General features: G+C 56.0%; 2 protein-coding genes across 2 annotated transcripts in view; both read right to left on the reverse strand.

The window, feature by feature from the left end:
• AQP1 (aquaporin 1 (Colton blood group)) overlaps nt 1-4,342 on the reverse strand; it is a 12,653-nt gene extending 8,311 nt beyond the window's left edge. The window contains exon 1 of the mRNA XM_037126569.2: nt 3,881-4,342. Within this exon, the coding sequence (XP_036982464.2) occupies nt 3,881-4,270 (390 nt within the window). The 5' untranslated portion in view covers nt 4,271-4,342. The remainder of the gene's footprint in view (nt 1-3,880) is intronic.
• Nucleotides 4,343-21,639: 17,297 nt separating this feature from the next.
• On the reverse strand, nt 21,640-120,150 carry MINDY4 (MINDY lysine 48 deubiquitinase 4). Its single transcript, XM_053661854.1, has 18 exons — nt 119,978-120,150; nt 115,872-115,991; nt 111,843-112,078; nt 108,460-108,709; nt 103,544-103,974; nt 74,705-74,763; nt 70,040-70,149; nt 67,654-67,770; nt 66,316-66,404; nt 59,177-59,278; nt 57,582-57,645; nt 56,670-56,735; nt 51,706-51,773; nt 40,167-40,230; nt 37,319-37,480; nt 31,702-31,882; nt 31,076-31,154; nt 21,640-22,153 (listed from the first exon to the last, which is right to left on the reverse strand). The coding sequence occupies exons 1-18, from the start codon at nt 120,038-120,040 to the stop codon at nt 22,105-22,107; spliced, it is 2,310 nt and encodes a 769-aa protein (XP_053517829.1). The 5' UTR covers nt 120,041-120,150; the 3' UTR covers nt 21,640-22,104.
• Nucleotides 120,151-135,454: the final 15,304 nt, after the last annotated feature.

The following is a 135,454-nucleotide window of genomic DNA, read 5'->3' on the forward strand; positions in this document are numbered from 1 at the left end:
GGCAGATTCCTGAGCCAGTCCCCAAGAAGCAAGCAGGGGATTCTCTGAGCTGCCTGGGGAGAGCTCCACTGGGCGGGTCCTGAAGGAACGCCCACTGGGTGGGGCCCTCAAGATAGCGGGGAGCACTGTCCCGGCTGAGCTCAGGTTGGGGAGGCCTGCAGGACCTACTGGCTCTGGAGGGGTGGGCTGTAGCCTGGGCCGGCCCCCCTCAGACCCAGCGCCCCTCTCAGAGTGGCGCCCCTTCGAGTGGGGCTTTCCTAAGGCGAGCCCTGGGGAGGGCCAGGGCGGAGGTGGCAGCCAGGGGCCAACGGGCTGCTCCAACAGGGTAAACAGCCTCCAAAGTTTCCGCGGTGAGGGAGGCTCCACCGCAAAGGTCCTGCCACTCTCCCCCTCATCTGGTTCTGGCTGGAACCAGTAATTACACATCCCAGCGGTGGCACCACCACCAGCCCCAGCCCCTCCTGGGGCAGGCCCCCCTGGACAGCGCCCTTGGAGAATTCTGGCTTCCCCTCCCCCAGCCCACCACTGACTCTGGAGGAGGCAGGAGTAGTCCCCAACCCTGGAAGATGTGGTAGCAGCAGGGCCTCCCACTCTGTGGCTGGGGAAACTGAGGCCTGGGAAACCAGGAAAGGGGCAAGTTTAGGGCTGAGGCCAAGCCTCCAATGCAGCAGGTACAGGTGGTCAGGCCCAGAATCAGCAAGACCGAGAGAAGACCACCAAAGAGGGCAGGCTTGTTCTCTGCCTGAGCCCCCTATGGGGCCAAATTCACAGGCTCTGGGGTGGCCAGTCGTCCAGTCCCCTCTAGGACTCAGTCAGACCCTGGCCTGGAACCTGAGCCCTCCCCATCCTCCAGGACCCCAACCTCCCACCAGGACCCCTGTCTGGGCTGTAATCTCCCACTGACCCCCAGCCTATGCCCGTAAGCCCTTCCCTAGAGGGGTCTCTGCATTTGAGCTCCTGTGGCACCTCCTCCCTGAAGCTTGCCTGGCCCTTCCCTCCCCTGAAGGTCAGAAGTTCCCTGGCCACCCTGACATCTCTTATCGCACCTGCCTCCTGCCTCTTATCACAGGCAGCTGTGCTGGGGCTTATCCGCCCCAGACCTGGGGCTTCCCCCGGGGCAGGGAACCGCCGACTCAGCCCGCACGCAGGAAGCCGTGGCAGTCCTGGCCCCACGCGCAGGGATCCTGGGTGAGAGAAGAAGAGGGGAAGAATCACGAGAGCAGGGACCAGTCAGGATTTCTGAGTTCACAAACCAGCAACTCCCGCACCACGGAGCCCCGCCACGGCCTGCTGTGTCCCCATTTCACAGATGGGAACTAGGGCCATCCAGGCCCTTCACTTGCGTGAAGCCACATAGAGTATCGGTGGCTGAGCTCTGGCAGGAGCAAGCTGGGGCACCAGCCCTGCCCCTGAGCCTCTCACCTTGGCCAAAATTGGGGTCTGGCTCTTAGAACCAGCCAGGAATCCTGGGGGCCGGTCAGAGGCCTGTGACCTCTCCAGGGTGTGCCCGGGGCCCTGACTCAGTGAGGGGAAAGCTCTCCCCCGCCATGGCCCAGGGGGACACCCCTTGACTCACCCCAACCACTTCCTGCCACTTCTTTCCCTATTTTCCTTGGAAATCTCCATGCCAACGGTGGGCTCCACGCAGGCTTGGTGCAGGGTGGAGCCCAGGGCCCAAGGGGAGCCTCCCAGGCCTGGAGGAAAGCGTAAGGCAGCCGCTGGGGACCCCGGTCTCTGTCTCTTCTGAGGCACTGAGGGCCCAGTGTCTGACAAGACCCCTTGGTGGGTGGGGGACACCTTCTCTGTTTCTGGACTCCAAACTCCCACCACGTGAGTGGGGCAGTGCCTGGGCCCCCACCACGAGGCTCAGCACACCCAGGCTCAGCACGGCCCCTCTGGGGCCTCTTAGCCAAACCCCCTGAGGAGGGTGATAAACTCAAGTTCACAAGGTGAGCTTGCTGGAAGTATGGGCGTGGCCGAGAGCTACCAAGACACCTAGGTCCCTTCCTGGGGCCTCAGGGTCCTCAGATCCAAGGAAACCAGGGCCTGCCCCCCAGTACAGGGCTGGCCCCCCAGCTAAGTTGCTCCTTTCTCCTTTCTGTCTGCAGCCTGCCCAGCCCGGGTATTGGGGTGACTCTAGACAATGGAGGCCAGAGAGGGGAAGAGCCAGGGCGTGGCCAGATCAGGGTCACTACCCTCCCTGCACCTGCCTGTGATGGGATGCCCGTGTCAGAGAGTCGGCCAGTGGAGGCCTGGCCTGCCTGTCCCTGGAGAGAGGGGGGATCGGGAGGGGCCCAGGGAGCTGGGGAGTCATAGCTCCTCCCCTCTGGGGACCCTCTCCCCAGCTCATCATGCCCCTGAGCTCTGATGTGAACTTGACCTTACCCAGAAGGGTACTCCCTGAGGATCTCCTGGCTGTGCCCCCACTGGAGTGACTGAGGCCTGCAGGGACAGGGCCATTACAGCCATCACAGCCAAGTCTTCCCGGACTAAAGTCTAAACTCCAGCCCTCAGGGCTAATCTTTAATCTGGGGCTGAGTAGCAGTTGACTCCACAGAGGGCTGGGAAAGGTGTCACTGTGACACAAGAAGTGCTAATCCCCCAGTGGCTGGGCCGCCCAGCTGCCCTCTGCGCTGGTCCTACGGAGCCCGGATCCGGACTTTGCCTGGGAAGCTCCCTTGCTGTCCCCACGCCCACCCGCCCTGCCCAGGGCCCCGCCGGCCTCCTGGCTCCAGGTCTGATCCTCCTCTCTGCCCCTTGGCCCTGCTCCCCCCCTGGGAGGCAGCGCCCCCTCAGGTGCTCCACGACATCCTTCGAGCCTTCTTCAGCCTCCCAGGCCAAACTTCCCCTGCTGTGTGCGGCCCAAGCCAGGTCTGAGTGTGCACTTGGCTCCGGGTCTGGAAAAGCCCAGGTCTGTGACTACAGGCAGCGGCCGCCAACAGCCAATTAGCTGTGCTAAGCAGCCCACGAGGAATTCTTTTCAGCAGCTGCCACCCAGTTGCCAACATCTGCTTGTTATTAGTGCCCCCGGCCCAGGCCCCACTCAAGCCAGGACTGGGGTATAGGCGGGGACCCCCTCACCCCATACAGGCTCACGCTGCAGTGCGAACATGCTTGCAGACACACTTACAAAAACAGATCCCACCCCCCCACCGGAGTGCACAGGACGCACAGACTTGAGCCCCATGCTGGTGTCCGTGTGTATCGTCTGTTCACACACACAAACACACGTGTCCCACCCCCCAGTGCCCAGCGGCAGTGAATGGAGCCAAGACTGGGGGACAAGACGTCCGTCCTGGCCCTTGTCATCCAGGAAAACCGCCTGCAAACAGCCTGGGGACATGTCTGATTCCTGAGGCCCGAACAGCAGGAGGTTTTTCCTTGAAGGCAGTTTGTCTGGGGACCTGTGTGAATGTGGGGGCTCCCTGGACGTCAGCGGGGGGGCCCTGCGGGAATCCTGCCCGCACACTTGCAGACCCGCCTGCCGGGCATCTGGTTCCAGGGCTGGGGATGGGGCAGAGCTTCCCCAGGGCTGGGCCACAGCAGGAGAAAGCTGACTCCACAGGCAGGGCTGGGGGTGGGGGCGGGAACTACAGGTGAGAGGGGAGGGGCTGGGGCTGTAGCCCCCGTACTAGACGCCCTCCTAGGCGCCCTCCGAGACGCATTACTCTCCGGGTCTCAGCTTCCCACAGTACCGGGCAGAACAGACTCGGGGGCAGAAAACAGACCCTGGACTGCGCGTGGAGCTGAGTCCCAGCCCCTTCAGGAAGACGTCCAGCAACCTCTCAACCTCGCTCTTTCTCAGTGTCCCCATCTGTACCGTGGATGCAGGACAAGACAGGTGCCGTCTCAGCGCCATCTGAGAGCCCACCCTACTCACCGCATTGCTGCCCAGCGAGTTGTTGGGCAGGGAAGAGGTGACCCCGGAGAGGATGGCGGTGGCGACTATGGCCCCTACGCACTGGGCGACGATGTACATGATGGCCCGGAAGATGCTGATCTGGCAGCTGAGCAGCAGCCCCAGGGTGACGGCCGGGTTGAGGTGGGCACCGCTGATGTGGCCCACGCTCTGGGCCAGCGTGGCAATGCTCAGCCCGAAGGCCAGGGACACCTTCACATTGTCCTGGGTCCCACCTGACGTCTGGTTGTTCTTCACCGGGTAATTGAAGCCCAGGGCAGAACCGATGCTGATGAAGATGAAGATGATCATGGCCAGGAACTCGGCCACCACTGCCCTCCAAAAGAGCTTCTTCTTGAACTCGCTGGCCATGCTGGCAGGGGGGCTTGGCTTGCGACCGCTGCCTGGTGCTTGACTCCCTCTGAGAGCTGAGCCACAGCCCGGGCAGGGCCTATTTATAGGGCCCCCGGGGGGAGGAGGGGAGGGGGAGCACAAAGAGAGGAAGGCCTCTCCTTACTGCTGGCCCGCCCCACACGGCACGGGCCTCCTCTCAGCGATGGATGCAGACACAGCCCCGCTGTTGGCCTGCCAACTTTTTTCCCTCCCTCCTCTGCCCCCTCCCTCCCTCTCTCCCTCCGCCCGCGGCCCTGCCCAGCTCGAGGAGGCAGGCAGAAGGCCGCCACGGCTCTAATAGGCTTTGGGAAATTCCTCCAAGCTGGCCTCACTCAGGGGTCCAGAGAAATCCAGGTGTCCCTGCCCTTCATACAACACTTAGGGGGTCCCCAAGGGCAGAGCCAGGCACTCCAGATGGGGTGGGGTGGGGTGGGCAGGCTGGGCTTGGTGGGCAGACATTGCCCTCCCTGGAGGCACCAAGATTCTGCTGGTCTGGCATCCCCATCCCACCCAGAGTGGTCAGCCTGGAGCCCATGGGCCCGGGGGTCTGGAAGGGCCTCCTGCACCCAAGTGCAAGCCCGGCCACTGGATGTCACTTCAGGGATGTCCCAGAGCACACTTGCACACCGGCCGGGCCTCAGCCGATGGGGGCACAGAGGCATCAGAAGTCTCAGAGAGCTTGTCTGTGGGCCACCCTCCACTCTGTGGCCAAGGGCAGGCCTGAGCAAGGTGGGGTTCTGGGAAGCCCCCACTCTGGGCTGCCTCAAGCTTCCGTAGCAACTGGAATCAATAGCTCAGGAGCCGATGGGGGAAGACGAGGGCGGTGGAGGCCTTTCTCCCCAATGGCTGTCAGGCTGGCAGAACCGCCGGGGAGATGGAGGGCATGACAGCCCGACCTAGAGGCTGGACGGCCGGGAAGGAGGGGGAAAGAGTAAGGGAGGACAGACACGGACTGGCAGAGAGAGGAGGACGGACTGGGGAGGAGGAAGGTCGAGTCGTCACAAGAACACCTGTGGAAGACACCGGTCCCCAGGGCAGAGACAGTGGCACGGGCCAGGACCGAGGAGGAGAGAGACAAAGTGCATGCACAGAGCGAGAGACCTGCTGAAAGAGGGGAGACCCGAGTGGGCCCAGAGCCAGGGGTGGAAAGGGGAAGGTGGGTGAGGAGCAGGGGGGAGGAACCAGACCAGCTCCCACCCGCCCCGCCCCCAGCAGGGGAGGGAAGAAGAGATACAGACCTTGCAGTGCTGGGCTTCCCCAAGCAGAGGCCTAGAGGCAGCCGGTGAACTGAGCAAGAAACTGGATTCCCAGTCCCTGAGGCTGGTGGGGAACCCAGGGCCCCGTCCACCCGCCTGCTGCCCATTGGTGTGTGGAAGGAGGAACCAGGCAGAGCATGAGCAGGGGGACCAGGCCCAGGGGAGAGCGGCCCTCCCTGGGCCTCTACACCGCCTCCTGCCTGCCTCACCACAACCCTACATATATATGAGTGTCAACTTCTTCCCGTTTCACACACGGGAAACTGAGGCCCAGTGAGGGGAAGGGCTTCTATGAGTTGTGTCTGCACCAGGCACAGGGCAGAGATCAGCATGGGTCTCGCACCTCCCACCCAGGCTCCTGTCCCTGACCAGCCACAGCACACACCAGGGCCGCCTGGCCCCAGCAACTAGCCACCAGGGGTCACCAGGGAGGAGGCCTGCTGGGTGGGGTGTGGGGAGCTCGGTCTATCCAAATACACTTAAGTGCCTCTAAGTACAGGATGGAGTGGACATGAGGCGGGAGTCTGCGTGGGGCCAGCAGGTCCCACCTGCTCAAACAGACCCGGCAGGCAAGGCCAGAAGTAATCAGTGCCTTATTAACCAAGGGAGAGCAAGAGCCAGCCCCACTGGGGCCTCTTCCGGAACCTCCTCTGCCTCCGTCACTCTTGGCGCAGGCTCAGCTGTCCATAGCTGGGGAGACTCTTTCTCACCCTGGCCTCTGGCCCCCAGGCTCCCTCCGCAATCCTGAGATTGCCCTGCACCAGGCTGCAGAGAGTGTCCCTGTGTCCTTGGGTGTGGAGCTGGGGCATCCCTCAGCCTGGGTCTTTTAGAGCAGGACTTTCACCCTTCAATGTCCTGTAAGGGACATACACTCCACCCTCTTCCTCCCACTGTGGCTTCCAGGTCCCAACAGGGCCATCCCTATCCCTGCCCTCTGATTAGTGCCGGGATGAGTTCTGACACTGGCAGGTACTGGGTCCCAGCCAGGGTGGGGCTGGAAGGTGGCAGGGAAGGGCTGGCACCGGGCCTGCAGTGGCCACTGGGCTCGGGCTGGAGCACAGGTGCAGCACAGCAGGGTTTGAACTAGGAGCCTCATGGGCCTGTGAGTGTCCTAGGTTCTGTGACAGTGTCCGAGGGCCAGGTCAAGGTCCGAGCAGCTGAGGTCACACGATGTGCCATCATGCACAAGGGCGGGAGTCACCTGAGACCTACTAATTCATCCAACAAACATTTACTGAGTGCACATCATGTTCCCTACACCATCCCGGGCACTGGAAGATGCCCACGGGCCAGACAGCCCTGCTCCGGTCCTCCCAAAGCTCACATTCTGGCGTGCAGGCTCTCTGTAGGTACCCTAGGGGGCCGAGCTTGTGACTATGGAGGACATACATGTGAGTGTGTACTTGGCAGAGGCCCATGTCCCTCTGGAGTAGGGCAGGAGATGGGGGACCCTGGGGCCCCAGGGCAAGCAAAGCACTTTGGCCCAGGCAAATTAGGCACCCGCCAAGGTCAGGATGATATGTGAGGGTCCTCAGGGCGACACCCTGGCCTCCCCCTGTATCCCCCGCCCCTTCCCCACTCCAGAACCATTTCTGCCTGCAGTGCCACCGTATCCCATTCCTCTGGATGAAGGCATTGACACCTCCAGCCCACCTTATTCCCCCGCCACCTCCCATAATGCAAAGGGGCCTCTGTGGCCATGACCTGACTATTTCAACGTAAAAGGACAATGATACCCCCATGGGAGCCCTGGACCCAGAAGGCCCCAAACCCCTCCATCTCCTTCTCACTGGACTGCCACAGATCTGAGCCAACCAGGGAAGGAGGGAAGGAGGGAAGGAAGGAAGGAAGGAATGAAGGAAGGAAGGAAGGAAGGAAGGAAGGAAGGAAGGAAGGAAGGAAGGAAGGAAGGAAGGGAGGAAGGAAGGAAGGAAGGAATGAAACAGAATCTCCGATGGCCTGTCTTCACCACAGTACCACAGTGCTGGGAGGCCCAGGTGCTAAGTGATTTGACAAGGAATGGCGGAGCTGAGACTCTCAGGACCCCTAATTCCCTGAGCCCAGGCCTGGGTCTCTGCCTGTCTCAGGAAGGGCCTGGTTACCAGCTGGAATCCCCAGGAACCAGGATGAGGGCTGGGGGATCCAGGCCCCAGCAGTGCAAAGATGGGTGAGGGGGTAAGGATAAGGGGACCTCCCCACCTTTCCTAATAATTAGGGTATAGCGGGGGCTGGATGGGGAGGAAACACGGGGCTCCCAGTGGGCACGCAGAGGAGCTGGGAGAGGCCAGAGTCGCCCCTGCAGACCCCCTGTCTTGGGAGCTCAGGCTCCTCCCCCGGCATGGCCTGATTGGGCAGGCTCCGCGTCCCTCCCAGGGCCCTGCACAGGCCCAGCCTCCAGAACCCGAGGCCTGAGCCAGGCTAAATAAGGGGGGACTGCCCCTCACCCCGGTTCCTGAGCCCTGGGCAGGGCTTCAGGCCACTCAGGCCTGAGGGCACTGGCTGGCCCTGCTAGAGTGGCTTTCCCGACAAGTGCTTTTCCAGATGTGCCTCACTCCTGACATGCCCAGCAAGCCCCGAATTCCGGTCAGAGTTGTTCCCAGGACAAGCTGGGCTCGGTCCCCACTGGGACCCGGGGGGAGAAGCTCAGGCTTTGTCCAGAGGTGGGTGCTCAGAGCTTCGGATGCTGGCTCAGGACCTGGTCCTGGGCTCTGTGGGGGGAAGGTGCCCATGGTGTGGTCGTGGTTTGCCTCTCTCTTAGCCAGGAACTCCTGTGGCTCGCAGGGCAGTAGGAATGCACCCTCCTCCCCTGGGCCAGGCAGGGCTTCCCACCGCAGGCTGGGCTGTGGGAAATGATGACGTCACTGCCTCCAGGAGGCCCACCGGGAAGATGGAGTCTGGGGCAGGAGGGGACTCAGGCAGCCGACTGGCCATGACCTTGGCTCAACAGCAGCTGGGATGAGTTTTCCAGTCACTCGGGCTCCCTCAAGCGAGGCAGAGAGCCCTGGTGGAGGGTAGGAAGGCAGAGCAAAGCTTCAGAGGGACCCCGAGAGGGCTGCAAGAATCAGAGAATGCCCCTCCCAGAGAAGCCCTCTGCAGCCTCCCAGTGCCCCCCCTCCCTGTACAGGGCACTCACTGCTGTCCTTCCCCAACCTTGATCTCGGACCCGCAGGCCCTGGCTCTTGGCTGCTCAGATGGGGCTTGTCTCCCTTCCTGGCCTAGGGGAGGCACACGTCAAAGCAGGCACTTGACACTAGCGTGAAGCCAGCCTAACCGGGAAGCACAGCCATCCCCTCCCAGGGGAGTGAAGGAGAGACCCAGGCCCAGAGCGCAGAGACCAGGAAGGATACAGGACGGCCCTCCAATGCCTCAGCACAGTCCTCAAGGCTGGCCACTCGCCACCACCCTCCCCAACTCGGGACAAGGGCCCGGTTCCCGTGTCATCAGGCTCCCTGTGACTGGATGTTGGCGCGCACACTCCCCCTCCTCCTTCCCACCTGCACTGGCTTCCCCGGACCCCTTCCTCCATGGTGCACCCCCAGTTCTAGGCGTGAGTGCATGCCCGACCAGGCTGCCCCCTCATGGCCCTGTGAGGCAAAGCTGGGCCCGGTGGCAGAGCTGAGCACAGGGCTGGGCATGGCAGGGGTGACCCAGGAGGCATCTGCTCTCTGAGGACCAGACTCCCTGCAAGGACATGGTGCCCACCTCTCCAAGCATGTGAATCCCTCCCTGTGTGACAGATAACTCCTGGCCATTTAGGTGTCACACGATCCCCCTTAAATCAAAACCGGATTTAGTGGGCCACCAGTGCTCACAGGAGGAGGATCAATTTACTCATTTTCTCAGCTGCTGCCTCCTGCCTCCGGTTCATTTCTCCCACTGCCCCCACCCCCACTTCTGCCTGCCCCAAGCAATACCGAGGTTTATTGGGAGGGACAATGTCAAACCTACTTGTGGAAAGCAGGGTTTTCCAGCTCTCCAGCAATCGCCCCTGGTCGATGCCACAGAAGAGGAGTCAGAGAGACCAGACAGGAAACAGCTGCCCCGGGCCGGGGGGGGGGGCAGTTTGACATGCATGCCCCCAGAGATCCCACCAGCAGGCAGGGCTCGCAGCCTGAGTGAGGGCGCAGCAAGAGCACAGAGCTGCCCCCCACGCACCCCCCACCGGTCCTATCCCCACTGTGCTCGGGCAGAGCAGGTCTTCCAAGAGCAAGTGGAGTCACAGTCCCCCACGGGCTGGCACAACACTGGGCCTGGCAGGCGGCATCCCTCACTCCCAGAGCATGCTGGTGGTGGCCTTTACCCAGGGCTGCCCGCCACGTCCTCAGGGGCTGGCGTGGGGACCGGCAGGACAGGGGGCTCTGCCTGGAGTCCACTTCTGTGCTGCGGGTCCCTGGAAGGGAGGCCTGTCAAGCCGGTGGTCTGGGACCACTTCTTCACACCGGGCACCCACACCAAACTTCCCCGTCTCCGGCCTCATCGCCACACAGCATCTCGCCCAACTGTCCAGGCCCCCAGCCCCTCCTGCCCTGGGCCCTCACGAATCTCTCATCTTTGATTTTTAGACGGAAGAGCATCACATTGGGAGCGGAGGGCCAGATGGCATTGGATCTAGTGTCCTCACTGTGCTCACGGGGAAACAGCCTCAGAGAGGAGAGGTGACATGCCCAGGGTCCTTCAGTGGGTCGGGGTGGGGGCAGGCCTGGGGTCCCGGCCTCCTGGTCCCCGCCGAGGCCGGGTCCTGCAGCCAGCCACACCCAGTCTCTCCGTCCTCTGTTCTCTGGTGACAGTGAGCCACCTCCTCCTAGGACTCCGGCAAGGACTCAGCAAAGTGCCCTCCCCGACCAGCAACCAAGAGGCCCCGGATGGCCAGAAAGCATGCATGAGTAGCCCGCCTTCTACTCCCCTGGGCCCCAAAACCTAACATTTTTGCGCCTCCCAGCAGTTCCGGAGTCAGCAAGGAGCCCCGTCAACCCGTCAATCCCCAGCAACACTGCTGTCCCCGAGGCCTCTGCCCTGCGGCTCTTGTCGCCCTTCTACCTTCTGCATTTCCCCCACGTTCCCTGCCCCGTCCGGCCCACTCCTCACCTGTGGCCCACACTCCCAGGTGTTCACCCCAAGTCCCCTGCTCCAAACCCTCTCCCAAACACCCGCTGCCACCTGGCCACCGGGCCTCCCCACCCTCCTGCGGATCTCACTGTCTGCTATTCTCACTGTGTCTTTCTTGAATCTGGCTCCTCCTAGGAGCCTCCATGGCTCCTGGACCCTGTCCCTGCCACACCTAGGTCCCATCAGCCATGCTGAGGTGTCTTTGCCTCCCTGGGCCCTACTGTTGGGATGACTGGGTGCTTCACGGGGCTTTGCCAGGGTGACCAGTACTGGCCCCGTGAAGCCTCATGCCCCCTCCCAGGCCCTGCAGTGGGCTGCTCAGATGCCGGCAGGTACCAGAGTGTCAGGGAAGTCCCTCTGTCACTGTGAGAGTGGCTGTCCTCACAGCTCACCACCAGGATTCACGTATTCATGCTTAAACCAACCCAGTCGTAAACTTCAGTTCTTAGTATTTTTCTGTGGAGGAAGAGGCCCACAAAGCAAAATGAAAGTCGTCCTGTGACCCCAACCACTGCCACTGCTGCCGCCACCACCACCATGGCAGCTGGCCTGACAGCCGCGCACAGGGCAGGGCCAGATAGGGGCCTCCAGCTGGAGACCCAGCCAGGCTCCAGCCATGCTCTCACTGACCCTTCCAGCGCAGAAGGCGTGCTCCTGGGCCGAGCTGTGTCCCCAGCCCTCTCCTCCTTGATAACAGGTCCTCCAACCCCCTCACCTGCTCTCTCGGAGCTGCACGTGGACAGGACACCTCAGTCAGTACAGACCCAGTTGTCCTTCCTCCTCCCCTGACAGTGTGTGGACTTTGCGTGCACACATGTGTATACACACGGCACCAGATCTCGGGCAGTGCACGCATTCTATACATGAAATGCACATGCACAGGCTGCCTTGCAGCACATCATTTCATGTGTGTACGTGTATGTACGCACCTGCAAACAGGCATATGCATGTCCAGACACATGCAAGGGCATGCACATCCCCACATGCACAGGTACATGCGAGCACACAGAGTAGCAGCACACACCATGGCCACGACCCCCTGCACCTCCTAAACCCCCTGCCACGTGTGCTGCCTGCCCGCCAAGCCCTGGGGCCTCTGTACAGTCTCTGGCACTTCCGAGTGCTCGCAGCCGCTGCCCCCGCACGGCCCACAACCCAGGGCCTCTGCCCTCCTCTCCTCACCACGGAGCTGACTTAAACTGGAGTACAGAGCCATGGGCGAGAGCCACGCAGCGGCGGGCATTTCTGTAACGCCATGGCTTCGGGGCTCCTCACTTGGGAGTGCTCTGTTTATTGCTGTGTGTGTCCTAGTCGCCCTTCGTCTTCAGATGGGAACCCCCCACTTTAGGTGGGGCCAGGTACTGGGACCAGTCCAGCCCTCTGGTCATAGCCAAAAGGGAGCAGGCTCAGTGGGCGGGGTGGCTCAAGCAAGTTTTCAAAGGCGAACAGAACCAGCTGCCTGCCAGCACACCAGCCAGGGTCGGGAGGCCCCACAGGGCAGGGCCACCCCAGGCCACCTATGGGGCCACCCCCTTTTACTCTTCAGCTTCCTAGGGTGCCACAGTGCCATGTGCTGGGGCTGGAGGGGGCGCATCGGGGAAGGTGGGAGGGAGGGTGGGCAGGACTCACCCTCGTCTGCATCCACTGGAGACACCTCCCTCCCTCTGCGGTTCAGTCTGGAAATTCTATTCATGTAAAGCCAACATTCCTGGAGCCCACAGGGTCAATGAGATCATGTCACACCGGCGGATCACTGTCTTGCCTAATGAGAAAATGATGACATGGCCCCCTGCCCTGGCGCCCCCACCCCCAGCACACACCCCTCCTGCTTTGTGCTATTGTTCCACAGCTATGCCCACTGGTCCAGGGACACCAACTCACAGGCCCCCCCCCCCGCCACCCCCTCCAGGGCCCTCCTGTCACCAGGGTTGAGCAATTGTGAACTCCCAGGCATCAGAGTGTTGGGACAGGAGGGTTTCCGGGTCCTGGAGACCCTACCACACAAAGGCAAATGGAGGCCAGGAGCACACAGTGGTCCAGACTCAACAACCCTACCCCCGCCAGCAGAGAGGCAGCTGATAGGTAGGGTGCACCGTGGGCCAGGAAGGGGGCTTTTTGCATGAACAAGGCCAGACTCTCCCCACTTCCTCCCTGCACGTCCTCCCACCTCACCCCAGGGCCAACATCACCTGGTCCTTGAGGAACCAGGGCTGGAGAGGTTGAGGCTACAGTGTCTGGGACTCACATTGACCTTGACTCTGCCTAGACCTGAGAGAATGAATACAGTGTTGGCAGTAGCTGAGGGGCAGGCGAGGAACCTTTTCCTCAGCCCTTCGTGCTTGGGAGCTAGAAGCCCTGGGAGTGGCCATTTTTAGAGCCAGATGGGAAAGAGGGACCCGCCGGACCTGGATCCACTACCTGCCACACCCGTCAGTGACTAGACCATGCAGGAAAGCAGACCTGAAGGCCCAGGTCAAAGCCAGGGCCTGGGCCAGGGCTGGGCTTGGGCAGAGCTGCAGCCAGGTGAAGCCGTTAGGTAGAAAAGTCAGGGCAGGAGAGGGAGACTCCTGACGTGTCTCGTTTAGGCACCTTTTTTATCCAGAGGGTTCCATTGGTGCTTCTCAGACATCAGCACCAACTCGAATCCACTAGAGATTTTGCTGAATGCAGATCCGGGTTCCCACTGGGGTGTCGCCTGAGAATCTGCATGTCTAACAAGCTCCCAGGTGATGCTGAGGCCGCTGGTCTCAGGACTTTGAGCAGCAAGGGGCTGGACTTGATAACTTTTTTAAAAAACCCACCCAGTCACAATGTAATTGAAATGAAAAGACAGAGAGAGAGGGAGCACCTCATGATGCCTGAGAGATGGCACCTGGGCATCCCTCTCCAGCTGAGCTTCCTGGAAGCCACGAGAAGAAGGGAAAGAAGCATCTACCAGTTCTCGCTCTGTGAAAGCAGAGACAGCGGCCTGCCATCAGCAGGAAGCCCCTTGGTTCTGGCTAGGGGACGGATGAGAGGCTGTTACGAGCAGCAGCTGTGAGAAGCGGGCTGTGACTTTGGGCCCTTGCGGGCCTATCTGCAAGAAGGGCTGAGCCTGGGTACCTCAGTTGGACATATCCTCAATGTTAAGTGACAGCGTATATAACATAGTGCCCCCCATGTCCAGTTTGGGCCAGCCTCATGGTCAAGGCCATCAGAAACAATTCTTTCACCCCATGCTGGTCCAGACACTGGCTGACTCAAGTGCCCTTGACGACAGAGAGAAGCCTGAAACTCGGGTGGGCCCCGTGCGGCCTGGGGTGTTTGGGGGAGGGCAGCCGGGCCCAGGCCTGAGCCACAGGAAGGGGTGATGTGGATCCGTGGGCAGCGGAAAAGCCCCACCTCTTCCCAGTAATCAGGAAAGTCTTCCTGGAGGAGGGGACATGGCGGACAGATTTGTTTATGTAAAGGAAGGGAGGCAGTTTGGAGAGAGACAAGTCCGAGCAGAAGGAGAGACAGGATGGGGTGGGCTCCCAGCCGTGGTAGGAATGGGGACGTCCCCTCGCTGCTCCTCTCTCCATGACCAGCGCAGACCCTCAGAGAGGGGCTGGTGGAGGTGTTATGGCACACTGTCCACTGCCATCCCCACGCCCACGATGTCCTGTGTGACTCTGTCTTCACAGCCGGAACTCCACTTCCCCCCCAGGGTCCCACAGGCCCCAGGGAGCCCCCAGGCTGGAGGGCAGAGGCTCTGCCCTCGGGGACGTCCACACCCAGACCAGTTCGGGTGGGAGCCAGGGGTGAAGGGGGAGCTCGGACAGTCAGGCCTCGGAACATGATTGTGGGCACAGCTGTGGACAGGACACATGAGTGGACAGACTTGGGCAGCCTCATGCCACACGGCCTCGGGAACTCTCTGCCCCGGCGAGGGCTCCCCTTGAAAATAGGTTGGTTTGTGTGAGAGACCAACCTGAGGTCAGCTCAGCCTGGGGTAGGGGGTGGTCGAGGAGGGCACAGCACAGGGCCACACCTGTGTCCTCAGCCTTCCCCACTCACTCCTCCCCGACGGGACCCAGGACACCCCCCTCTCTTCCCAGCCTCCTTTGTGATAAAAGGGATGTTCGGGACCCTCATCACTATCCAGAACAGGAAATGAAAAACTTTTAGACGAATAACGTCAAGGTGTGTCTGCATTTGCAGGGAAGGAAAAAAGAATCTGGCATTTTCTCTGATTGCCAAAGCCGTTGGCGCCTGGGGGGGGTCATAGGAAGTGGGGTGTGCGGGGGCTGCTGGGGGTGGACAGCTGCCCCCACCTCGGCTGACTTGGCCTCCTTCTGGGCAGGGCCAGACAGGGGCTCCAACCCATCCTTTTCTCTCCACTCCTTGCAGGGAGAAGTCTGAATTGAAGGAAAGGCCGGGCTCCCACACAATAGCTCCCAGGCCAGAAACCAGGACACTCACAGATATTCCCAAGGCCCTGAAGTCTCAGGCCTGGGCTAGTGACGAGGAGGAAGCAAGGGGAGATAGGAGAGGAGGGGTTCCAGGAAGCCCCACCCTCTCGTCCACCCTGCCCGGAGGCTTCCAGGAGGCAGGGAGCAAGGAGGAAGAGCATGACACCGGCCACCCCTTAGCCTGTAGACCCTGGGCAAGTGCTCAGGCTGAGACTCAGTTTCCCCACGCGGAAGTGGGAGGTGGGGCTGTGGGTCTCTGTCCCAGGGGTGTCACTGATGAGAACGTGGGCCCAGCTGCAGAAGGCCACCTGTCCAATCACTTCGATTCACACAGATAAGGAACCAGATCCCAGAGGGGTGTGGCCTGAGGGGGCAAGCAGAGAGGAAGGCGTTTCTCCAGCTCAGAAGCAGATCTGGGACGCAGCGAGAGCTGGGGCAAGGAGACGAGGCACTGCCACGGGGGGTGGGCTTGGAAAGGTGGGGACTGATCACGGGGGTCAGGTGACATGGCTGAGGTCCAGCTGTCCCCGCTGTGTCATGGCACGGCACGTGGTCACTCTTCTTGATTCTCTACAAGATGGGTCCACCCCTGTCCCTGGCCCCTCCCATCCAGCTCCCAGCAAAACAGCCAGCACCCATCTCCTGCGAGCAGACCGGGGGCAAGCACCCGTTCCTGCACTGCCCCCACCTCCCCCACTAGCCCTGCCAGGCACAGGATGCAATTGTTCCCGTTTCACAGGCAGGGGCACTGTCGCTCAGAGGTTTTTGTTTTGTTTTGCTTTTGTCTGTTTGTTTTGTAACTTAATTTAGGCTACACATCTGAGAAGTTGGAGCTAAGACCTAAACCCTGAGAGAAAACTCCAGGTTTGAGCTCACAACCAATCCACCCCAGGCCCCTTCAGCATGCACACCCCGTGCGGCAAGGAGAGCAGACGGACAGACTTGGGCCTTCCAGCTGCAAGTCCAGGAGGGCCTGGGACCTCTCTGTCTGCTAGCCTGCCTGGGAGCCTCTGGGTCCTCAGGTGGCGAGCAGTTTCTGTCGTGCCCACTGACACCCCAAATGAGCTGGGGGCCAGAGCTGGGGGTCCCGGACCCTCAGACCACAGACGGGGCCTGGAGGTCCTCCCAAAGCCACTGAGGGACTGAGAACCATCCTGCCAGCGTGGCTGTCCTCTATGTGCACTTGGAGGTGGCCAAGCCCTAGGGGACCCGTGGGTGCCGTCCAGCTGACCCAAGGTCACCAACAGCCTGGAAAACAATGGGCAGTGGGTCCAGCTGTGGCCAGAGCCAGAACAAAGGTTTAGGCACTTCCTTGCCTTGAGGCCCCTCCTTTATGAATCGCCAAGGCGGGGGCAGAGGAAGCCTTCACTGGGAGGCAGGGATGTTCTGCTGAGACTGTTCTAGGAGAGCTGAGGCCGCCAGGACTGCCAGGAAGCAAGACAGAGAGAGGACCTCGACTCCAGGCCCGGGGACCCCCACTGGCTCCCCAGGCTGAATCACTGCAGCGCAGGTCTCTCCCCTGCTCCCCTTCCGTGGGCCCAGCCCAGAGGTTGGCTTCTTCCCTTAGCTCCATCCTCCACACAGTTGCAGCACCAGTCTTTTCAAAGACCGATTGGATTGGATTCACCACTGCCTTGCTCTGAAGGGCTCCCCGTGGCTCCCCGGTGCTCGGTGCAATTCCCTTCAGGATCCAGCCCTAATATCCTTAACCTTCCCGCCATCCCACACCCCCCAGACCCATCCCCATGGCAGCTCTGCCCTGACCACCCTGCCTGGGGTGCCTCTGGCCCTCTCTCTCCCCAGCCCTCCTTCAGGATCCAGATTCGATCCTCCTTTTCCAAGAAGCCTCCCAGACTGCTCCAGGCTCTGTAGGTTCCCCTCCTCCAAACCCTATGCCCCCTGTACAGTCTAAGAAGTATCTAAGCCCCGGAGTTTGGGGAATGGTGTCGGGAGATGAATCAGTGATGAAACAGTCCTTTCTTAGACTGAGGTTCCCATGCAGAGAGCAGCCTGTTTACACACTTGTCTGACATAATTATTAATAGCACCCGCTCGGGTTCAGTGGCCGTGCTGGGACAGGATGGGAGGGTGAAGGCTGGGTCCAGAGGCGATGCCCTGACAGTGCCTACACAGGGCACCCAGCAGGGCCGAGGGCGGTGGGTACTTATCACCAGGGCTCCGCTCAGAAGAGAGGCAGGACTACGTCAGGCTCCCTGACGTCAGCTGGCTTTAAAACAGAACACGCCAGATAAGAGCCCGGGATTGCTTTTATCAGGGGCCACAAGAAAGGCGCCGGGTTTAATCTCAAAACCACACCCGGAATCAACGGTTCAGAGACCTCAGGCAACCGCAGCCTCTCCACCCCAACACCCAGTGACTGGGGATTTACACCTGGAGGGAGGGCAGGGGGGCACAGGCGCAGGCTAGAAAGGGGCTTCTTCAGAGGGGGGGTGTGGACCTTGGGCTTCATCCTCCAGGATGAAACAAGTACCTGGGCAGACAAGCAGCCTCAGGCCCAGGGATGAGAGCACTCAGCCCCGTGGTGGTGGTGGTGGCGGCAGCGGTGGCGGCGGGGATACAGGTGCATGCAGTAATGGGGAAACCTGTAGATGGGTGACCAACACCCACTAAGTGGAATCTAGGCCTGGGGGAACCACACTTTCAGCTGGTGAGGCAGCTGGGCTTCCTAGAGGCCTTGAAGACAGGCCTGGGGGTGGGGAGAATCTGACAGATGAACAAGGGGAGGTGAAGGGCAGGAGCCTAGTACAACACAGCACTGGCAAAGGTTGCAGGCAGCAGGGGGTCTCTACGGAAGCAGCTGTTGTAGCATGGTGGGGGGGCAGCTGGAGAAGCGATGAGATTAAGGAGCAGGTTGGTGTCACCCCCATGTCCCTCCCCCTTGAGATATCAGATCTACTTCCTTTAGCCCCAAGACCATTTGGTGGTCTGATCTCCAAGATCAGGGTTCCTGTGAAGGAGAAATTTTCTGGGAGGATTCTTAACTAAGGGCCACTATCTGGGCCTCAGTTTCCCCATCTGGAAAGAGAAGGCCTTCAGTGACTCCTCAGGACACAGGATGGGTGTGTATGGGGACCTGGGCCAGACAGTGGGATGAAGCACCCGTTCATGGTGGCACAAAAGGACGGGTGGAAATGGCCAACCGCGGGTTTCCACGGTCACTGAGCGCCCACGCACCCAACCAGTGGGCTCTGATCTCTTGCTTGTCCGGAGCGGGTCTGCTGGAGTGACATGCAGGCTCTGGCAGGGTGCCACCCAGACCTCTGGGGCAGCTGGCCGGCTCACTCACCCACCCACCCATCTGCCCACTCCTGTCCTGCATTAAGCAATCTCTGTATCGCAAATGCCTGGCATTTTTGCCTTGTAGTTCCAACTCCCGGAGCTCCGTGAGGATTAGGGCATGATTAGGGAAAAGGGAGGATTCTCATGGGTGGAGGGAAATACCTGCAAATATACTTGGCAGCCTATTTTCTCCTGCAAGTTTCAGGAATCCAGAAGGGCTTGGGGGCCCGTGAAGATTGTCCACAGAGCAAAGGCCATCAGCGTCTGTCACCTTCATGCCCCCCTCACCTGTCACTCACACTGCCTTCCCTGGGAGCACCTAGGAGCCCCTCACTGTGCCCCCTGCCTCTACCCCATGCCACCCCCCTTGCCAGGACAGAGGCCTGCAGCACAGTTCTGTGCAGCCCTTGGGTCCAGGGAAGAAGTCCCCGCCCCTAGCCCATGGGGAAAGGCCACCACCCACTGCCTGCCTCCTCTCCTAAGCCTCTGGGGCTTCCACTGTCGGGTCACCCCCCATGAGACCTACAGACCTGGACACCCAGTCTCTTGGCTCTCAGCATTTTTTTCACCTGCAAAGCCCTTCCATCCAATTGTCCACTTGTCAACACCCGGCCTGTCTGTCCAGACCCAGGTGAGAGGGCTGCCACCTTCGAGGGGCCTCCCCGATCCCCCTGGAAATATGAAGAGCAAACCCTCATTGAATCCTTGTGAAGGAAGGGCCAGGCCCTACTCTATGCGCTTCACAACATGTGGACCCAGAGAGGTCCTGTTCCAGCTCTGGAAGGTGGACACTTTGCAAATGAGGAAAATGAGGCTCAGGGAGCTTATGTCAGGTGCTCAGGCCACACAGGCAGGAAGCAGGGGGTCAGCACCAAAGCCAGGCGGTCCGGTCCCACTGCGGCCTCTCTGGTGCAACGCCTCCCTGGAGGTGCCTTCTGCAGTTCCTCAGGCCCACACGGTCGTCCCCCAACATCGCAAGCTCTGCCGCAGAGCTGCCCAAACTTTAATCTGACGCCCTCATGGGTTTCATTGAAATGCAGCTCTGGGTCAGTGGGTCTGGGCGGGGCCCCTCTCTTCAAGTCCAGGGAGGGAGGGTTCAAGAAAACTGCGTGTGCTGCGTGTCCCGCAGAAAGAGCCAGTGACTCGAGGTCTCCCGGAAGAGCTTCCCATTGATGAGAGAATGGAATGAAGAGTCACCGCCAGACTGGTCTTCCTGCTCACACTGATCCCCCCAAATTGGAATTGACCCCCCTTTCACCCAGAGACCCAGAAACAAAGAGTGGAGAAAGAGAGAGGACCCAGTGGGAGGTCACAGTGAAAGGGTAGAGCTCCTCCCTTCCTACTGAGGTCTGCTTGTTCGATGGACCAGACCCCAGAGATGGGGGCAAGTTCGGGCTCTGCCCTTGGGAGGCCACTCACCTCTAGGACATGGTTGGCTCTTCATCTTGAAGGAAAAGAAGGGGATGTTATTCCAAGTTCAAGGCCATTGGGAAGCCTAAGGGTCCTCTCCCCAGAAAAGTACACATATGTACATGTAAACAAAGATTTCAATATAATTTGGGGGTATGGACCTCTGAAGCTTTCCTACAGCCTCCCTAGAAAGCCATGCACCCCCAAGCGTGAGTGCCCACGGGCAGGGATGCTGGAGCCTGTTTCATTCCTGCAGGCCGACTGGCACTGTGGGCTTGCTTACTCTCGCTTCCGGCCCAGGAAGGGGCAGTGCCAGGCTTTGCTCATCTTCTATTCCAGAAAATTCCAGGCAAAGGGCATCAAACTGCATGTGTACTTGTCTTGGCTTCCAGGAAAGTGCTTTTCTAATTTGTCAGAACTAGCCTTCTCAAACAACACCAGGAATATTCTGATTTCTCCAGCACTGCCACTCAGACCTGGTCAAGAGGTTAAGTGAGTTTCATTGAAAAGACAGCTTTCCTTCCAGGCTGATAAACAAGGCTGCCGCAAGGAAACCACCTTCCTCGCTGGTCACTCAGCTGGAGCGGCTTGTCCCTGGCCAAGGAAAACAAATGCATAAACGTTTTGGGGACATATAGGAAGCAGTTCTGCTGGACGCCTGCTGTGAATGGTCACTGGAGTTTACACAGCCAGCCCCGCTGGGGCCACCGCACAGCCTGGACAAAGCGCTCCCTGCCCTCTCACTTCCCTCCGGGCTCCGCCCTGCCCGGCCAAACACACACAGTCAGTCACAGACATGCACAGCCCACGAGAGCACAAAAGAAGCTCTTTGATGGGCACCACCAGAGGCCAGCTGTGCCCCCCGCATGCTTGCGCTTACAGAGGAGGGTCTCGTTTCAGCCAGCACTGCAGTGAACACAACCCCTGAGCTGCCTGCGTCCTGAGTCCCAGGGGCCACTCAGAGCCTGGAGACCGGCTACCACTCGGTGTTCACCGGCCTTTGTGGCTTCTTCCTGGGCCAGGGATGATCTTGAGTTCGACCCCTTGTGTAAACACCCACCTCTTCAGGCACCACTCAGAGCCCCGGCCCAAGTGCTGGGCGGGCACAGCAGGGATGGCGCAGGGCTGAGCTCCTGCAGGCTCTGTCCCATTGCTGCCCACTGCTCTTGCTCCAACAGCCGTGGCACAGGCTGCCAGGGGCCGGGCCTCTGCCTCGGGCACCCTCCCTCCCTCAGTCCTGGTGCTGGGCTCCGACACACTGCCTCTCTGGTCTTTTTCACCAGCCTCCCGGTGTATCTCTACACTTCCATTTCTCTTTGCAATCAACGGGATCTGAATTAACAGAATGAAGGCGACTTCACCTGTAGTTTTCCCTCTGTGAGGGACTGTTTTTCCCAGGCCCACTGTTCCATCCTGGCCCTGGAATCCGAGGGTCCCCACACACTGCTCACCCCCACCCTCAGCTGGCTCCTGCACATGCCGTACTGCGGACGCGTGGGGGACCACACCCAGTCCCTCTGTCCACCCCCATCCTACTGCCCTCTGTGCCTATGAGGCCTCTCCCAAGAAGGTTCTTTGCCCCACACCCACTTGGCCAGGCTCACCTAGCCTGCAGGCCCACAAGACTATCCTCCAGGGCCCCAGGAATCCAGGTCTGTCTGAGATGGGTCAGCACGGCTTGTGATACCTGGTGCCTTAGACCTGGGTGTGACCAGTAGCAGTCCTGCTGAGCCCTAAGTCCAGCCAGGAACACCAGGAGGCCAGAGTTCATCACTTGCCTGCAGGGACCCTCGTAGGGGACATTGTAGCCCACAGGTCACCAGGGCTCTGGGGTCCCTCCACCCAGGACTGTTCCCACTTGACCATGAATCATGCAGACCTGTTGGTTTCTCTGTGACAACATAACAAGTGAGTCTTGGCTCTCGCCATGGGTTTCTCTCCTGTTTTATAGAAAGCTGGTTACCAGGAATGACGAGGGCCTACAGTCCTGTACCTGCCATATCAGAGGCTTGGCAAGGGGATGGCCCAGCAGGGAGCACAGGAGGGACGCAGGCTAAAGGCCGCAGAGGTCCCAGCAGCCGGCCTCCCTCCCGTCCCCGGCAGCCACAGCTGCGGGAGGGGGCCGCACATCATCACGGTCCTGGGCGGGCCCTTCGTGGAAGGTGCAGGGTGGCTCTGGATGCCTCTGCAGCTGTGCTGGCCCAGGTGGGGGTGACACCCTTCTGACAGACTCATCCCTGAGGCCTGGGGTCTAGCTGTCACCCCTGTGAAGGGCGGTGGAGCCACAGGACACAGCCACTCCAACACAGGCTCACAGGATGGGGTCTGAGCCATTCCAGTTCACGGACGCCCCCTTCCACCTAAGAACAGAGGGACAGAAAAAGAGGCTCAGAGCTGCGGGGCCACAGAGGAGCCATCTCAGGCCCTCGCTCACCGGAACTGCTTGTCTTGCCGTCTTGGAGAAGTCAGGTTCCGCCCTCCCCTCGGCTCCTCCACACGCACACACAAGCCTACATCCCAGGCCCTTATAAAACACAAATGCGCCCAAGGCCCAGGAGAGTGACGGAGGGGCAGGTCATCCATTCATTGCTTCCTGCCACAAGTGTTCACTGGGGACCCCCTTCATGCCTGGCAGTGCGGGGCCCTCAGCTCACGTGAAGGGTCTACACACATCTTTCCAGGGTGCCTGATGGGAGCACTTTAAAGGCGCATGGGAAAACCTCGATATGAAAAAACCCTGGCTCGTTCAAGACGCAGGAAGAGGTCTGGTCACTGGGGCCCGGAAAGGTGGGGCAAGAAGGGTGGCAGAAGGGGAGGTGGTAGAAGGGGGGGCGGCACTGTGCCATGCGTGCAGGACCTGGGAGGCCCTGTGAGCGTTCTGGGCTCTGCTCTATGAGCCTGGGAAGCTCACAAAGGGCTGTGGGCCGTTCAGTAAAACATGGATTTGCATTTAAACAAACAACCCCCCCCCCACAACTTTATGACACTCTAGGAAACACTGAGCATAATTAAACTGTAGTCCAGTCTTAGCTACAATTTAATAATAGTTCCATTCTCAAATAGAAGTTTTGTTCATAAGACCATGGCATCTCCCAGGTGGGCCTTTAATACGTGGCATTATTTTTCTAAAACAACTTGGGGGACTCACATTTCCAGCGGATGGCACATTCCTGCAGAACCTGGCATTGGGTATCTGACACGTATGCGCATCTCCTAAGAGTAACTGGGCTGGGAAACCGGCATCACACACCTCCAGAGCAGTGCCAGAGCACAGAGTTTGAGGCTGGGGTGTAGAAATGCTTTTCACAGCAGCAGGGTCTAAGGAGGGAAGGAGTAGACATTTCCAAAACCTGAAGTTTTTCTTCAGGGCAGAAGTCAAAATGGTAACTGCCACGGCAGAGAGAGACAGAGATGCTCTTCTCACTGTAACTGCACATGTGCATTAGAAAGTCCAGTAGCCCCGAGACCGGACGGCAGCAAGCAGGAAGGGACAGCGTCACTCAAAACAAGATGGTTGCATTCATTTCACAACCGGAGTTTGGAAGCACCGAAGGGTTTCAGCATGAACCCAACACCCCTCATCGTCGTGAACAACCTAGACTCCCACTGCATTTCCGTCTCTCTGCTTCCTCGGGCCTCTGCCCTTTGTCTGTCTTCACGCCTGTGCCTGGCTCCAGCTGCCACATCCCCGCCCCTCGCTTTTCGGTTGAGAGGGACCCTCGTGCAGAGGCTTGTCCCGGGTCATACATGCATCCTGCTCTTCAGCTCACTGCCCTCTCGTGCCAGACTACTTCCAGTATCTGTGAAGGCCGCCCGTTCCCCTGTCACATAGTTTGCATACTTTACACCATTCCATTCCCCTTCAAATGAGCAAGAAGACTCCTTGCCATTTGGAGAAGAGATCTTCGCAGCGCTCCTGTGCTTCTCACTCCTGTAGAGAGGCGCGGTGCAGGAGACACCTGCGCAGAGCCCGTTGGGAACAGCTGGTGCTGCATGCCCCGGGCTCCGCCCCGGGCTCCGTGGGGCCTGACCTCTCGTCGAGTGTGAGGATGCAATGTGCGGCATGGTCTGGACACAAGACACAGCCCTGCCTATTCTGCGCACGCCAATCAGCGTGCCAGGAAATCTTGATCTGGTCCAAGTATGAAAGCTGAGTTGCTGCCCCTGGTTCAGACACTCAGCGAGAGGGGCTGAGACGGGTGGATGATGGATAACCTGCTCAGCCAAGAAGGTCACGCTGTTTTAGGGAACAGGTCCCTCCGACCCTAGCCGTGTTCTCTTCAGTGTCACTGGGTAACACCCCATGATACTAAGACATGTCACCCCAATGAGGATGCATTGGTCTTCGGCAACCTGGCCTTCCCTTCCTGCACAGCGGGCCGAGTGGTGCTGCCTCCACACCTGTACCACTTGCTCCCTGGGACCCTCTGGTCACATGCACTCTGGACGTGCTTGTGTCTGCCTATGTTTCCAGGAGAGGTCTTCACTCCAGAGACACTGCTGGACGAGCTGCTTAGTGAGACACATCCCAGATCCCCCCGTGAAAAGCAGGGTCCACTGGTGTGCATCCACAGGCTCTGCCTCCCCTCATCGTCAGTCACATTGTGTGAACTAACAGGGTCGGCACCACTGGTTCCACTGGGTGTGGATGAAGTAAGTGATTCTGTGGTGTCTGGGTGCTTTAGACTTTGTCATGAGCTGCTGGGCATCAGCACGGAGGTAGATCAGGAAGAATCTATTAGGTGCCTAGGGACGGAGCCACTTCAGTGGAATCCATCGGCACCATCATATTCACCACTGCTCGGAGGAGAGACACTGGGGCTGTGTCTGGAGAAAACCAGACATGGCGGGAGAAGTGGGACTGCTCCTGGTGGTGAGTGCCCATGCCCGCACTGTCTGGGGCTGGAGCCTGATGACCTCCTTGGGCGGCTCTCGCTGGTGCGGGCAGAGAGAAGATGGACGCAGCTCTGGCCCGCATGGCTGAGCGGGTTCCAGAGGCAGGACAGTGCTGAGCGCAGGATCCCAGGGGCAAGGCTGGTCCGCTGCACCTGCCAGGTGATAATGCTTCAGCACTCTGTGGCCGTGCAACACGGGGCTTAATGGATGCTGCCGGCAACTCGAGATTGTCCGTTTTCTTTCTCTGTTCGTCATCTTTGAAGTTTTGAAGCATGTCATTTAAAAGCTTTTATTGTTCTATTAAGATTTGTAGGTAGGCATCAGCCTCTGTAAATTACTCAACCGAAGTTTTGGATGCTAGGGACACACCCTAAATCCAGACGTCAGAAAGGCAGCTGAAGGGGTCAGGGAGGAGAGTGGCATTCTGTCCAGCCTGGCCCTGGGACCCAGATTTGAATGGGGCAATGACTGTCCACAACTGGGTGGGTCCTCGCCCCCAGTTGTGGCAAGAATGAGGGGACAAGTCAGGGACAGACTGGACTTCCTGTGTCCCTTTACTACCCATCCTCAGCCTGGCCCTCCCCGATGCCTCCCAGCCTTCATCCTCGCCACTCAGAGCAGGCAGACGGAAGATCCTCCTCTGAACTCCCACTCCGCAAACACCTCAGACCCTGGCGGGACGGCATCTGGTCTCAGTGAGCCAGACTGGCCCATCACTGCATGAGCACGCCATGCCAACTGGCGCTGAGGCTTATGGCCAGGCTGTGGGGTTCACGCTTCATTTTGAGGGTTTTCACAGTGGCATCTAACCCACCCCTCCCAGCCAACAGGTGCCAAAGCAGGGAGACCATTGAAGCACCAGAGAGAAGCAGTTTGCAGTTTACAGCAGAAAATCAAAGCAGAGACGTTTTAAAATTTGAAAGGACTGACACAAAATTCATAGACTTTCGAAACCATTCCTGCCAGGGAACGGGTCCTGTGAGTCAATGACGAGGACAGCAGGGAGAGCTCTGCGCGTGCCTTAGGACCTGGCGGGATGAGGCAGGTTGGGACCTTCACTCCTCCGAGTGAAGAACAGCACCAAGGCCCCAGTTCGACGTAATTCAGGAGGAGGCTGAGGGTGAGGGCAGAGCAGGGCTTCTCGACCTGCACACCCCCGATATTTTGGTCCACATAATTCTGCTGCAGGGGCTGTCTTGGGCATTGTTGGATACAGAACCCCCTGCCCCCGCAGCTGCGACAACCAAAAGTGTCCCCAGATATTAACAAATGGTTCCTGGGGCACAAGACCACCCAGACTGAGGACAGCTGGCCCCGGAGTCAACCTCCGTGAAGATGCCGCAGTCCCTGGTGCCCAGGTGGCTCAGCATCACAGGGGCCCACCTCACAGCCCCACAGGGGGCGCTTCCTCCAGGGCCACCACCACCACCACAGAACTGCGGTTACTGCCCAACTGACGGTCAGCTCTGATGACCCGGACTGCGAGGGAAGAGCCCGTGTTAGCCAGGAGCAGGGGCGGGCCTGGTTTCGGCCTCGGGAGCTGACTGGCAAAAATATACCCCATGCTCCTGACTCACATCGCTCTTCCAGGCAAGAATCCCATGAGCAAGTTCCCTCCCTGGGCCCCACGGCCCGGGGGGGTGTCTCTCACCTGTGGCCTGGCCTGTGTTGTGCCTTCCACTCCCACCCTTCAGGATCAGACCCGGGACCCCTTCCAGAAGGGCTCTCTGGCCCTGGGGGTCAGCCCTCAACACGGCTGCCACCCTTTCCTCAGCAGTACTGCTAGGGGTCTCCCTCCCCCAACAGACTGTGAGCCCCGGAGGGCAGAGCTCGTGCTCGCCTCCGGCTCGGGGGTCTGAGCGTGGCGACCGGGTGCTGCAACCCCAACACCCCTCCACACCAGCTGCTCCTCTGGAGCCCAGAACACAGCGGGGGAAACCTCACTCTGTGCACACGCCCAACCCCTCCCCTTTGCCCCAGGCTGTCACAAAGCCCTTTCTGTAGCCCACAGCCACTCTCCTGTCCCTTGCCCTCTGCCTTCTCCCCTCAGGTGTGAGCCCCTTATGGTCCAACAGAAAGGATGTGATTACAACCAAATGACAGGTGGGAGAAGTCGGTGAGAGTAGAACCAGACCTCCCGGCGGCCATGCAACGCGGCGGCACAGAGCCGGACAGCAGAGGCCGGCCCCTGTTCTGTGCTCTCACCTGCACTGCGGAGCTCAGTGTTCTGCGAGCCTGTCCAGGTACAAGGAACACCCGGGGTGGGTGTGCGTGAGGGCTGCGGGGCCGGGGATCAGAGGGAGGAGGCTGGGGCAGTGGGAGCACCCAGGGAACCCTGCCACCGTGGGGGACCCTCGGGTGGGTAGGGGACAGCCAGGGGAGCAGGGCACTGGGCTCTAGCCCTGGAAGGCAACGCTCACAGCTGAAATTACATTTTCAATTTCCTGTCTGAGCCTGCAGACAGAAACATCTGGGGCCTGGCCCCAGGCCCCAGTTGTGAGTCTCTCCTCTCTTTTCTGGACTGCTGACAACTGTTTCGTTTTCTCCCACTCTCGCCAGGCTGGAGGGCTGAGAGTGGTCACGGTGTGCATCTTGTTGGGCAATGATCCGCAGTGAGCCGGGTTTTGCTGAGGTGGTTAGAGAACAGTGGGAAGAGGGGGGTGAGGGACAGGCCCCGCAATCCTGACACAAGCAAAGGTAACAAGAGACTCTCTGAGGTGGAGAAGCACGTCGCACAGGACAGTGGAGGCGACCCAGCACAAAACCCAGGGATCATTCAATTTAGGATGCTCTTCTCTGAAGGCAAAACCGGAAGTCTGGTCTTGTGCAATGTCGCCATGGCAACAAAGCCAGGTGGTGGGAAGTCACAGTGCCTGCTGAGTGACCTTCTGCTGGTCTGGGACAGCTGGAGCCTAAGCTCCAGGCCCCATGATGCTTGTGACTGGAGGTGACACCTGGGCGCAGACCTCCACTCAGGAGACCCTCGTCTGTAAAGAGAGGGGCCGTGCCTGGTGGTGAGCAAGGGCCCTTCTGTGGGCCCTCGCCTGATGCCAGCTGGCCAGGTGTATGGTGTGCTTCGTGCTGGATCAGGGTGAGCACCAGGGGTCCTTATAGGGCAACAGAGCCAGGTTTGAGGGTACATGGTATGTCCCTCCCTGGACCAGAGCAGAGTTGATTCTGAACTTGACTTCCATTTGACTGGGAGCTCTCTGAGAGCAAGAACCAAGTCTTATCCCACTGTTTCTTCCACGGGGTTCAGTCCAGGGTTCCACAGGGTGGAAGTGATGGGGGGACCTGCCTGCCCACAGACTGGTCCTGCTCGGTGAGCCCTGGTTGACCGCAGAGGTGACCTGAGCTCGGCCGAGGCACCATCCTACCCCCTTCCTGTCAGGGCAAGGGCTTCCCACGGCAGCAGGAAGTGTCCCTCAAAAGGCAGGGCCCATGTCCAGAGGGTCCTCAATGACCTTGAAGTTCACTTTCCCAAGTTTCTCTCTTTGAATTGTTTGGGAGTCTGGGATGAAAACAACATGCCGAAGCCTTTGTAATCCAAGCCCTGGAACAGGATTCCGGGAGGCTGGGCCCTCTGGTTCCCATTACTTCGGGATGTTATCTGATGGAGACAGATGGGGGACACCCAGAGGTTCCACTCCGCCCAGTCTACTTTTCCGGGAATAATGGCAGTAATGCTGGGAAAGTTTCACAGGTGGACCCTCACGGCGGGGCAAGAGGTGGGGGCGGTGGAGCAGGCAGGCAGCGGGCTCCAGGAAAGTCCTAGCGGACGACGGAGCACTCGCACCTGGAGGGCAGGGGGCAGGCGGCCAGAGGGGCCTTGTGTGTTGCATCAGGACAGATGCATTACATGTGCCAGATGCATCAGGCGCAGGAGGGTTGGCACCTCCATTGGCGACTGATCTCACAAGGCAGCTGGGAGGGGGGAGCGCTGCCCTTTTCAGGCCCTGGAAGTGTGGTCCTCAAAGTGTGGGCGGGGGACAGCACCCCAGCAGCACCTGGGAACTCCTCAGACATGCACATCCTCAGGCCCAGAGTAGACCTACCTGACCAGAGCCCCTGGGGGGTGAGTGAGCCCCAGAACCTGTGTTTTAGCACGCCCTCCAGGGGGTGCCCACTGAAGCCCAAGACCGTGCTCCAGGGCAAACCTTCCAGATGGGGGAGCCACAGCCAGACACCAGTGTACTGGACCATAGATCCCTCGGCCACTGGGAGCTGGGTGGGGTCTGTGCCAACCGGGGTCCCTAGTCTGGGTGTCCCTAACCCTGGGGGCTGCACAGATATGATGATCCCTCTGTGGCAGGACCAAGAGGCACTGTCAGAGGAGGAAACAGGACTCAGTGTGGCCCAAGCTCCTCGTCCGACAGTGAGCAGGGTCAGGGGCAGGGGCAGAGCAGACCATCTGCCCCAGGCCAAGCCTCACGCCCCGATGTGGCAGCCTCCCTCATCCTCTCACTGTTCATCTCCTGGCACATGGCCACAGTGGAGCGGGGGGAGGGCCTGGAGAGGGGGACAGCTGCAGGAAGAGGAAGAGATGCTCCGGGTCCACAGTCACATTCAGACGTGTCTGGACTGAGATCCCTGATGGAATGGGGCCCCATGTCACTTTCAAGCACTTGCCATCAGGGCTGAGCCCAGGAAGTCCACCCTGGGGCCCCCAGAGGTGCTTGTGGGTCCAATGGCAGAAGCTTTCCATGGAAAAAGGTAGGGCAGCTAGAGAGGTTCAGGATGATGGGCCGCCCCCAGGGAGGCTGCAAAGACAAACACACCTTCAGCAGGGACCCCAGAGGTCCGGAAGTGGGAGGAGCCCATGCCCAGGGTATGGTCCAGAGCCCTGCTCTACAAGCCCGCCTGCAGGAAGGATGGCCTGTGGCCTCCCAGCCCGTCCTACAGAAGGCGCCAAGGCCAGTCACTTCCCTTCCCCACTGCTTGCCCTTCTCTCATCACTCTGAGTGTCCCCTTTGTACATGAAAGGAAAGCGACCTGCACGTGCCTGTAATCCTCCCGATGAAAGAAATGCCGTCATGTGACCCCACAGGAATGCTTCATCCCCGGCCCAGGGGGGTGGGCAGGTGGGCAGGTGAGCAGATGGGCGAATGGGGGAGGCCCAGTGGGGACGTCCTAACACGGCCCAGGTCCTCTCCCTGCACACATGGTATCTTCTTTCTCTGTACCGCTCCGTCCAAGGGCCCGCTCGCCTCCGAGTGGGCAGCACCCCGAGGTTCCAGGCAAGCTGCCTGGATCTCAGAGCTGCAAGGCCTCAGCCATCACCCGGTCCCTCCACCCCAACCCTGATCACTTCACAAACTGGAAAACGGAGGTTCACCTGATGTCCCACCGACTCTTGAGTGGCTGAGACAATAGTAAGGAGAGCTGCTTACAGAGTGCTTGGTGGCACCCCTGCAACTGCAGCACGCCAGGACCCAGGCACTGCCATGACCCCCGCCTCACAGAGGACCAAGCGAGGCCTGGACGGGTGAAGTCCAGTGGCTCTTAGCCAGCAGGGGCAAGGCCAGGATTCGCACCCAGGCAGCCTGGCTCCAGAACCCGAGCTCTGAGCCTGCGCATTGTACTGCTTCCCCCAGAGAAGGCGCTGGAATCCAGGCCCCTCCTTCCCCGGCCTTCCCCTCCTACCACACCCAAAGGCCTCCAAGTCACCACCTCAAGGGTCAGCGAAGGGTCCCCCGGAGCCTGGGAACTCCCCACAGCTCCAAGCCCACTGCCTCCGTCTGGGGTGCTGCCCCAGCCCTCAGGCCCTGCTGGAGAACTCGGGGGTAAAGTGAGCCTCGACTCCCTGCCAAGTCTAGGCAACCCCCGGCCTTGGCCTGAATGTCAGACTCCAGTAAATACTGGGGGGCTGGATTAGAGGAGCCAGGGCCCCCCACCTGAGGCTAAAGGGCCGCTCCGCTCAGTGGGTCCAACCGCAGCAGCTGAGTGACCACGGCCACTCCTCCCCGAAGCAGAGGGTGCTGCTGCTCCAGGAAGCCACTCCCAACCACCTTCCTGTCCTGCTTAAGACACCCAAAGCTACCCCCAGGTAACCTTACCAGTCCTTCTGCCTCTGAACCTAACAACACCCCCCACACTGGGTGGCTGCTGCCCCGAGCCAGCAAGGGTCTCAAGGGCCCCACTCACCCCCAGCCCTCAGCTCAGGGACATCTTCAGAAATTGTCCCCCCACAAATGACACTCTTTTCCACCTGGGCCAGGGTGATCACAAAATACTTCACAAGACCAAGCCCCAAGTACCGTGTCTTTCCGGTCTGTGGGGGCCGCACCCCCTCTGAATTGGGGGGTCACCCCCCCTGCAGCCCACACCCCCACACTCCCGGCCACCCAGGTGAGGTTCCTCAGCCAGGGCAGGGGGCCCTGACTCACTTGGTCCTGATGCAGAGCTCGAGGGGGGGGATGAGGTCGAGGTCGCCATCTCTGTCCTCAGGGACAGTCTGCGTTGTATCTGAAGAGGTGACAGAGATACACACTCAGGCCAGGGCCAACTGACAGCCCACCTCCTGGGACCCTCCTCTTCTGGCACCTCCTCTCACCTTCCGGGCCCCCTCGCTCCTGCCCCTCAGTTCTCACCTGGACACCACAGCAGCCTCCTCACTGGCCTCCCACCTCCAGTCTCCATCCCACCCTCCTGCCCCCCTTCAGCTACCAGAATAAGTCTATGTAAAAGACATCTGATCCCATCACTCCGCTGCTCCAGAACCTCCCAGGGCTCCCTACTGCCTGGAGGATAGACGCCAAACTTGTGGGCGTGGTATTCCAGGCTAACGCACGCTCTCGGGCTCTCCTCACGCTGTAGCGCCATCAGCTTCTCGGCCCAGCTCCAGCTCCCTGAGGCAGGGGGACCCTGACGCTCGCCTGCCGACCCCTGTCCTGACACTCAGTGAGTCTGCACTGCTCTGTGACTGCCATGGGCAAGTGTGCTAGGGACCGTTTCCTCCACTGGCCTGGAGGCTCCCCAAGGCCGCGCCGGATGGGGTAGGGAGGCGGCGCACCGATGGTCAGCCGGATCTGCTCCTGCTGGTTGGCCAGGCCATCGTAGTAGTATAGGTCGAAGAGCCTCTCGGTCCTCCAGTCTCGCAGGAGCCCCGGCTGCAGGCTGAAGAGGACGCTGAAGTGGCTCTCACTGCACACCACCCAGATGGGGAACCGAGGGGTTTTCAGGAAGCAGCCGACCTGGACAGGGGGAAGAGGGAAGGGATGCTGAGCATCTCCTGGCCAAGGGCCAGCTGACCTCAGGGGCCCAGTTGGAGACCATGACCTGTGTGTGATGCTGGCGTCCCCTCTTGCTGCTCACAGACACGGCTTGACTCCCAGAGCTGCCCCGCTGGCTCAGCCTGCCCCTCGCAGGGCCTCTGCCTCACAGACAGCCCGGCGGAGATGCTTGGTCTGGAAGCCCATCACCGCCTGGCACACAGGGCTGCCCGCTGAGCCCCGAGGTCCATCATGCCCAGACTGTCCTGCCCGGACAATGAACGACCTCCTGAACAGGTCTCCCCCACCCTACCCTGCCCATCGAACCTCTTACCAATCCTCAAACTACCCCAGCACGGCGAGTGCCAGCACCTGTGCATCCGCAGGGCATGGTCTGGAGGGCTGGCCTCCTCTCCAGCCCCGCAGGGTCTGGCATCACCCAAACCACCCAACCAGGGAGCACCAATCGCCAACTTGAGCTTTCTCCTGGGAGGTACTGGCTAGCCCCTCCTGGCACATGCCTCACTGCCTCATGAGGACATGTCTGCCTGCCGCTCACACCCTGGGCTGTGCCCTCAGTGCCAAGCAGGGGCATAGTCCACACAAGCAAACGTTTGAGGAACGAGGGTCCTCATGCATGAGGTGGATCGGGAACCAAGTAGGACTTTACCTGGAAGACAAAGGGGACGTGGAGCCACAGGGAGGAGGGAGGGGTGGCCTGTGGGTGAGCAGTCAGTGGTGACACCAGGGACCAATGTCCAGAGACATTCAGGGAGCAGTAAGGCACACTAGGGAAGGCCAGTGGGGTGGAGGGATGGGAGCCGGTACTTTCCTCCGGTGAGGTGCTCCCTCCAACGTCCCTGGTAGAGGGCCCTGTTGCTCTCACTGCCAAGGGGTCAGTGCCTGGCCACCCCACGCCTCAGCCCATTCTCTCTGTCACCTGTGACACCCATGGGCTACGCCTTCCCCACCCAGGCTTGAGTTTATTTAGTGTGTACATGCCACGGGCTGGGCTGGGCTGACTCTGTCCTAAATCCCCACCAGCCCCAGGAAATGTTTGCTTGCTCAGGTATTTACAGCCATAGCCTGTGGATTAATGAAAGAATGGGAATTATTTTTCCAGTGGGAGAAGGGCACACTTTCTCCGGGGCCTATCACAGAGGCATGGCCCTCCTCAGGCCCTCCGAGCCCCGTGGGAGCGAGTTCTGGGCTGGGGGAGGGGCTGCACAGAGCGCCCTGGGCCCGGTCCCTGGTGCAAGGCTTGCTGTGAACAGCTGCTGCCTCTGGAGGGTGAGAGGGCAACCTTTACAAGGTGTCCCTTTTCTCTTCATCCAAGTGCTGGGTCCCCACCTGGCCTGCTGCGCCCTCACTGCAGCCCGGTGTGACATTCAGACGTGACTTCGGAGCCCGCTCCTCAGTGGGATATGGGAATTAGATGTCTTAGAGAACGTGGCTGGACGTGCCTGAACCCCACCGCCAACTTGGCTTCTGCTTCAGGCTCCAAAGAGGCTTTTCTGGCAGGGGCGTCACCTCGAAGAGGGAGCCTCAAAGCCTGGGGACCCAGGGCTCATTCACGGCAGGAAAAGGAGCCACGCAGCCACCCAGAGGCAGGCGTCTGCGTGATCAGCCACCCTGAATTTTCCAGCGGAGGGACAAAAGGGCAGCTTGCCATTTATACAGCGGTCAAAAGATTAAAGGCAAAAAAAGCTGCCCAGGGAGTTTCTAAATGAGCTTTCTCATTCAGGAGCCTCTTCCAAGTGGGTGACATTTTCCAAAGATGAAGTTTCCTTCCTTGGACTCTGGGGTAGCTGACCAAAGGCCTGGGGCGAGGAGGCAGTGGGGGCGCGTTTCCTCCACCACCAGCAGAGGCTTTCTGCTGGGGGGTGACCACCGCGTGGCACAACCACTGACCACTTTTCAAAGAGGGGGCTCACGTCTTTGACAGGTGGGGGAGGTGCAGCCTTAATGGAACAGGGTGCACAGGTGATTGCAGGCAGGGCTACAGTCTGCCACCTCCAGGGACACCGTGCATCAACAAGGCTGCACTCTGGTCCCAGGTACCACGACAGGCCATGGGGATATGGCAGTGAGGGGCATAAGAACAGCCCTGTATGTCTTATGGCGCCTACCAGGGAGTGGGGAATGCAGGCGGTAATCAAATAACCCCGTGAGCCCGTTTCCACCACCTTCCACTGAATCTAAGATGCTGTTGGAGTTGCTGTTATTTTTCCCTATGGCCAAGAAAGGCAGCGAGCTGGCCATTCGCGCCTGACCGTCAACTGCAGTGCTGCAACACGGTCTCTGCAACATTCAAAGGTGGGGAGAGGGTGCACCTCACAAGCAATGAAATATAATACTTAGAATAAAAAGGGGCCCAGGGAGGAAAGAATTAAGATTCTATAGTGCAAAATGATAGGAGGGCTGGGGCCACGAGTGGAGAGCCCTGTTTAGACAGAGTGATGAAGTTAGAAAAGGCCTCCTGTAGGAAGTGGCATCTAAGCCACAATGTGCTGGGAGCGGAACCAGGGACAGGGCTTGCAGGGCCTTGCAGGTCCTGGGAAGTGCTGGGTCTGCAGAACTACGGCTGCGTGCGAGGGCTGCCCTGACCGAGCTCCACAGGCCAGGCGGCTGAGGCAGCGGACACGCATGTAAGTCTCCCAGTTCTGGGGGCTGGAGTCCTTGATCAAGGTGTCAACAGGGCTGGTTTCTCCTGAGGCCTCTCCTTGTGGCTTGTGGGTGGCAGTCATCTCCCCAGGTCGTCACATGGTCTTCGTGTGTATCCATGTCCCAATTTACTCTGACAAGAGCACCAGCCACAGTGCAGTAGAGCTCAGCCAACGGCCTCACTGAAACTTAATCGCCTCTGTAGGAGCCCTCTCTCCAAATACAGGCACGTCCCGAGGCACCGGGAGCTGGGACTTCAACAAAGCAATTTGTGGGGGACACACAATTCGTCCGTAAACAGGCTGTAACAATCTCAGAGACCTGGACGAGCACCGGAGCGAACACTTGATAAGCGAAGGAAGGATGTGCTAGGATCCACTCTCTAAAAGATCACACTGTGCAGGCAGGACACGAAGACAGTGGGGACGGGAGCCCCAGTGCAGCTGAGCCGTCACAGGTGCCCAGGCCAGCAATGCTGGTGACTCAGACTGGGGGAAACGGACTCAAGAGACAACGTAGGGTGGGAGCCGTGTGCCCCCCCCCCAAGGACTGGACGTGCTCCTGGTCTGGGTCACTGGGCAGACGGTGCAGTGTGTGGAGCGGGGGACATGGAGGAGGGTGGAGCTTGCAGTGAACACAGCTCCGTCTTTGCTGGGGTCCTTTCATGGAGACGGCAACAGACACCCCTTTCAGGCAGGGGAGAAGCACCAAAGTTAAACTCCCTGTCCCATGTAGTCCTTCCCAGACCTGTCAGTCCCCTGTCACTGTGACCACCACGAAGAGGTGGCCTTCAGCTACAGCCTGTGTTGCAGTCCAGCCCTCACTGCCGAACCCCGGGGTGGTGGGAGTGAGGGGGAAGTCCAGTGGGCAAGGCCAGACTGGTGGGGTCGCAGACGGCTGGGGAAGGCCCCACAGTGCCATGGCAGAGGCACAGACACTGTCCTGCTCTGCAGGGTCAAAATGCCTCCCAGTCTTCGGCCAAGCACACGACACAGGCGAGGGTCTGTGTGGACCTGAGGGTTCCCATCTTTGTGAGGCCTGAATTTCCTCAACCAGCATTTCACTCCAAGGGAAGGATGGCCCACCCTGCCCCCTACCCCCCAAGTGATATTCTCAGCAGTCGCCCTCTGCAGACCAAAGGAAACAGTTGACTGGTGGGCCAACGCCCTCAGCACAGGAATGGAACCAGGGCTCACCGCGTGGAAGCCGGGGATTCCGTGAGTGCCGCCAAGGTTACCCTCTTGGCCTGTGGAATCCGAGCTGCGTGTTTGCAGAGCCCACCCAGGGTCTGGTGCTCAGGGCCCTAGTACTTCTCACAGGCCACGTGGCCACATTCCTGGGCTTCTTCCAACATCAGCAGACCTGGGAAGGAGCCGTTATCATTCTTTTCCACTCAAGTGTTTGGAAGCCCTGAGTCTGCTTCCTGTCCATGGGGGTGGGGGTCGCCCAGAGGGGACACCTGGGGGTGGGCCACGCCACGCAGCCCATGAGCAATGGGACAGCACACCTGAACGTGTCGGGGTGGGAGGGGCATGATGAAACTGAGCCCTACCTTACAATGCCGGGCTCCAACCACTCTGCCAATCCAGTTGCCTAGCCCTCTGAGTGTCCCCTCGTGTCACTGTGTCCCTGGTTCTGGGGATACACAGTGAATGCGGCCTTGTCCAGACCCTCCGAGAACCATGCAGGGCAGCCACCATGCAAAGAGTTCCCACTGCCCTCCCGGGACAACTCCCTCGATGCGGTCGGCCGGAGAACCGAGCACGTGACAACGGAGGCTCAGAGAAGGACTGCAGCAGGCTGGGACAAGAACGCAGGGCCCGGCGCTCCCCTGCTCATGCTGCCCAGAGATACAGTCACAATGTCCCCTGTCCAGCTTCCCCCAGGGCCCTGTCCCGCCCAAGACCCTGGATGCAGTGAGAGAGGTGGTAGAGGGACCGATCCATTAGCAAACAGACTGAGGGAAGCCTGGTATGGGTGGAACTGTGTCTCCCAAAAACACAGGTTGGAGTCCTGGCCCCAGTACGTCGGAATGTGACCATATTTGGGTTGCTCCGGGCACAGTAGCTAAGACGAGGTTAGTGGAGTGGGGTGGGCCCTTAACCCAACAGGACTGACATCCTTACAGGAAGAGGACAAGACACAGAGGGAGAAGATGACCAGGAGACGATGGAGGTGGGGACTGGGGTGAGGTGGCAGTCAGCGGAAGAACGCCAAGGGTGGCTGGCAAACACCAAAAGCTAGAAGAGACGAGGAAGGCTTCTTCCTGCACATTCCGAGGGAGCATGGCCTTGACGACACTTGACTTTGGACTTCTGCTAGGAGAGCCTGTGCTCCAAAAGTGTGAGATAATGCATTTCCATTGCTTTCGGCCACAAGCTGACAGTGCTTTGCCACAGGAGCCCTAGGATACTAACACAAGTTCTGTAACTCCAGGTCCCCTGTCCCTGGAGAAGACACCCCCACCACACACACACACACACACACACACACACACACACACACACACACACACACGACAGAGGCAGCCACACTGCGACCTGCAATCCCACCATAAGCCCCTAAAAGTGCCTTTCAAACAGCCTTTCCCAGAACGTAGTACCAGTTGACCCTGAGTGTGAATCTGGAGCCCGGCACCCGAGGGCAGCAAAGCCACACTTCTTCCCAAACCCCCATGAGGGAGACCGGACTTGGATTCGCTCGGCTCTCCCTCCCCACCCCACCCGTCAGTCCGGACCCCTGGGCCCCTGCTACCTGGCACACGTCATAGTGCTCAAAGAGAGACAGCAAGCCAACGTCGCTGCGGGCCGTGATGCCTTTGAGCAGCGTGACGTTCCCGTTCCCGGCGTCCAGCTCCACCACGTCATTGAAAACGTTGGACACGGCTCTCCCGGTCAGGAGCAGATTGACCAGCTCCTGTTGATGAGGCGATGGGAGAGGCTGGTAAAGGCGAGCTGGGGAGCAAGGCAGAAAAGCAGGAGGAGGAGGGAAAGCGGGGAGGGAGGGAGACCACGATCAGGGGGGCTTTGACTTCAGCGACCCCACAAGCCCTGGGGCAAAGCTGCCAACTCTCCACATCAAGGCCTCTCTGGCGCTTGTCCAGCTCTCCTCCGAGATCGCTCATCAAGCACAGAGTGCGCCAGGCCTTGGTGGGGTGGGGGTCCTGCTGGAGGGAAAGAACGGCCCTGACCTTGGCTGTCGTGGTCACAGTGGGGGGCTTAGGTATGTGCCTGCCCAGCACAGAGTGTGGCTGGGGCTCCAAAACTGGGGTGCAGGGTACTCTGGGCCCAGACGGACACGCAACCATGTGACTGGTCCCAGCAACTTGTGGAGAAGTAACATTTGGGTGGGTCTTGAAGGAGGGTGATTTCTTTAATAACCTATGTTATTTTGAAATAATTTTAGACTTAAAAGCAGTTGTAAGAATAGTACAGAGAATTCCTGTGTACCCTTCACCCAGCTTCCCTCAGTGATAACATCTTACATAACCAGAGACATTTACATAACCAGAGCACATTAGCAACACCAGGAAATGGATGGCGGTGCCCATAACTCAGTCCCAGGCCTTGTTCATGTCTTGCCAGGAGTGGCGGGGTCTTCGGTGGTGGGTGGGGGGAGAGCAGCCGCAGCAGGGAGGTGGAGACAGGGGAGCCCCTATCTGGGCCCCAGCTCTGCCTCCACCCTGGTTGGCTGCGTGGGATCAGGGTTGAGAGGCCACATGGCTTCTGCCTCACGCTGACAGGCCAACAAGCCTGCTGACCCCCGAGACAGGAGATGGAGTACTGGGGTGACTGGAAGGGCCTTCCTCATGCAGAGCATCTTAGGGAAACTGAGGCACACAGATGGGAGAGGCCCAAGTCACACAGCTGGTTAGGGACAGAGCCAAGCTTCCACCCACGGGTTCCAGCTCCCTGTCCTGTGTCCCTTCCCTCTCCATTTATGGGTTACCCTCAAGGTACCACCTAGCTGGCCAAAGATTCAAGACTAAAGGTGGTCAGCCAGCTAAGTGCTGGCAAGCACTGAGGAAGGGTCTGAATGAGACAAGACTTGGAGCTTGGGCAGGTAGGAAAGACCCTGTCTAACCTACATCTATCCAGGCCTGGCGCATGCGTGAGGCCCACAGAGATCTCGCACCAGGCATGGGAACGGCCATCCCAGCCCTTTCCCTGGAGGGCAGAGTTCACAGAATTGTTTCCCCTGGACTGTGTGAGTGACGCCCAGTTTCTGATTCCCTCTGCCACCAAGACCCCTGCTCCAGTGCCAGTGAAAGGGGCTCCATTCCAGCTGCACAGGGAGACATCCAGGGGCCTTGCTGTGCCCTCACAGAGGAGGTGAGGGGGGGTCTGCAGGAAGCGGTGGCTCAGGGATACTGCCCCCAGGGAGCTGCGGCTACTAAAAGACCCGCCTTCGTCCGGTGGGGTGGACTTCTTCCAGCTGGTGTTCAAGGGGAAAGAGCAGGCTCCTGCTCCCCGTCCAGGGCGTGCCTCACCTTCCTCGGAGTGGGACGCCCTCCTGAAATGAGGAGAGGACAGCAGGCTGCGCCCTGCCCCTGTGCTCACAATCACACAGCGGCAGAGCGCAGGGGTCATCCGTCCCTTGTGACTCACAGAGTGGCCTGTGCGCCCGCTGCCCCGCCCGCCACTGGGAGCCTGTTAGAAACCCAGACTCGGCTCCAGTCCAGACCCCTAATCTGAGCCTGCCCATCAACGACACCCTGGAGGGTTCGTGTGCACATCAGTTTAAAGAACACCAGTCTAGTCCAAACACATAGTCTCACAAGTGAGGAAGCTGGGTCTCAGGGAGGGGGAGGACATCACCCCAGCTCAGTCTGCAAGTGAAACAGCCAAGCTGGCTCAGGACCCAGCCCCAGCTCGGGTCTGGCACCCTCTGCACCCGCTCTGCTGCCTACCCTGGGCTGGACTGCTCTCTGCCTGCCGAGGGGGTGGCTCCCACAGGAAGCCAGGCACCCGGGGGTGGGGGAGCAGGACCACCTAGGCAGCCAGGAAAGCCTGAGACCTTCCTGCAGGAAGGTGGGCAGCTGCCGCCCCACGGTCCCTCAGGTACCCAGAAAAAGTGCAGGCCTGCTTGGCCCTGGGGGGTGTCCAGGTGCTCTCAGGGTGGGCACAGTGAGCCCGGGCCCAGGGCGACTGGGTCACCCGCTGGGCCCAGCCTGTCTGTGCTACACGGGTGGGCTGGATTTAACTGTGATGCCCTGGCCACTCTGGGAGGCCCGGATATTCAAGGGAAGGTACAGACAGAAGCCAGGTGTCGCCCTTGGCCCCCAGCCCTGGTGCTCGCTCAGAGGCTCTTGAACAGGTCCTTCCCTTGGTGACACCATGACTGGGAGGATCAATGACAAACAGTTGGGCTCAGTGTCCCCCGTCCCCACTAAGTGCCCCCTCTGTGACCATGCAGAGGGCAGGGCTGCTGGAAAGACTCTGCCCTGTCAGATACGGGGGGCTGCGGCAGTCACCTCTCCAGCTGGCCCGGGTGCCCCAGTCTGAGCCATCAGCCTCCTCGGGCAGGCGCTGCAGGGAGCCACTCACAGGGCAGGCAGGGTGGGGGAGGGGGGAGGAAGGGAGAGGCGCGGGCTGCCCCTGACCTGGGTACAGTAGCTGTGTGCTCCGATCAGGTGGTTGGTGGGGACATCGAAGTCCTGGCGGATGCTGGAAGACACAGAAAACGTGGTGTTAGCATGTCTCTGCCTGACCCAGGCTTCGAGGCAAGCCTCCCCGGTGGCCAGGGCTCCCTCGGGTTCCAGCTGCAGCCCTCTGCTCTGGGCCCTCCCTCGGGCTGGCGCCCAGGGCTCCTCAAGACGCCCACACTCTCTTGAAGCACAGCCTCCACTCTGGCCTCACCAGGCCCTCTGCCCACGGAGCAGAAAGGCCCCAGGGTTTGGAGTCCAACATCCTGCCTTCACATCTCAACCGTCACTGATGGTCAGGACGGGACCTCCTCTGCCATCTTCTCCATGGCCTCAGACTCAGTCTGTGAGTCTGTTAAAGGGGAGGAATGGTCTAAAGTAACAGCTGCCACCACCTGGCACAGACCTTGTACCAGGGCCTGTACACACACACCGTTCCTGAACCCTGAGAAGGGAGCATGGCTCGGCACGGGGCTGACTTGCAGCCCAAGGTGCAAAGGGCCTTTGCCAACAGAAATCCCTACAACCGAAAGGAACTGGTTTCTGCTACTGCACTGCTTTTACCTGCCCGCAGTCAACCCCTCGGGAGATGAAGCGTCATCGTTGAACAGAGCCGACAGGTGTGCACGAGGGAACAGGGAGGGGGCTGCTCTCCACCGAACACACTCAGAGCAGAGCACTGTCAGCGCTCCGGCCCCAGGGAGGTGAGTTACTGGACAAGAGCTCAGGGAGGTGACGCCAGGGACCGGGCTCCCTCCAGTGCCCACATGGCCCTGGGTGCATGGCCCTATGGGCCCACCCAACCCGTACCGGGCCTGGCCTCCCCCTTTACCCCCAGCCCACAGAGAGCACTGAGAGGCGGCCCAGAGGCAGGAAGGGCTCAGCAAGCATGTTTGTTTTTCCTTTTCGTGGAAGAGAAGAGAAACCTGGGCTCAATTTTATGCTCTAACTCTAAGATCAGTCCACAAACCTAAAACACACGCCCTGGACCCTGTCTCCTTCCCAAACAAGTTTAGAAACACAAGCTCATAACCTCTGCAGGACGAAGGCTTTCTTGTGGTTTTTAATAAGTCTGGCCAAATGAGGCCAGTCTGTGGCCCACACGGGAAGACAGGTTGGAGTTGGAACCTCGAGTCCCAGCTGAGACCCACAGAGGCTGTGGGGGGTGTGGGGGTCTCAGGAAGGGCCATGGAGGCTGGCGCATCCAAGACAGCCCAGAGGGCCTGGGCAAGAGTCGGCTAGGGGACAGGTGGCCAAGGGCCCCACTCGGCTGGCATGGGCTCAGGCAGAAGAATTGATGGAAACGTTCCCCGTGGTGTATACAAGCATCTTTGGAAAAGAAGAAAATAACCTCAGAGGAGCCCAGGGTGGACCGATAAGCATCGCTGGCCCCGGGCCATCAGCAGCTTTCAGAAGCAGCCTGATCTCTGCAATCTCACAGCCTCGTGCTCACCCAGCGGGGCTGAGCGCCTGCGTCAGCTGAGAGCAGAAGGACAGGCAGAGAGGACAATGGGAGGAAATGGTAATTGCATCCTTAGGTGCAAACACGATGGGAAATTCAGTAGTGGGCTCACATCTTAAAAGGGAGGGACAGCTGTATTTCACATTAGGGCATTTGGGAGGCGCCAAGGAGCAGCTTATGGCTTAAGAGATTTACAACTTTGGCAAATCTTGATGCCCAGACCTCCCTCCAGGGGAATTCCCTGGAGAGCTGAGTGTTGAGGAGTCCTTGAGTGAGGAATGGCGGCCTCGGCTCTGCCGAGAGAAGGCAGCCCACACGGCAGGGCCGCCCCAGGCCTGAGCTCTAGGCCCACGTGCTGTGTGCCAAAAACCTCTCCTCCCTGGGCCTTGGGTTCCCCTGGTGAGGCCTTGGGCTCCCTGGGCCTTTGCGCAAGATGACTGGCGCTGTGGGCTGAATCGTGCCCACCAGAATTCGTACACTGAAACCCTAGCCCCAGTACCTCAGAATGTGACTGTATCGGAGACAGAACGTTTAAAGGGTGATTCGGTTAAGTAAGCCCATTAGGGTGGGCCCTGGTCCAGTCTCCTCAGTGTGCTTTTAAGAAGAGAACATTTGGACACATGGAGGGACACCAGGGCTGCATGTACAGAAGAAAGACCACATGAGGAGAGACAGTGGCTGTCCTCTGAGGAACCAACTCTGCCCACACCTTGATCTTGAACTTCTAGCCTCCAGAACTGTGAGACAATAGACATTTCTGTTGTTTAAGTTGCCCCATCTGTGGCGCTTTGTTATGGTGGCCTTGGCAAACGAATACAAGGGACCTCTGACCTCTTTCTGATTCAATGCCTTCTTCAGATAACATCTTGCATGAAGAAGCCCTGCACAGAAAACATGTGGCAGAGCCGCTCCGGCCGGCAGCTGTGAGGTCCCATCTTTCTCCAGCCCTGGCGCCCACCTCCCCTTGAGCCCCTCGGTCTCCAAGGTCCTGGGAGGAGGAAGCTGAGTCACTAGAGGGGCTGCCTGAGCTCGGAGGTCCCTACACTCTCTTCTCTTTCTCTGTCCCTCTATGGCCTGCGGGCCAGGAGGCCAAAACCACAACTTCTGTGTTACTGATGGGTAAACTGAGGCTCGGAAAGGAGAAGGGACATGTGGTCTTGTGGCCACAGAGAGTCAGTGGGCCAAGACCCTGTCTCCAACATCACAGTGCGGCCTGAAACATGTGGCGGTCAGGCAGGCTGGGAGCCCTGAAACCCCACTCCTGACAGGGAGCAGCTTGTCCCCTCACCCTGAAGCTGGGCCACATGTGTCTGAACATTAGAATGAATGAATGAATGAATGAATGAATGAATGAATGAGTGAATCTGAGCAATTCAATTGAACACTGTATCTGTCCATGTGGCCTAGAGACAGGGTTCCAGCTCACAGTCATAGCCATTCACCTAAAATCACCGTCCATGGGGCAGGTCAGTGGCCAGCTGAACCCTGGGCTGGCTGAGGGGCCTCAGGCAAGTCCCTGCCTCTCTCTCAGCTGTGTCTTCACTAATAAAGCCAGAGGACTGGAGCAAGGGGTCTCTGGGGGCCTTCTGGGGTGTGACTCTGACTTTTAAAACATCTTGCCTACAACAGGCAGTAATTAACCTGGGAGGACCTGACCAGCCACCTGCCCACGACCTGAGCTCCAGGACACCAGGCCCCAGGGGCACCACGTCATCCCTCAGGGACAGCTCCTGACTGTCCTCCCTACAGACCCTCCCCCAGACACGGGACTGTCCACTGCGCTCCCCAACCCCCACTACAACCTCCAGAGACAGCACCCCTTGTTTGGTGGGACCCCCATTCACCTCTGAGGACAGTGTCAACAGTGCAGAGGGCGGCTGGGACCAGCACAGAGGTCCTGGGCCTGGAAGTCAGGGAGCCCTGGATTCAGGCCCAGCTGCTGACCCGTTGTTCCCCCTCTGTGGGCCTCAGTTTCCCCACTGGCGATCTGAGTATGATGACGCCACCTTCTATTGCAGGTTGCTGTGAGAACTGGGTAAGGTATGTAAGGCGCTCGGTGTTTGGTAAATATCGCTTCCTTTTTCCTACAATAACAGCAGTAACAGCCACCACCACAGGAACAATGGAAGGTCACGATTCCTGCAGCCTCAGCCTTCCGTGCCAGGGCCAAGAACCCAGAGTACACAGAGGCCTCGTGGCCGTGAGCCTCTGAGAGGGATCTGGCTAGGGCGGATATCGACTCTTCCCAGGAAGGCCATGAGGAAGTGGGCAATGAGTCAGAATACCTGGGGGTCAGGCCCCCTTTGTCACCTGCACTGTGTAACCTTCTGCAAAACTGCTTTCCATCTTCAGAGATGGTGGGTATGTCATCCCCACCTTGGGTATGTCATCCCTGATGGGGACAACAATCTACAACCACCTCAAAGGGCTGTTGCAATTCGGACCCCAGAAAGGCCGGGCAAACTGCCGACAGCCCCACAGGAGCTGGAGAGGCAGGGGCTAGATGGGATCCAGGGGGCAGGGCAAGGTGCGTGGAGGGAGGGAGGGAGGAGAAAGCAGAGACGCCCAAGCACTTCCCAAGCGGCTCTCCTCCTCACCACCTCCCCATCCCCCCACCCCCATCTCCCCCTCATGTTGGCACCTTCCTCCCAAACCAGACCTCGTACCATTGGTCCCTGTCAACCCCTACCTCTGGTCTTGGCCTTCTCTGCTCCCGCTGCCTGCCAAGACCCTTCCTGCATAGCCCTCAGGTCCCTGCTAAATGTCACTCTTCCATAAAGAGACCCCGCACCTGGGGCAGATGTGCCCCATCTGTCCTTGGATGTCCCCTTCCTAAGAGCACCGACAAGCTGCTCTGCCCCTCCAGGAGCTGGGACTTTGAAGGCAGGTGACAATGCTTCCACCTGGCCCCGCAGCACCTGGAACTGGGCTCTGTGCCTATGGGTGCACAGCAAAGCTCGGCCTCCTGTGGGGCTGCCCACGCCAGTCCTGGGGGAAGCTAAGCCCTGGGAGGTGTGCAGCGTCAGGGGAAGGAAGCTTCCTCCCCACACAGCACAGGTTTCTCCGGAACAGAAGCTTCTTTCTAAGGGCTACTTACCTCTCCCTCCTCCCGAAGCCGCCGGAACCCATCGTGGAACAGGGAGGTACAGCCTTTGGGTGAGTGGGTAGGGGTGTCGGATGCACTGAGACAAGGAGATCCCCCACCCCAGCTCTGCCACTGACCCTTGTGTGTCCCCAGCTTAGTTGCCCTTCGCTGCCCTATCCAGCCTTCAGTCCCAGTGCCCGCTACATCAGCCCCACCAGCTGCTGCTCACTGGCCCTGACTCGCCACGTCAGCAGCTGGGACCCGGGTGCTTTGGCCCAGACCGTGCTGGCTGAGACCACACGGAGAGCACCGTATGGGGGACCACCACCTGGTCCGCGGGGGCCTGTTCCCCACTTCTCCCTCTCAGCTGGCAGACCTGGCCGAGCGACACCTGCCACGTGTCCCCCAGACCAGGAAGTCCGATGCAGGCGCAGGGCCTGAGACCAGGGGCCAGGGGACTTGAGGGGTGCTGTCCGCCACCCTGTCCTTAACCACTCAGAGTCCTGGGCTCCACACCTGTAAAATGGGACGATGACCCTCGGCCAGTGGGCCTGTCCCTGGGGTTACCACAGGCTCAGGGTGGAAGCGAGGGCCCTTCCCTTCGCCCTCCATGGGATGAGGGAGTCTCACGGAACCCCAGAGGAAGCGGGCCAGAGATCTACAGAAGGGGGCTCTGGTCGCTGCACAGGGGCTGGGGGCTCCCAGGGAGGGGCCAGGGAGAGGAAGGAGGGCCAGGGAGAGGAAGGAGGGCCAGTCGAGGGAACTGGGGCCTGGGTAGGGTGTCTGCCATTTCTAGTGGCACAGCTCGGTTCTAACTCCCACCCACCACCTGGTCTCTTGAAACACAGTTGCTGAAAGCAATCGTGCCTCCACCCTAATCTGAATCAGAATTAAAGGTGATTTGGAGTTCACTAAGGAAGTTCCTCCCCTTCCGTTTCCCAGCTATAGTCAAAGATCTTGGTATGTCGGGTGGAGAGGGCCCTTAACCATCCTGCCCCATCTCTCATGTTATACTCAGGAGACCTGGGTGGGAGAGGCCAAGGGCGCCATCACTCAGGGCTGCAAAGCAGCTGCGGTCTGAGTGGCACAGAGGCGCCGGGCCCGGTGGCTCTGTGTGCGCCTCGTTATCCTGGGCTGCAAGAGCACAGGCAGGCGAGATGGAGAGTGGGGGGAAGCAGACACACAGCCTGCCTGTCCTCTCCCGGTAGCACAGACTCATGGGGCCGCCGTGAACCTGGAGTTCTCACCACAAACAGCCCCCGCCCAATCCCCGGGGCTGCACACCACCAGCCGCCCAGCTTCCCCATGGCAGCCATTGGCTCTGCCGGAGCTGAAAGCTCTGTCACTATCTTCTTCATCGCTGAGAGGAACCTGAGGGCCTCCACCATGGCCCAGGCCTGGCTCAGGCCCAGCCCAGTTCTAGACTCACAGCCGCCCTCCTGATACGGCCCAAACGGCCGCTGCCAACCAGCCGGCCCACCTCCTCCCCAGCCTGCGTGGTGGCCCTTTGAGGGTTTCGACTGCCGTCTGGGCCAGCCCCTGTATCACATGCCCCATGACAGTGTGACCCTGGCCTGGCCACAGTGAGGCATCAGGAATGGGGCCACGGCTCCCAGCAGGTGGAGGGGTGCTGGAGAAAGGGGCCTCCGCCACATAAGAGGGCCCCCTGAGAACACGGCTGAGACGGAGGAAAGAAGGATAAAGAGGATAAAGAGGAAAGAAGGAGGGGCATCAAGCCCCAGAGACACTGTCTGTGTCCCTGGGTCCAGCCTCTCCTACAGCCCCTAGCTTCTGATACAAATCAGTTAATAGCGTGGTTGCCTGCCCACACCGGCTAGGAACTGAGTTTCTGTCACTCGCCTGTGTGTTGCCAGCACTGATGGCTGGCTTTCATTTCAGGGCGTTTGCACAAAGAAGCACAGTGTGCTGCTCAGGTCGCCACTCCCCTGGTTGGAGAGAACTGGACAGCAACAGAGCCGGCTCGCTGTGCACGCAGCCCCTCACCCTCGCAGCCTGGCCACGCTGCCCAAAAATCACTCCAGCACATGGCAAACTACCTCCGATTTGGGACTTTCGGGATGGCCTTGGGGCAGCCGAGCTGCCACTGTACCAAGGGCCAAGGTTGTGCTCTGTGAAAAGGCTCTGTTCACAAGCTGTCTCCCCACACCCAGGCTTGAACTGCTGGCGGGCACCGCCCAAGCCCTCCCTGATGCTGGCCATCACATCGACTCCCCGAGGGGCTGTGCACCCAGCCCTACTTCGCCAGCCTGGCTCGGAGCCGGCCCCACCCCAGGGCCCCGAGTCCCCTCGGGGCTTGTGAGAGTGTGTGTACTGGAGAAAGTTCTGGGCCGCATGGTTCACACTGCAGGGGAGCTGGGGGCAAGAAAGCCAATATGAGATTTACTGTAAGCAACTCAAGATCTGAGGAAAGAAAACAGACGGCAGGAAATTCAGTAGGAAAAAGAAAACCTCCTTGAAGCTTCACAGTGGGGCCCGGGACAAACAGCACCCGAACGCCGCTCCACCACCACTATTGCTGCCTCGGAGAGTGAAGCGCCGGGCTGCACGCCCTCGTCCTGGTCCCCCTCAGGGTAGGGGGACGGTGGGGACAGCAGGCCTTGACTCTGGTGAGAGCTGCCCCTGGGCCTCAGGCCTGAATCTGAGAACTGTGCTAGGAGGGAGAGATGGCTGTGCCCTCAGTACTCACACATGCCCTCCTACACACTCCTCCTACACACAGGCTCCTACACACTCCCATGCACATACACTCCCATGTGCACACATGTTCCTATACAGACTCTCACGCACATGCACACACATACTCCTACACTCTCACAGACACTCACATACATACACACACTCCTATACACTCACTCATACACACACTCCTACACAAATACATACACTCACACACATGCGTGCACACACTCCTACATACACCCTCACATCCACTCACATGTGTATACATGCTCCTATACACTCTCATACACACTCCTACAAATACATACACTCTCACACACGTGCACACACATGCTCCTACACACACTCTTTAACACACACACATACTCGCACACTCACATACACACACAACCAAGTCACCCACCCCACAATCTCAGACACAACCACCAACACACACACAGCCTCACCCGTCTCTCATCTGCACGCATGCAGGCCGTCTGTAAAGAATGGGGTGGGCTTCCCAGCCCCTGACTCTGCTTCCCCCTGGCTGAACAGCATATGACCTGAGACACTCTGCTGTCTCTTTGGGCCACCAGGACATGTGGTTGACTGCCCAGAGCAGTAACAGATGGCCCTGAAACAGCCCCAACGCCCCTGGCAGAGCCGAATCTGAACCTAGAGCAGGAAGGCCTGGCAGCTTCCCGGCCGTTTGCAGAGTGCGGGCCTCTGTGCAGCAAGGGGTTCCACATGGCGCCCGGCTGGGAGGCCGTGCAGTCAAAGCCGCTCTGCGTCATCTGCTTTCTACAGAGAACAGTTTCTCTAGAAAAAATTCCAATGTCGTTCATCACATGACAAACGAGGTGAAGAAGCACTAATCCACCCCCTCCTGTCAGAGAGGAAAGAGCTGAGGCGCTGGCCAGGTCAGTACCACAGCTGGGGGCCAGCGAAGCAAAGGCGGGGGACCTGGGTGCCTGCAGCTGCATTGCTGCAAATGGGGGGTCGCTTTGTTTTGTGTGACTTGCCACCCCCTGGGCTGCCCTGGACGAGCCTCCCCGCTCCGTCTGACCAACGGTGCCCGTGCTGGGTGACACTCCCCTGGGCGCCCAAAGGCCCACAAACAAAGGCTTTCACAGGTCGCTAGCTCGGAAGGAGGCCAGAAGGAGGTGTGCCTCCCGGTCCCTGCCAAGCAGATCACAACAAAACTGGAGCCAGGCCTGGCACTCCTCCCGAGACCAGAGACGGGGGCTCTGGGGAGGCCAGGGAAGCTGCGTGGGGCAGCAATGTGACCGGCCTGTGAGGGGCGTGGACCATTCCCGGAGCTGCCCTCCCCAGAGGCGAAGGTGAGAACAGCTCCTTCGGGGGGGCCCCTCGGAAACGCCAGGAATGCGAAGTGGCATTTTAAGTGGTTTCGGCGTGATCCTCTCGCAGGCTCTGGGCCACGTGGTGACAGTTCCGGCTATTCCTGTGCCCTGGTCAGTCCTGTCATTCATAATCACGACGGCCGCCCCTCCAGGAGGCCCCCTGGAGCCAGGGAGGACAGGTCAGCCCCACTCCGACGCTCGTCCCGGGCAGCCCCATGGGAGCATGGAGTGGCTGCCCTCAGGGCAGGGAGCGTGGGTCTGGAGAAACACCCAGACACGGTCCAAGGCCTGCCCGTGCCCCGCCAGATGCCGTCAGGTAGCCCACCTAAAAGTCATCTTGAGCTTCAACATGTAAGAGAGCACTGAGTGGCACTCCTCCAGCACGCCCCAGGGCGGGGATGGGCCCTCCCGCCACTCCTTCTCCTGCCCCATCTGAGGAACTGCATGCAGCACCCTGGGAGCCCCCAGGCCACTCAGGAAGTGCTGCCAAGGGTGACCACAGCCGCAGGTGGACCCAGCACCCATTGCAGGACATCCCTGCGGCCGTGCCCCCACCACGAGGCACCAAGCCCAGACAGGGCGGGACCTGAGCACCACGGAGGCAGGAGCAGACTAGCAGGGGCCATTATCCAAGGCTTGCTCCCCAGCAGGAGCTGTGCCAAGCACACGTTCATTTCTCCAATTAATCTTGTGAGGCAGGAATTATCCCCATTTTACAGACAAACAGGCTCAGAGGGTTAGAGTCAGCCTGAAATGGAGTCTGTTTTATTCCCAAGTTCATGTCCTTAAACAGCAAACCCAAAGAGCCTTGTCTGGTGTCAGGCTGGCCAGTTGAGCTGTGTGACCTTGGGGCAGGTCACTCACGTCCCAAAGCCACACTTCCTCTGACAGACAGGGTGGGTGACAGAAACCACAGCAGTGCCCCCCAGCAGGGCTGTTGCAGCGCTGAATGAGCTTCATGTGTGAAATGTCAGAGCAAAGGGCAGGGCAGGTACAAAGTTCCTGAGATTCAGGGGCTGCCATTTCTGCTGCCCAGCGCTGATGAGAATGTCCTCTCTGTTGTCTTCTCAGAAAAGAGGACGGAGAGACCATGGAGCGAGACAAGCCTGACCAGTGTTCTGCTGAGGCAAGTGCAGGTCTCTATGCCAGTCCCCCTGGAAGGCAGGGCAGGCTGACCAAAGCGGTCAGGGGAGACTCAAACCCTCGCCCCCAAAACCCAGGAGGGTCCTCAGGGGCCATGAAGAAAAGGAAGCTGTCACGAACACACTCTCCCTTCCCGGCCCTGAGAACAACAGGAGGAGGTGGCTGCAGCTGAACCCCACGTGTGTGTGCCTGGGTGCTTCTCTGTACATGTGCCTGCAGTGAACAGGAAGGGGTTTGGCAGGATTGTAACTTCAGGCCTGTTACATGAGGCTCTGTTGGTCCAGTAAGGCAGCCTTCCCTACATACCTGCCCCACAGGTGCCCGACAGAGGTGGGCAGAGCAGGGAGGGGACAGAAGCAGCCGCACCAGCTCTGGACAAGGTGAAAAACAGCCTGGACAGGGGCTCCCAAAGCCCCTGCAGCTGGAGCCACTCCTTGCAGAAGCAGGCATGTAAATGGGGCCAGATCCCAGGCTGGTGAGCCAGAGACTAGACCCCCAAACTAAAGGGGCTGCTGTGCAGATGGGGAAACTGAGGCTGAGAGGATCACACAGCTAGACATCACCAGGCCTGGCCCTTCTGGAAAGCTCAGCTTCCCAGCAGTGAGGTCAGAGGTCTCGCCCACTCCTAGAGACAGTGCCCCACCCCCACCCCACCACAACCCCACCAGCCCAGGGATTAGCAAACCCAGGCCTGGGGAGAAGGCAGTGCAGCTTATGGCCTCTGTGCACGTGAGCCCAGTCCAGGAATGAATCATATCATTATGGCAGGATTAGAAGGAAAATGCCATGGAACACGCTGTGTGCACACATGTGCTTATAATAAGGTCAGCAGCAGGCAGGCCGGTGGCACCAGGCCTCAGAGCCCAGGCCATCCTGCTCCCTGCAGCACCAGAGGCCATGGGCAGCGTGGACAGGCCGGCCCAGGCCCAGCCACAGGCAGGAGCCGGTGTCCCTTCCTATGGGGGCCTCCAGGCCCAGACACTACATGGCAATGCCTGCTGCCTCTCCACTTTCTGGGGCCCATCAGCTTAGGGTTGGGCCCAGACCCTCCCCCACTCTAAGCACCCCCAAAGCGGAAATGCATTCCCCCAGGTCTCCACACCCCTGGGGCCTGCTCTCTGCTTAGAAGGGAATGGGGCAATCGATTGCACCTCACAAGACTGTTAATGCACCATTAATCCGAACTCTCCCCAGTGACACAATGCCCAGGTGACAAGTAAGGATAAGAAGTGTAGAGAGCTCCTGGGGAGCGAGCGTGAGGGGGGAATTCCTCTCAAGCAGCTGAGGTCACTTTTGACCAGGATGCCTGGAGTCGCCACCCAGCCTTCTGCTCCCTCTGCTTCCAAGGCCCTGGGCACAGGCCCCAGCTCCTCTCAAGGCTGTAAACGTGAGCCTCGCAACCTGCAGACTGCCTTGGTCTGGGGAGCGTACCCCTTCCCCTGAGCTCTCAGGGCTGCTTGCTCACCACCCAGGTTCGGACTCAATTGCCACTCACCACCCCTCCCCACACATGGCCCAGGGGAGCCACAGAGTGCCGCAGTATACCCCACACTCGCAGCACATGTGGGGAGACCAAAGAGAAGGTGCTGGTGAACGCGCGTGCATGCAGAATGTAACTGCTCCCTCTCCTCCACCCGCCCTCATTCACCCCTCCACGCAGGCTTGCTGCAAGCGCCCACTTCGCACCAAGCACCACCCTGGGCTCTGGGGAGGCAGGGTGAACAGACAGACAAGCCGCCCCAGCAATGGAGAGAGGAAGATACTCACAGCTCTGTGGACCGGGACAGGATGGCAGACAGGGTGAGCAGGATGCATCCGAAGGGGCCCACTTCGAACTGGAAAGAGGAGAAAGGAATGAGTGCCCATCAGGCCCACACCTCCCTCCTCTCACTTCCCTGGGGCCGCAGCCCAAGGAGCAGCCTGCCCCTGAGCCAGCTGCCCCCGGTCTGGCCCTGGAGCTGGCTGGGTGGCCCCTAGGCAGACCCTGTCCAGGTCCCACCAGCCAGACCCCCTAAGGGGTGAAAAGACCCCAGCCTGAGTGACAATGGGAGCAGACATAGTGCCCACCAAGGAGCACACCCTTGACTGCCAAGTCCTGGAAGCTCAGGAGACAGTGGTGGCGGGAGCGGCCTCCGTCGGCAACGCAAGCGTCCTGTGCTCACTGTCACGTTTCACTCTCACAGATGTGTTCCGTGAGGGCTGCCACGACTGCCCTCCACCCTGTGCGGGGCCTCGGGCTCAGAGCCTGAGGGAGTGGCAGGTCTGGTCTTTCAAAAAACTTTGTATTTTGTTCCTCATGGATTTTTTGAATTAACTTGGTTATTTTTTAGATACTGCATTACAACATCACTCATGCTCATTACTGAGGTTTCAGGGACCCCCTTGAATTTTGCACCCAAGGTGAGCAGCTTACTTGCCTCATCCTAATCTAGACAGGAGCCCACAGACTAAACTTGGCTGCCTGTTTAAATCCCTGCTCCGCCACTCCCCGCTATGTGACCTCAGGGACATTTCTCAACTTCTCCGTCCCCAGTCTCCTCATCTGGTCGGTGGCCTTCACAGAACGTGAAGTTCGGTGCCGACAGGCTGCTTGCTGCTGAGGCTTTCTCCTTGTGAACAGCTGGGCACAGACCTGCCCTCATGAGAAGGAGCTCGAGGAAGAAGAAAAAGCCACTGAAAAGGGCGGGGAGGGGGCTCTGCTCTGATGGGAAACACTAGGTCCTCTGCAAACAAACGGGAGGGAGGGGCGCAGGACGCTTTCTGGAGGGAGTGAGGTCTGAACAGAAACACAAGGGACGAGGAGGAATCGGAAGAGAAGGGAACGCTGTTCCAGGCAAGAGGAAAAGCACATGCCAAGGCCTAGAGGGAAGGAGGGCAAATTTACGGTCGTTAGAACACAACAAGCCCTGAGAACAGGATTTTTTAACGAGTAACTTGAAATCCTTTCTGGAAGTAGAAATGCAATGAACGAACCAACAACAATCTTAAACCAGTGTCACCTGAATTCTGCGGTAGCAGGCCAGGCCCTCCACTGCGCTACCCTCGGCTTCCCCACTTGCAAAGCGAGGATGATGACCACCCACTTCGCATATCTCCCTAGGTTAGGGTGCATGCCCTGAAAGGCCCTGTCTGCGGACGCGCTCTGACCACTGCGGAGAGCAGTGCCGACCTCCTTGCAGCGGGGAACACGGGCCCGGAGGACTTGGGCCGCCTGTGTCCTTGCCGCAGCTCAACCACAGACGTGCATGTTGCCTTGGGGAGTGGCAAAGTTCTCTCAGCCTCAGTTTCCCCTCCCAAAATGCCTGCCTACTTCTGCCTGGATTCGCACACTGTCTTGAGGAAGCCACCCTTTCTCAGCCTGCTGCCCCTGGGCCGTGCCTGCAATGCCTGCCCACTTGCAGGGCTGCAGTGAAGTAAGGGACACAGGTACCCACCGTAACCCCTAGCTGTCCATGAAAACCGTTGTTAGTGCCCCGGCCAGCCCCACCCCCCGCCCCCGGTGCTGTAACACCCGCAGGAGACCTTCACAAGAGCCCTGGCCAGGGCCTCCGTGGGGACTGGTTAGGTGGGACTTCAAACGGTGAGGAAATGACCCCTGCCTGAGCTCCTGGCCCTTGCCGGAACATGACTGAATGACACCAATATCCCATTTTCTTTAAAAAAATTATTAAAATGATCTCATCAAGTTCAAGCTGCCAAGACATGGGAGACCACAGGGCCAGACACTGACACTGAAAGGCCAGAAACCACCGTTAGGGTCTGGAAAAATGTCTGGTCCCACTAGGGAGACAGGGCCACTCCCCGCTCTGCTTGGGCCTGCAGACCGCGCCCACCAAGGAACCGAAATCGGAGGCACGGCAGAGGCAGCCCTCCCTCCCCGCTCACAGAGGTGGGGGGCAGCCAGACATCTTGCCCCAAGGGTGAACGGTAATGAAAACGCAGCAGAGAGGCTATTTATTTTGGGCAGCGATGGTTCGGTGTGCACTTCCAGGCCTGGCACGAGGAAGCCCTCGCAGGCCCAGGCCATGAAAAATGGATTTGTTGAGGGCAGTGCTGAGGCAGCACACTGGCTTCCAGCAGAAACATCAGCTGCGGGGGAAACACAGCCTCCAGAGCGCGGGCCAGCTGTCGACCACATGCACCCAGACCGGGGCGGGGAGGGGGCTGTGCTGCGCCCACAGGCTGACGGAAAGGAGGTGGCTGCTGCCCCTGGCACTGGCCTCTCGCTGACCTTGTTCACAGTCACTGTCTTGCTTGGGCTTCATGGACACCCTGGGGGCACAGGCCAAGGGATGGGAGAGGCCCCATCTTACGCTCCATGAAGAAGACCTTGCTGCTGAGGGGTCACTGGAGGGCCATCAGCCCGCAGGGACGGAGCCTCAGATGCCTAGGACATGGGGTCAGTCACCCCAAGAACCCCTCCCTCCTCTCCCTTCCAGAAGTCTCTCAGGTCACTTCCCTGTCCAGCCTCAGCGACTTCATAATCTGCTTCACCAGACAATGAGAACCTGGCCTCCCGGGTCACGTCACACACACTGACCTCAGCAGGCTTTGCTCCTCTCGCAGGTGCACTGCTGGGTCACCACACGCTCGGGAGTGTTTAATAATCGGTTTCCTTTCTGCTCATGCCAAGTGCCTGGCACTTAATCTGGAAGACATTCCCATGCATTTAACGTTTCTTCTCTCTTTTTTTTTAAAGATTTTATTTATTTATCTTTAGAGGGGAAGGGAAAGAGAGACAGAGAGAAATATCAGTGTATGGTTGCCTCTCATGCGTCCCCTGCTGGGAACTGGCCTGCAACCCAAGCATGTGCCCTGACTGGGAATCGAACTGCGATCCTCTGCTTCTCAGGCCTGCACTCAGTCCACTGAGCCACACCAGCCAGGGCTAATGTTTCTTCTTTAAGAAGCGTGACTGGATGGTGCGGAGCTGGAAGTTACCTACTAATTGCTCCATCTTCCTTTTTCCAGATGAGGCAACTGGGGCCCAGTGACTTTTCCTGAGGCCACATGGCACCAAGGTCCTCAGGCCCTGCTACAGCCACTACAGCCACCCTGGCCAGGTGGGGAGTGCACTGAGTCGGCAGATGACCCACAGGTTATGTCCATGGAGAACCAGAGACAGCGGGGACAGGCAGCAAGTGACAGCCAGACTGAGACTCCTGACACCCAGGCCAGGACTGTTCCCACATCAGAGCCCTCCCACGGACCCCCGGACAGAGCAGCCAGTGCAGAAAGGCAGTGCCCTTTGGGTCAGAGTCAGGCCTGGGCACCTGAGCCAGGCAACAGCTCCGGGGCTGAGGATTTCAGGTGGCCCAGTGCCCTGGTGACCACACAGCTGCCTCCCACGGTCTTGGCAGGTCCCGCCTCCCTGCCCAAGGGGCCTGTGTGCTGAGAAGGCCAGGACACATCCCACTCTTCGGTGAATTGTGCCGGAAGAGAGGGCTGTGACCCTGGGAGCATCCAGCCTGCTCCCATGTCCAGTGAGCTCTCCCACCCTCCAGGCTCACCACCAAACCTGCCAACGCCTTCTCTGGAGCCTCAGAGCCGAGCCCGTGGCCCAGAGGCTGGAGAGAAGGTGGAGAGGAGGCCCGGATAGTTTGCCTGCCCTCCAGAGAGTGGCTGGGCACTCTCCGCCCTTCGGGGGACACAGGGGCATCAGAAGGCAAGGCTGTGCGGTCGGGGGTCTCAGGGCCAGTGGTCTCCTGTCCTGGGGCCACGCCGTGCCCTCCCTCTGCAAGGTTTCCCTCTCCTTTCTGTGTGCCTGTTAGTGGCCTCTGTCAAGAGGCCCCTTAAATAATTATGACAGTGGTGATTGTGACACTCCCGAGGAACACTACCCACCCTGGGGACATCAAGCTGAGCACTCTGCATGGTGCTCTGAGGCAGGCAATGCTACTATTACCCCCCTGTACAGGTGAGGAAACTGAGGCCCAAGGTCACGCAGCTACTGAGGGCTGTATCCTAAACACTAAGCCAGGCCGATGGCTCCGGAGACCACGTTCTCTCCCCCGGGGCACTCAGCTCCATCAGTCCTCCACAAAGCCTTGGGCTACAGCCCCAGTTTGAAAGCCCTCAACCCTTGACTGCGCTGCTCCTGGCCCAGGTCAAGTTCCGCCCCCTCTCATGGCCCCTAGTGGGGGCACACCTCACCTCTAGCAGACGGGGTGTTTCGGGAACCTGCCCAGCCCTGCCCTGCCTTCCAGGGTCCCACATGAGGGCCTGCACCGAGCAGGGTCTCCATCCACAGTGCCCAGGCCTCTGACACAGCCCAGAAACCCACACTCCTGTCACCTCTCCCACTGCTGCTGGGCCCCCTGTGCATTGACAAAGGGTCCTTTGCTTCCAGAGGTGGTTGCCTCCCACTGGACAGAGACAAGCGCTCACAACCACCGTCTATCAGCTGCTTCCCTTCACTCAGACCCCACCCCGCCTCCCACTGCAGCCCCACTGTGGCAGTGTCCTGTACGTTGTAGCCACGGCCAGCCCTCAAGGATGCAATGGCAGCGACTGGACCCCCGTTCCCCAAGTTTATGCTTCCCCAGTCTAAATCACCCACCGCGCTCAGCCAAGGAGCCCAGGGCCGGCACCAGCTCCTTCCTGGCCTCTACCCCTCACGCCCCAGGGCCTCCACCCTGGTGCACGACTCTGGTTCATCAGAGTCTCTTCTGCAAACACAGCAGATGGCTTACCTAACAAGGACGCCCCACAGACCACAGCGCTGTGCATACCTGATGGACACTCTGTTGCAGGAAAGCCACCAGCTCCTCATGGCAGGTCACACTGTGGAGAGTGAGCTGAGGAGACACAAACACACAGATGAGCCACCCAAGCCCTGGGCACCTGAGCCAAACCTGGGGCAGGAGGCGGCCTTGGGGTGGGCGCCCCGTCCCAGCTGCCGCCCCGGCCAGTTCCACGCCCGGGAGGCAGAGTCCCGAGCCCAGTGGAAGGCAGCAAATATGAGTGTCTCTTCTTTCCTCAGGCAGGTCAGGAAAAATTACTTTTAGAGAAAACATCCAACCAAGTGAGACCCTTCAGAGGCTCCCAGGACCACCGGGGCCCAGACCCAGGTCAGCCGACACAAACTAGGTGAAGCAAAAATCCTCCGTGAAGAGGTTAATTGGTTTACCGCTCAGCGAGGAGGAGGTTAGCTTAGGGGACAGTCACTCTTTCTGTGTTGCCGGCCATCTCTCATTTTCTGTCCCTTCATCTTCCTTGGGTCTGTTTTGACGGCTGATGCTGGGCTCTATCAACGCTCCTCCATACCTTCCACCTTCCCCTCCCCCTCCACCGCCCCCTCAATGTCTCAAAGCAAGCCCAGAGGACGTGGAGACGTGAAGAGGGCCACGAGAAGGCTGGGTTTAGCCCAACCGCAGTATGCCGGACGTGCTGGGGCCACTTCAGGCTCGGCACAACCTCGACATCACAGGCCACCCATCGGCCTTTTCCAAGCCATAAAGCCAGTCTGGCAAGAACCCATCCCTGAAGCCCCCACCTCTGCTCGCCCCAGCCCCAGGCAGAGGGCTCTGCAGTCCCAGCCGCAGGGAAGACTGGCCCCAGTGGAGGAAGGATTTACTTATAATAAAGGAGACTGGGCCCAAACAAAGCCAAGGGTTGCGTGATAATTTTCCAGAAAGTCGTACTGTTTCTAGGACTCCATCTGCTTTGTATTTCCCTGTTGGAATGAACTGCTGCGTTCCCGAAGGCCTGAAAGGGAAATGGAGACGCATGAGTCCTGTGCATGGAAAGAAGACGTGACCTTGCGCCAGGGCAAAACCACGTGTGCCACGAAATGAGGACAAACGAGAAGGTGGCTCCGGGGGAGAGAAGGCAGCCAAGGTGTTCTCGTTTCCCGGCTAGGCCGGGCCAAAGCGTGCCTCTAACAGAAAGAATAAAAACAGGAACGGAGAGCGACAGCCGAAAAAGCCTTGGGGTGACCAAACCCAGTCCTGCCAGGAGGGGGGCTGCGCATCTCCCACAACTGACAAACGCCTGCCCAGATGCGGGGGTGCTGCCCACACCGCCCCCCACCCCACCGTATTTGGGGATGTCAGAATCTCCAGCCTCTGTCCTGTCTGAAGTTCCTGCCAAACCCACCACCCAGGGAGACCTGGACGGGAAGCTGGCTTTGGGCTGGGGGCCCACTGTGCCCTTAGCCTGCTGTGTAGCCTCGGCCTAGCCACCGCCCCTCTCTGGGCTTCTTTTTCTTAGTGTATCAAACAAAAAGAAATTGAGTTTTTGCCCCATCTGCTCTCAGGGCTGCCCGGCAGATCCTGAGGGCCAAGGTTAATTTGTTAGCTGGAGAGCAGGGTGCCAAGGACGCGCACTCAGCAGGGACGATAAGCATGGTGCCGACAGCACCCACTGATGGGGCGCTAGCGTGTGCCAGACATCGTCCCAAGAGCTCTATTCTGCTGTTAGTCTTCATCTATTTACATGGAGTGACAACTTAGATAGATAATGCTGTCATTCATCATACATCATTTTATTTACACTAACTCATTAATTTCCTCATAATTGTCATACGATATAATCTTTATCACCCCCCTTTTCCAGATGAGTTAACAGATGCAGCACAGAGAAGTTGCATTGGTTGCCCAAGGTCACAGAGCCAATGAGCAACAGCGCTGGGACAAAACACCCCTTTACTAAAGCTCAGCCGCCTGGCCTGCGAAGAGACACTTCCATGCTGCAGGGCCAGGCCTTGAAGCCAGCCAGCCATCTGAGTGTGTTCCAAGGGCGGCACCCTCTGTCTGGGTAGGAAGGAGGTAGCAGGCCAAGGCTGCTGGCTCCACTACCAACCCCTCGCCTGAGTTCCCTCCTCAGAAGAAGGGGGGGTCCAAGCGACAGAGCGAACAGAGTGTGCTTTGGGCACTGGGGAAGGGGTACTCATCAGGGGGTGACTGGGTCAACTGAGAGGCTGTTTTCTGAGGCTTCTGGATCAGGGGAGCTGGCTGCTGGGTCAGAGGTCTTCTCGGGCCGGTTCCCTTTCCCAGAGCTCCCCCAGGAGGGAGGCAGGGCAGACCCGACACCGTCCTGGGCGAGAGCGAGCCCGTCCCCGCGCGGGCTACCCCGCACATCAGGCTGGCTCTCTGGGCTGGCCCCGGTGTGGGGCGCAGGGCAGGGGCCTGGGAGGGCACACAGTGCGGTCCTTATCCCAACGACTCCCAGCCGGCTTGCCCACAGCTGGGCCAGCCCCAGGTTGAGTGGTAGCGGCACAGCCCCAGGAAGCACTTACAGTGTGACCACGGCTCTCTCGTGGCCCCCGGCCCGCCACAAAATGTCCGCAATGGCCAGGGCCAGGCAGTGGGTCCTGCGGGCACTCGAAGGTTGCAGCTGCCTGAGGATGGAAGAGGAAGTGCATTTATGTCTATGGGACACGAACGAGGGACAGCTCAGCCCTGTGGAAGGTGACCCACCCTTTCCTACGTCACCCACAGGGGTTCCTGCAGAGCCTGGGAGGTCCCTCCTCTGATGAAGACTAAGGGAAAGGCTTAGAGGGAGGGGCCCTGGGCGGGGCTGGAGGAGGAGCAGCGGGGACTGGAGACTGGGCTGGCCCCGGGGTGTGTGTAAGAAAGGGTGGTGTGTTCTAATAGCCCAGGAGGCCCAGCAGACAGGCCACAGACCCGCTGCCACCCGAGGAAGGAAAGCCACGCCAGGCAAAGGCTAGGCCATGCCCTGCCCTGGCAATGCCCGGTTGGACCCCTGGACCCCCGGAGACAACAGCTTATGCAAGCAGTGGTCTTCACCCCACTGGTTACAAGGAAATAAGACCCCAGTTGCAGGCCGAGGCCTGACTGACCAGCAACTTAGAAGTCATACAGTGTGGGGATGTCGGAGAGGAAGGATTCGAGACGAAGAACACGGCTTGGGGACCAGGGAGGGGAAGGCAGTCAGAGGTGACCATGGGACACCCAGGTGAACCTGTTGAGCACATCTAAAGCCCAGGAGAGTGGCCAGGGCGGCGTACAGGTTTGCAAGCCACCAGCACCTGAGGGTTTCTTGGCACTTGGAGTGGCTAAAATTGCCCAGAGAGAGGACAGGAAGGGCAGGGGTGGTGGCTGAGGATGGAGGGAGCAGAGGAGGCAGGGCCGGGAGGCGGTGCTACCCCACAGTCTGAAGAACAAAAGGGCTGTAAGAAGGGTGAGTAGTCATCAATGCCAAAAAATGGCAGAAGGATCGCTTAGGAAGAAAAAAAAAAGGGTACCTGAGAGGCCCCTGGTGGGTGAAGTGGATAAGAGGGAGGAGGGGAAACAGCCGGATACAGACAGACGCTTCTTTCCATTTCCATTTCCAGGGCTCAGAGTGTTGCTAAAACAGCCTGGGGAGCAGGCAGGCACTATATAATCCCCTTCTCAAAGTGGGAAAGCTGAGGCACAGAGACTAAACGAGCTGTCCCAAATCACGCAGTAAAAATTAGAAATCTTAAAACAGCATTCAGGGAGGACGGAGAAGGTGGGGAATGGAACCAAGTGCCTGGCGCCTTCGGCTTTGAGAACCAGCCTCCCTTTGCCTCTGAGCCCAGGGTTTCAGCATCATGCTCCTGGCCACAGACCCTCCGAACCCCTTTGTTTATGCACAAAAGTCCTCATTCTTTTCTGGGCTTCCTTGTAATCACTTTTCCAGCCTCTCCATCCTTCTCTGAGCCTCCTCTGGCTGGCTCATGTGAGACACAGCTTTCCAGAAAGCACAGTAGAGTGGGGTGAGGGCAGCGCTCAGCCCTGGGTTCCCTTCCTGGCTCCCAGGCCTCGGGAAGCCCCTTGCCCTCACTGGCCATAAACGGGGCACTGGGCCAGATGCTTCTAAGCATCATTCAGGTCTAGCCATCCTGCCACTGAACCGGCCCCGGGGCAGACAGGGATGTGTGCACGTGTGTGCACCCAGATGGGAATCAAGAGAAGGGGGGTGATGTGTTCGATTGCCCACCCCACCATCCCCAAATAGCTCAGAGTCTGCCTTCGCTGGCACAGCTCGGTGACAAGGATGGTCCTGCATATCTTGATTGGCCAGACACGCATTCATCAAACCCCTACAGTGCACCTCGCTCCTGACCAGGCTCTGCACCCACAGGAGCTTCTGTAAGAGTCTAAGCCCCAGAGGAGTGCAGGGTGGAGACACTTGTCTGGGGAGGGGTGGGAGTGGGCAGACAATTCCCTCTGCGCTGCCGACATCGCCCATGTCTTTCAGAGATGCCTCCACCCTCATTACCTTGAAGCAGCCTGACTAGTCTGTTAGAGAAACCTCAGGCAAGGAATGGAGGCTGGTATGTCCACTTGCTCCCTCTCGCAATCAAAGGCTGCTGCAGGGGGTGGAAACAGGCTGGCCTGGGGGCCACTGGACCTGGGTTCCCAGCCTGGCGCTGCTCCCAATGTCCCTGGAGGGGTCTTGGGCAAGGGCCCCTCCTCCTCTGGGCCTCAGATCCTCCAGTTTCAGAGGAGTGAAGGCAAGAGGACAGTGTCCTTGTCTGCAGTTCTGTCCACACCTGCAGGGCAATGCGGGCCCGTCGCTTGTCTCTTCCCACCAGCTGGCCGGCTGGCACAACCCTTCCTCCTCAAGTGGAAAAACCCCAGTCCTGCTGCCGGGCTCTGTGCTCCCCAACTGGAGAGAGGCCAGCCGCCGGCCTGATGCAACAGGCCTTAACGAAGCCAGACAGTCCCCCAGAAAAACACCCCCCTGCCGAGAAGCCTTTATTTCAGCATGGCTTCACAGGAGGGCATGGTCGCATCCTCGGGGCGCCTTTCACAGACCGTTTCCCCACCAGTTGGGGAGGGAGGGAGCGGGCGGGAGGGGGCCTCTGCCGCCCCAGGCCTGCAGGCTGGGCAGAGCCAGCCCAGGAACGGCAAACGAGGAGCCCCTCGGTCCACGGGTCTTGGAGCCCCCCACACAGAGCTCGCCGGCTGCTGGCACTGCCAAGGTGTGCTGTGCCAGGAGTTCCTGAAGAGACAGCAGTGTGCCCGGGTTTGTTTGTTTTTTTTTAAATGGGTCATTTCTGACATCTCGGAATTTCAGAGTCAAAGGGAACACTGAAGCCTCAAGCCCACACCAGCATTCAAAGCCCATGAAGAACATCAATGGCCCAATCAACCAATATTAAAACTGAAGAAACGAATCAATGAAACCAGAGACGCTGGAGACTGACAGGTCCCTGCAGAGATGCCAGTGTCACCCTTTGCTCACTTGAGACAGCAGGTCCTCAGGTATTTGCTGTGTTATTCTGTGTACTCTTCAGTATTGACTTTTTTCCAAATTAGAAAAAGAGAGGAGGTTCTGCAGACAGCCCCTCACAGAACACTGAGCCAGAGTCGGTCAGTGAGAGGCCATCTGGGCGTCCAGCACTCAGGGGTTTTGGGGTCCTGAGGCTCCAGCCTCCCAGCGCCGGCCCCTCCCAGCCCTTCAGGCACAGCAGTGTGTGCAACTGGCAGGGCGTCCCATGCCAGGCCTGGCTCTGCCACTGATGCCAGATGTGACCTCAGTTTCCCTACATGTACCATGGCAAGTGATGTCCATGGTCCTCCTCACTCACATAGCCCTTGATGATTCATTCACAAGGACTTCATCTGCAGGGCCAGTGTCAGGCAGGACAGAGACTCACAGGTGCAAGAGGGGAGGCCCTGCTCCCCCACACCATCAGGTCTCCAGGCCCTGGTCCCATGCTCTTTAGCACCCCCAAGCTGGGGACAGGCTATGGAGCACAGAGCCGGGTACTGCCCCAGCCTCAGCAGGGCAGCTACAGGCTGCATGATGCCCACTTGGAAAAGGGACTCCCTGGGGCCTCTGACCTGCAGGCCATCACCCAGGCCATCACCTCAATAAAGCATCAGCTCCGACTCTGCCCTCACTGGCTCACACCTCCCTCTGCTGCCACCAGCCCCTGGCTCCCTTGGCCTTCACTTGACCCACATTGCAGCCTGAATCCAGGCAGGCTCTCCGCACCCAGCTGCAATCTCCCTGCAGCCCCAAAGCAGGCTCACATCTCTGCGGAGTCGGCCCATCACCCCCAGGGCCTCCCCTGGAGTGTCCTCCTCAGAGCTACTTCTCCATGAGTCCCCTGAGGTGTTTTCAGCAGCCCCTGCTGGACAAGAGAGCCCAGGTCCCTGGGCCAAGCCTTCCGCTCTTCCCTCTCACCCTCAGGCCCACTCTGCGCTCTATGGGAGCAGGTAGCTGGCCCACTGTGGTTAACCTGCTCACAGAGCAGCTCAGCGGGCAGGGCCTGGGGCAGAAGGAGGGGTTCACAAGGAGCAGCACAGATGCTTCCTAGAGGAGGAGCCCTGGCCAGCAGGCAACCTTCCCCCAGAGTAGGGCTCCTTCCCCCAAGGCACAGCCACACACAGCCCCAGCAGCCAGCAGCCGCCCCCCCTGCGCCTCCAACCTGTGCCCCCAGGACCCACCTCAGACCCCCTACCCTGGCCTCCGAGGGTTGCCTCCACCCCTGTCTCAGGGTCTCGCAGACAGGGAACCCTGGAGGCCAGGGCTGCGCCCCCCCTTCCCAGCAGAGCCTCAGCAGAGCTTTCCATCTGGCCAGCACGTACACAAACAGACACCCATCAGAAGAAACTAGTCCACTGCATCCACGCTCGGCCAGTGGCTGGCCAGTGGGCAGTGGGTGGGTAGAACCTCACTCCCCACAGCTGGCAGTTGTCTTTCCATCCACAGCCCACTTTGGCCCCCAATCAGGATGGCTTTCTGCCTCCAGAACCCTTGCTCTTATCTCTGGTGTGGAGAGCAGACTCTATCCCAAGGACATGCCTGGAGCCAAGGGCTCTCACATCCCTTTAGTGAGCATGCAGGGTGGGCAGTACCGAACTAGCCCTGCCTAGTACCCTGGGTGGACAAGGCCATTCCTGGAACCAACTCAAAACCCCTGTCCAGACCACCGAAACACCATCCACAACTTCTCTCCATAGTCCAGAGTCGCAGCCGAAAGCAGCTGTGATGAAGCATCAAGCTGAAAAGAGTTGTAAGACATCTCCCACGAGGGCCAAGGCCAAGGCTGGGCCTGAGCAGGCGGCCAGGCCCCAAGGCCCCCTGGCAGCCTGTCCTTGACCCATCTGCCAGCCCCAGTCTTGTCTGGCCCCTCCAAACTCTGCCCTGGCCACCCCTGGCCACTCCAGCTCCTCTCCCAGCCCCGCTCTCCTGCCCTCAGGCCCTGGCACTCGCTGTTCTTCTTACTGGAATACCGTTCCCCCTCCCTTTTGGTCTGGATAATGCACGCACTTGCCCATGTGTTCACTCAGCAGAAATCCCGTGGACGAGGCCTTGAGCTGGATGCCAGGGACAGGCTGTGAACCAGGTGACCCAGGAAGGCCCGTGCTCTCATAGGGCCTGAGTCTGGGATGGCAGCTTTGGGCGGACAATGACAGCAACATGGATGAACGGGCACTAGTCTTGGGGAGGGGGGCTGGGGGCAGGCCAAGATTTGTCTGAAATGGGGAGGCCCGGGAAGGCCCCCTGAAGTCACGGCCTCTGGGCACTGAGAAGCCAGCAGGCAGAGCCTGGAGAGCAAGGAAGAAATATAAGGGATCTGCTGGAAAGGGCAGCTGAGGGAGGAACGAGCGTGCATAAGGGTGCGAGTGAACGGGAATCAGCCACCCTATTCTTCCACCAGATCTAGGTAAGATGACAATGTCAGGCCTCCAGCAAGCCTGCCCAACCCTCTTTGCACCCAGGTGAACCCTAGCATTCTGCGTGTCCCCTGTGACCTCCTGTCTGCTGGTCTGGCCCTCACGTTCCACTGTAGGTGCCAAGAGGGCAAGGCTACAGCAGTCTCACGGAGCCCGTCTCCCCTCTGAGCACCTGCTAAGTCCCCCTGAGTGCTCCCTTCTAGTGCGAGGAGGGCAGTGAGGCCAGTGGGGACAGGTGCACTCAATGGAAGTCCCTGCCCCGGGGGGCAGCCAGACCCCACACTGGGCGTGCCCACAGGCAGGCAGGAGCGTTCCTGAGCACAGCGCTCTGTGCCAGCCTCTGGGCGGGGTCAACGGCAGGGCTCTGCCCACAACAAGAACTGGAAGCTGCTCACACTTGGCTGGGCTGGCCCTGCAGGGCAGGCCTTGGGGACAGACCCACACCAGCAGACACAGCAACGGATGCACCTGGGGCGGTGAGAACGAGGACAAGCAAGATATCGTTATGCTTATGGTTAGCATCTCTGACTTGAGCAAAAAAACACCTTGATTATTACTTTTTAAAGCAACTGGACAAATTATAAAATGCCAAGCATGACAAGCTACCTTCAGTTGGACCCTGTCTAAGGCAAAATCATGGAAGCCGGTAAGTGTTTATTTGCAGCGCACTCAGCTAGACGTCTAGCTCGGAGACTGGTGTCTCTCCCGAGTCTGACCCTGAATAAATGAGGAACAGGCTTTGTTGTCTTCGTAACACCGAAGCTTAAAAAAAAGAGTGATGAAATGGCTAGTTCAAAAAACAAGTGCTTTTAATTAAAGTTCAGGAACCAGCAAAACTGAACCACAATGTTAGAGTCTGTTTAGTTACAACTGCGGGGAGGAGAATGGAGGTGTCTCCCGGGCAGGCAGATTCGTCTAGGGTGCTGGAAATATTTCCTTCCTTGATCTGGATGATGTAATCATGGCATGTGGTTTGGTGATAATTCATTAAGCAGAACACACATATGTTGTGCAGTTTGGGATTGTGCACTTTTCTGTATGTTCTATTTCAACTAAAAACACAACAAGCTCGTAACTGGGCCAGCAGGGAGGAAAGGGGAGAAGGCGCTTCCTCATTAAGGACGTGCTGGCCCCAGTCCGGTCACAGCACCTTCCCCGTCCATCTGCCTCTGCACCCGCCAGGGTGCCAGATGGCAGCCTTCCACCCACCCATCACCCTGACAGGGCCGTTCTGGAGAACAGAGGCCCCGCACCACTTGTGCCTGCACAGAAGTGTTCCAGAAGTGTCTGCTGAGCAGGTGAGAGTGAGAGCAGGGTGCCCATGTGTGAACATTTAATGTGTGAGCTGGAACACAAACAGCCGAGGGCGTGGAAGCAGTGTTCTGTGGGGCTGGCTGGAATGCGCCACGCGGCTGTCGGCAGAGGTGAGGTAATGAGGGGAGGAGGCGAGGCCTGGACTCTGGGGCAGGGTCAGCAGGTCAGCATGGGTGTGGGCAGCAGCCGGGCAGCCCCCACACCGAGGAGAGGGCATGGCTTCAGCTCCGATGCCACCTTGTGGAGCAGCACTGGGCTACCCTCTCTGCCTTCACGAAACGCACTCCCCCATTGCACTGGTCGGCACAGGCCTGTTTGCCAGCCTCCATTTTCCCTTCCAGGAGACAGGAAATATCAGGAACACACGCGCTTCCTTGCTTGTTTTTTCTGGACACTCAGGAGAGGACAAGCAGGTTATTGGCGGTAATGCGCGCTGACTTACCGAGCGCAGTCAGCTCTGCTATCTCCTTCGAACAGGAGCTTCTGTAGGACACAGCCTTGGACAGCCGCCAGGACTCCGCAGGGACCACCCTGCCAAGAAGGACACGCGTGAGTGCCAGTGAAGTGACCTCCAGAGCCAACCTCTGCCCACAGATGACAGAGCACAGGGACCCCTCCGAGCCACAGCCTCAGACACAGGTGTCTCCGACGTGGTGACCCCTCCTACAAGGTGCTGACCCCCAGTCCCAGAGAGGGGATGACAAAGGTCCAAGCACCCATCACCAGCGGGAGGAGTGAGTCTGCAATGTCTGATGGGGGAAAGTGACTCTCCACAACTAGTAAATGTGGAGCCAGGGATGTTATGATAGGTTTCCAGTCACCCAGGAAATGTCTCCATGTCCACTGGCTGAGGGTGTCAACTGTCTCCCCAGACTGCAAGGCCCATCCTGACAGCCTCCTCCTCCAGGAGGCCCTTCCCAACCATCCCAGCTAGAAGCCAGGCCTTTGGCAGCCTCCGCTTATATGAGCTTGCTTCTGCCCAGCCTGTGGCCCGCCTCGGCACCGATTCAGCATGTCTTTGTCCCCTCCCCATCAGCCTGAGTGGGGTCCTGGAAGAGCTCATCCCTGTAGGCACCAACAAGTACAGGGTGGTCGGAGCAGCAAGCCACGGGTGCCCCTGACTTGGGCGAGAAGATGAGCTGAGCATGGCCTACTGGGGACAGAAGCTGTTGTCCTGGGTTCTCCCCCAGGCGGTGTGGGTGGAATAAGCGGTGTGGGGAGGGAACTTCTGGGTCTTGGGAAATGGAAGCCAGTTCAACCGTGGGATTTAGAGGGTCTGTTGGCCCTTAAAGTGCACATCTTAGGAAATAGGTATAAGCCATGTTCAAACCCCACCACAATTGACTTGTCTCCCTGTCTTACATCACACCACCTATTCGTATGCTTCTGCATCTCATGCTGCTGCCTCTGCAGCCCCCAGACTCTCACACACCCCCACCCCCACCCCGCTTTGTTCATGCTCCACCGGCCTCGAGCATCCTTTCCCCCACAAAACCATGTCTCTGTGCTCAACCTCGGTCCCTCTCTACTGCCCCGCCCCTGCCAGATGTAGGGCCTCCTCCACTCCCTCTTGGGGGACTCCAACACCACGCAGCACCCACAGTCAGGGCCTGTGCTCTTGCTCTGGTGGCCATGTGATGCTCCTGCACTGGGTGACAGCCAGCAAATGGGGCACTGCGGAGCCCAGGTAATGTTCGTATGTTTTACCAAAGTGGGGTGCATCCCCCCTATCTTCAAGGGGACCGCAGGAAGGCCCTGGACAAGCTTAGAAGCAGCCTGCCTTGTTCTGCACGATGCCATATCTCAGCGGGGCTGCATCACTGAACGAAAAGCTCTGGAGTTTCCACTCTTCACTGAAGCAGCCAGTGCTGGACCCAAACAGAACGGTCTTCAAGTCCTGTCAAAAGAAGAAAGTGTTTTTATTGGAGCTTTTAAACGTAAACAACACACTGCTCAGTTGCTGTGCCCCCAGCAGGGTTCCGGTGTCCGATTCCGGCAGGGTGGCCCATCCTCCACCAGGGCTGTCTACCTCCCTTTTATTTGCAAACCCATCCTTCTCATATTGAGGCAAAGATAAAATCGGCCCTGAGGGCCTCACCTCTGGAAGGTCTGTAAACCGAGCCAGCCCATGCTGGCCCAGGCCAAGGCCTGTTTAGGTTCCTTAGAGGGAACTTGAAACACGAACCTTTAGTTTCACAAGGCAACTTGGAAGTTCTTCACTGCATGTTACAATCGCCTACAGAGCTCCTAACAAGCCTGATGCTCGGGCCACAGGCCAGGCCAACTGAATCAGAACCCTTGGGCTTCAGGCTATGTTGTTCAAGCTCCCAGGTGCCGGAGGTCGGGCTCAGCAAAGCCACGGCCAAACCCGCCTTTCCCCCAGTTTTTTTATATGGCCATGCCCATGTGTTTACATTCTGTCAGGGTCAGCTGTCACACTGCAATGGCAGAGTTCAGAGGTTGCAACAGAGAGTCAAAAACATACTCTCTGGCCCTTCAGAGAAATGGTCTGTCAGCCCCTGCACGAGGATAACCCCTTACTGCATGTAGGAATCTCCTCTACAATGTCACCTACGAGTGCTCTCCGGAGACCATGGCCTGAACACCCCAGCCGCCCACAAAGGAGTTCCTCCCACCTCATTTTTTCACAGCTCTGTCTTCTCTAAACTTCCGCCTGACATGGAGCTCATGGTTCACCTCCCGCCAGCCAACGCCACCCTCCAGAGCGCCCCCCAACACCACTGCCCAGCCCTGGGACAGAAAGGCAGACCCTCTGCCAAACGGACACCCCCTGCCCATGCCAGCTACCTCCTCTCTCTCCACCATGGCTGTGTGTCCAGAGGCTCTAAGAGGCCCACGAGTGGGTTCCGATGCCACCTCTCCAGACCCCCCCTCTGGGTTAGGTCTGCCCTACAAACTCAGATTATTTCCCTCTAAATTTTCTTTTTCAGTAAGTACAAGGAAAGTCTCGGTGATGGCATTTGTCTACAGGCCATCAGGTGTGGGCTGGCGGCACAGGACAGCCTGGAGGGCGAGCCCACCGTCCTGGTTTGGTTCCGGGCACCAAGACAATCACCCGTGTACTTAATCTGAGCTTCTCAGAGGCACTAGAGTTTTCTGGCTGAAGTGCATGTCTGCTCTCTTAATGACAGAATGACAGCTGCCAGCTAGGCGCAGCGCAGTCTCCAGGTCACAGCGTTATGAGCCACCTGCCTGGCGTGGTGAGCCCCAGAGTAGACCCTCCTTTGCTCTGTGTGGGCCTCCAGTTCTCCGGCTGCTTTTGGAGAGGCTACTGCTGGGTGGTCTCCATGGGCCTCTATGGGCCCTCCCCAAAACATGAGTGCCCACTGCAGACAACCACAGCCCCGGGGCCACAGACAGCCAGCGTGCTTCTTCCCAGGTTCAGGGTCACTGACACACACCTGACCATTGGTGGTTTCCAAAGAAGGAAGAAAAAGAGAGAAGAGGGGAGAGAAAACCTTTGGACAAATCTCTGCCTTTCAATCGTGTGTGCTGAGTAAATACTTAGTAAGTAGGAAGACAAGGGGATCAGCTGTGTCCCCAGGAGTTTTTTTTTTTCCTCCTGGATCCCAGCTGAAGAGTGAGGGCCAGACAGCAGGCACAGAGTTCACCCCGCTGGCTGAAGGGAGGGGTGAAGCCACCTAGCAGCAGAGGTGGTGAGGAATTCCAGACACCTCTGCAGAGGAGGCGGCTATGGCCAGGGCCCTGCTCCCCAGATGTCCTTCGGGGAGACCGCTGGTGCTAACCCAGAGCGTGCTGAGGAATGGCCAGCACTGTCCCTTCCTTCCTTACTGCAACTCAGCCTGAGGACGCGAGCAGGGGCAGGGCCAGTCTAATATGGACAGCCGTCCCGTTGCCATCCCAGCTCGGGAGGCCCCTTGCAGTGAGGCGAGGCTGCTCAGGGGCAGAAGAACAGGACCCTGGAGTGTCTGGATGGGAGGAGGTGGAGAGGGCCGGGAGCCCAGGACTAGGCTCCCTTTTCTGCCTCTCCATACAGGGTTCCTTCTGCATCCCACCCGAATTTCCCTGGTAACAATGACCGAGAGGTTACACTGACATGGGTGGGGCCAGAGGGCTCACAAGCACCTCACCCACACCCACGCAAATCAAGATGTGTCAACTGGCACTTGTAAGCCGACACCTACCTTTGCCACTGAGAGGTCGATTGGCTTTGACACTGTTTGAAGCTTGGGCATCGATGGGGCTGGAGAGAGAATGACTTCTTCCCGTATCAACTCGTCATCCTCCACATCCTCTGAAAGAGAACCTTGGCCGTGTGAGCTCTTGTTATAACTCATGGAGAATAGAACATAAACATGAAGTCACATAACGCCAAGGGCACTGATGAGTTCTGAGGAGCTTTGAATGAAAGGCGGCTCCCCCACCACCCACCCTGCTTCCCCGTGGGGCTCTGCAGCCGCCTCAGAAGGAACGAAGGCAGAGCGAGAGCACTTGCTCCTGTCCAAAGCCCACGCTGGCCCATGCCACAAGGCTGCTGGCGGGTGGCACACGGCTATGGGTCCCCTGGGAAGGTCTGCTTGTGGGCACACAGTGAAGAAACTGCCTGGGGCCTGGGCCTGCAAGTCCTCCAAAAAAAGGCCTCGCTCAGACACATTTCTTATGAAAGGTGGGCATGGGCCCCAAATCTGTCCCCGGAGGCCAAATATGAAGAGGGCAGAACTGGTCCAGGAAATGCCACCATTCCTGATAATAATAAATTATCACTGCTGTGGTTTTCATTTACGAGCCACTCCTGTTTTATCACCTAACCCGCTAACAGCCCCGAGGGAGTAATTATCACATCCCTCCTCCCTGGTTGACAGATGAGGAAACTGAGAGTTAGAGAAGGCTAGTAACCAGCCCAAAGTCAGGCAGATGGGAAGCAGCAGAGAAGGGATAAAACCCAGGCCGACTCTTCACTGCATGGCCTTCCTACCAGCCAGACGTCCCTAGACCTCCAAGCAGAAGGGACACTAGGTCACATTCCAGGTGCAATCACCATACAGCTGGGGTGACTGAGGCCTAGACAGGGCCCTGGGTGAGTCCTGGCAGCCCCAGCCCACACTTACTTCCCCAGCAGCTGAGGTTCTCTCCCGCCATCCGCTCACTGCCGCACCGTTCTCCAGAACACTGCCCGGGGCAGCCTCACTAGTAGGGCTGAGCCAGCCACTCTCTGGGGAACCTCTGGAGCCTCCTATTTTTCCCCCATTTTCCCAAGATTAAATGATAATTCGAGAAACGCACCACACTGAAAGATATCAACATTCTTTCCCATAATTCTGTGCATCTGGGGCTGTAGACACATCACTGCCCTTGCCCCACACCTTCTGGAGAGAGCGTCCAAAGGCCAAGAGCCCCAGGACACATCTTACATCTTATCCTACTGCCGCCCTTTCTGCCCTGGGAGGGGAGCAGGCACAGCCCAGGCCAGCACCCGGAGGCTCAGTCCACCAAAAAGGAGGTGGATTCCACTTTTAGTCTGAAAAACAATGTTTTAATAAGTCTGGGATTTAAATGAGAACCTTTCATAGTTAGGGTCTCTGAAAAAGCCACCCGTGACCACGGCCTTACAAAAAATACCCTGTAATAAAGACCAGATGTTCACCCAAAAACATGCAAGGAGCTTAAAAACGTAGCACGGGGTAGACAAAGTAAGAAAGCAGATGGGACTCACATCTATCACAAACACATGCACACCAAATAACACTACACATTTTTTAAGGACATGCACAAGCCCAAGAAATAGACTGCATATGTGGGAATGCTTGCTTATGGAGGAAAGGGTCAGGGGAATTTTGGGGGTGGGGCCAAAGGAAAATAAGGAAGAAGAGGCAAGAGGGAGGGAAGAGAGGGACTGAGGGAGGGAGGGAGGGAGGGCTGGCTTTGTAAAGATCGGTACTGAGAATTGTTGCTGGAGAAACAAATAATTCAACCATAGACCTCAGAGCTCCAAAACAGAGGGACAGAGTAACCCGAGTGATCCCACCAGGCCCCGGAGGGCTCCTTGCAATGCTTCAGGCCAGACTGTTGCCTGGAGGAACTGAAGGGGCAACACCGAAGCCTGTCTGGAGGCTTCTGTTTAGTCTGAGTTTGTCTGGGAGGGAGTCAGAGCTGAAACACGTTCTGCTTGGGCCCCATGAAGTACGTCTGAGGGTGGAGGCTGGGGACTCGGCGGCAGCCTGCTTTGGCTTCTGCCAGGACGACGCTGGCCCCTGTTCAGGGCGTTGGTTCAGGACCACATGGCAGGCCTCGGGCCCAGATGCGGCAGGACCGCCATGCAAGGAAAAACAAAGCCCTACCGAATGACATGCCAGCCAAGTGGACACAACCGTCTACAAATGCTGGTGGTTTTGAGGAGCTATTTTTAAGGTCCCAGTACAAATATCTGGTTGAAAGGAAGCAAGAGATTTTGTTTCCCTTCCCATTTTATTTACCCCTTAGAGGAAAATATATGAGGCCCCTACACATCTTTCTCTAGGTGCCTGCTCGGTAGTTCTTACTGGTTATAAGGTATCTTCTGGAAGTAACACAGCCCCCCTCCTCCCGGCTTTGGTTCTGGTAACAAACTCCATCTCCCCAAGCCCCCCATTGGGGACCTGGCTGAGACCCCCCACCCTGTCCCACATGCCACACTGCGCCAGCCCCTGGACCATTCTGCCTCCAGAATGCCTCCTGCCTTGCCCTGCCCTTTCTCTCTCCATTGTTACGGGAACGTGTCATTCTTTTTCTATTTATTCATCAAGCACTTTACTTACCACATGCCAGGGATTAGACGGGACAGAGAAGAGGAGAGGATTAAAACATGACCCATGCCTTCAAGGAGACCCCTGCCTGGGCAGGGGGGAGACAGAGAGGAGTGCACAGGTTTGCAGAGCAGAGGGAAAGAGGTAAACAACTCTTCATTCAAAGGCCAGGGAAGCATCCCATGGGAGGAGAATATTTGAGCAGGGTCTTCAAATGCCCATAGCACTTCCCCATACAGAACAAGTGACCAATCACCTCTTTTCTGGACCATTCCAAAAGCCCCCTCACCAGTCTCCCAACATCCCGGCTCTTACTCCTAAAATCCATCCCCCGCACACGCAGAGAGAACCCCAAACACATGGCCCTGGATGCCTCCCTCACCAGCACACCCTTCCTTACTGGCCGATGGTTGATAGCCACACTCTGTCACACATCACCCAAGACCACCCCCGTCCACACCCGCCTCCTCTCCAAGGGCCCCATTCCTCCCCCACCTGCAGGTCACCTCAAGCCAACCTCTCTGTCTCACACTCCAGGCCTTGGCCCACGAAGCTCATTTCACAGCTCCACTTGGCCAGACCTTGCCCACCCTGCAAAGTTCAGTCTAAATCCCAGCTTGCCACGGATGCTTCCCAAACCCCACACCAAACTAGGCTGGTCCACCCTTGCGGCAGTGAAGAACTGTGGGTCAGATGCTTTCCGTGCTGCACTGGGAAGACACCTTTCTTCCTTTGTGCCACCACCCTGCCCTCCTACAAGGCACTCGGACTCCCCGCCATTTTCTTGCAGCAGTCACGTGATGGCCAAGACACGTTTGCTGAACTGGACCAAGGAGACAGGACCTGGGGTGGGGAAGAGCATGCTGTCCTTCTAATCAAACTGGATTCCTTCTTCCTGCCCCCATGCCAAAGCCCCTGCCCTTTCTCTTGGTGACTGGGTTCCACGGGCTCTTTTCTCTCCTCCTTTTCGAAATCCTTAGCTGATCCACGAGCCAAGAGGGGCCTGCCTCCCTCTGGAAAACACACACACTTCAAAGTGTGGGTTCTGAGAGATTTGCTAAAAGCCTTCCTTCTATTAGAAGCCCGCTGGGCTCTGAAGACCGGGAACAGCTTGGCTTTATGTCCAAACAGGAGTGGCTTTCAGCAGAAAATCTTCAAGTGAGGATCTCTACAGAAAGGCCCCAGACGCCAGCGCTTCCTGGCTCCATTCTCACGTCTGCACAGCCACGTGCAGAGTGCGGCCCTCTCCTGGACAGGACAGGCGACCCCCACCTGCCATTGCCAATGCTTAAAACTGAGGAACTATTACCTCTGGAGTGAGCTGAGCAGGGTAAACAAACCCCTGCCTTTCAACTTCATCAAAGCAAGCCACAAGACTGCCCGTCTCACTCAGAAACACTCCCGGGCACACAGCTTTCTTCCTTTGGTTGAAAGGAAATGCTTAACGGGGTAGGGAACATGTGTGAGCAGCTCTCTCTGCCAAAATGGCCCAACAGGTAAACGGCTGGCTCCTGGAAGCAGAGCAGATGTGAAGGCACGCACGCCTCCACGTCTCCTATCTGGGCACTGCTGCGCCACCCTCCCTTCTGCCCCTGCAAATGCCCCAGTCTACAGGCAGCAGGGAATCACAGAAAGGGGCAAAAAGACAGTTCGGTTGTGCAAAAAGACTTGCACTTCACAGTCCCCAGTGCACACCCCAGTCAGACGCATTTTTCAGAAGAACAGGCTTTCCTAGGCACAACCGAACTAAAGTTTTGACTGGGAATGGTCTTCTGGAGACCTTTGTAAGTTCTGAATGGCTCTAAGAGAACCTCCAAGTGCAGGGAATACTCCTCTGCCCTGCGCCCCGGATGTGGATGTAGAAATGCAGATTCTTATGAGGATTTCTCTGGGAGGGGAAGACAGAGAGTACAAGAAGACATCAACCCAAAAGAGAGAAGCTTCCTGAGGTTACAGGAGAAGAAAGAAGCCCCACCCCATCCGTGGAGCGCCCCACCACCCAGCACCTCCAGAGCCCAGGGCCCCTGGGCCCTGGGAGGCACAGCACACAGGCTCGGTCACACCTACCGAGCTGCAGGGCACCCAGCTCGCCATCGGCCTTGCTGGACACTGGCAACTGATTCTTCCTGGAAAAAAAGAAAATGGCAATGTATCAGAGGAGAACGGCAGGGAGATGCAAACCACCTAGGGGAACGGGGGTGGGGGGGCTGGAGCGGTGCCCTCCGGCCCTGGCCCTCTGTGCACCTTGTGTTGCTCACTCGCCCTCTCTGAGCCAAAGGTGCCGCTGGATGGAACCAAGTTGACTCCAAGGTGCCTTTCGATGCTGTGTTCACACATATGCACGCACACACACACACCAGACAGTGCAGTCTGACGCTTGTCAAGAACCGAGCATGAGTCAGTTTGCTGGTGTCACTGTGACACTGCTGGGAAACACGCACATGGGTCCATGCAGCCATGACACAGATCACTCTGGTCTCGTCCCCACTGCCTTTGGGTCCTTCCTCCTGGCTTTCCCATAAAGCTACCAGCCACCATTTGAAAGGCACCCAGGGACCTGTCCTGTACCCTTCTCCTACCGAAAAACTCTTCTGTGCTTCTGACTTGTAAACTCCAGTGTATGCATGAGGAACTTTCTTAAACTGGCCTACCTGCTTTCACTCCTCTTTAGGGCTGCCCCCCTCCAGCATGCATCCATCTGAACTAAAGTAAAACCACTTTCTTAAAAGACTGTATTAAAAATAACAGTATGACATCACTCTCTGAAAACCCTGTTTACTGTGTTAAAAAATGACAGCTCTTTTGATGGTCGCATTGAAATATCTTTTCCTCCAACATCCCTGCAGGGTAAGCTATGATTGAAGTAACAATTGTAATCTCACCACGGCAGGTTCCATTGAATTGGCTTCCTCCTAAAGATGTATGAAGGCGCGTGAGGGGAGATGGCCGAGGACGTGCAGTACCCACCCCGAGGACATGCTGCTCCGGGCTGCGGGCTTCCTACTCTGGGGCTGGGGCGCGGAGCCCTTCCGACTCCCTCCCACTCGTCAGGCCATTTTCTCCCCCTGGCCTCCCCACCTGTCAAACCATTTTTTACATTCAAACCAGCCGTGCCCCTATGCTCTAGCTACCAGGATTCTGCAGCATCTTTGTGGGGATGGTGAAAGAAGGGGCAGGAGAGAGGTGCCTAGGCATGGACGGGCCTCAGAGGATGTGAAAGGTCAACACAGAGCCAGAGCCGGAGCCAGCCCTCCCGGGGCCCCAGCTCTCACACCAGAAGCCACCGCCTGCCATCCCCCACCGGCTCCTCCACCACTAATGGCTGAGAACCTGAACCCCACCTCTGTCTAAACCTCTGTCACCATCTCACCCAGAGACCAAGACGAGGTGCCCCTCCCCCACTGCCCATCAGCGTCCCTGTCTGAGAAGCGGTGACCGAGGCACAGGTGTAAACAGGCTCCACGTGCAGAGAACGGTAGGAGCTGTTCCGCACATCTGCACAACATCCAACGGGCCACGACGCCTCTGCTCTCTGCCTTGCCCTCTCTTACCCAGGTCACTGCAGTGGCCTCCTACCTGGTTTCCGGACCCCCCAGTGGAACACCCTGCCCCATACCAGCCCCCCACATCTTCACATGGGTGTCAAAGGCATCTTTCTAAAACAGAAAATCTGACCATACTGCTGTCTGGCTGACATTCTTCAAAGGTTCCGAATCACCATCATCATCAATAACCATACTCATAAAAATGACAATGATATAACACAGCAAATACTGTTATCTGACTCCTCCAGCTGCTCCAGGCACAGCACTGAATGCTCTGCAAGCAGCAGAAGTCCTCTGCCTCTTGGAACAGCCCTGGGAAGTAGGTACTGCACTGAGTCTCAGTCAGGTCCCATGACTTTCCTAGAGTTACACAGCAAGCAAGTGGCAGCATGAGAATCGGAACCCAGGTGACAACTCCAAAGGCCCCCCACATATAGCACTTCCTTATAAAGTCAGATCCAGGCCCAATACGGTGCCCTGTGGGCTACCTATGAGCTGGCCGCCCAGTACCCAGCTCACCCACTCTGCACCCGCACACTGCCCCTGCTTCCCCCCCATGCTGACCTTCTGGGCCCAGGCCCCTGTATCTTTTCCTACATTGTTCACTTCGCCCAGACACTAATCTGGGAAACCCACACTAATCCTCTGCAGCCCAAGGGGGGATGTCGCTGTGTTCTCAGCTCCAAAGCACACATCCATTCATTTCTCCACGCACTCACCCAGCACACAGGTGGCAGTTATCTGGCAGGCCTGTCCCTCTGCCCAAGGAAAATAAACAGACATAAACTGCGATACGAGGTGATATGGAAGGCTGAATACTGGCCCCCAATAAAATCCATGCCCTAGAACCTATGAATGGTCCCTTATGTGGTAAAAAGGACTCTGCCAGTGGGATTAAGTTAAGGAGGATAGCCTGGATTCTCCAGGTGAGACCCATGGAACTACGAGTGTCCTTACAAGAGGGAAGCAGGAGAAGATTCGACACAGAAGAGGAGAGCTATGAGCTGGTGATGATGATGAAAGCAGAGGTTGGGGTGATGCCCTGCGAAGCCAGAGGAAGAGGCCTCAAGCCCAGGGCTGTGGGCAGCCACTAGAAGCTGAAACAGGCAAGGAAACGGACTCTCCCCTCGAACCTCCAGAAAGAACTCGCCCTGCGCACACTATGGCTGGGGCCCAGTGGAACTGACTTCAGGCTTCAGTCCTCCAGAACAAACAGTAAATGCACATTGTTTTAAGCCACAAAGTTTGTCCTAATTTGCCATGGCAGCCACGGGAGACCAACACCATGGTAAGGGACATAACCAAGGAGGAAGGAACAAAGGGCTGTGGGACCCTACTGGCCACCTCTGTGTCCTGTGCACCCAGCACTGAGGCGACACTCCTAAATGAATGTCTGGTATCCAGTGACCCTCAGAGAAGTTGGATGACTCACACGAGGTCTCACAACTGAGAAGTGACAGAGCCAGAACTCAAACCTAGGCCACTGTCTCCAAATGCTCTCTCTCACTCTTTCTTCTACTTTACGCTTCCTTCCCTGCCCAGAACCCTCCATGGCTCCTGTGGACCCGTTGGGACAAAATCCAAACCTCCCAGGTGGCCCTTCTGGCTCCTGACGGCAAAGCCATGAGGCATGAGGGTGGCCCTGCATTGTGGTGAGAGGGTGGGGCCATGTTCCGGCTGCATAGGGAGCAGCTGGGCCCCGGTCATGGGACTTCCACCCAGGGCCCCATCCGTCAGCCACAAGAGCCCGTCTCAGACGCCTCGTGCGCGTTTCCCACAGACCTCGTCAGCCAAGGAGACTTCCAGTGCACTCACACTTGGGGAATATGCCCTTTGTTCCTTTCATGTGTCCCTTTGTAGCACGAGCATTACAGAGTTTGAAAGGTCAATTTAAAAGCATGTTCTTGCCTTTGAATGAAAACTATTATGAAAAACAATGCCAAAAAGATAAATCAAAGATTCAAAGCACTTTTTCAAAAATTTGATTGTGCAGATAACCCAGCAACACGTGTCAAAGGGCGCATCTGATAAACCCCTGGGAGGAAGGCCGCAGATAGCCAGCTCGCCTGCCATGTCTGGGCCTCGGCTCCCACCCAAGCTCCTCTCTGCACCCCAAGGGAGAGGCGAGGGCCAGGGCACTGTGGGTGTCCAGAGCTGCCTGGGGCAGGACCCAGTCCCTGGGTAACTGAATACTGGTTGAGTGAAAGGAGCCACTTGGAGGCCTGACTGCCTGCTCCCTGCAGCCCGTCCAGTCACGTGACCGTGGGCAAACCACTCGCCCGCTGTGGGCGCCCATTGCCTCATCTGTGCCCAGGGGTGGGGAGTGATTGAACTCGCCCCTCACTCTCGAGCATGACCAGGTACCGGGGCTCTGAGGGGGTGTGCCTGGGCCATGACGTTCTTGAAGATGCTCTACTGATTGTGATCCCAACACTCAGAATATTTCACCGGCTCTTAACATAAAAACAGAGACAAGCAGTTGCTCTTTCCTATATGGTTGGAACTAGACACTTGGCTAAATTAGTTATGGATTCCAAAAGAAAGGTGTCCTATGGGAATAAAGATACTGTTCTGTTATTGAAAACTCAGGGCCCAGTGTGAATAGAGTTCAGACTGACCCCATCACAGCGCAGGAATCCGAAACATAAGAAATTAACCTACGATTCCCCAAGTCAACGATATCCTGGCACACACAACTGAAGCGACATGAAAGCACCTGAAGGGCCACCCCCACAGGGGGGGTCACGCAAGACTCCCAGGTCGGGGAGAGAGACTCTTTAAAAGTTCACTGAAAATATGCTCAAAATAAAAACCTATTACATGTATCAGAACAATGAGTACCATAGTGAAAGCCAGCTACAACAAAATTAGGACTCCTAAGAACTCGAGATAACAACAACAACAACAAAACAATTGAAAAAACTTTTCAGATATTAGTGAAAGCTTTTTAAAAAAGAAATGAAAATTATAAGAAAAGCAAAAGACTGTAAAAAAAAAAAGGGCAGCCATGAACAGTAAATACAGTCATAAAAACTAAAAAGACTTTCCCTGGCTGGTGTGGCTCAGTGGATTGAGCCTACAAACTCAAAGGCCACTGGTTCAATTCCCGGTCAGGTCACAGGCCTGGGTTGGGGGTCAGGGCCCCAGTTGGCCGTATGCAAGAGGAAACCAGTCGATATTTTTCTCACACATTGCTGTTTCTCTCCCTCTCTTTCTCCCTCCATCCTCACTCTCAAAAAATAAATAAGTGAAATATTTAAAAAATAAAATAGAAATAAAAAAACTTATGGGCATGTAATGATGGTAATGGATAACAACATATTTAATATTTTTTTAAAGATTTTATTTATCTTTAGAGGGGAAGAGAAGGAGAGAGGGAGAGAAACATCAGTGTATGGTTGCCTTTCGTGCGTTCCCTGCTGGGAACTGGCCTGCAGGGAATCGGCCTGCAACCCAGGCATGTGCCCTGACTGGGAATCAAACCATGATTGTCTGGTTCGCAGGCCTATGCTCAATCCACTGAGCTACACCAGCCAGGGCCATATTTAATATTTTTTAAAAATCTATGAGTCTGCTTCTAAAGGAGGCAGGGAGGGGGGATAGGTAATGGGAAGCTCCTCTCTATAGAATACCATCAACTAATACATTTAAAAGACTGATAAAAAAATTAAATCACTGTTTTATAAACTCCTAATATGGGAAAAGACCACTGATGGATTAAAAAACCACTAGTCAAAAGGTTGTTTTGTTTGTTTAATCCTCACCTGACAATAGTTTCTATTACCTTTTTTTTTTTTTTGAGAGAGAGAAGAAGGAAGAGAGAGGTCACTGTGAGAGACAGATATTGATGGGCTGCCTTCTCGTACATACCCTGAATGGGGATCGAACCTCCAACCGGAGTTATATGCCCTGACTGGGAATCAAACCCATGACCTTTCAGTCTGTGGAACAAAGCTCCAACCAACTGAGCTACACTGGTCAGGGTGAAAGGTTTTTGAGGAACAGGATATTCACACACCTGAATGTTACAGATTCCTTATTAACTGCAGCCAGAAAATTACCTTCATAATGATAGAGAAACCACCTTCACAGAGCGATTCAACTTAGCATCACCAAAAATAAAACAAACTGACCTTACATGCTCCTGATGTGATGCAGTGGGAAATACACAACGTCATTTATGTCCTGTCTTTGCCAAAAGTGTTTAGCATAAACCTAATAACAAAAAAGACATCTAGAGAGTGGCCATGCTACAAGACAAGACTGCACTCATCATGAGAACCTAAAAGAAGAGGGGAAAGTGTTTGAGACTGACAGAGACTGGAGGGGCGTGTGGCCAAACTAAAGCCTAAAATAAATATTTGGGGGCCATTTGCTCGTGGGCTTGATGTTAGCCGATGTTACTGAATCAGTGCGAATGAAATGCGATTTTCTACAGGTTAGAGCTTTTCTGAAGCTGGGAATAAACCTGTAGGAAGCAGAAAAAGGAGATGAGATGCAGTGAAGAGATAACAAGTCACTAAGCACAGTTACATTGCACTACTCAGAACGCAACTCAGCCGGAAGACAGATAAAGGATCTGACTCGGCAAACGAGAAACATGGAGAGAAAAAAGTAGTAAGTCCAATATACATCTGAAAGCAGTTCCAGAGGGAAAGAATAAAGAGAACACGAGAAAGGAAATTACTTAAAAGATAATTGCTAACAATTTATCACACAGGAAGCCTCATGGAAACAAAATAAGCCCCAATGGTCCTCGTGACAATAAATGCACACCTACACGTGTCACGCGGAAATGACTGAACGCAAAAGACTGAGGAGAGTCTTAGAGAAAAGACAGATTATCCACAAACAATTACTGAAACAAGAGACTCCTATAATATTCCAAATGTTAAAAGCAAGGGCAAAACGAGACATCTTCAGACTCGGACTAGAGAAGTTTACCCTCGCAGACTGCCACTGAACGAAGAAGTACTACAGCATTTGCTCCAGGGAGAAGGACCGGGAACCCAGAAGGAAAGCGCAGGATGGAAGAAATGGAAAAGAAATCCACAAACGTGTAGAGAAACTTTAGTGAGAGCTGACCATACAAATAATAACAACAGCAACTGATTCAGGGGCAGTTAGAAACAAACGGATAGTGCCAGACGACAATAAACGGGGAACGTGGGAAGAAGTAAGTAATCGGAGCTAAAGCTTCCTAAAATCTGTGCATTTTTTGAAGGGGAAGAGAGATTGATCAAACTTAAATCCTAAGTCAGTTATGATCAAAGATTCAAGAGTAACCACCGAACACGAGACACGTAATGTATAACCTCCAACTCAGAAAGCAGAAAAAGAAAAAAATACCTATCAGTTAGTTCACAAGGAAGCGCCACTGTGGAAACAGCCGGCAGCTGCTCAGAAGGGTAAACGCAGTCACCACACGACCCGCAGCTCCTCCCCTCGCAGGTCCGAATCCAGAAACACGGGAAACAGAGATGCGGCTTCGGAGCAGCTGTACCTCCAACAGCCACAGGTGGAAACAACCCACGTGTCTGCCAAGGAATGAGTGGGCAAACAAAATGTTACATATCGGTGCCGTGGAATACTATTCTGCCATTAAAAGGACTAAAGTTCCAACACATGCTACAACGAGGGTGAACCTTGAAGACATTATGCTCAATGACAGATGCTAGAGACCAAAGGTCACATGTGACATGATTCCACTTAGGTGAAATGTTGTCGGTTGGTGGCTATCGGGGCTGGGGGGTGAGAGGAGTGGGGAGAAACTGCTCAACAGGAAGAGATTGCACTTGGAAGAAAACGTTTTTGAAATAGACAGAGGTGGTGATCACAGGACACTGTGAATGTACCAAATGCCACTGAAGTGTTCGCTTTAGCATGGTTAACTTTAAAGAAGAAAAGAAAGAGAGAAAACAATTGAAGAAAAAATGTGACAAAATTAAAGTATAAAATGTAACAGGACAAACAATTTCAGGTATATCGGTAATTATAATAAGGCAAACAAGTTAACCTGGTCGCAGAGAGAGACTCCTGGAATGATCTCCTTTTCATTAGCAACTCGCTGCCTCACCAGGTGCCCGACACAGAACGGGAAGGGGAGGCACGGGAAACATGCGTCACTTGTATGCCAACCATGTAAACTACTGTAGCTAAATACCATCCGATAAAAATACACTTTGGGATAATAAGCATGATTAGTAATAAACCTATTTGTTACAGAGTAACAAAGAGAACAATTCAACAGGAAATTTTAGCTATCATGAACCTCCACAAAAGGAGGCTAAGAATAGTTCTCCCTCCGAAGGTGGCGGTGAGGATTAAACGAGCTCACGGACCCGGTGCCGAGAACAGTACCTGGCACACAGTCATCGCTGCCTAATAGCTGAGATGATGGTGATGGTTCCTGAGGCCAGTGACAACCTGGTTCCAAAACCTAACACTATACACGTAAGTGCAAAAATATGAAATAAATAGACAATTATATCAGCCAGGAGTTTGAAGAGCACTATTACCAAGTGGGGGTGCGAGAACAATGCAACATTAAAAAGTTGAAACCCATGGACACAGGCAGCAGTGTGGTGACGGCCAGTGGGAAAGGGTGGGGGTGAGGGCTAGGGGGAGGCAGGCAAATGGGAGGAAATGGGGACATCTGTAACAGTGTCAGCAATAAACGCGAAGTTTAAAAACTGAGTAACGTAAGTCACACCAGCAGGTTAGAGAGGCAAACATGTAAAATAATCTCAGTAGATACAAAACCGCATTAAAAGTAAATATACATATTTTAAAAATAAGAACCTAGCAAGTTCACGGGAAGGAAAGGGTTTTGCTTCACGGGACACCTTAACACTGAAGCTCCGGCGGCATTGCCAGGCGAGGCAGGGCCCGATGGGGGTGTCCTCACCCCACGAGACTCAAAACACACTAGAGGTGGACATGGGTGACAAGGCCCTGTGGCCGGCAAGCACAGAGCTGGGCCCAGGTTTCTGGACGCAGGTTCAGCTCTTGTTACTGCCCCGACTCGAACAAGGCATCCGTTTGGAATGGACCTGAGGGCCAGACAGAAATGAAGCAGAGCTGTCCCGTTGTCTGTGGACACACAGGCACAGGACAGACCCACCACAGGGCCACTCATGCCCGAGAAGGCGGGTGTCACCTCGCAATACACTAACTGCCTGGATTCTCGGCCTCCCTGCGGCCAGAATCGTCTCTGGGGGGCTGCAAGGACCATGACATGCCAGGGTTCTGGGCTTCGGCTCTCCGGACCCGCACACCCCTGCAGCAGCCCCTCCTTGGCCGTGTGTGCCTGAGGAGTGGCCGTGTTGGGGGCGTTCTCTGCTGTCCCCACATCGACTTTGCTCAGGCCTCGGGCCCTGAAAGGCCCTCATTAAAGACTGAGCTGCAGGAGGGGTGAGGCTTAGAGAGGCGGACCCCTGCGGGCAAACTCACTTAAAGGGCACTTTGTGTTCGGTCCAAGTTCTCCATAGAAGAGCAGATTGTTGGGGTTTTTTTGTTTTTTCTTTTCACTTCCCTGCTCTCTGTTTCTCTCTGGCTTCCTCCAGAAGCTCAGCCAAGCCTCCCCCTCCCCTGACCACCCCAGAAAAGAGGAGGGCGGCATTGTGGTGAGTTAGACTCGAAGGTACTCAGGGGTCCCTGGCGGAGCCTTGCTTCTCACAGATGGGGAAACTGAGCTCTGAGAGAGGAAGGGGTGCCCCGGTGTCTTCACGCCGCAGGGTCGGCCCGATGGGGCCACACCCCAGCATGGGGAAGGGCTCCACCCCACTGGGCTGCCGCATCGCAGGCGTTTTTGAAATTAAGCCACGAAGAACGTGAGGCCTCCCCGAGGGTGGGGTTATCGGGAAGTCCTCAAGTGCACCGACCATCACGGAGGCTCAGCGGCTCGAACAGATCCGCTCTGTGCCCGGCAGTCGCCCGCTCTGCTGACCTTCCACATATAAAAAAATCTTTTTTATTTTTCCTCTCTCTTTTCTTTGCTCTCAAGGATGTGGAAAACCTGACTAAGTTGCCTGGTCTGCCATTTCCTGTGAAAAAGCACTCTGTTTGGAATACTGTGAAAGCAATCTGCCTTAACAATTCAACCCAAATAAATTATCTTCCTGAAACCAGTGAAAAACCTTCACTGGGAATTGGGCTGCAGACCCAAGTCTCTCTCATCCGGGTCCATGATGACGAAGGTTGGACAACAATAGGGATGGCCCGGTGAGGACAGATTGGGGGAGAGGGGAGGGGGCATTGATGGCCCTGCATCCTCCTGGAAAAGCCATCGGCTCAGCCCATCTGCGGGGAGAGAAGACACGCTGTACTCCTGCCTCCGGCACCATTGTTCTCCGAGGGGTGAGGATTTCTCAGTTTGACTATCTTTCCATTCGCCCCCCCCCCGGGCTTTGGCACATGCCCTTGAGGAGAAGTACGCAGAGCCAGAGCAAGACCCGAAACAAGTCCAACATGTCTCCCTCCTTGAGTCTGGCAGACTCTGCCACAGTCCAGGAGCACCAAGGCATCAGGCCTGGAGGGTCCCTTCAAGGACACATAACTGGCAAAGCAAAACTGAACCAGACGTGACCTCCCCTCCTGCCATTCTCCCATTCTCCCAATTTGGCACAAGGCCTTGGCATACACTGGAGTTTAATGGATGCTCCCTCTGGAAGCTGAGTGCTCACGGTTCCCTGGATATGGCCATCCCTCTGAAAGAGCTGGAAAGGCTAACCCAGGCCCCCTAGTTTAACCCGGTGGCCCTAGCAGGGGTGGGGGTGGGAGCTTTTGCCAAATCCCTCTGGGCAGTGGGCAAAGCCAGAAATAGAATTTTGGGCTGCAGATCCACCTTGGCTAATTTTCATCTATCCCACAGTGGATGTCGGCGGCATGACCGCATTCGCTAAGACCCCACAACATTAGGACAGGTTGATGAACCCTCCCATAAGGGACATAAGCCAGCAGGGCATCATGGCTCTCCCCCTTCCTATCCCCCTGCCCTGGGCTCAGGCGCAGGTTTCAGGTGCATCTAAAATCAGCTTCATGGGGTGGCTCAGGAGCAGGCGTTGCTCAATGAGCAGTGGGAAGGAGGGTGGAGGCAATGATGCCCCAGGGAAGAAAGAAGCCCTCTGGAGGGAAAAGTGGTCCCCCTGGAGTACATCTCTGGAACAGGACCACGCCTGCTGAAAAACCATTCTTTCACCCGAGACCCGCAGTTAGCCAGGCAGAAGGTGGCCGGCCCACAAGCTCCCTTCTCGATCTTGACCCTCTGTAGCCACCAGCATAGGGCTGCCTGGCTTGGCCAAGCCTGACCATCGTGAGAGGCTGGAGGCGTGATGGGGTGCCTGGCCCAGGCCATAGGGCCCCCACCCCCTGTGATCCCAGCCTGCACACCCAGCAGGCAGAATCACGGAGGCCACCTCTGCTTAGGGTTCCTGGCAGCAGAGCGAGGGCCCCACCAGATGCTCCACCAAAGACAAAGATGCCCCCCAGGCCTGTCCGCCCCAAGGCTGGTCTGAGAGCCCAGGATGGAAACACAGACTCTACACCTTGGCCCTGAACCAGGGCATCTAAAGTCCCCCTTGGAATTATAAAAGGGAAGGTTCTAACACGCCACCTAAAAGACATTACATAAGAGTTGCCGCCGGTTTCCATGGTGGCCTGAAAAGCTGTGTGGAGATGTTGACTTAGCTGCTAGGAGAAGCTGCTTTCTGGCACCTTTACGGCCCTCATAAAGGCCGCAGACCCAGGGACAGAGCTGCCCCAGTGGGAGAGGCCGACGTTCCCCAAGTCCCATTAAACAGCAAATCCACTTAGGTTCTGTTTGGTTACACACGCCAAGGGGCAGCTTAAAACAACTTGTGGGATGAAATACGTTCAGTTTGAACTCATAAAACATTCCCCTGCATAGTATTCATCAAAGAGCCGTGAGCAGTGAGTCTGAAATGGCGCCATCCAGGGCCCTGGTTAACCTCCTCTCCATTTGCAAAGAAAGACATTTGGGCTCATTTCCTTTAGAAGAGGTGCAGAGGCTTACATGTAAATGACACTTATTTTTCGAGCTGCAGGCTGTCACCAAGTGGCCCTGGGCAAATACTCACCTCCCTGGGCTTTCCTTTTCCTTTCTATGACCTTCTAAGGCTTCTAAACATCTTACCATTTTGTCCTCACAAATAATTGTTTACAGGGTGGGGGACGTGGTCTCTACTTTACCAAGCATGTGCAAAGCACAGCTTTTGTGGGACGAGGTGCAGAGACATCATAGCCCTGTTTTCACAAATGAGGACCCCGAGGGTCAGAAGGTGGGAGAGTGTCCTACACAAGCCAGTCTGTGCCACTGGTTGATGAAGAAATGAGGAAAACCAGAAACAATACTGTGAATCTTTCACAAGGCTTCAATCGTTCACTTCAAAGGTTGGGCTTCAAAGCAGAGGCTGGGCGCGCACACCCTCCAGAAGCCTGTATCCACTTCAAGACTGTATCCACATTTAAATTTTGTGAGGTTGTTTTAGTAGTCTGACTGAGCCAGAACAAGTGGCAACAACCACCTGAAGAGCATCTGACTTACCATGGAGTTAATGGGTTTGGGCTGCACAGGCCCGGTCAAGGGGCCTCAGCAACATGCTGTCATAGTCTTCCAGTGTTGTGAGATCGACAAAAATTAGATACTTCTACATTCGTTGTCTTAAAGAAGCAACCCGAACCGTGTTATTTCAGGTCACAGGTCTGCACGTGAACCTGTCGTTTTTGGTTTTCATTTTTGTTGTTTTGCTGACCCACGAATTCCTCCTGATGACCCACTGCACCAGAGAGAAGACCTGAAGTCCCCTGCAACCCGAAGGCCCCCTACAGCTGCCTCACCCCCGTTCGCACTGAGAAAGGCCCAGGGAGGACGGGCTCCCACAGCTCCACCACACCCTGCCCCGGCACGAAGAGGGAATCTCCAGGAAATGTTGACCTACTCCAAAAGCACGGAGGACTGACAGTTTCCTGGGCATTTCTTAGAAAAAGGGAAAGAAACACATTGCTTGCAACCCGAGTGAGCTGTGCAAACTTTGAGCATTACGCCACTCACACACAGAAAACCAGAAAGCTGTGGAATGTCCAAGGGTGAGCCAGCCCGGCTCAGGACAAGCACACCCTGGGCTAAAATTAGATGTGTCCCTGAGCCAGGGCGGTGGCCACCCTGTGCCTCTCCTGGCAGCCACTTCGCTTTCTCTTGCTATGGGGTGCACAGGTCGCGGGGTTCCAACTAGAGCATGGGTCTCCTCCCTCCCCGCCCCTCTGGGGTTACCACTTGGCCTCTAATGAGGGTTCCCAGCTATCTGGCACAGGCGGCTCATTATCAGGGGCCCCGGCGGGTGGGGGTGCTCAATGGGGAGCTGGGACGTGGCTGAGCATGGCCCCTCAAAGAAGAGAAATCTGTACTGGCCCTTTCCATGATCCCCAAAGCAGAGGAGCACAGGGCCCACCTCACATGGAACTCATGAAGTGGGGACTCTGCATTTCAGCCAGGGCGTGTTCACTGCTGAAGAGGCAATGATATTTTATGTGAGTTTGTAAGCGGGGAAAGAAAATCAAAACAGCACATCTTTTCCCCTTAACAGCGAAACTTCTGCAGAAGCAGGAGGACAGCTTCGGCGAGGCTCTGGCCCCCTGGTTTCCAGGGGTCTGAACCCGATAACAGGCAGAGGCTGGGCACGCACACCCTCCAGAAGCCCCTGAGTCCTCGTGTCTCCAGGCTGTACCCACAGCCGCGGTTACCTGTCCCCTGGGGCAGACGTGCTGGGGCCTGCAGCCGGCAGTCCTCCGGGACCGCGTGGGCGGGAAATGGCCCCAGCAACACGGCCAACAGGAAGAGCTTTGACCAAAGGTATCTGGAGCTTTTTCCAGAACAAATATAAAAACCATGTGGAGCAGCTGGACGCACGTCGGGCAGCCTCCCGCTGGAAATGTCACGTTGAGCCTCACAACGTGGGTGTAATCAAAGGGCTGGGGGTTCCGAGAGAACATCCCGCGGGTCGGTCAGGAAAGGGAAGACACTGCCCGCCAGTACCACCAGGCTGTGGGCGTGCGCATCCCCATCCGGGCCCGGGGCACAGGTGAGGGGAATGGATGCACGAGGGAGGGTAGGAATCCGCTTCCGAATGCCCGAATGCCTGCTAGGACGGCAGTGCACGAGGCTGCTTTCTGTGCATCTGGAAATTACGCCTAAGCTGTTGTTTCAGGGAACTGCCCCTGGATGCTTGGAGGTCAAGGGGCTTCCCTGTTGCATCCCATATAAAGCAGGGAAGGGGCTGCTACGCCCCACCAGCAGCCATGCTGGGCTGTGCCCTGGCTGTTTCTCCGGTGAGCCTTGTGTTTTAAGTCCTTGCCTCACGCACATTGCAGCACTATGGACGCACTACGACCTGCTTACGTTCCTTCACGATACCTGCGGAGAGACAAAACACAGACCCTCCTGACTGCTCATTTCTGCTACTTGTCCCATGTGTTGTTTTCCCTTTTTATTTTGAAAATTGGGAGACTGACACAATGGTTACCAGTACACCCTTCACTTCCAGGAACACATTGCTAACATTTTGACAACACCTGCTTCCCCTCTCTGAGCTCACACACACACACACACACACACACACACACACACACACACGCACCTTTTTTTCCTGAGCCATCAGAAGGCAAGCTGGACATCAAGGTCCGTCACCCCTAAATGCTTCAGCCAGTACCCCTAAGACCAAAGGTAATCTATAAAATCCATGTGGCATTTATCTGTGTGATGATCCTTTTAAAAACCAAGGTCCTGCTTAAGTTTTCTCAGATCCCTGCATCTGTGTCCCCTTTTGGAGTTATTTTCTTTAAAAAGAAGAAGAAATCTGTCATAATGCCTTTATTAAATATTAAATGGGCCAGGATCGCTTTTGGTTTTCATCTAAAATGGACTCTGTCAACCTCCCTTTCCTTCCTCTGGTGTGCCCCAGGAGTGCAGCAGGCTGTAAGGGTGCCTGGCTGCCCACGGCAGACTGGAGCCCAACCCCAGATTTGTTAAGAAGCAGAGAGGGGGCAGGCGCAGGGGAGGCTGTGGGTTGCAGAGGTCTGTGTGGAGCACGTCCTTGGCAGTGCCCGGCATCGGCGCCTGGATGCCTGCAGACGCCCTGTCCTCTGGAGCGCGAACACTCAGAGCACCGCCGCTCCCTGAGGAGGTGAAGGCGAAACCGTGCAGGCGGCTCTAGGCCCTGCAGAAGAGCCTCCAGTCCACAGTCGGTGGCAGAGTACTTGGTCTTAATTTCTACCAGGGACTTTTTCACTCTGCTTGAGTAGCCTTTTCCTCTTTCAGAAAGAATTCTGTACAAAGGGAGAAAGACTGGACCAAGTGACCCTGGGACCAGAGGAAGTGACACCATCAGTAGCAGGAATGCTACCTGCCCCTCACCAATTCACCCTTTCTCTTCATCCTTCAGAGTCTCTAAGGAAGCCCTGGGCCCAGTGAGGAGGAGGAGGGGGGCCACAGTCAGGGGGTCAGCACACTGTCCAGGCCTGGGCCCTGGGGCTTCTGGGAAAGAGAAAGACAAGCGTGGACATCTTTGTCAACCGCCAGAGCTGCCAAATGGGCCCAGCCTCACCTTGGCTTGGCCTTCACCGCAAAAGGGAGGAAATACCTCCTGGAAGACAAGGTTAATCTGCAAGTGCGGGGGCCCCTGAGCTGCCAGGCCCCACAGGACAGCCTGGCCCCAAGGCGGAGGAGGACTGGCCGCACTCTTCAGCTTCTCTGCCCTGGGCCATGGCCCACAAAGGGATATTTCTCTTGGACCCTCATAATCCTCCATAATCTGGCTCCAACCTTATTTCCCATCCCATTCTTTCCCAAGTTTCATTCATTCAAGGACACATCCACCTACTTCAGGAAGGAGGTGTTGGCTAACTAAATAGTAAATCAGAAAGCTAGCATTTACTAAAGTAACTATTGCAGCTTGAATATTTTTAGATATATAATTTCATTTATTCTTCATAACAATCCCATAAAGGGGGGGTTGTCTATCATCCCATATTTTAGATGAAAGAAACTAAGCCACAAAGAGATTTGAAAAAATAAAGACCATGCCCAAGGTCCCCGCGTCACCAGGGGCAGATCTGCCCAAGTGCGAACCTCAGGCCCCTTCAGACACGGCAAGCGGAGAGGCGTGAGCGTGTCACGGGGGAGAGTCCCTCCCACAGTCTCAGGACACGACCAGGCGCTGTATTTCCCAAACAGCAGTCCTCAGTGACTTAACAATGTTTTGCTTATTTAGAACACATTTCAAAGAACTCAGTGCTGGGGAGCAGAACTGACTCTTTCACTGGCAATTTAAAAGAGCCTTTGAAAGCTTGGGACGCCCTGGACCCATCATTATGGACATCAATGGCCACCGTGGAGCATGGCCAAAAAACGAACCTGGCCATGGTGGGCGCTGCCCGCCCGGGCCCACCCCAGTGCTCACTTCCTGCTTCCGCAGGCGTTCCTGTGAATGAGCACTTCTTCCTCCACTCGGCTGGCGCCTAGCCCTTGGGGCACACCCCTGCTCCCATCTCCCCGTCCTGGAAACAAAGACTCTGACCCTTAACCTCTGCCCTCCTGAACTGCTATCCTGTCCCTATACTTCTCTTCATCTCAAAATCTCTTAAATCCTTTCTGTTCTCTGTGTGTGTCCTCACCTCAACATTCTTCAACACATTGTGGCTGTCTGTCTGTCCCTGCACTCTACTGGAAGTGCTCTCTCCAAAGCCACCCCATCACCAGACCTAGTGACCTTCCCCACCTCCCCCAGGGTCCGAAAGTGCCAACCGATCGCTTTCCAGGGACCCTCTCTCTTCCCTCACCTCCTGGTCCTCCTGCTCTGGCCACTCCTTCTCCCCCATCATCCCAATCCCACGGCAGGACCCTGACCTCTGGTGCGTTTATCACGCATCCTTGGTGATGTCCACCCCTCTAAGGACTTCGGCTCTCAGGTCCAAGCCAACACCTCCCAAACGCCTCTCTCCCACCTCTCACCCCACATTCCCTGGACTCTGCATCTCTGCCCCACCCTGACTGTGGAGACCAAAGCTCCACAGGACCCATCCAGAAACAAGACTCCTGGTCTGCCTCTGGACCCTGCCAAGGCTCCAGCTTTGGCCCTCCTGTCTCTGCTGCCTGCAGGCCCAGGCTCCCAGGCCTCTGGGCCCACGGCCGCCACTGCAGGCCAAGGCCCGTGGACGCTCTTCCTCTGAGCCCTGAACCTTGGCCCTCTGGTGCCGTTGGGTCACAGCCCAGCCTCCCTTCTAGGTCGGGTCCCTGCTGCCGGTCACCCCGCCCAGTCCTGCAGTGTCCCTGGACTAACCTTCTCGAAGCACACCACAGACTGGTTTAAAAACCACCATTACATAACCAAATCTCGAGGGACCTTTCTCTTCCTCTCTATGGCTGCCTGGCCCAGCTTCCACGGAGCTGGCAGGTCCTCCAGCCCCCTCTGCCCTGGGCCCCACGCATGCCCCGAGTTCCAGTGCTTGCCCACCTCTCTGCCTGTGCTCACACTGTCCCTTTGGCCCCAAATTACCAGACCGACCCCCTAAGGCCCTGCCGATGCCAGCTCCCCCACAGTCCTTCTGCCCCCAGAAACAGGCTAGAGGCCCCTAGACCAGACCGCCAGCGTGAATTCAGACTGGTCGGCCATTCTGTGCCTCAGTTTCCCCACCTACAACATGGGGGCCAATGACCCGCCTAGTGTTGCTGTCGGAATGGAAGAAGGGCACATATCTAAAGTTCCTGCAACAGCACGTGCCAACGGTGACACTCGATAAACAGCGGCAGCTCTGCTGTCCCTGTAACGATCTGGACTCCGGCTCCATGGCGCCCTGCCCTTGTCCCCTTACCACTTGCGTTTTTTTGAAGTCCCACAGGACAGCGATTGGTACGGGTGCCTCAGCCTCCCAGGGGCAGGAACCTCGACTTCCACATCTCTCCCCCCAACACTATTCCAACAAACAGGAGGCGCTCCACAGACGCTTTGTTGCATTGAATAAAATTGAATAACATGTATTTAGAGTGAGATCAAACACTGTTTACTCCATCAGGAAAAGGCTCAACTTCTGAGCCTCCCATGGCCATGAACTTGGCCCCAACAGGAAATGGAAGGAATCCCATGTCTTTAGTAAGGGCTTGTGGAATGAGCAGAGAAAACAAAGTCGAATTTTCTGGAATGAGGCGCACACATGGAATCCAGTTACACAGGAAACCACCCTGGCAGGTCACCTTTGTGACTGAAGAACTCTGCCCAAAGTGCCCGACAGAAGTCAGCACCAAAGGTCACCTTTCCAAGGTGGAGGCACCAGGCTGCCTGAGTCACAGCAGCACTCCGCCCACGGCCATCATTTGGGAAATCCAGCTGGGAGTCATGCGGGAAGGCCCACCCAGCAGGATGGCCGGGATTTGGCAGGCGAGGGCTTCAGCTCTCTCTTCCCAGCCCAAGGGCGGCCAGACTCGCAGAGTTATACTCAGCGTAGGAACAGAGATGCCCACCTTTTCCCTGAAGCAAAGCCCTCTCCGGTCCTGAGGGAAAGCTAGGGGCATAGGCTCTTCTCCGTGAGCCACGGTGAACACACACTGTCCAACACTGTCCACAAATTCGGGTGAACCCGGGCAGCCCCGGACAAGGGCCTGAGGAACAGTACGGGAGCTGCCTTCATCTTTAGGAACGAGACCCCGGGGACACCAGCAAATTTATTCCCAAACAATCTCAGGCTCCAGGGAAGGTGGGGAAAAGCGGCAAGTACGTCCAGGCACAGCTATGGGACCCTTGGCTGGCTCCCAGCTGGGCATCTCCAACCGGGCCCATGTTTCAAGGCCCAGCCCAGGAGCAGCCCCCTCCTCTAAGATCCTACAGCACCTCGGCAGGCACCACCCATCTGGCTCTGGGACAGATGCTATTTTTCGGTGACTTTTCCTAGTTGCTAAATCACTAACCCCCTCTTTTATGTGCTCCTTGAGTGAAGGGGAAACCTCACACTTCCCTTCCCCCTCCCCCAAGGCAGAGCCAATACTTCAGCTCCATCTAGTAAGTGTGGAACAATTCTGAGCAAAATGGAGGGAGGCAGGTCACAGAGAGCTCGCCCTACCTCAGACAGCTAATGGCCCAGCAGGAGAAACAAGGTGGCCCGTCTTCCCTCTCCAGTGTGACGTGGGCTCTGGGAGGTATGAGAAGGGGCCATGTCCAGGTATGGGGGCAGACAGGAGACTGGGAAAGGCTTCCTAAAGGAGGCAACATCCAGGATGACTCACGTATGGACCAGCACAGTGGTGATGGGTTGGGCTGCGTGGCTAATGGGATGGTAAGTTCGTGGGCTGGTTAGTAGGATCATAAGTTCGTGGGTTTGTTGGCTGCTGGGATGGTAAGTTCATGGGTTGGTTGGTTAGTGGGATGGTAAGTTCATGGCTTGGTTGGTTAGATGACTAATTGGTTAAATGAATGTATAAATAAAAAATGAATGAGTGAATGAATAAATTCAACAAGTGAACTTGAAAATAAAGTCTGGATTGTTCCAATTCTATTAAAGATGATCTGTTTAATTTTCACGACACTGCCCCAAACAGATAAACATAAATTTCCCTTCCAGTCTCCCTATTATGTACAGTCTGTCATTTGCTCAATATTTATTGGCGGGCCCAGGGAAACAGCTGGGGAGAACAAAGGAAGAGAAAGGAACATCCACTCCAGTCCTTAAGGAGTTTGTGGAAGTGAAGAGGAGTGATTAAACCGCCATGCTGTATGGAGGGTTGTCTGTGATACCATGAGAAGTAGAGAGAAGCTGTTGGACTCTGGACCAAACCAGGATTATGGTGAGAAATACCTGGTGCCTAGGGTGCAAAATTTAAATTTAAGGAGGCACTCACTCTCAAGGTGGTTCAGCTGTGGCTGGGCATCTGCATGAACCTGAGAGTGAGTGCCTCCTTAAACTTTACACCCTGGATGCCTCACTTGCTTCATCTCATCCTGGCACTCTCGCTCACCTCTATATGGGCCTCCCTGGGGTTCTGGTACCCAAGGTCTGCTGGAAGCCACCTGGCAGACCAACAGGTAAGAATCTTGGAGTGAGAAATAAAAGGCGTCCAAGAAAGAAGAATCACCACACACCTCTCCTGCTCTCTGACACTCATCTCCCAAAACTATCCCTCTGTCTTCACAGCTGGCTCCCACCAGGCAGCCACGACTGCCCCTGGAACATCCTCCTGGCCTGCGTGTCATGGACTTACCCCTCAGGCAGAGGAGGATCTCAGAGCTGCCACTCTGATGTCCCGAGATGGAGAAAACAAGATCACTCACCCTTCCAAGGAGAGGTGTAGACACTCTGTCACCTCTTCAGCCACGTTTCTTGATCTCAAAGAAAATCTGAGTCACGGGAAGCCCCTTTCCCCTGGGAGAAGCATTGTATCAAAGCCTCGGAAACTCTGGAACTGAAGGTACCTGGCAGCTGTAAGTGCAGCACAGGGCGGGGCACCGGCCCCATTACAGGGGCTCCGTAATACACACTGGAGCTGTGTCTCATATGTAATCTCCCTCGTGTGCAAGGCAGGGGCCAGCCTTCAGAAGGAGAGAGAACCTGTCTTCCTCTGTGGACTGGGGGTGACATAGAGGGGAAACGTGGGTAAGAGGTAGAAAGGGGACGAGATGAGCACAGGCACCAAGGCCAGATGGGGCGGGCAGTGTGCCTGCCACAGGAGACAGGGCCCTGGAGGTGGTTATGGAGACGAGGCTGTGCCCGCCCCGGAGCCCCAGGCAAGCCCCCTGCCCACACTGGGCTTCTGGCACACAGGAAAGCGACTATGTGCTGTGTATCTTGCAATAGTCAGCTGATCTCGAACCTCTACAGTCTGACATCAAGTCCAAATTATGCGCAGGGACAAATGAAAATGGAAGGTCTACCCCTTACTCATCCCATGCAGTGCTGGTGCTGTCAGACTGGGGAGGCTCAGCTGTCTGCGGGGAGCAGCCAATAAACGGCCAATGCCACACCCCCTGCTCTGTCTCAGGCAAGCCCCAGATGAGCGAGCCTGCTGGTCCTGCTTCTGACCCAGAGCCCTGGAGGGGCTGGGGGGCTGGGAGGGGGTAGGGGTCACTGATCTCTCTCCTACAGCAGCTTCCTCCTTAGCAGGGAGGGGCCTGCGAGGGTCTGCTGAGGGAAATCAGGTGGCAAGTCAACCAAAGTCTCTGGGGTCCTAAAGATTGGTGATGATCTGCTGCCACCTGCTGTCCATTTCCTGCAAAACCTGAAAATCTGACAATGTCAGATTCACTGATCCCTGGAATGGACCACTGGCTCTAACACAGATGCAGGGTCGTGAGGCGTTTGGGCCCTGGATGGACCCAGGCTGCAGAGACGCACATGAGACAGCACAGGTTATCACAGCCATTCCTCACCGGATGGCACTGGCCCAGCACGCAGTCTCTGCACTAAACATGGCCCTCCTGCCTGGTCCCCAGCACCCCCTTCACTGCTCCCCGGTCTTCCGCTCCTCTGTGAGGGCCACAGTTCAGCACCCAATTACAGACAGCCTCCTGCAGACCCTGGGAACCCTCTCATCTGTCCCTAGTGCCAACTCTAGGCTCCGAGAAGTGCGTGAAGAGATACCTCCCATCTAGTTGACACAACAGGACAGGACCCAGCCACAAAGCCAGTGAGGGCTGTGGGTTCATGATGGGAGGGGATGGCTTTGGGCCTGAATCACTCTCGTCTCCCCTCTGAGGTCTGTCTCCTCACCTGTTACCTCCATGCAGGCCCCACCTCACCAGGGCACACCAGGCACCAGAGTGACATCATGAAAGGCTTTGCAGCTGGTCCATCTATATCATGACACCAGGAGCTGGGTAGGTGTAGAAGCAGCCAGAAGACGTGACATGGAAGGGATGGGTGCCCAGACCAGAGGCCCCCGACTGGGCACACCCATCCCAGGTGCTGTCCATGGTGGCTGCTAACAGCTTACGAATGCACCCTTCCCCAGAGAACCGCCCTTTGCCAAACTCACCCAGGAAGTAGCACATGGCCCGCCCCACCCCAGCATGGGCAAGCTATAGCCAATGACTGACGAAGTGAAAAAAAAGCTTGCTTGCGGCTTAAATGTGGGGCCAGCTCTGGGTCAACTCCCCCTCTATCTCCCTGTGGGGTCAGAAGGATACCCCTCAGCCTCCTATGACCTGCCCTCGCTGAGGGCATGCCCCCCAGTCGATGACATGCCCCCGACCCTGCGTCTCAGGCTCGGCTTCGGGACCCTGGTTCCATGAGCCGGCAGCACATCATCTGGGGGGCTTGTTAAACACCCTGCTGGGCTCCTCCTCCCAAGTCCCAACTCAGTAGGTCAGACAGGCTGTGTTTCCAACAAGTTCCTGGGTGATGCAGATGCTGCTGGTCCTGGGATCACAGTTTAAGAACCACAGCTCTTGGGAACCTCCCCTCAGACAGAAACCACTCAGCAAGTAATATGCTGAGGGGTCAGAGGTGGCAGATACAACCGTGCAGCATCAGCCTATCTCCCAGCTCCAAACCCTGCAGCCGGACACAGCAGTCTGCTGGCCTCTGGCAACACGCCCTCGTGTTCAGGCTGACTCCGGGCTGCTGAGCCCTAGATCACATTACTGCACGGCCATGGGACCCAGAGGAGCCCACAGTCTAGGAGGGACTCCAAAGGCACCAGGCCATGGTTCTCGTCCTTTACACGGGTGGGCCTCAGCGAGCAGCCGAACAGGCTGTGATTCCTAGATCACAGAGAAGGCAGAAGTTTGCCCACCTGGACATGTCAAGGCGACAGGTGGAATGCAGGGCAGGAATGTCAGAGATGGGGAGCTCTTAAAGAGGCTCCAGCTAACCGCCCCTCCCCTTACAGACAGGAGCACGGAGGCCCAGAGAGGGCTGGAAATTGGACCCAGTTGGAAACCCAACCTGCAAACACAGGGAAAATAAGTGTTTGACTTAAAAGCCAGCCTGGGAGTAGCTTTTATCATCATCAGAGAACAGCTGTGGGCAGAACTGTTAACTCAGGCTCTAGTAATAGTCCTGGTGGGAGAGACAATCTCTTCACAGCTTCAACAGGACCCCAAAGGCAGGAGGGAACTGTCACAAATGAGCAATGGGGCCTGAAATGAGAACCACAGTATAGCTCACGGCTCATGGTGGGGCTCCAGGCATGTGGCCCCGATGACGCACAGGCCACAGGGCAACCAGTGAACAGAGAAACGCCTCTGGCCTTACAGAGAGCCAGGTGGGCTACAGGCTGGGGCCCACTGGCCATGGCCTTAACTCCCTCTCCCACAGTCTCCCTCTCTCAGGGGACAGCGGCCCCCCTTCTCGTGACTGTTCAGCACAAATGCTAGAGTCATCTTGCCTCGTCACCTTCCCCAGTGGAGCACACTGAGCCCAAGGACCAATGCTGTCACCTCTACCGTGTGTGTGTGTGTGTGTGTGTGTGTCTGTTTGTTTCTCTGTCTGTGCCTGTGTATGTCTGTGCAGGTCTGTGTGTCTCCCTGGGTCTGTGTGCATGTGTGTGGGCCTCTGGGAGTGTCTGTGTCTGCGCGTGCATGTCTGTGTGTGTTACATACAACCCAGCCCATGTCTCACTGCCTTCACTGTCACCGCCCTGATTCAGGCCACCGTCAACTCTCCTCTAGACCAGCAGTCCCCAACCTTTTTGGCACAAGGGACTGGTTTTGTGGAAGACAGTGTTTCCAGGGACCCAGCGGGGGCGGGGAGTTCTAGGATGAGTCAAGTGCATTACACTCAAGCTGGCCCTTGCTGTGCAGCCCGGTTCCTAACAGGCTTGACCAGTACCAGTCCGCAGCCCAGAGGTGGGGGACCCCTGCTGTAAACTATTGTGACTGCCTCCTGACTGGTCTTCCTGCCACCTCTCTTGCCACCTTTAGTCCCTCCAACCCAACAGCCGGGAGTCCTACAGAAACACGAGCTGAACCCTGCATGCCTCCGCTCGGCCTCCAGGGGCTCCTGAACCTCCAGAGTGACAGCCAGGGGTTGCAGAGCCTCCGGGCCCTCGCCCCTCTGCTCCTCCCCCACCCACTCTGAAGAGGAAGAAGCACACGCTCCTGCCACAAGGCCTGGGCACAGCTACTTTCTCTTTGCATTTGCTGCCAGAGGTCAAAAGGCTACTTCCCTGTTGGCTTTCTGGTCTCAAGTGTCACATTCTCAGAAAGGTTTCCCCTGGCTACCCTTTTTGTCTTACAGCAGCCCCAAAGCCAGGATCCCACTCATGCTTCCTTGGTTTAACCTCTCTCACAGCACGCTGGTAGGTTGTAGACTTGTCTGATCGTTGTTCTGGGCTGCCTCTCCGCGTGGGAAGTGCAAGTTCCCAGAGGCAGGGACTTGGTCTGCTTCGCTCACACAATCGCCAGTGGCGAGGGGTGGGGCTGGCACATCATGGATGGGACGCTGGTAGACGGGGACAACTGGCGGGCTGTCCAGGGAGGGGGATGCTGACTGGCAGCACCTGCCAATATCCGTGGTGTAAACATTCCTACCACGGCCAACAGCGAGCAACCACCTTGACATTGCTGAACACAGAATTGGGAAAAGATGCTAATGATCAGCTCTCTGAGCCAGCATGAGCCGGCTCCAGCACACTGCAGAGTTGCTGAACACACTAATGGAATAAATGGTTATTTCCATGAGTTGACAGGCTCTTTTGGGGGATGTAACTCTAGGACTTTGGGGTCTAAAATCACGTTTCTCCAAAACTGAGGAAGTTTCTGCAAAGGAACAGGATGTCACACATGAACAGGTGACCACTGCGCTGGAAGCCGACCGAGAACAGAAAGGACAACACAGTTAAAGCAGAAGGTCTACGCACCGGCCGGACAGTGAAAGCAGAGCTCTCAGAGGACTCACGACCCCTGCAAGAGCCCGGGGGCGTCCCTGCCCTCTTCACCAGCAGCCAGCTGGAGGGCTTGAATTCTAGAGCCCTTTCCCACCCTGACCGTCTATGCAGTTAAGAATTGAGACAGGTCCAGGGGAGCCTCTATTCCACTCTGCTATGAAAACACTCAATTTAAAATACCTTTTTAAAAATCCGACTAAATCGAACTTCAACTCCACGGACTCTATCATACTCTAAGCTCATGTTCTGGGAAGGCCCCTCCTTCCCCCAGGGTGAAATCCACTAGCGCTTGTGAAACCAGAAACCACCTGGAGCTCTCTGGGCCCCCATGGCGGGTCCCACAGCGGGGCATCCCCTATGAGTCCCGCCGATCTCAGGGGCCAAGCGGCACTGGGCTTCCCTGGGTCCCTTCCTACACGTGACCCACATGAAAAAGACAGACAGACAGACAGTCAGACAGGGGAGAAAGCCTGGAAAAGATTCACAGCAAGAATTCTCCTCTGAGTGGTAGAAAGGGAGGCTAAGAGCATAAAAGGCGTGCACTTTTACAAAAATTACAAGGAGACCAAAAAATGTTAAATGCTGCAAGAAAGACAGTTGCTCTCGACAGTTTGCAGAATGATGCCTTCCCCTCCCAAAGACGTCCACGCCCCAACCCCGGAAACCGTGAGCGCACTAGATTACGTGGCAAAGGGGGGTGCGGGTTACAGAGGGAGCTGAGACTGCTAACCAGCATCCTCAAGATGGGTAATTATCCTGGATTATCCAGATGCCCGACACAGTCACAGGGGTCCTTCCTCACAAGGGGAAGAGTTAGGCAGGAAAGGGAGAACCGGGGAGACGGCAGCCTGAGAGGGCCGCGGCCTGACGGCGCTGGCTTTGCAGATGGAGGAAGGGGCCACAAGCCCAGGGATATGAGCAGCCTCTGGAAGCTGAATAAGGCAAGGAAACCTACCCTTCCCTGAAGCCTCCAGAAGGGACGGAACCCTGCCAACACCTTGATTTTAGCCCAGGGAGACCCAGTGCTGACCTCTGCCATCCTGAACTATAACATAATAAACTTGTGTTGTTTTCAAACAAATGTATGGTAATTTGTTATACAAGTAACAGAAAATAAATACGCCCTCATTTTGGCCCACACTGTCAGGCCACCTGGTACCTGACCCTAACTCAGGGACTGCCTGACCCAAGAGAGGCCCCCGCTCCTCTTGGGGCCTCAGCACCCCTGTCTGTGCCACAGGCACCTTGGTGCTCATGCCACGTGAGGGGACAAGAATTTGCTCAGTGGCCCCAGCACCCAAGCTGTGGCATTGCTGTGGGCGGAATCCCCAGAGGAGGCTGATAGCCCTTCTCAACCTCCTGACATGGTCACCCCTGTGTTTCCAGGGGGAACCAGGCAAAAAGCGTGTGGCTGGAGCTTGTGAGCCCCTGCCCACCTGAGAAACATAACAAGCCAGTTCCTAATGCCTGACACCAGTGTGAGATGTTCAGGGCTAATATGCAGAAACTCCGTCTGTATACTAGCCATCAGGCCCTAATATGCAGGGTCCATCTATGTGGCCGTCAGAAGATCTAGAGATTCACTCTGAGGGACTCTCAGACAAAAGACAGGCCAGCGTGCCCAGGGAGAGGGCTGCCAGCCCACAAGTGAGGTCACCCCCGGCCCAACTGTCAACATGGAGAGCCACTAGGCTTGGAACACCTGGCTATGGGGACATGTAAGCAAAGAATCGCCTCTCCCATGTGCTTAGTCCTGCACCTGAGCTTTCTCGAAGGTCTACTCTGGGCCAGGTGTGTGAGTGGGGGGCAGTGATAGCGAGGTGCACAGACATGCACAGGAAGGCCCTGCCTGCGACACAGCATGATGGCAGGAGGCAGAACGAGGCAAGGGTGACGGGACCACCCAGGGCAGGGCCGAAGCCCCAGATGTTCCAACTGATCGTGAGAGGAACCCCATGAGGGTGACCCTGGAAAGCCAGTAATAAATGACAGATGGCCCCAAACAGCCACATCCCCCACAGCGGGAACCCAGATGACATGTAGTCTAAGCATCTTGTAAAATCAAAGGACATAGAAGAGAAACAAAAATAGAAGCAGAAAACAGTCCCATCAGCCACTGAGTAGCACTGAGGGATGGGCGTTGGAAGAGCTGGACTGCAGAGACTCGTGTCCCCTGACACCTTGGGAAGCAGCAGACCACACGCTTCCCCAGCCCCGCCCCGCCCGTGGTGTGACATCCACAGCCAGCCTTGAGCTGATGCTGTGAGGCTCCGAGAAGGCCCCACGCATCCACCTTTCCTCCAGCCTCACTGTGGCTGAGTGGGGGAGCGTGTGCCACGCATACAAGCCGGCGCTGCTGGCATCTCACCGTTCTCTGTCACACTTTACTAGAATCACATTTGCACACGTCTCTCTCACCCCGAGGAGATCACAGGATCCCATACACGCTAGGACTGACACCCACGTTTACTGAACTGAGTGAAGTAAGTGGGGGCAGAGAGGACTGAAGAAGGGGTGGGCGAGGGCAGGGGGTGCAGATGGGTTTGGCAAGCGGAGGAACTGTGGCCCTGATTTCAGACCGAGGGTGCTGCGTGCAGTTACGCAGTAAGAGCACAGCACCAAGACGCCTGAGGAGACAAAGACAGCCGAAATCCAACCCGAGCCCCACGCCCTGAACTGCGAGCCCTTGGACCTGCATCCCACCGGAACCTTGACAGGCCCGTCAGTGCTCGGCGCCTCACTTCCCTCTTCTGGAAAATGAGAGCGACGGCTGCACCTAGGTCAAGGAGCGTTTGTTCTCAGCTCCCAGTGCCTTCTGCGAGTCTGGGGGGAGCTGTCTGACACAGACCTTTCACCCCCTCCCCTTTGCTCACTCCACCCCAAGGACTTACTCAGTGGCTGACCGGGGAAGAGAGAACACGGGAATGTTAGGCACAGCTGCACCCTTCCCCCTCTTGGCAGCGAGCTGCCCTGCCAGGGGCTGGCCCCTCCCCCCGCCGTGTGACCCGGTGAGGTGACCCACCCTGGGCCTGAGGTGAGGTGGGGAAGTCTGTCCAGCTCCAGACTGGACTAGAAAGAAATATCAACAAATACCAAAGGACTGAAATCGTACAGAGTAGATATAACCCAAGTGAAAATGTTAGTAATCAAAAACAGAGAGATAACCAGAAAAATACCCTAAATGTTTTAAACTAATCAATACACGTCTAAATAATCCATGGGTCAAAGGAAGAAATCACAGTGGAAGTAAGAAAATACTTTAGCAGAAGCAAATGAACATCTAACCTATTCACACATGGGATACAAACAAAGCACCGACCAGACAGAAATGTTCACCCTTGCACCACGTAACAGGAGAAGGCACCGTGAGAACAGCAACAAACAGGAGTCCGTGACAATCCATACAGATAAAACAGGAAATAACAGCCAGTTAAACTCAAAGAAAGGAGAATGAAAGGAAGAATACCAGTAGGAGTGGAAATCAATGAAGTAGAAAATAAATATACAAGACCAAAAACTAGCCCTTTGAAATAGTATACAATTGATCAGCTTCTAGTACGACTAGTCGAAAAACAGAAATTGCCGGTATTAGGAATGAAAACAGAGACAGCCCCCAAGATCATACAGCCTTTAAGTTATAATAAGAGGATATTATATTTATACAATTTCACACCAACAAATTTGAAATCTAGAAAAAAATGGTAGAATTCCTTGGAAAAATATAACTTGCAAAATAGATATACAAAAAAATTAAAAATCAGACATTAAAAATTTTTTTCAACTGAATCCATAATTTAAAATCTTTCAGCTCAGTGCTCACAAACCTTCACTGGTAAATTCTTCTTGGTGTTTAAGGGAGAAACGCCACTGGCCCAACACTAGCTCTGCCGCGGACCAGGAGAAGGAGGGACGGCGTCTAGCCCGTCCTAGACACCAGGCCCCGATGAGGCTGGTGCCAGAAAGGAAACTCACCAAGTCCTCCTTCCAAAAACCCACACAGAATAGTAATAAACTGAACGCAGTGATATGTAAAAAGACCATCCGTCCAGACCAAGCAGGATTTGTTCCAGGAATGTTGGATGGTTTAACACACAAAACCAATCACCATAGGAATCACCCAGGTCTACTGTGCAAGAAGAACGGGGTGAGAAAACAGCCCCTCAGGAGCCTGGGGTGCTGATTCATCAGCCCCGCTCCAGCCTGCCATGGGGAGCACCTCTCCCACCTCGGCCTGGCCGTGTCGCCGCAGGTTTGTGCAAGGGCCATCTGCTAAAGTGTCTGGGCTTGGAGAAGAAGTGAGAGGGGCCAGAGGGGCCGTCCTGGCAGGCCACCGCAGGCCCATGCTCTCCAGGCTGCTTTCTCCCTGACAGTGACTGTGACCGCCTTCCCGCCTCATGCCCTGCTCAGTGAGCCCGGGGAGCCACCTGGACGGATGGTTCTCTAGGAAGAGGCATCATCTGGACCTGGTATGCTCACCTGACGGGCAGGAGTGGGTTCCCCTGCCTTGTGAATGCTCTTTCCAGCCTCTCCTGGGTCGTCCTGGTATTCCCACCTGGCAAGGAGAATTTCGAGGGTGTCCTGTTGGCCTCTGGGCCTCGGTCCATGGTGGGGCTGTCCCCTGAAAGACCTCTGCCCCTGCCGCTCCCCCTCTGCGGCAGCCCTTGGCTCAGTAGGCGAGGGGGGTTGCTGGGTGTGGTCCCGTGCTTTTCTGTGCTGGGCTCGCTGAGCTGGCCCGGGGGGCTCCTGGCGGTGGAGCCGGTGCTGGAAGCCAGGCCCTCCTGTGGGGCAGGACAGGCTAGGGTGCCGGTGGGCAGCCCGGGGGCTCTGCAGCCCTCCTCCTCCTCGTGGGGCGGAACCATGCCACTCAAGACCGGAGGCCGCCTCAGGGAGCGCTTGCGGAGTGAGTCCTGAAAGGGACAAGGACAAACGCAGTGAGGAATCCCTTCAGCGAGGCAGGAACATACTTGATGCCACTTCAAGCATTTGCCCACGATGTTCCCACCCCACAGAAAGCCGCTCCCCATCCCCAGGTCCTCCTCTTAAAGTCCTACCCACTCCTTCATGGGATACTCAAAGGCTACTGCTTCCATGACGCATCCCCACACCCCACCTGCGTAAATCTCAAGAGACACCACAGCCCTTCTCTCACACCCTGACAGGGGCAGGCCTGGGATCCAGCTCCTGGGTCCTCGCCCACCGCCTGGGTCCCCTTGGCATGTCAGGGTACTTCTCTATCCCTCTCTTCCCTCCCCTTTGACACAACCTGTCCACAAACCACTGTCTGCAATTTCTGAATCCCAGAGCACAAATTCTCTTGGAGTCCTGTAATAAAATCCTTTGAACTGCTTTGAGGTTACTTAATCTTCCCTAAGTGTGACTATTCAGGTTTAGCTGCAGACCTCTAAATGTTTTGGTTCTGCAAAGACCACATACCACGTAACTGCAGGCATTATATGGCATATGGTTTATGTACTGCATTTCTTTTCCAGAAAAAAACTGGTGAATTCTAGAACACCCACGGCCCAAAGGTTCTGGACCAGGGCCCAGGGACCCGTGGTGCCGTCTCCCATGGGCTCGTGGAGAGGGTTAAAGCCGAGACCCGCACATAGACGGCCCCACACACTGCCAGCCCCAGCACATCAGCTCAGGGATGCTCGTACCGCTGTGCACCTCCACTGAGGCCCTTGCCCCAACCACAGACCAGGAGTATCGACCGACACCCTTCATCATCTCTGGTGTCCACACAGCTCCCAGCTCAGTGACCCTCACCTAGTAGGCACCAAGATTGCTTAGTTTTTGAAATGAAGGAATTCCAAAGGAGTCAACTGGTATGTTTTTTGTTATATCCATGATCGACTGATGAAATGGTTAAGTCGCATTGTTACCAATCCTGGCTGTGGAGGTAGGGGACAAAAATACACCTGCCAGCCTTTTCTGGAAGCTCTCGGCATTTCCAGAGTGTATCCTCAGCCAAATGGTAAAACCTGTGCTAGAAGAAGAGCTAATTCTGTGGCACTCTTGCCTAGCGGAAGTTACTAGACTCCATAAGCCTCCTCCAAAAGCCACTCAGGGCACCCCCTGCCACAGCTGGAGGAAAGCATTAGTCACCGTTCCCAAGGAGACACAACAACCGCTGGCCTCAGGCGGGGCGGGGCGCCCGGCCTCATCCTTCCCAAGTGCAGAGCCAATCCAGCAGTGGTGAATGATGAAATATCCAGCAAGTCTTGCTCTTTTCTCTGAGGCAACCGAAAAGTACAGCCAAAGGCACACAGGCCCACAAAGCACCTTCCAGGAAACCTCGGGAAGTTCTGCACCTGCCCCTGCTTCGCCGTCCTTCGCCGGATCCAGACGCCCCAGAGGGAAAGTTCACAAGACAACTGATGAAAGAAGTTTCAGACAAGCTCTTGGCGGTAAAGCCAATGTAACCGTCACCCTCAGTGGTTGTGAAGGGGCCTCCGGGGCCCAGACTTCGTCATCAGGCTGCCACGCAGTGCAGGGCCCGGGCGTCTGGCCAGCCCACAGGTTCTCGGTGTGGTCTGCCAGCCTTAGGGGTCCTCGAATCCTTCTGGGAGCCAAAAGCCTCTTCCATAACAATGTGACCAATCGGCCTTTCTCTGTGTGGGTGCGCACAGTAGGGGTGTGACTGCTGCTGGTCCTTAGCAGGAACCAAGGCAGGGACGTCACTGGCGCCCTTGGCGCTCACCGTGCTTGCAAGGAAAATGCATAAGGAAAATGCTGTTGCCGATAATGTCCAAGCTCAGCCGTGAGCATTAACTGATACTCTTCACCGTGACCCCACAGTGCCCATCTCGTTAACATTCCATGTGACAGAATCAGACGTGTGTGAGCACTCCGCCTCACCCACAGGATGATGCCTGCCTCGAGGAAAAGCTCTCATCACAGGTCTGAGTTGTGAGCTGGACCAGCGATTTCTTTTCACGAGACCACTGAGCGGGCCAGCTGCGGTTACACAGACTGGGGGATCTGGTGGGCACTTCTCAAAAATACACAAAGCCTGTCCCTTCCAAGGGAATAAAGAAGTGATGTATTGACAACAGTGATAAAATACAAGTGTTCAGGTAAAAACTACTCTTGGGGGAAACTTGGATCTGTCGCTGTGAGCTTGAGAACTTCTCAGTACTTAAACGCTTTTCTGATGGGTTGGGTGGTAACACCAGGAGACGTGCCTTTTTAATTTTTTTTTGGTATAAGGAAATGTGTTGATATTCGGAAGATAACTCAGTAAACCAACATTTCCCAAACTACAGCAGTAAAGAATTCATTCAAAGTAAAAGCCAGACTGATAGAAATGGAGAAAAACTCATTGGTGTGTCTTCCGAGTCCGCGTGGACAGACTACAATCAGCCCAGTGTAGGCGCAAGGTCAAGGAACACCTCGAGTTTGCTAAAATCACTATTGAAATACTTCTCCCTCTTCCAAGTACATCTCTGCATGAGGCCAGGTTTTCTTCATCTACTTCAAAGTAACACAGCTGACCGAACGCAGAAGGAAGTGTGAGACTTGGACAGCCTTCCACTAAGCCAGACATGAAAGAGATTGGCAAAAATGTAAAATAGTGCTCCTTACCTCACTACTTTTTTTATTTTGGGAAAAGCAGGGTTTTTTAAAATATGTTATTTGTGTTCAATGTAATGGATTTACTATTGTTACTTTTAATGATTATACAAGTCAGTCTTTCTTTACTTTCTCAGTATTAATTTCTACACTTGATCTTAGCCAAAAGGCCGAGAAGTGATCAGTTTTCATTTCTTATACAGTAAATGTCCACAGATATAAGACCCAAACGAAACCCCTTTGGACTCTAAACTGGACACCACACAGAAATGCCCCCAGCAGAGGGGGAACCAGGCAAAAGGGCCTAATTCCTTCCAGAAAGGCCCCTCCCACTGCTGAGGGGCTCTGACTAACTGAGAGCTGCTCCCCCAGCCCCACCGGCTGGCCCTGGCTGTGCTCTCTGGAGCCGCCTAGCAAGCCTGCTCACCAAGTCCAACAGAGGACCACGCACCATGTCCTGGGCCATGGGCCATCTGGGGCTCGCAGCCTATGCTCAAGGCAGACAGCAGATGGCACTCATCTCACTCACACTCCAGCCCATCCCCCATAGTAGTGGCCCACGGTGCCCAAAGGCTCTGACAGCACATCCAGGCTTGAAAAGAACAAGGGCACTGAGATGCACTGGTGATGTCTGCCACAGGCACAGAGGTGGGCAGTGGCGTGAGTAGTCGCCTGAAAGCCACGCGTTCGCCACCCCGGGGCGACGCTATGCTTACCTCCAGGCTGGAAGAACTCTCTTCTGTTCTGTCCTACCTCCCACAAGCCTTCTCCTCCCAAGATGAAATAAATACTCCCAAATCTCTTGATTTCCTCCAAACTCTTCACCTTCCTAGCTCCTTTCCTCTGGACACAGTCCAGCTTATGAATATCCTTCTTCAAGTACAAGACACCTGTGGTGGGACACAACGTCAAGGTGTGGCCTGAACCCCACAGAAGGGAGCAGACCCTCGCCTACCTTGACCTGGCCACCAGAACTACTGCATGACCATTTCAGAGCCATGGAACCCCAGAGCTCAAAGGGGCCTGAGATACCCATCTAACAAATGCAACCAAGGCCAAAAGAAGTTGACAGTGCCCCAAAACCTCACGAGACGGGGGCAGAGGCAGGGAGGGGTCTGCGTCTTCCACAGGCAGAGTTTCTGCAAGACTGGCGCCCACCGCCGCTGCACACACCCAAGGTGGCACGAGAGAGCGGAGGTGACACATCTGGCCATGGACACACACCACAGAGTTTTGGTTTGCGCAGGCGCCTGCTCTGTCTGACACTTTGAGGCGGATGTTGGGTCTCACTGTGTTGTTTTACAGAGCCCTCAGACATCCGTTCTCAGAGCTGGTTCAGTCTCCACACCTCATGGGACCCTACCACAGGCCCTCCTTAAGGGACACTGTGAAACAACAATGTTCAATATTTACAATGCTTCTTTTTAATCAAAGCAAATGAAACTACAAAGATTGGCATTTCTTTTTCCCTTTTAAGTATCACGTTTTAAAAAATAAAAAATAAGTTCCCCAGGCTTAGATGAGTTCCCCCACTCCTGAATGGCAAAGATAAAGCTAGGTAGATGTGTTCTCACTCAGCAAAGCAACAAACTACCACGGCATCCGCCTCACTGGCATCATGGGTAAACTGAGGCAGGGAAGGGGACAAGGATAGCCCATGCTCCCACAAGGAGCTGAGAGCAGAGCCAGGGAGAACAGAGGGGTGCCCTTCCACTCCCAGCACACAGACCCCTCCCCTTGCACTCTCTGGGTGCCCCCAAGTGAACGCCGGCTGGTTCCCACTCTCCACTCTTGTACTGACAGAAAGGAGCAACAACCTGTGGGGAGCTGGCGGTGGGCCCAGCCATCATGCCTCGGACAATCAGGCCAGGCTTAGGCCTGGTCTTCTCTCCCGCCCTCTTTGTGTCGGAGGATGGCTCTGTCAACAGGAGCTTGTCCATCTTCTCCCACGCAGGGGCCACAGCAGGAGGGCTTTCAACCGGGAGGGCCTGCGCCAGCTTACTGTTGTGTGGGGGCCACTTGGATGACACCAAATTACCAAGTACATCCCCATTGTGATTGTCGTGTCTGCAAAAAAGGGGAATATTTCCATTGAAACAGACTCTCAAAAGGAATTACTAACAACAATAATAAATTGCACATTCAGCAGACGCTCACAAGTCCATTCACAGGTCCATGGAGACTTCTAGCTGGCCTGTGCTTCATCATTAAAGGTAAGGAATAGAAAATACTTGGTTATCAGGGCAACTCTGGCCTATAAGAGGAGGCCAGGAAATGAGAAACAAAATCGGAGTTGATGACTCATGACAAGACTCCCTACATTCTCCACTAGAAAGAGCTTCCTTAGTCTAGACCCAACTGATGAAGGAACGCTGGGGCCCTTCCATTCGGACCGGGACACGCAGAGCCCAGTCGTGCTGCGCACCACGGGGACGGCAGCACACCCGGCCTTCCTGACGGTGCAGCGAAGGGTCAGTAAGGTCAGGCATGCCAATGGCTTCATTTTCTGAGTTGCTTGGCATTGAAAGAATTAAAGAGAGAGAAAGAGAGTAAGAGGGTGAGAGACAGAGCAGCAAGAAGCAGGAAAGAACGAGAAGGAGAAGGAGACAGGGACCCAGGTAAAGAGGACTTGACCTGCGATCTCGCAGAGCCAGCACCACTGATGCGGGCCGACTGCTTTCTGCACTGGACTTGGGTAAGACGAGATATCAACACCTGCTGCCAGCCGCTTACCATGCACTGGGCCACATGAGAAAGAAGTGGGCACATGCGCAATGACAGGGGTGTGTCAAGCAGAGGAACGATTTGGAACCAGCCTGGGGAAATCTAGAAGGGCTGAGTCTGAAAGAACGGCAGGCAGGCGGTGAGCAGGAGAAGGCCCCAGGTTCTAGGGGAAGCCTGTAAAAGGCGCCCGTGCCTGGGCGAGCTGCAGGGACTGACCACAGAAAGGGCTCTGTGAGTTAGCCTGAGGGGTCTGGATTTCATCCTGAGAGCTACGGGGAACACTGAAGGCCTTTCAGCGGCGGAGCGGCCTGGCAGACTTGCTTGCGGAAGGCTGGTGCTACCCTAGGTCCAGGATGCATTCGGGGAGGCCACTGGAGTCCTGGAAATGAGGGGGGAGCCCTGGGCTTCCAGAGGAAGCAGGACGGAGCTCACCCTCATGAAGGACTCTAAGATGCAAAACGAATGGGCAAGGAGGAGTCAAGGATAACAGCCAAGTTTGAGCTTGGGCAACTGGATGGAACTTGGGTGCTTCAAAGATGTTACTGCAGTTTTTTATCATTTCAGAAATATTTCACTTCTCAGCCAGGCAGTAAGTGTCTGTGAAGGAGGTGAAGGAGGAAGCATCTTCTTCATTCCACCCTCGTTAACTTGCACATCTTAAGCCCTGAGTTAATGTTTTAATAATGGTTGTCACCTTCTGGCATCTTGACGCCTGCATCCCCAGCCCTGGCTCCCCTGGGGAAGAGAAATGCATTTGGACAGGCTGGAGGCGCACACCCGTCCCCAGGAGGCCAGGCTCCCTCTCAGGGGCCTCATGTGGGGTGTTAAGGTGGTAATATAATAGGATGGTTTTCCAAACAACTGAGGTTCAATCAAGAATGCCGATTCATTTTCTTTCTGAAGGTTCCTAAGGCCTTATTTTTCAGATTTTTTCCCATTTCTCCAGTGTTTCATTGCCTTTAAAAAAATGCTAATAAGTCCTGGCTGGTGTTGTTCAGTGGACTGAGTGCCAGCCTGCAAACCCAAAACTCGCAGGTTCAATTCCCAGTCAGGGCATATGCCTAGGTTGCAGGCCAGGCACCTAGTTGAGGCATGCAAGAATCTGATGTTTCTTTCTCTCTCTCCTTCCCTTCCTCTCTCTAGAAATAAATAAATAAAATATTCAAAAATAAATAAATGCTAACAAAACAAGCCCCTGAACTTTATGAATCACAGAATTTAAAATGGAGATCACATGGAGGGTTCTTAGTGGGAAGAGGGAGGGAGAAGAATGGGGAAAAAGGTACAGGGAATAAGAAGCATAATTGGTAGGTACAAAATAGACAGGGGGAGGGAGAAGCCAAAGAATTTACATGTACGACCCATGGACATGAACTAAGGTGGGCAAATGCTGGTGGGCAGTGGGGTGCAGAGCAGAGGCAGACAAACGGGAGAAAAAATAGGACAACTATAATAGCAGAATCAATAAAACATACTTAAAAAAGTAAAACACTTTAAGTCATAAACGTCCCCATCACCCAGTGGCCCGTCCCCACGGCCTCCAAAGGAAGGCACCGGCGCTCCGAGACTGGGGTTCTGAGAGCACAGGGTGCGCAAGGCTGAATGATGGCCCCACAAAGATGCCCACATCCCGACCCCCACAATCTGGGAATACGTTGCCTTATGGGGAGAAGAGTCCTTGCAGGTGTGATCGGCTAAAGATCATTAAGGTGGGAGGGTGGGCCCGGAGGAATCAAGGGTCCTTATCCGGAGGAGACAGGAGTGTCCGAGTCAGCGGTGGGAGAGGGGAGAGTGATGTGCCCGAAAGACGGAGGAAAGGCCACAGGCCGAGCAATGTGGGTGGTGGCCACCGCAAGCTGAAAAAGGGAGAGGAAACAGACCCCCCCTCAAAATCTCTAGAGGGAATGAGCCCGACTGACACCTTGCCATTAATCTGGTGGTTCTGGACTTCGGACCTCCGGAACCACAAGGTAACAAATTTGAGTTGATTTAAGAGACCACAGTGGTTAAATTTTGTACATCAACTAGGCTATGGTGCCCAGTTGTTTGGTCAAATACTACCCTACAAATTGCCCTAAAGGTGTTTTTTGGACGAGACTAGCCTCTCCAATCAGGTGATATAAAGAAGATCACCCTAGATAACATGAGTGAGCCTCACTCAATCAGTTGACAACCTTAGGAGCTAAAGATGAGGCTTCCCACTGAAGACACAACTCTGCCCCAGGCTGTAGCACAGAAATCCTGCCTGAGGTGCCAGCCAGCTGGGCCGCCCTCCAGATTTCTGACTTGCCAGCTCCTACAGTCGCACGAGCCAAAAATGAATCTCTTCACACACACACATACACATACACACATCCTCTTGGTTCCTATCAGTTCCGTTTCTCTGGAGAGCCCTGACTGTTACAGCCCCCGAGTTTATAGTGATTTGTTACAGCAGCAACGGGAAACTAACCCACAGTGTAAACAAAAAAGATACCTGGCTTTGCTCGCCTCCGACAGCGATGTTCTCCACACCGCGTCTTCATCTGCAAGGTCATATATATTTACCAGCGTGGTCTCTGAGCATCTCTGTGGTAATTTGTCACTTTTCTTTGGAAGTGAGAGTGCAGGCATTGGTGCTTTCTGAGCAAAATTGTTAGCAGTATTTTCGAAGTGATCCAGAAAGTATCTGGTAATGAGTTCAAGGTTTGTTTTTAGAGGGTTCTCCTTTGCCTATTAGTGGAAGAAAAAAATATCATTAATTGCATGTACAGCTTCACAAGAAGAGAGGTAAAGATGGCTATGCTGAGTCTGTCACATAAGATTATCAACTTCTCAGTCACATGCTTTTTGAGGAGATGGCCACCAACAGCCGATTGAGTGTGAAGGGCTGAGTTGTGACAGAGACAAGGACAAAAATCTCCACCCTAAGAGAACTAGCCTCCCATGGGTAAGCCAGGCGGTTCAAGTGCAGTTCTGATCTCCTTGTGCTTTTTTCTCCCAGGAATAACTCTGTAAAATATATACCCTTTCATTTAAAAAATGAAGCCTTTAACAGGCTGTGAACCAAAGGGTTACCAGTTTGATTCCCAGTCAGGGCACGTGCCTGGGTTGCCGGCCAGGTCCCTAGTGGGGGCCACATGAGAGGCAACCACACATTGATGTTTCTCTCCCTCTCTCCCTCCCTTCCCCTCTCTCTAAAGAATAAATACATAAAATATTTTAAAAAAATAAAAAATTAGCCCTGGCTGTTGTAGCTCAGTGGATTGAGTGCGGGCCTGCGAACCAGATAATCGTGGTTTGATTCCCAGTCAGGGCACATGCCTGGGTTGCAGGCGGGTTCCCTGCAGACCAATTCCCAGCAGGGGATGCACATGAAAGGCAACCATACATTGATGTTTCTCTCCCTCTCTCCTTCCCTTCCCCTCTAAAGATAAATAAATAAAATCTTTAAAAAAAATAAAAATAAAAATTAAGCCCTTGGGGATTGCTGACTCCAAAGTCTGTAAATATTTGGGGCCTGAATAGTCCCTTCATTGGTACAGCCTGCATCTGACCTTGGACTTGGGGACTTTGGGAACCATGCGTCAGCAGGTTATTGCAAAGAACAAAGAGAGGTGGTCAGGACTGACTTGGTTTACACCCCGAACTTAAAAAAATAAAAAGATGCAATGAAGCACACTTCAGCAGTCAGTTTTGGAAATGAATAAAATCAGCATTCCCCAACCCTGACTGGCCCAAATATTACCTTAGGAGAATTTCTAAATACACATCCCCAAGTCCCACTGAGTCTCATGAAGCCAAAGCCACAAAAATTAGAGCCTGATTTCTTTTCAAATTCCCCTGAGAAATGTGAACAGACACAGTTGTCCACGCCGAGGACCCCAGGCTGGCCTCTGGGGCCGGGCCGTGTAACCATGCCGGGGCCCACGCTGCTCGCCCAGAAACGCCAGGCCCCCAGGAAGTGCAGCCAGACACGGGCGTTCAGGGAGTCAGCGATCGGAGCAACAAAGGGCCAAACAGAGAGCCCGGCCTGGGGGGCGCCCTGCCTGGGGGAGCCCTTGGACCCGTCCAGTCTTTCCCCTTCCTATTGCCCCGACCTACACAGCAAAATTCTGGGGCCACAGCAGCACAATCTAAAAAATGTGTTTCCAATGAAGTTAAAGGCAACTGAGCACTACTAGAGCCATCTGAAGGATAAAACCAAACGAACTTTTTGGCCAACCCAATATATAAGGCATTTTCTATCGTATACTTAATAGGAAAAGACAAGTTAGTGGAATTAACATGAAATTTCAGGGCTTGCCTCTGAATCACACTAGCTCTGTATGAATGCCAAAGTCATTATGCAGTAAATAGATTACTAAGTATTTTTTCTGTAAAATACAAGTTCCAAGTCATTGTATAACAGTAAATAACTACTGATTAAATCAAATAATTAGGGTACTTATCAAGACCTAATGAAATATCTTAAGTATCTTGAGATAATAGTTACCTTACGGAGACTATATTATAGTAAAAAAAATAAAAATAACTTGAATGGGAAAGGTACTTCTAAAAAATTAGGTAAAGCTGCATATATATTAAACACCCCACTGCACCAGAATGGTTCATTGAGTTTTCTGGTTAACTGTCTCACTCCCTGTGGAGAAATCTTTCTAAAATGTACAGTCCACTCTCCTGCCTCAAAGTGTAGTAGATGGAGGATTTCTGGGTATCTGCTGCCTGGGTTGATAGGCGCCTCTCCCCGGCAGGGGGACCCCAACCTCCAGGCCTCAGTACTGGGCCACAAAGCAGGAGGTGAGCTTGAAGGTGCACTGGCCTCATCCCAAAACCACGCCCTGCCCAGTCCACAGAAAACTGTCTTCCACAAACCCACCCCTGGTGCCAAGAAGGCTGGGACCACTGCAGCCTACAGGACTTCAGCTGATTGCATACAGGAGATGGAAGGGCCCACGTGTTGCCCCAGGCCCCAGAGGACGTCACCTGGCTGCCATTGCCCTTTCTCCCCCATGGGGAGCACAAGGTCTTCCTTCTGGCCTCCCGAACGTTCCTATAGGTTGATACCAGTTGGCTGAGGTTCATAGGTTTGCTTGCAATTCCTCCGAGTTACGGAGGAAACCCACCCAAGTCCCTCCCTGGGCTGGCAGGATGTGCACACAGGTGGTTCCCAAGCTATTCTGGGGTCCCCCCAGGTGTCTCAGAAACAACCTCAGTGGGCAGGGGGGTTCCCCACCCCCACACCAACCCAATCTGCTACTGTTTCACTGGAGAAGAGACTTACAATTAAAGGGAGCTTAAGCACCATTACCAGCACAGGGCGGAACCAGGTCTGGCTGCAGCCTCACTCCCTGTGTGTAACTGACTGTGTGGCCTTGGCAAGCCACCTCTCTCTGGGTTGGTTCGGGACGCCCTGGCAGCGTCCCCATTCTACCAGTGGCTTCAGACCTGCTCAGCTCCACCCTGGAGGGCTGCCCCCAAGGCCAGGGAGACAGCATCCCCTCACCTCCCCCTCAAATAGGACCACCTCCGGTCCTTGTTTTTCATACTGGACTCTGGAGATATTTTATTGCCTTTTCTAAAAAACCATGATAAATGCTAAACAATATGGTTATTAGATTCTTTCCAACGCTGACACTGAGCCCCACCACAAGGCAACACATGCCGGAGAGCCATTCTCAGATCCAACTAGAGACTCCGTCTTCATAGCAGACAGCGCAGTTAGGTCCCAACAGCAGCTTCATCCCCCACACGCTGAGTTAGTCAGTCCGTCCGTCCATCTGTCCATCCGTCCCATTACCCAGAAATGCATGCTGACTATTCACCATGTCACCAGCAACATGGTGAGTACAGGGACACAAGACCAAACCTAACAGACGCCATCTCCAGCCTCCCACTGCAGTCTCCACGGCAGGGTAGGTGGACACTGACGAGGCCACCGCACGGTACGCTGTGACACCCTTGACGAGCACAACAGAAGAGAACTACAGGGCGCGGTGAACGCTGGTGATGCGGCCAGGGGGCTGAGGCTGGGGGGCCAGGGAAGCCTCTCCCACCCCCACCTGTTCTCAACTCCAATGCATCCGGGGGAGCTGAACCCCAGCTTCGCTTCCGCCTGAACTAAAGAGTAACACAGTACTCAGAGCTGAAGAAGGAAACTCTTAGGCGGACAGGGAATGGAAAATTTTAGTGTAACCGTATACTATATTCTTAAGGAAAGTCTGGCTAAAATTAGCCTCAGCGGGGAGGAGGGAGCACAGGGAACAACTGTTACAGATTTGGGTTCAACGTGAGTCTCCTAGCTGGGCATGTGCGGCACGCCCCTGGGGCGGCCAAGGGGTCTGGCTGAGGCTGGAAATGTGACTCACACTGGGGAGTCGTCAGCACTCCTGGGTCTGTTTCTCCCTGACCGCAGGTGCGGCCCCCCTGCTGCTCCCCACCTCTGAGGGCTTGGCAGGGCCCGTGCACGCATCAGCGTGGCCAAACTCAGCTCCAGAACACCACATCGCACATCAACAGCACGCACCTTGTTCTCCTTGTAGAGAAATTCAAGATGCAAAACCTTGCGGAGGTTGTTTCGGCTGTTGATGCTGAGGTCAGTGCGCGGGCGCTCCTGGTCCATGGTCACACACGTCCTCTTCAAGCCCTGAGGGGACAAATCCCAACCATTATTTACCATTTTAAATCAAAACCCTCCATGTCTGACTCGGGAATGAACAACAGACCACTGGTGTTTATTAGGACCATTCTTACCCTGCTGGTCTCACAAGGAGATTGCAAAGGCCAAACCCTGATTGGAGAATTTATTTTTATGTAACCTTCACACTTCACATCATCTTCATAATTAATATTCTAAATCTTACGACGGCCCCATGGGCTGAGCAAAATAATGCTGATATTGTCAGACCATTTCATAGAAAAAGAAAGGGAAATTCAGGTAACTGATTCATCCAAGTACGGCTCAAGAGCCCTGGGTTTGGCCCTCATGTGGGGGCTGCAGAAAGTGACGCTTTAAAAGCAATCAAAAGAAAAAACATACACAAAAGGCCAATATTCATTCCTTCCTTTTCTCAGATGGGGAGCCAGGGCTGACTCACCCAAGGCAACACAGCGGAATCGTCAGCGGGGCTTCTGATGGGCACAGCCCGTGTGAGTCAGGATGCTGGGACCCGGCCCACAGCAAGCCACCCTCCCTCACCCAGACGTGAACCCCCAGAAGGCCCAGCTGAGACACGCTCTGGCAGTGGGAAGTGCTGTTCCCCCAGAGCCTGGCTTCTTCCTTTGAAAACCAATCACAGCAGCTCTGGCGACCCGCTGCTCCAGGCCATGCTGATCCTCGAATGGTGGAGGACAGGGCCAAGATGCCTGGCAAACAGCTCCGCCTGGCATAACGAGAGCCCTTTGCTCTGGAAGGATCCAGACCTCAGCGCTAGACAGGCCCCGACTTCTCCCCTGTCCTCTGTGTTCAGAACTTTGTGACGGAGGCTCTCACTGCTGGGAAAACATGACAAAACTTGCTGTTGGCCATGCACTGAGGTGAGAACTTGTGAAACAAGAGGTATGAACACGACCTTGAACCAAAGAGAATAAAAAGAAAGCCTCGGGCGGGGGCAGGGAGGCGGGACAGAAAGAAAAGGTTGCATGGGTTGGGAACAGGTAGGGACATTTCTAAGAGCATTAGGGACAGTCACCTGGAAGAAGAGGTGAGGCTGGAAAGCGAGCGCGAACATTTCACCTGGGCTTGCCCACGGCTCTCCCACCCTCTGCGTGCTGAGGGCTCCACAGTGAGGGTCCTCCCCCGCTGGGTGACAGTGGGTGAAGAGCTCAGATCAGCCAGTCTCGGCGTCTGTACCAAACTCTCTAGGATTGTGGTGCGCACTGGCATTTGAAAATCACCGGGCGGTGTACAAGAACACCCTCAAGTGTCAGGAAGTCCTCGGCCCCACCCGGCCCACTTAATCTTCATTCACTTAAGAAACATCTGTAGTGCACCTACTATGTGCCAGGCTGTTCTACAGGCAGGAAACACAGAAAGAAGTAGGCAGAGTCCCCCCATGTCCCATGAGGCCGACATCTGATGAGGAAGCAGGCCATAAACAAGGCATAAGCTTACAGCATGGCGGCTGCTAATATGTACGACTGTGGTGACAAACGGTGAGAGCAGAGATGAAGGTGAAGGACACGATTTTAGATGGTCAGCTACTTGTTGAGCATCACCCTCATGCTCATTCCGGTCTTCTAATTCCCCATCTGTGAAATGAAGGGAACCACTGACCCACAAGTTCAGCGGCTGGGGGCAGAGTGAACAGATCACAGCCCTGGCCCTCCTGGAAGTCACGTTCCATAGGCCTGAGGGGCTGTGACACGGTGGCAGGAGACGCGAGTGAGGCTGAAGAACAGGTCATGTTGGGCTTCCAGGGTGGGGGACGAGCTGGAAACAAGGACAGTGGGGTACTTGGAACTGAGACTATGGAAAGGTCAGTGCTGGGAAAGGGTGGCGGGATAGGATGGGACTGGTCACTGCAGGAGAGGGGCCACGAACCTGGGAGGCTGGGGCACCAGGAGAATCAACTCGGTGGATCCCGACATCACCAGGAGATTGTCACGACTCTCCCTGACAGGAGGTCACACTCAGTGAGTTCAAAGAGGCCAGTGCAGCCGGGTACAATGCTGGGTCAGGGCATGGGGTCTCAGGGGGCGCAGGGAGCTGGGTCGTAGCCAGCCTTGAAGGCCCCGGTGAGACCTTCGCTGGGAATTCACTCCAGTTGTAACAGGAAGCTCAGGGAGGGCTTTGTGCAGAGGAAGGTGACAGGGTCTGCCCCGCTCACCCTGGGCACGTTTCTTCACCTCCTACTCTCCTGACAATCTTACAGGACCACTACGAGGACTTGAAAGAACAAACAAGCACCTAGAAGGTACCTCGAACCATGATGGGGATTCTGGTAATTTTAACTGCTGGGCCTGCCTTGTGCTAAGCCCCTTGGGGAGTTTGTGGTCCCTGCCCCAGGGCGGAAGTCAATGAGAAAAGCAGTCAACCTGGGCTGCAGTCCCAGCTCTCAGTGACTTTCTGGGAGACCGTGGGCAGCCCCTTTCCTCTCTCAGGGCCTTAATGTACCCAAATGAAAAATGGGGTGGCAAAGAAGCCAGGTGAACCAGACGACTGCCGAGGTTCAGGGGTCAGCTCTGTGTACCTATCTGGCAGGGGAGAAAGGCAGGTGCATAAACTGTAACATGCGCATCCGTGAGCAAACCAGACAAGATGAGCCCATCACTCCAACAAGCATTAACCTGAAAAGACCCCTGGAAGGACATGGGACTTGGCTGGAACAGGGAAGAGCACGAGGGAGAAGCTAGAAGTGAGCCTGGGATGGCAAGATGAGATCAAGGGGAGCCCTGGATATCAGGTGAGGACCCTGGAATCTGTTTGCACTCAAAAAACAAAAGGCATGAAGAAAACTCTAGGAGTTTTGCTTGGTGACCAGACTTTTAGAAAATGACAGCAGGGGTCAGCCTCCCAGGGTGTGTCGCTGATAATCCAATGTCTTGCTGGGGCTGGGTGATGAAAAGTCAAGTACCCATGAAAATAAAACAGAATGAAGCCACATGCCTTTTAAAAGTGTTTTAATAAAAATACATGTTTAAAAAGCAAACAGGCTTTCAGAACAGGTGCCCATCAGAGATGGGGAGAAGACATATGTTGAATACCTACTATGTGCACCATACAATGCTGAGGTGCTGCCCATATATCATTACTAATCTTCATTATAAATCTGCCAAGGCAAAGTCTTCTCATTCCTGTGCTACAGGTAAGGAAATCGAGGCAGTGAGTAGCGGGCCCAGGCTCACGCTGCTAGCTGCTGGTGGGCATTTGAACTGCCCTGCCTCTAAGTCCTTCCCCTTCCTCCATTCAAAACACTGTTTACTCTGTATTTTAATCCCAGACAAGCGCCCATCACCCCGCCTTCCGGGACACCCCGAGGACCCAAAACACTTGGCAGGTAGCCATCCTTCAGTCACTGTGTAGGAGAGTAATGGGCGCTGTCCCTAGGCTGTCCTTCACCATGACCCCCAGCCACCTCTTTCCTGGGGTGTCCTCACCTCCACCGAGAGGGCAGAGAAGGGCCAAGGACCTCCCCAACCTCCAATCACTCCAAAAACTCTCCTGGGACAAGACGACAGAACTTAAAAACAAAACCCGCTGCAAGGACTGTGCTGATGATGAATGTGACTGAAGGGTCTGGCTGAGAACTTTTCTAGCCCTTTGGGCTCCCTTTTGGGGGCAGTTCTTCCTGGCGGCACGGAGTCTTGGACTGGGCTCGTCAGGGAGAAGGCGCTGGACCATCGTCCCTGGGCCGCATCCCGCAAACGCTGGGTCAGGAGGGGACAAGCCCCTGGTGGGTGGCTGCAGTGCGGCCCTACTTGCGAGATGTGCCCGAGAACAGAAAGCAGTCCTGGGAAATGTAGTCCCCCCACGCCAGCCCAGGAAAGCGGAGCTGCTGTCGGTCACCTCTCAGGCAGGCAGCAGGCAGGGGAAAGTCTCCCTCCCCGAAGGGGCAGAAGGTTGCAGGGAAGCCCCCAGGGTGCCCCCAAATTAGAGCAACTGCCCCGCGCTGCGGAGGGCACATCACGTACCTTTCTGCTGAGGAACTCCCTCACCAGGGAGGCGGCCACCTCCTCCACGAAGAGGCTGTCCATGCTGCCTGCCCTGCCCACGAGGCTGTGACCACGCAGCCCCAGACCCCCTGGCCGGTAGGCCAGTATGGCCGCGTTGCCGTGGCGACGTGTTCTCAGACTGGAGGCTCCGCCCCTTCCCCTGGAGCGTGTAGGGCGGGTGGGAAGGGCGGGGCGTCCTCTGAACTCGAACTGGCTCTGGCGAGACACCTCCCACGGAGCTGTGGGCGGTCCAGTTGCCCGAGAGGGGCTCTGGCCTGGGTCCTGACTCAGACCCTGTACGTCCGGGTGGCCTAGAACAAGTCACTGCTCCAGTTTGAGTCCCCATTTCCCAAGACGGGCAATGGGGAAGTGCCTGCCTCCTCGATCGTGGGAGAGAAAATCCACAGGCAGGTGGCCCATGGAGGTCTACTGGCAGCACCTGAGCTGGTTCCTGGGGTCGCTGGAGACCCACTGCTCCTGGCTGGCCTGGACCACACGGGGCTAGAAGCCCCAGGCTCTTCCTACTCAGCACTGAAATTAAAGGGCAGTCCCTCCCCAATTAGTCCCTGTGTTCCTTCCCATAAGGAGACTTCATTATTGAGCACCAAGCATTTTACATGCATTATCACCTCTCTAATCCTTCCGCTTCCAGGCAAGACAGTTGTTTTGGCTCCCTTCTTCAAAACATGACGCTGGGTCCTGCCTGGCTGGCTAGGTCAGTTGGTTAGAACACTGTCCCAGACACACCAAGGTTACAAGTTGGATCCCAGTCAGGGCACATACAAGGGTCAACCAATGAATTTCTCTCTTTCTATCTCTCTATCCCCACCTCGTCTCTCTCAAATCAATGTTTAAAAATTAAACAACAACAACAAAAAAACACTGAGATTCGAAAAGGTTTAGATTTTGCCGAAGGTCACACAGCCAGGAACAGGCAAAGCTGGCTGCCAGCCAAACCCATGCCTGTGCCCAGTAGCAGCTGCCTCAGACCCAGTGGCTTGGGTGCCCCCTTCACGACCTTGGCTCCATCAGCACACCTCCTAGTGTACTAGTGTGCTAGTGGCTTAAACAACAGAAACCTATTTTCTCACAAGTCCAGAGGTTAAGGGTCCCAAAGCAAGGGGTCAGCAAGCTTGGAATCAATCTCTGGGGCCTCTCTCCTTGGCTTGTAGATGGTGGTCACCTCCTGTGTCCTCACATGGCCTTTCCTCTGTGCATGTCTGTGTCCTAATCTCTTCTTAAAAGGACACCGGCTACTGGATTAGGACCCCCCCAACTATCTCATTTCAATGTATAGGCCACTTTAAAGGCTCTGTCTGCAAATACAGCCACATTCGGAGGTACTAGACTTCAGAATGTCAACACATGGATTTGGGGGTCACGATTCAGCCCACAGCACCTGTACTGTTACTTATGAATTATTATCTTTAATCAACACACATATGTTTAAGTTTCTTTTACAAGGAAAGTGCTTCCAGGCAGTACTATTCACAAAATCACATCTCGGGCATGTTGATTAAATCTCTAATACACATTAAAACAAATACATAGCTGGAAAGTTACACACCCATCTAAAACTCCTCTAGCGGTCACACTTGGGAAGCAAGAGCCCCACGCTACACAGGCTCCCGAGGAAATAATACCAAAGGTCACATGCTAATCTCTGGGCATCTTCCCCCAGACAGAGCGATGGTGTCTTGGGACACCTGGTGCTGTGTGACAGCACTTGATGGCAAAAGTGGAAGGCAGAGCTGCAGGAGACAACATGCCCTCCAGCCAGAGCCCTCGCCGTTCCAGCTACAAATGCTCTCTAATGGATGGGTAACGCCATGGACACCCAGTCAGAGTTGCATTTCAGATGAACAATGAGTATTTGTTCAGGGTAAGTATGTTCCATGCGATGTGAGGACACATGCTTTAAAACACTATTTTATCTGAAATTCAGTTAACTGGGAACCCTGTCTTCGTATTTGCTAAACCTGCCAACCCTAGTTTAGAGGCAGTGGTGTGCTCAGCCAGGGGTCATGTTTTTTTGTGGGTTTTTTTTTTTCCAGGAATGGGCGGGACAGTTGTTAGACCACTGGGAGCTTGCAGTCCACTGTGGTGGGAACATTTACACCATGGGAACTGGCAATCTCCATAAAGCACCTATCACCCACTTTGTTTTATATGTTTGCTTCTTGTCTTTTTAGAGCTGGTGGTGAAACATTTACTAGTCCTCCCTGTTCAGAGCCTTCCTGGTCTTAAACACACTGCGTGAAGACTGGAGCCGTGTCGCTGGGTACTCCACAGTCGCATGGAGCCAGAGAACATCTGAGGATAGCTGCTGGGCTTAGTGTATTGGAAAAGGGAATACTCGCTTCTATGACCCTAGAGTGAGGCGTACTGGAAACTTAGAACTCTAAAACAAGCCTGTTTAAATCTCAGAATTTCCTGGCTGCTGAGGTGGGGCCATGTGAGATGGCTATGTTTCCTTGTGACCACCAGAGGGCAGGGCAGGGCAGAAAGCTTTCTGCAGAGGTGCTGAGAAGAGCTTATGTCTGAGATTTCCTGAGAAAAATCTCCAGGCTCTGGCCCTTGTGGCCCATTGAGGTTCTGCCAGGCCTCAGGCAGCACAGGAGCTGTGAGTTCACGCACCCAGAGGAATCTGGAAACTCTTGGACAGGAAGGGCCACTGTGAAACCAGAACGCTTCTGCTTCTGTGGGTCCTGGGCACTGGATTTCACTGGGCACTCTAGGGTCCCAGAGACTAGGTATTTCCAAACCAGTGTGCATGGGAGTCACCTGGGAGCTGGTTAAACTATGGATTCTGAGCCAGAAGGGCCTAAGATTCTGCACTGCCAACAAGCGTCCAAGTGCTGCTGCTGCTGCTGCTGCTGCTGCGGGGGCTACACTGTGAGAAGCAAGGAGTGAGGAGCACATCTTGAATTCCGACCTTTCCCCAGAATCACAGCGGTCCAGGACACGACTTGGAGTGTCCCCTCAGGCTCCTGTCTCCAGGTGAGAGAGGGAGGGGGCTCCAGAACTCTGCCAAGAAAATGTGCCCCACTCCCCTTGTCTTACCCTGGGCTTGGTGGGCTCTCCTTTCTCTGCTGATATGCCATTAGGAGCGTCCGAGAATCACCATTCCTTCTAGAAGGCCACCAGAGAGCCACTGTCTGCCCGTCAGCTCTGCTTGCTCTCCTGCCCTCCTCCACGTACCTGGCCTATGGCCTCTCTTACTTAGCAGGTTCAAAGGCAGGCTCCCCATCCTCAGACCTGCTCCCCCTCCCCACGTGTCCATCTCAGTGAGGACACGCCTCCATCCCTGCCTCCTTCCTCTCTCACATGCTCCCCTGCATCTGTGCAGCCAGGCCACTTGATGGTACCTCCTAAATAGCACTCTTCTTTCTTCTGCTTCTTGTTCTGTGTCTTCATCTCTGTAGCTCTCTCCCTCTCTCTCACTCTCTCTCTCTCTCTCTCTCTCACCACCCTCTCCCCCCAGTGACTCACTTCCTTGGTCCTGTCCTCTCCATTCTTGGGACAGATCCTGCCCTGAGCTGGATCTAGAATTTTGAGGACACACACACCCCTTTCCCAGACGAGGCTCAGCTGCCTGCCTGCTGCCCGCCTGCTGCCCTGTCACTGGTGCTGCTGACTCTGCTGGCTCTGGAGGCATGACCTACGTGCTGGACCCTAAGCTTCCCCATCCCCAGTGGCCAGTGAGCCGGCCCATCTAGAGGGTCCTCAAGCCCTCCTCTGGATGTGGCTGCCTTCTCCTTGGCCCTGGCATCCACGGGGAATAGGTCCTGTCCTGCTGGAGCCAGAGCTTAAGATGGCAGGAAATCTAGAGATCCAAGAAAGAAAAATGCGAGCTTCAGCCAAGGAGGCTGAAATTCAGGAAGAAAAAGGACCTCCGCCTCCGCCCCCTCCACTCTAGACAGGCCCATAACCAGGATTCCTCCAACTTTTTGGGGGGTCATCCCATGGCATACCCCAACACTCCAGCCATACCGGCTTTACTCGGCCCTCCCTGCCTCGGGGCCTTTGCCTGTGCGTTTGCTTTGCTGTGCATGCCCTTGGCCTTGGCTGTGGCCATACTTTGTAGAACCTCCTCCTCCCTCTAAACCTAGAAAGTTCATAGCTCCACTAAGAGCCATCTTTCCTCCCCCCCTTCACCACCTGCCTGGTGCCATGTGGTTTTGCAAGGTACTGTTGACACGTCAGCTTGTTTCCACCAGCCTGTGAGCTCCACCAGGCTGGGGACAGGCCTCAATTACTTCTGTCCTGGTAGAGCCGGAGCATGACAGTGTCAACACAAGAATCTGCACAAGCGAGCCATTCTCTCATGTGGCCACTGTCCAATCAGCAAATTGTCACTGGTCATGGGGCTCCTGCTCCAGGAAGCGTCTCTGGAGACCTCAGCCCTCAGGAGTCCTTCCCATCGCTCTAGCACAGCAGGGCATAGAAAGTAGAGGTCAAAGGCATAGCTGTCTAGATTCAATCCTGCCGCTGACACTCAGGTAGGCACACCTGGCCACTTACTTAAGCTCATTCTCTTTGCCTGTTTCATCAGATACAAATGCAGGTGCTAAGGAGGCTAAATGAGTTCATGTATGTTCAGTACTCAGCCCAGCACCTGGCCCAAGGTCATGCTGGAAGTGTCGGTCCTTGTCAGCACTCTTTACACTTTAACTCAGCACATGCCCCGTGAGCAGAGGAGAGGCCCCACCTGCTAGCATCCAGGGACCGAACATACTATGGCTCAGTCAGAAGTGCCTGGAGAGTGGGCTCCAGCTCTCAGAGCTGGGGGACTCCGTGGGGAGGTCAGTGAGGGGCTGAGGGACCCCTAGGAGGTCAGTGCCATCTACAGAAGGCAACTTCTGGGCTTCTCTTTAGTCCTGAAGACAAGAGTGTCAGGCAGAGGGTAGGGCTGTGTTGTGGGGGTGTAGCTGGTACCTCTGGGAGATGGCACAGCCAGGACGAGCACAGGGAAAGAGGGACATAAGCATGACCAAGAGTCAGCAAGGGCTCCCACAGTCAGGCAGGCGTGGGCTCGGAGGGTTTTCCACGGGCAGAGGTGCCCAACAAGGGGTGATGGGCTGGGGGCAGGGTAATGGGCATGTGCGTGATCAAAAGTAGTGGGAACAGGGACAGGAGGGATGTGCCCAGATTGGGAAGGCTGGGCAGCTGGTGGGTGCAGGCTCGACAGCCAAGAGGCCGGAGAAGCAGGATGGGCCCCAAGAAACCAGGTGCCACGTGCCAGGCCCCCAGGCCTCTTCTTTGGGAAGGGGAGGATTAGGAGCCAAGGAGGCTGGGCTGCTTCTCTGTGCAGGAGGGAGGGGCACGTTCGGAACGTGGCCTGGAACATTCACGTTGCTGAGACCCACCAGGCATGTGGCCACAGAAGGAGCAGGCACACCTTTGTAATTCCACAGGAAGTCCGCCTCCTGCCATTGTTAGACTACCTCCTCTGCTGAAAAGAAAGCAATGCGTTGTTCTCTGTCCTGGGAACTGCATCGGAGAAAGATGCCGGCTATCAACTCCACTGGACAGCAAAGTTCCCACTCTGCCTCTCCCCTGGAGTTACAGCGCCCCTTTCGGACCTCAAAAGGCGTAACTGCTTGTTGGTCCCTCAGTATCACAGAGGAGCAGAGTCTTTCCTACAGCGTCAGCAAAGGCAGAAAGCTCCTGGAAATCCACTAGGAGAGCCCAGCATTCAGCTTTCAGACAGCCAAAGAGTGTGCTCCCCATCCACGAGCCAAGACTGTGTCTCTCCCCAGCACCTAGCACAATGCCTGGAGCATTCTAGGTGCTTGATAAATAATTTTCTGAGCAAGTCCAAGTATCCCCACTTTACAGATGTGGGAGCTGAGGCTCAGAGAGGTTAAGGAACCTGCCTAAGGACACACAGGAAGTAAATGACAATCTGGGACTCCACCCTAACTGTGCCATCACACCTACTAAGCTGATGGAATGGTAGTGCATGCAGGTGACTCCTGTGCTTGTGCCCAGGTGATGTTCTGCACACCAGGTGGAGGGGGCCGAAAGGTAGCCTATGGAATCTGAGTAACTTCATAGACAGACACACAGACAGATAGACCTGGGTTTCAATCCTTACTCTGTGGTGCAAGCATCATGACTGGGCTTTTAGATCCTGGTCTATAAAATATGGGTGATCACAGGTTGCTATTTATTGAGCACCTGCTATGTGCAAGCAGTAAACTGAATGAAACAGAAGGCAAAGTCCTACTTAGGAGGCAGAATTTTAGCTAAGTTGGAAGAAAAAAAAACAGAAAACAAAAGAAATAAGAGAATCCTATATTTGAATATAATAAATTAGGAACAATAAAGCAAAGAGTCCAGCGAACAGTGGAGGGGACATAGGTAAGCTTGGGGTCCACAAGTCTAAATAGTGTGAGCTTCCACCCGGGCCGGGAGCCTGGCTGGGGGAGGGTTTGTGCACGTAGTGAATGGAAGGCAGGCTGGCAGCACAGGCAGAATGGATGCAGAGTCAGTGGGTTCCTGGCTTCAGGTCAGTCCCCAGGGAGCTCTGTGGAGTGCATGGCACACTGTTGGGGGGGAGGGGGGCCCTTCACGCCTTTGCCCCTCCCCCCACGCGCCTGTCAGTTGCTGCTGGCTGCCCAGCAGTGCAAAGGGAGAGGCAGAGGAATGCTCCAAGCCAGGTGGCTGTCCTTCTGCAGACAATGTGTGCGGGAAGGGCAGCTGAGGCCTGGTGGGGGCACACAGGAGTCCACTGCCGTGTGGCTAGAGAGGGCCTCCAGGGGGCGACATTTGAGACAAGAGTCAAGAGTGAGCCAAGCAGGAGCCTGGGCAGAGTGAACAGCCCGAGTGACGGCCCTGACATGTAAGAGTGCCTGGCGAGTGCACATGGGACTCTGTGTGTGCATGTGCATCTGTTCGCGCAGGCATCCGTGTGTGCGTACATGCAGGGTGTGCATGTTTGCGTGCATCTGTGGGTGTGCACTATTCCCGTGAGGGTCTATGTGTGCATGCACAGGGGACATGTGTGTCTGTAGGCATGAGTGAGTGACACATGCGTTGTTCATGGAAGCCTGTGTGTGTGCGCCCAGACACATGTGTGCACGGAGAGCCTTGGGGGCCACAGCTCTTCCTCTGAGCAAGGTGGGGGTCATTAGAGCCACTAAAGAGGACAAGTGACACAGAGTTACCTTCAAGACCCAGTGATGGGGCTGAGTGTGGAAGCCACTCCTGAGGGACCTCAGACCTCTGCTGGGGCCCACGGTTGCCATCCTGGTGCCACCCCCACCCAGGCTCAGCCATGCTTACCAGAGCTCTCTTTACCAGGCAGAAGAACATGAAGACAAGGGAGAGGCATGCAGCAGAGAGGGTGGGAGGCAGGTGGGCTTGGCCCTGGACGACCCCTTGTGTGTGTGAGTGTGGAAGGGCAATGGAGAAGGAACTGGTACTCGCTGGAGATCAGAACGCTCCTCAGGCCCAGCCACTGGCTCGGAGGGCTCTGTAAATCAAGCCCCAAATAATTAAAAAGAGATTGTGTGCTCCCTTCCTTCTGCCTCTGTGGAGGGATATTCATCTGCAAATAAATTAAAACCAAACCCAGCAACTGGCTTGACTCCAGCTTGGCTGGTGGAAGATGCCATCCCTTCGCGATGCCTGGGGCCGCAGCGGTCACTCTGATAAGCCGCTCCCCAGGCACATCCTTGCTGGACAGTCTCCTCTCTGCACCGTCCACACAGCCGAGGTGACTCAGGGGACTGTGGGAGTTAAATGGCCCCTATTCTTCTCTGGGTCTTGTCTCTGTTGGTGGCGGGGGCTCGCTATGTGGACTGCTCACTGGCGGGCCGTGGAGTGGACTGGGGAAGCTCCCGTTTACATTTGGGGAACAAGAAGAAGACATTGGCTGATCCCCAGCTAGGAGGAAAGAGATGCTGATGCGAAATGGGTTGATGGGACAGGACTTCAAAAAGAGAAAAATAAAAGCTATGCAAATTCAAGGTGGAATTTCATTATGTAACCTAAAAAAAGCAACAGATACCAGCCTGTACCTGCTTCTGCAGAACAGAGACACCATCTGGAGTCCCAAGTGTACTGCCCCATGTGTCTCCAGGAGAAGAGGCCGCCCCGGCAAATACTAACAGGGGTCCTGTCCCCTGCAGCGGCTGGGAGCGGCCGTGGGGTTCAGGCCCCCACTGCTGGGGGTCAACATCAGCCAAGGCCCTGCAGAGAAAAGGAAGGTGCTGGGGACCAGAAGCACAGAGGTTCCTTGGTGCAGGCCAGCCCTGGGGAAGGCCAGGAGAGAGCCGCAGGTGGCTGTGGGCCCCAAACCAGGTTTTTGCATAGAGTGTAGGGGAGGGTGGGAGGTCAGAGACAGCCTTGGTGTGTCCTGTCCCAGCTGTGCAGCCAGTCTCCAGAGAGTCACAAGCCATCTCATCAGAGCTGCTGGAGATTCGGATGGCCTCCTCTGGGCAGGCTCAGTAGCTCCGGAGCTGACATGGGAAGGCAGAAAGCCTGCTGGCGTGGCCGAAGCCCTTCACTTTAGATGAATTACACTAAACTGCCCCCAACCCTGAGCAGGGACCAGAGGAGGCTACTGATTAAGAGAGCCCCTGGCTGTGAGGTCCAGGCCCCACTCAACTGCCACAGGTTGGACCTTGATAGGTAGGGGCTTGGGGAGTAGGGCACTTCGGGGAAGCCTGGAGTGAGCCTTCTCTTGGACCCAGGGAGGTGCCAGGGCCGGACGCCTGGTTCTGCCATGTGCCAGCACTGGGCAACACCTTGAAAGGCTCTGAGCCTCATTGTCCAGTTGGGAGAAAACCTGCCCCAGCCTGGGCCAGTCGGACTCTCTGGGGCTTGGAACTGGGATTCACAAAAACTCAGGGAAGGTGAAGATGCGGGACTGAGGGTGCGATACTGGGCTGAGGGGTGGGCAGCACATAGGCCACATAAGCTGGGGAAAGGCCAAGTGCAGGGGAGGCCACAGTACCCACAATGAGGCCAGGGAGATGCAGCCTGAGTCACTGATGAGTTTTCCAGTCCACACTTTTCTACCCCTGCGTTTCCTGGCCTGGCTTCTCTGATGCACACCTTGTCCTTAGAGAAATTCTCCTCTTTATTCTCAATCTGTTTAGAGAGGATTTCAATTGTGTGGTAGACTATGTCTCCCAGCCCACATGCTATCTTGCCACGGCTCTGGCCATTCCCCTACCAAGAAGTAAAGTCCATTTCACCTCCCCTGGTCCTGTGACTAACCAGTGACTAACTAACCAGCGGAATGAAGCATCAGTGATATTCTGAGGCTTCCGAGTACACGTATTAAGAAGACCTGGCAGCTTCTACTTTTGCATTTTGGGGGCAGCCAGCTGCCATGTAAAAAAAAAGTGTCACTTTCCTTAACCCGCCATGCTGTTTGGAAGCCTGAGCTAAGCCACTTGGAGAGGCCCCTGAGAGATGTCCCCCATGCAGGGCGCAGCTGGTTCAGCCATCCCAGCCCAGGTTGCAGGCATGTGAATGAAGAAACCTTCTTGAATGTTCCAGCCCCACTAGACAACTCATGGATCTGGCCATTGAGATGTCCCCAAATCACAGAAACATGAGCAAATAAATGATTGTTGTTGTCTTAACCATCACACTTGGGGTGGTCTGCCATGCAGCAAGAGAGAACTAAAACTCAAGTTCCTAAATTCAGATAGTGACAGCTTCCAAAGCAAGGGACACCCAGTTAGGGTGAGACCCCATGAGCCGAGGAAGCCTTGGGTCCAGGTCCCAGCCTTGTCTCTGGTTGGCTGTACAACTCGATCGTTCTCAGGGTCAGAGGTCTATACCCCAGCCAGGTCCCGGTCTCCTGAGCATCACTCCTGGACCAGCCCAGGTGCCACCTTCCCTGAGCCACTCAGTGGCTCTCCTCCTTCTTCAGTAGTACCTTCACTAAGTGCTCAATCATCCCATGAGCTTTTCCTCTGCAAATGGCCAATCACCATATGGAAATATGCTTGGTCTCATGAGTCATCAGAGAAATGCAAATGAAAGCCAGGGTGTGATTCCCCCAACTTCAGATTGGCAAAATGAAGAACAACCATAACTGCTACAGGCAGAAGAAAGACATATTGGGAAGCATAGGTGCCTGGCAGTAAGAACCTGGAGGGCCGTGTAGCAGCATCTATTAAAATACAAAATGTCTGTTTCCTCCCAGCTGGAGACCCCATGTCTGAGTGTGTCCCTGGGGAAATACGTGCACATGTTGCACAAAGAGGCATCGTCAGTGGCCATGAACTTGGGGATGCACCACACCTCCATCACTACAAGCAGAGGATCCTGCTTTGTACACTAGGCAGCTGTAACCCTGCAGGGTATTTAATGCCACATTTATGCCACAGCATAGATGACACACATACATAACACCCTACACAAAAATGCTGGCACTGAAGGGTCTCTAAGACATATGTGTTGGGAACAGCCCTGCCTGGTTTCAGAAACTGTAACCCCCCCCCATGGATAAGGCTGAGTAAAGACACCTTGGAACCATAAGCCACTAATGAGACAAAGCTTACCTTCCTGGTAGGGGTGCCACCTCTGCCGACTTTACTTCACCCTGTTTGGCCCACAGTGGATAACTGGTTAGCCAATGATAGGTAAGATTCCTCAAGGGAGGAACAACCTAAGACAGGCATGGTCACAAAGGGGCCCTCCAGGAAGGACTTGGGGGGGGCTATAGAAAAAAGGGATGATGGACCCTCACTTCTTAGCTTTGACATAGCCTGTGTCCTCATTCTATCTGTGAGAAGTCTCCTAATCTCTTGGCTGCCTTACTTCCCCTGCCCGACTTAAGCCTGAAACAATGACAGAGGGCAGTATAGACCCGGGCAAGAACAAGTGGTTCCCAGGGGTGGTCAGGCCTAAGAAAAAATTCATAAAATCCCGTGAAGTCTGCTTTGCTAATAATGTCCTCAATTTTCTGATAATGGTCTGACAACAGACACAACCCACCACTCCTGCACCTCAGGATGACTTCACACTCATCCTCACACCCCTTCACTGGTTCTTCTGCTCATTTGCATATTCTTTACCAGATCATCCATCCATTTCCCCCTTCATCTAATGATGATTAAGAGCTCACTACCTCACCATGTGTCTATGGCCCCTGCACTCTGCCTCCAGGATGAAGTGAGTTTGTTCCCCAAAGTTTTATGTCCCTTTAGCTAACTGAACCTGACTCAGAATAAGCCCTGATAGTTCTTTGAATGTTATCTATTGTTTGATCATTACTGCCTGATGAGGATGATCAAATGAAGACCTTCCTTGAGGTAATGCTCCCAGAAAAGCAATAAAAGCCTGTCCAGGCAAAGGTTAGGGCCCTCTCTCACTCCGAGAGTGGTTGTGCCATCCCTTTTTCTCCACAGGACTTCTGTAGTCCACGTGAATTTCTTTGTCGCATCCACAACACCGCAGACACTGCTGGTCAGAGTCCGCATCACATATGTTTAAGTGAAATAGCATCTGTATGATATGTATGTAAACAACCTCACACAAAAAAATGAATACCAAAATTTGATGAAAATGAAAATTTTGAAGTGTGGGAAGAAACTTGGAAAACTGAAAAAGTGTTCTCCAGGGAGGCTGATGTCATTGAGAGGACCAAAGTGGATGGTTAACTCTCTTATTCGTATTTGTAAATACTGAGGATGTATTTGTGTATTTCTTATTATTGAAAATAAATTTAAAAAGTATTTGTAAGTACCATGGTGCTTCTGAGTTGTGGGGGGCAGCCGAGAAGAGTTCAGGCTGGGAAAAGAGGAGGGGCTGGGGTAGGAGGCTCAGACGTGGGGGGCTGTGGGAACACAGGAGTGGGGAGATTGGTGGGGTCTGGAACAGTCAAGGCAGGCAGCCTCAAGTTCCAAGGCCAGTGAGAAAAGGAGGAACTGTTCAAGCAGAAGCTGGGTGCTCAGCTGGTGTGGACCTGCAGAGGGTGTTTCAGACCTAGACAGGGAGTGGGATTTCGTGGCTCTGAGACCTGTTCCCGCCCAGAGCACTGATTTTCTTGGGCTGCTAATAAATCCTGGTGGCTCTGCCTGTGAGGCTAGGGGACCGGGGCATAGGACAACAGAGATATGGGACTTGATATGTCCCTGCTGCTCAAGCCTCGGGGCCATACAACACACACAACCCACCTCTCTGGCCCCTCAGGATGACTTCACACTCATCCTCATGTTCCTTCACTGGTTTTTCTGTTCATTTGCCTATTCTTTATCACATCATCCATCCATTCCCCCTTCATCTAATGATGGTTAAGAGCTCACTAGCTCTTAACCGTGTGTCTATGGCCCTGCACTCTGCCTCCATCACCTGCCCTCCTTCAGGAGCCAAACTCTCTAGAACTGGAAGAGCCTTCAGAGTTCATCTAGTCCAGCCTTCACCCATTTTAGGGACAAGAGCAGGAGTGTGACTGGTCCAGGGTCCCCCAGAGAGGCAGGGCCAGCACCAGGATGAGGAAGGTGCCATATCCCACCCCCCACCCCCCATTGCCTGTCCACCTGCCCCTTTCCTTCAACCCTGCATCCCAGCACCCACACTGCATCTGCATGCAGAAAGCAATCAAAATGCACTGGTTCAACAGATGATGCAATAGATAAGTGACAACAGTAAAAAATAGGCGACGTTGGATTTCTCATCAGAGAGAATGAAGAGGGAGGCCATCTTCTCTACAAGAGTAAAGAGGAGAACCCTGGCTGGTATGGCTCAGTGGATTGAGTGCTGGCCTGTGAACTGAAAGGTAACCAGTTTGATTCCCAGTCAGGGCACATGCCTGGGCTATGGACTGTGTCCCCTGTTGGGGGCATGTGAGAGGCAACGGATATCTCACACATATGAATGTTTCTCTCCCTGTCTTTCTCCCTTCCTTCCCCTCTCTCTAAACATAAATAAACTCTTTTTAAAAGACTAAAAAGAGGAGATTTCTGCCCTCCATTTGAGCCTGAGGCCTGGGCAGTATGCCCTTATGGGCAGAGCTGCCAGTCAGTGAGTTCACCAGAGCAGTGTGTACACATCTGGGCCCATCCAGCCAAGCCCGATCAATGCTGGGAGGTGAACAGACCCCCCCGACTCCAAGGAACTTAGTTGAAGGTGACAGTTCCCAAACTTGAGTATGCAGCAGAATAATCTTTTAACAACATAGATTGCTACGCCCAACCTGCAGACTTTCTGATCTAGTAGGTCTGGGAAGTCAGCAATTCAGGGCTCTGGTTTTAAATCTATTACCAACTAGCTAAGAGGCAAATAACATTTCTCTGAGGGTCACTCTCCCGTCCTCCCTCTGACCCAGGCAGAAGGGCATCTCTGGACCCTGCGGTGTCATCATCCCTGTGGGTCCAGGCAGCTGGAACATGTATATTGCCCACAACCTCAGCTGTCCATGACTGGGACAGAAATCAAGGTGCAGTGCTCCCCGGGACAATTCCCAGACTAGCTGGTCACACAGGTAAGAGGTCTGATCATTAAACTGCAGGCTGCTGTCCCTGCCCTGGTGAATCCCGGCACCCCTCAGTGCCACAGTTGCTAGCTTAAGTGGTGGTGGACTTTTGCCAAAGGTGATCTGCTGGTTCTTCGACATTCGAGTCTATGATCAGGTCACAGTCCTGGATAGAGAAACGAATCTGGAGAAGCAACGCAGCCTCCAATCTAGAGGGAGTTATGAGCCAGATCTAGGAGGCCTCCCTGGGGGGCCTGAGCCATCCTTTCTCCTCTCTGGGCCTCAGTTTCCACATCTACCAAGAGGGACATTAAACTAGATGCTCTCTAATGTCATTTGCAAAGCTCTCTGTATTTTGTATATCAACTTGCCAATTACTGCTAGACTTTCATCATGATGCAAACATCTGTAAAAAATCAAGGTCACTCCAGACCATCAGGAGCAGGGCGGCCAGGGCAATCTCCTCCATCCTGGCTGAATTTTTCACTCATATTCCCACATAAAGCCTGGCCCAGCAGCCAGAGGGTTTCAGAGTATACGATGGATGGGCCAGACCCTGAACTGTCCACTCCACCTGGATGGAGCCACGTCATCCCCAGAGCAAGGCAAGGAGAGAGGGACTGCAACAGGTGTTGCTCTGAGCTCCACTCTCCAAAGGGAGTTGGGAGACGGGGAGCTGAAGTCACTCATCCAGGGTCACATAGCTAGACGGTGGTAGATGCAAGGCTAACCAGGCAGGCCAGCTTCAGTCAAGTTCAATTGTGCCCCTGCTCTGTGCCTGCGATGGAGGACCCTGCACAGAATCGTATCTGAGGACTCCTGAGATGGTATTTATGCTCTGTGCAAAAACCAACTTCTCCTTTTCCTGAGAAGCCAGGGGAAATAAACACAGGACCATTTGAATCTCCTTTGTCAATATTCTATACACCTGCCAAAGAGAGCATTAGCAGATTGTGCAAAGCGATGCATTTCTCCTCACAAATGCCTCCTATTATCAGTGAATTAATGGCTCTAGTGCTCAGTTTGAGACCACTATCTTTCTTAAGGAAAGAAAAAGCTTTTGAGTGAAATTCCAATTCACCCCTCACAAACAGCCTCCCAGTAAGAGCGGCCACAGGGGTGGCTGATAAACCTCGGAGCAGAGGAGGAGGCCCAACACGCCTACCACTGCGCCTAACCTTTCCCGGCAAAGGGCTGAATCAGGCCCTACCGACCTCATAGACCACTTGCCTTTCACAATGTTAATGTATGTCTCAGGCTCCTGTCACCTGGAAGCCCCCAGAGTCACCCCACAGCAGAGGCAGCCTGGTCTAGAAGAGGAGGAAGGGACAGATGCCCTGGGCTCCTCTCACTCCGCAGACAGAGTGAGGCAGGGAGCAGGCCAGTGAGTGCCAAGGCATGGCCCTCCAGCACTTGAACCACGCCTTCCTGGGCCTTGCTTTCTTACCTGTGAAATGGAAGTGTGAATTGAGTGGCTCTTAAGGTCCCTTCCAGCTCTGATGTCCTCTGGAGAGCAGTGTGAGGACCAGACTCAGGCCAGTATCGCTGCATATTGGCAGAGCCTCCCGACTGGTCTCCTGCCCCTGGGCAGGTCCCAGCCACACCATTCTCTGCCCTGCTCTTTCTACACCGCCAAAGCGGCCTCTGAGCCCCATGGCTAGCTCCTCCCAAAGCTGCCTTACCCGACCCACTTGCCTCCTGGCTGGGGCTCTGCCCACCGCCCACCTCATCCAAGATCAACTGCACCCCTGTAAGTCCCCTGCAGGTCCTCAAGCCTGTCTTGTTCTCACTCACCCCTCAGAGGCCCTTCCTCTACACCTACACCTTCATCTAGCCGAGCTCTGGTCACTCTCCCCAACCCCAATGGCAGGTAGCATTGGTGGCTTCACACTCACTGGCCCTTGTAGCCTTGCCTGATCCCTGCTCTGTCTCCCCCACCAATTGGGGACAGCCACTGTGTCTTCTCTCCCTACAACCTGCACTTAGTTGATGCTCGATCGATGTATGTTTAA

Source organism: Artibeus jamaicensis, unplaced genomic scaffold (genome assembly GCF_021234435.1).
Source record: "Artibeus jamaicensis isolate MK-2021 breed Jamaican fruit bat unplaced genomic scaffold, CSHL_Jam_final contig_1016, whole genome shotgun sequence".
NCBI lineage: Eukaryota > Metazoa > Chordata > Mammalia > Chiroptera > Phyllostomidae > Artibeus > Artibeus jamaicensis.

Bases quoted from the DNA above. Each gene is read 5' to 3' on its own strand.
- MINDY4 (XM_053661854.1), bottom strand. From the start codon at position 120,040: ATGGACAGCCTCTTCGTGGAGGAGGTGGCCGCCTCCCTGGTGAGGGAG. The intron at 108,710-111,842 runs GTATCTTTTTTG...CCTTTTTTGCAG, and splicing joins TCGGAGGCGAGCAAAGCCAG to ACACGACAATCACAATGGGG. The intron at 66,405-67,653 runs GCAGGCTGCTTC...CCTTCTTGGCAG, and splicing joins ATGGCATCGTGCAGAACAAG to GGTGGTCCCTGCGGAGTCCT.